This window comes from Arachis ipaensis, chromosome B3 (genome assembly GCF_059453495.1).
Source record: "Arachis ipaensis isolate K30076 ecotype BB chromosome B3, ASM5945349v1, whole genome shotgun sequence".
Classification (NCBI taxonomy): Eukaryota; Viridiplantae; Streptophyta; class Magnoliopsida; order Fabales; family Fabaceae; genus Arachis; species Arachis ipaensis.
In genome coordinates, this window is record NC_142438.1 from 135,449,922 (window position 1) to 135,593,438 (window position 143,517).

General features: G+C 35.7%; 11 protein-coding genes, 1 non-coding gene and 1 pseudogene across 34 annotated transcripts; 5 read left to right on the forward strand and 8 right to left on the reverse strand.

Annotated features, from left to right (window-relative positions):
• Positions 1-10,204: 10,204 nt before the first annotated feature.
• EMB2656 (ARM repeat superfamily protein) lies at positions 10,205-17,337 on the reverse strand. Of its 3 annotated transcripts, none has more exons than XM_016334634.3 (13): positions 16,872-17,337; positions 16,372-16,575; positions 15,825-15,970; positions 14,930-15,195; positions 14,410-14,507; positions 14,109-14,256; positions 13,594-14,033; positions 12,560-13,074; positions 12,405-12,465; positions 12,011-12,289; positions 11,193-11,454; positions 10,683-10,999; positions 10,205-10,581 (listed from the first exon to the last, which is right to left on the reverse strand). In XM_016334634.3, exons 1-12 carry the CDS (start codon positions 17,223-17,225, stop codon positions 10,686-10,688), a joined length of 3,087 nt encoding a protein of 1,028 aa, XP_016190120.1. In that variant the 5' UTR covers positions 17,226-17,337; the 3' UTR covers positions 10,205-10,581; positions 10,683-10,685. The 3 variants fall into 3 exon arrangements, with proteins under 3 accessions (XP_016190120.1, XP_016190119.1, XP_088365430.1); XM_088509304.1 differs by having other exon boundaries at positions 10,453-10,588; XM_016334633.3 differs by having other exon boundaries at positions 10,205-10,999.
• Positions 17,338-18,081: 744 nt separating this feature from the next.
• LOC107631250 (glutamine synthetase nodule isozyme) lies at positions 18,082-22,478 on the forward strand. Its single transcript, XM_016334632.3, has 10 exons — positions 18,082-18,211; positions 20,195-20,234; positions 20,328-20,431; positions 20,729-20,777; positions 20,871-20,977; positions 21,050-21,137; positions 21,228-21,431; positions 21,515-21,606; positions 21,690-21,849; positions 22,048-22,478. The coding sequence occupies exons 1-10, from the start codon at positions 18,138-18,140 to the stop codon at positions 22,198-22,200; spliced, it is 1,071 nt and encodes a 356-aa protein (XP_016190118.1). The 5' UTR covers positions 18,082-18,137; the 3' UTR covers positions 22,201-22,478.
• Positions 22,479-35,052: 12,574 nt separating this feature from the next.
• LOC148572540 (uncharacterized) lies at positions 35,053-35,652 on the forward strand. Its single transcript, XM_088507581.1, has one exon. It carries the CDS (start codon positions 35,053-35,055, stop codon positions 35,650-35,652), a length of 600 nt encoding a protein of 199 aa, XP_088363707.1.
• An 8,507-nt stretch (positions 35,653-44,159) lies between these two features.
• On the forward strand, positions 44,160-51,395 carry LOC107631249 (Tetratricopeptide repeat (TPR)-like superfamily protein). 2 transcript variants are annotated; one of them, XM_016334629.3, is made up of 18 exons: positions 44,192-44,385; positions 44,908-45,006; positions 45,311-45,486; positions 45,583-45,687; positions 46,256-46,356; positions 46,936-47,014; positions 47,257-47,268; positions 47,453-47,518; positions 48,187-48,255; positions 48,349-48,405; positions 49,116-49,193; positions 49,780-49,877; positions 49,959-50,004; positions 50,196-50,323; positions 50,560-50,668; positions 50,750-50,812; positions 50,898-50,960; positions 51,056-51,395. In XM_016334629.3, the coding sequence occupies exons 1-18, from the start codon at positions 44,274-44,276 to the stop codon at positions 51,179-51,181; spliced, it is 1,587 nt and encodes a 528-aa protein (XP_016190115.1). In that variant the 5' UTR covers positions 44,192-44,273; the 3' UTR covers positions 51,182-51,395. The 2 variants fall into 2 exon arrangements, with proteins under 2 accessions (XP_088365147.1, XP_016190115.1); XM_088509021.1 differs by lacking the exon at positions 47,257-47,268 and having other exon boundaries at positions 44,160-44,385.
• A 6,746-nt stretch (positions 51,396-58,141) lies between these two features.
• LOC107631248 (Eukaryotic aspartyl protease family protein) lies at positions 58,142-60,388 on the reverse strand. Its single transcript, XM_016334628.3, has one exon. The coding sequence runs from the start codon at positions 59,925-59,927 to the stop codon at positions 58,563-58,565; it is 1,365 nt and encodes a 454-aa protein (XP_016190114.3). The 5' UTR covers positions 59,928-60,388; the 3' UTR covers positions 58,142-58,562.
• An 11,354-nt stretch (positions 60,389-71,742) lies between these two features.
• LOC107631247 (carbon-sulfur lyase) lies at positions 71,743-73,197 on the forward strand. 3 transcript variants are annotated; one of them, XM_016334627.3, is made up of 2 exons: positions 71,743-71,874; positions 72,551-73,197. In XM_016334627.3, the coding sequence occupies exon 2, from the start codon at positions 72,560-72,562 to the stop codon at positions 72,971-72,973; it is 414 nt and encodes a 137-aa protein (XP_016190113.1). In that variant the 5' UTR covers positions 71,743-71,874; positions 72,551-72,559; the 3' UTR covers positions 72,974-73,197. The 3 variants fall into 3 exon arrangements, with proteins under 3 accessions (XP_016190113.1, XP_088365636.1, XP_020975228.1); XM_088509510.1 differs by having other exon boundaries at positions 71,795-71,834; XM_021119569.2 differs by lacking the exon at positions 71,743-71,874 and adding an exon at positions 71,877-72,008.
• A 212-nt stretch (positions 73,198-73,409) lies between these two features.
• On the reverse strand, positions 73,410-78,482 carry LOC107631245 (NADH dehydrogenase [ubiquinone] iron-sulfur protein 1, mitochondrial). The gene is made up of 5 exons (XM_016334626.3): positions 77,410-78,482; positions 76,577-76,823; positions 75,758-76,052; positions 74,871-75,245; positions 73,410-74,528 (listed from the first exon to the last, which is right to left on the reverse strand). The coding sequence occupies exons 1-5, from the start codon at positions 77,822-77,824 to the stop codon at positions 73,632-73,634; spliced, it is 2,229 nt and encodes a 742-aa protein (XP_016190112.2). The 5' UTR covers positions 77,825-78,482; the 3' UTR covers positions 73,410-73,631.
• Positions 78,483-84,395: 5,913 nt separating this feature from the next.
• Positions 84,396-85,809, forward strand: LOC107633741 (sugar carrier protein C-like). Its single transcript, XM_021117434.2, has 3 exons — positions 84,396-84,530; positions 84,612-85,241; positions 85,348-85,809. Exons 1-3 carry the CDS (start codon positions 84,411-84,413, stop codon positions 85,807-85,809), a joined length of 1,212 nt encoding a protein of 403 aa, XP_020973093.2. The 5' UTR covers positions 84,396-84,410.
• Positions 85,810-91,330: 5,521 nt separating this feature from the next.
• LOC148572541 (small nucleolar RNA R71) lies at positions 91,331-91,438 on the reverse strand. The gene has a single exon (XR_015909047.1). It is a non-coding gene; the product is annotated as a small nucleolar RNA R71 (small nucleolar RNA).
• A 16,210-nt stretch (positions 91,439-107,648) lies between these two features.
• LOC148572542 (nucleolin 2-like) lies at positions 107,649-111,738 on the reverse strand. 17 transcript variants are annotated; one of them, XM_088507777.1, is made up of 9 exons: positions 111,238-111,738; positions 110,569-110,663; positions 110,143-110,229; positions 110,000-110,044; positions 109,638-109,755; positions 109,099-109,187; positions 108,881-108,968; positions 108,696-108,787; positions 107,649-108,191 (listed from the first exon to the last, which is right to left on the reverse strand). In XM_088507777.1, the coding sequence occupies exons 3-7, from the start codon at positions 110,190-110,192 to the stop codon at positions 108,932-108,934; spliced, it is 339 nt and encodes a 112-aa protein (XP_088363903.1). In that variant the 5' UTR covers positions 110,193-110,229; positions 110,569-110,663; positions 111,238-111,738; the 3' UTR covers positions 107,649-108,191; positions 108,696-108,787; positions 108,881-108,931. The 17 variants fall into 17 exon arrangements, with proteins under 17 accessions (XP_088363903.1, XP_088363898.1, XP_088363897.1 ...); XM_088507772.1 differs by having other exon boundaries at positions 110,569-110,720; XM_088507771.1 differs by having other exon boundaries at positions 110,569-110,733.
• A 22,345-nt stretch (positions 111,739-134,083) lies between these two features.
• LOC110269529 (NADH dehydrogenase [ubiquinone] iron-sulfur protein 1, mitochondrial) lies at positions 134,084-136,032 on the reverse strand. The gene is made up of 2 exons (XM_021117435.2): positions 135,424-136,032; positions 134,084-134,747 (listed from the first exon to the last, which is right to left on the reverse strand). The coding sequence occupies exons 1-2, from the start codon at positions 135,578-135,580 to the stop codon at positions 134,506-134,508; spliced, it is 399 nt and encodes a 132-aa protein (XP_020973094.2). The 5' UTR covers positions 135,581-136,032; the 3' UTR covers positions 134,084-134,505.
• A 467-nt stretch (positions 136,033-136,499) lies between these two features.
• LOC107631241 (sugar carrier protein C) lies at positions 136,500-138,455 on the reverse strand. The gene is made up of 3 exons (XM_016334611.3): positions 137,997-138,455; positions 137,283-137,912; positions 136,500-137,176 (listed from the first exon to the last, which is right to left on the reverse strand). Exons 1-3 carry the CDS (start codon positions 138,453-138,455, stop codon positions 136,715-136,717), a joined length of 1,551 nt encoding a protein of 516 aa, XP_016190097.2. The 3' UTR covers positions 136,500-136,714.
• A 382-nt stretch (positions 138,456-138,837) lies between these two features.
• Positions 138,838-143,178, reverse strand: LOC148572543 (NADH dehydrogenase [ubiquinone] iron-sulfur protein 1, mitochondrial-like; annotated as a pseudogene). Its single transcript, XR_015907538.1, has 5 exons — positions 142,614-143,178; positions 141,692-141,938; positions 140,864-141,158; positions 139,964-140,338; positions 138,838-139,621 (listed from the first exon to the last, which is right to left on the reverse strand). The product of XR_015907538.1 is annotated as an NADH dehydrogenase [ubiquinone] iron-sulfur protein 1, mitochondrial-like (transcript).
• Between the last annotated feature and the right edge of the window lie 339 nt (positions 143,179-143,517).

Sequence of the window (143,517 nt, forward strand, 5' to 3'; positions counted from 1 at the left end):
AAGTGAGTGTTTGATTGGAGTTTAAGGCACAATAAAAACGGGCTAGAAAAGAGAGTGAATGTTGACTTTTGTAATTGGGTCTGTTTTTGATTTTTTGCACAAAACACACATATCACAAATTTTTTTAGAACTTTCAACCCAAGATTATAATTTTAGTCATCATCAAAATATTATTGTTGCTTTTCTCAAACTCAACAAATATTATTTAATTATTCTAATAATAATTAAATAATATAAAATAAATTATTTTAAATTATTTTTTATTATTTTTTAAATATTTTTTATAGGGTTAAGTATAATTTTGGTCCCTAAGGTATAAGTCGAAATTTTTTTCGTCTTCAACCTTTTTTTGCACTCAAAATCGTCCCGAAGATTTAACTTGGTTTTAAAATCGTCCTTACCTTAAGGACCAAAATCGTACAGAGCTGACAGCGGAAGCGGAGGTAGAGGTGGATCGTGGACAGCTTCTTCTTCTTCTTCCCTTCCCCTCTCGTAGGAGCAGAAACACTCTCTTTGTCTTATTATTTTTATTTTATAATTTTTTTGTTATGGATAATTTGGTCCAAAATTTTAATATTTAAGAAAAAGATAATTTTAAAACTTGGTTTTTAAATTTTAGAGATGATTTTGTATGCAAAAAAAATTAAAAACAAAAAAAATTTTCAACTTATACCATAAAAACCAAGATCCTATTTAACCCTTTTTTATATATACAAATGGTATCAAAATTAAGGATACGCTTGGATGGTTTCTAAAAAATATTTTTTATTAAAAAAAAAAAACCTTTTTAATAGACAAAAACTATTTTAGATTTAGATAGATTTTTAAAAAAAGTTTTTAAATATTAAAAACGTCTTTTGCTTTTATATTTTTTAAAAATAAGATATCGTTAGTTTTTAGAAAAAAACAAATATTTTTTAATGAAAGTATATATTTTTTTTAAGATCCATCCAAGCATGTTTAAAAATTAATAAAAATATTTTATTTTTTATAAAATTTATTTTTTCTATCCAAACTAATACTAAATCTATACAACCTAAATAAGTAATTTAACCAAAGGTTCTAAAGAAAATTGAGATGCCTCTTTTATTCTGATTAGCTAGAAAAATAAATATTTGCAGATCGGATTAAATATAACTAAAATTTTGATCTGTCCGTACTAAACTCATTAAATTAAATCAGATTTCATATTCGCACTTTTATTCTAAGATATGATCGAATTCGATCCTTATATTTATGAATCAGATAATATGCAAAACAAAAAATATATTAAAAAATAAAACCTATTTTTTCATTATAATAAATTTTTTTTTACTCTTTTAAATGTATTTATTTTTAAAATCTTGTTAAGCTAATTTTTTTTTAAATAATAAAAGAAATATAATATATATGAATAATAATTATTAATTAAAATAAAATATAAATACAACATATTATTTATTTATTTATTATTTTGTAAGGATCTACGGATATATAAATTGAATTTGCATGTAAATACAAATATGATATTCATGATCTGATTTTATTAGAGGACAGTTCAAATTATATCCATAAATTATAGATCAGATGTGGAAATACAGCCCTAACGAGAGACATTTAATTTACCCCCAAACTAAACTCTTGTACGTAATAATTAAAAAAAAAAAAACTGAAAAAAATAAAATAAAAATAAAGAGCACTATTCTCTAAATATTGGGGGTAAGATTCTTTTCTATTAGGACATATTGCTTTCACTGTTTCCTTTCAATTTCGTGACGCAATTATAAAGTGTAAATTACCACATTAAAATTTTCTAGTCAGATAGCACCATTATTATAAACAAATAAATAAATAAATACCTAATCAGTGAGTGCCCCCGACAAGCTCAAGAGAAATTAGGTATGATGATATGAGAGCGTTGAGTTTCATATAGGTTAGTCAATAGAATTACACACCAAACTCTTTCTGTTATAGCACCCCATGTGTACCCTAGATTTGATGCCTTCATTGAAGGTTGCAGCATGTTATATATTAATCTACTATATTCAATGATAATATTATATTCACACTCTTTTATTTTATATTAAGTATATTACCATCTCGCTCGCGATAATTAAGTTTAGGCCATTTTGTCTACGTTTTTGTTCAAAGTTAATTTTTCCAACAAATATCTATCATTATTCAACATTCAAATTGAATTAAACCACAAAATTCAGTGAAACTAGGTGACATATTTCCAAAGAACGCTTACTTACACGTAAGGGATACTTAAAGCGTTATTGCCTCCTTATTCGTTTTTGTGGTTGTTTTCGTTTGAGATTGAGTTTTCAGTTACTCACTTTTGGTACCATAACCCTTTATTAAAGTCGTAGTAGAAAGAAGAAAACGAAATGGCTAAACATGGGGGACCACACGTTGCATGTAGAAGGCCTATATTGTCCATTTAAATAAGACTTGGGAAAAATAGGTAGATCAGGTCAATACCCTCCCTCACATCCTAAATAATTGTAAGAATGATTAATTTCCTATTTCCAAAGACTACCTTTAAACAAAAGAGTGGGATTTCTTTTATTAAGGACTTGGCATGTTTTTATATATATTCCCTAATTAACACCCGCTCTCCCTCCCTCCCCCTATTTGAATTTGGATTCTCTAAAGTTTAAATTTTATTTTAGAGAGTAAAGAGTGATCTCTCACCGTTTATTTCATAGGTGGGATCAAAAATAAATATGAAAAAGAAACTATTCAAGAATAGAAAATTACACTTTATTCCCTAAAATAAAATTCAAATTTTAGAAGATCCAAATCATTTTTCTTTTCTCCTACCAAATCAATCCTAGTGACATCATTTTCTTTCAGTTATTCAAGATTTAACCTTATCCTTGAGAACCTTACACTTTATTAAGCACAAAAATGGGTATATTGCCCACAAAGAAATGGTTGGGACTTGGGATGGTATAAGATTTTCCTCTTTATCGAGTTAGGATGGTGTGCTCTCCATGACATCCACCACTAGTAATAAGTGATAACTATTAGCTAATAAAATAATAATGATAAGCCTTAAGTTGAAGACACAACAAGTTTGTAGAATTGTTTTTTGCCAAGCTCAGCAAAATATAATAAACACTGATATATATTATCCACTTCATTTATCCGAGAACTTTGAATTTGTGGGAGGGGTTGCATAATTTTCTTGTCTGGTTAGTTGGTCTTAGTTAATACTTGAAGGAGGGCATGATGACATTTATGATTTGGGACCACGGCCGGGGGTAGATACATCATTGGGTATGGGTGTTTAAATTCGGTCCATTCATCATTCAGATTTGCATTAAATTAGGATTTGGGAGCTAGTGGAGCATCATTAATTTTCGAAAATAATTAGTGATTATTTGTTTTCACGAATAAGGACTTCGGCGTAGCAATAGACAAGGACACAAAGGCTCACTACAACTCAAAAGAAATTTCCCTAATAATATGAAGAAATGTTTATGTCTTCCTTCTTTTACATGATGACAAATGTGTTATTTAATCTGTTCATATCTCATAAGTTTTTTTTTTTTTTTTTTAAATTAACCGAATAACCATAATCATAAGATTGTTCTTTTTTTAAAGAATAGAAAAGAGTTCAATAATCAGGATTTGTTCCCTTTTAAAATTTTTATATTATAAAATAAAATTCTTTTTTGACTCTTGTCTTTTTTTTTTTCAATTTAGATAACTTGCATTCTATCTTGAAACTGCAGCGGAATTTTGACTTCTAATAACTACAAAGTAATATGAAATTGAACACTACTCACAATAATGCACTCGCTATATAATTACTAAAGAGAAAAGGAAATAAAATAAAATAATAATAATAATATGAAAAGAAGATGTGAATGTAGTTGTTATTGTTGATGATGATTGAATTGAAATTCTACAAACGTTTATATAGTGATTATATGCTATAATTTCAACAGATAGAAATAAAACTTTTCTATAATAACACTTAGCCTTCCTTTTCTTTCTATCTCCCTCACAATTCTCCACCTCGTTCACAATTTGAAATCTACTCAAATTTTGGACGATCAAAGTGTGATATTCATATCTGGTTGCATCATTTTACAATGACTGCCTACGTACCCTTGTTTAGGGTCAAACCAATCGTAATTCCTCTATTTCTCCATGTATTGCCTAACATGAAGCAATATTGAGCAATTCCAAACAGTGTTGGAACTTGTTTCCTAACACTACTTTAGTCAACATATCAGCAGGGTTTTCATCTGTGTCTACTTTTATAAGAGAAATGTTACCTTTCTCTATAACATCGCGCACGAAGTGATATCTTACATCAATATGCTTGGTACGAGTATGATGAACCTGATTTTTAGCCAAATGAATTGCACTTTGACTATCACAACTCAGATTCACACCATCTTGCTTCAACCCCAAATCATCTAGAAGACCCCTTAGCCACAGTGCTTCTTTCACCCCTTCTGCTACTGCCATGTACTCAGCCTCCGTAGTAGATAGTGCCATTGTAGCTTGTAACATCGATCGCCAACTAACCGGAGCACCATGTATTTTATATACATAACCAGTCGTAGAACGTCTTCTATCTAGATCACCAGCATAATCAGAATCAACAAAGCCGCTGATTTGACATGATTTTCCACTAAAGCATAAACCTGTGTCAATGGTGCCCTTCAAGTATCTTAATATCCACTTGACTTCTTCCCAGTGTGCCTTACCCGGGTTTGCCATGAACCTGCTAACAACACTTACTGCCTGTGAAATATTTGGGCGTGTACATACCATAGCATACATTAGGCTACCGACTGCACTAGCATAAGGTACATTTTCCATGCTTGACTTATCTTCTGCTGTTGTGGGAGATTGTTTACCAGAGAGCCTAAAATGTGGAGCCAACGGCATTACCACTGATTTAGCATTTTTCATTTCAAATCTTTCAATAACACACTCAATGTACCCGTTCTGGCTCAAGAACAATTTTTGGCTTGATCTCTCTCTTTTAATTTCCATGCCTAATATTTTTCGTGCAGCACCCAAATCTTTTGTTTCAAATTCTTTACCAAGTTGAACCTTTAACATATCTATCTCCACCTTGCTCTTAGAGGCAATAAGCATGTCATCCACATACAATAGAAGATAAATATAATCACCTCCAGGAAGCGTACGAATGTATACACAACAATCATAATTACTTCTGGAAAAACCTTGTTTCAACATAAAGGAGTCAAATCGCTTATACCATTGCCGAGGAGATTGTTTCAATCCATATAGCGATTTTCTCAAGCGACATACATGACTTTCTTTACCCTCAACCTTGAAACCCTCAAGTTGATACATGTAGATTTCTTCCTCTAAGTCACCGTGCAAGAACGCAGTCTTCACGTCTAGTTGTTCCAACTCAAGATCACCATGAGCAACAAGACTTAAAAGCACTCGTATGGAAGTGTGTTTCACCACAGGAGAAAATATCTCGTTGTAATCAACACCTTCTTTCTGTGCAAATCCCTTCGCTACTAACCTAGCTTTGAATCTTGTACCATCTGACTTAGTAAGATCATCTTTTCTTTTATACACCCATTTACAACCAATTGCAGTCTTTCCCACGGGCAATGGGACCACATCCCATGTCTTGTTCTTATGAAGAGATTGCATCTCTTCCTCCATAGCGACCAACCAACTCTCTCTATCTTTGTCTTTGATAGCATGTTTGAAGGTGACCGGCTCATCATCCTCCACTGAGAGTGCATAATCTACCAAGTTTAGCTGCCCATAATGTCTCAAAGGCTTGTCTGACCCGAACTTCTGAACAAATTTATAATTCATCTTTGGCCTAGTAGATGCCAAAGAATCCTGCTGCTGCTGCTGTAATGCATATGCATTTTCTCACTAAATTTCCTCATGATCAAGTTCATCCTCTGCGTCATCTCGAGTAGCATTAGGATGCTCCACCTGAACATTACTAGAGTCTATTTGTTGGTATTTAGACTCTATCTCCACCACTTGAGTATTTGAAAATTTTCCAACATCACCATCATCTGGCACCATATCTTTAGACAAAGCTACCATAGATCGTTCATCAAAGGTAACATCCCTGCTAATTACAAACTTAGAATCATTTACACTCCAAAGGCGATAGCCTTGAACCCTTCTTGGATACCCTAAAAAGATTGCCTTCTTTGCTCTATCATCAAGCTTATTAACTTTGACATGATAATAGGTTGTGCATCCAAAGACTCTGAGTTTCTCGTAATCTGCATATTCCCTTGACCACACCTTATAAGGTGTGTTTCCATCTAGAGAAGAATACGGGGATCGATTCACTATGTAGCAAGCTGTAGCAACTGATTCTGCCCACCATTCTCTGCCTAACCCGAAATTAGAGCGCATACACCTTGCCTTCTCAAGTAGCATACGATTCATTCGTTCGGCGACTCCATTCTGTTGTGGTGTTTCTCTAACTGTCCAGTGTCATGCAATGCCTTCTCGATCACAGAACTCCTTGAAAGCTCCATCCGTGTGCTCTGTGCCATTATCTGATCGTAGAGTTTTCAACTTCCTACCCGTTTAATTTTCAACCATTGCTCTCTACCGCTTAAAAGTGTCGAATACCTCATTCTTATGTTTGAGGAAGTAAATCCAAACATACCTGGAATAATCATCAACAAAAGTAACAAAATATCTGGAACCACCCTTGGAAGTAACTTTAGCCGGGCCCCAAACATCAGTATGCACGTAGTCTAACAACCCTATGCTTTTGTGCTTGCTTGTAGAAAACTTCACCCTATGTGCCTTTCCACACATGCAATGCTCACAAAATTTTATTTGTGGTTTCTTCATATTCTTCAACAAACCTTGTCCACAAAGCAATGATAGACCTTTCTCTGACATATGTCCAAGCCGCATGTGCCATATTCTCGTGCAATCTGTTTGATCTCTACTTCCACCGATTCCAACTGCTAACTCACCTATAACCGTTGTCCCCAAAAGAGAATAAAGATTACCGTGACGAACTTCTTTCATCACTACCAAAGAACCACGAACAACTTTTAGTACCCCATTTTTCGCAACTATTTTGCAACCATTTTTCTCCAACAAACCTATGGAGATCAGATTTTTTCGCAAGTCTGGAATATGTCTCACATCCTTTAAGGTTCTTACGACACCATCATGCATCTTGATTCTTATAGTACCCAACCCCACAGTTTTACAAGCATGATCATTGCCCATTAAAACTGTGCCACCATTTATGCTTTGATAGGTAGTAAACCACTTTCTATTTGGGCACATATGGTGAGATACTCCTGAATCAAGAATCCACTTATCGAAGATTTCATAAGATTGTTCTGTCACAGAGTAATAATCTTCCTCATCATTTGAGACGTAGCTTGCTTCTTGCTTTTCTTTTGGGTTGTCATTGTTCTGTTTCTTGAAAGTTATCCTTTTATTTGGACAATTTGCTTTGAAATGTCCAGGCTCACCACATTTAAAGCATGTTCTCTCCGTGTGAGGTCTAGATTTTGGCCTTGACTTTCCACGCTTATTACCTTTTCCTCTTTCATTAGTCCTTCCTCTAGCTACGAACAACCCTTGTGCTTGATCATTATACTCTCTTCCATTTGAAGATGACATTACACTTGTAGCAACCTTACGTAGATCATCTGCTAAAAGTGATGCCATCGTCTCATCCATGGTCAGAGCGTCACCCACCAGCATCAATGTCTGCACCAGATTTTCATAGGACTTCGGTAATGAAAGTAACAATATGAGTGTCTGGTCTTCATCATCAACCTTCACATCTATATCCTTTAAGTTTGATATGATCCTATCAAACTTATTGATATATTCTCGGATTGAGGTGCCTTCCTCCATCTTGCATGTATATAATTTGGATTTTAAGTAGATCCTGTTAGTTAGAGTCTTTGTCATGAAGTTACTCTCTAACTTTAACCAGACGCCTGCTGCAGTTGCTTCTTCGTTCACCAAGAAAGCAACATCCCTCTCAAGGCATAAGATTATTGCAGCCCGTGCCTCAAGATCTAATTCTTCCCAATCCTCATCTTTCATTCCTTCCGGCTTTTTCTCTTTTCCCGCTAGTGCCTTGTGTAACTTCTGTGATATAAGCAGATTTTTCATCTGCATCCTCCAATAGGAAAAATCATTTTTTCCATTGAACTTCTCGATTTCATATTTGCCTACTTTGACATTACCACTAGTAGAAGTCATTATATTCAAAATTGAATTTTACCACTCAAATAATGAATAATATAACGTTGGCTCTTGATACCAATTGTTGAGTCTGCAGTGAAATTTTGACTTCTAATAGCTACAAAGTAATATGAAATTGAACACTACTCACAATAATGTACTCGCTATATAATTACTAGAGAGAAAATGAAATAAAATAAAATAATAATAATAATATGAAAAGAAGATGTGAATGTAGTTGTTATTGTTGGTGATGATTGAATTGAAATTCTACAAACGTTTATATAGTGGTTATATGCTATAATTTCAACGGATAGAAATAAAACTTTCCTATAATAACTCTTAGCCTTCTTTTTCTTAGCCTTCCTTTTCTTTCTCTCTCCCTCACACTCTAATTATTAAAAAATGATAACTCATCTTTTATTTATTTTACTAGATATATAATTTTTTTTATTAAATTTTTTGATAATAGATGACAGAAAATACTTAAGTATGACTTAACTTGTATAACATGACTTCTACTATCCTACATAAATAATAATCATTTTATTGAGACAATTTAATTTATGCAGAGTCATCAAAATAACATTGCGCGAGGAGGCTTATGAAAAATTTAAACATAGAATTGGTTTGAAAGACACACAATAATCCACTCACATTATAAAACACAATTCTTGCACATTACAAGCTAGTAGGTAACTGCTACAATACAATTAACATGGCCATCAAAGGCAAAAGATAGCTTCTTAGCTTAACCTCCTTGTTTGTTCGAATTATTATAAGTGAATTATTACGTCTCTTTCAAATCAATTCTGATGGTAAAATTTTTCATTAATTTTCTTGTACGACGTTTTTATGACTGTGTAGAGATTAAATCATTCCAATGATATGGTTATTATCCACATAGAATAAAAGAAGTTAAGTCACACAAGCCAGCGTCATACATAAATATTTTCTATTATCTTTTGCTAGAAAATCTCACAAAAGAACTTATGCGTCTAATGGAATGAAAAGATAAAAAACAGATTGTCAATTTCAATGTCAGGTGCGAATGGTCTAAATCTAAACTGAAAAAAGAACAAAGGCTAAAAACAAATTTTGCTTTATATTATATTACTTGCCAGTTGCTGAGTTGCCAACTCAACCAACCTCTTTTCTCGGTCAAACTCTGCCATCTTTTTCGGTTTTTGGTCTGAACTTAACCAAATTCTAATGTTATGGTGTGTCAGAATAATTCGTAACTTGGTCTCTTGATGAGCTAAAACCAACCATAATATTACTGAATTCCAAAAAAAAAAGGGGTTCATATTGGTTAGCAACGACAATCAAGCTAGTAGCTTTAGTTCTCATCCAATATAATTAAAAAAAAATAAATTACCATTTGTACCCATAAAAGATACAGATGTTGACAAATGTACCCATATAAGAATAAAACGACAATTATAACCACCGAAGATGGCTTCCGTGTGCCAAGAGTACCCGAACGTTAGTTACATAATTGGTCTGTTAGGGTATTCTTGGCACACGAAAACTATCTTCTGTGGGTACAATTATCGTTTTATTCTTATATGGATACATTTATCAGCGTTTGTATCTTTCATGGATACAAATAGTAATTTACTCTTAAAAAAAAGCTAGCTACTTTAGCTGAAGTGATAAATCAGTGCTTCTTAATTGGGACTAAACATAAAGAGTGTGTACGGTATGTGAGCGACAATTGATTCACATGTACTTTTGCACAGCTCTACAATGAAATGGGAATTAAATTTACATTCTACACAACTTGTTTGAGTCACACGATCCGTGTAAAAGCACGAGGTGTCATACACACCTCATGCAAGCTGTGTAGAATATAGATTCAATTCAATTTCTGCTTATCACATAACCGTGCAAAAATCACAAGCTTGTCGCAAGAGTTGTTTTGCCGGGCTCTTGGAATAGCATTTGCCATGATAAAAAGGACATGTTTACCAGCTGATATTTAAGAATTTACACCCAAATGAAGCACCATATAGATGTCGGAGAAGTTTCTATGATAAGATGTCCATGTAAACGAATCTTTCATAATTCGATGGCACACCATTTTTCTTCAAGATATACATACTAGTCCACATAGGTTGAACATGTCATGGTTTGCTTCTTAAATGGGGATACATACTTGAGATAAGTCCTTTGCTTCTTTCCAACTACTAACACACACTGATATCATACAATAATAAATTCACAAGAAAGCTCGTTCAAATAATGGGCAACAGATGGATAATGGAGTTACCATAATTGCCAAACAGGAGAATTTCATTCACCCCAACTGAATATAATACTAATACCCTATTGGCTTGTGAGCAAATGCAAGCCAGACTACTGATGCGCTCTTCTGTACAAAACCTGAAATCTAGATAATTAGACATTACAGTACAACAACATAAATGTGTTAATAATAACAAAGGAAGGACCACAAGACGTATCAACAAAACGTTTCACTTAACTGATCAGTATTCATCAGAATCCTCAGATGTTACATCAGAGTCGTCTTCTTCCTCTTGTTCTTCAATTTCATCAATTCTGACTGATCTGGTTGCAGACATCTTGCTCATTGCTACAGTTTTACTTGCTCTCTGCGAACGACTTCGGACAGTTTGTTGGGTAGCAGGAACAGTAAAAGCAGGTGAATATTCATCAAAATCATCATCCTCAATCCTTACTCTTCTCCTAGAAACACGGGTTCTAGTTGAGGCTGCAGCTGGTGTTTGTGGCATAGCAACAGAACCATCTAGATCTAGGTTGAAGTCAATTTCCAATTTACCTTCAAAAAAGAAAAGTGGCAGAAGGAGCATGAAGTTAACACTTCTTTTAAGTTTTAAAACTGCCTAATACAATGCCCTTGGTCTGATAAGATAGTAAGATAGTGAATAGGGAAATAAGGAATACAAATGAGCATATTAAAAACCATACACACAATGTAGACATCTAACATGAGGAAAGAAAAAATGTATTACCCAAAATGAGATTCACTTCATCTTGCAAGAACTCCTGATCTGGCTGCCTATCTGCTGTCATGAGATGCTCAGCCAGGCGGTTCAATTCTTTTACAAGATCCTTCTCTGTGGATACACATTCAACCGTACGACTTAGAAGTCTCCTCATCAACTTTATTGGCCCTTGTTCCGATAACCGAAATTGAAGCAATGCAAGTATTCTACAAAGTGCCGATACATATGACTTCTCAGCAGCTGTCTTCTTCGAGTGAAAGCTTGTGACCTAAACAAGGTTAGACAGTGAGAGAACAGGAGGACAAAGAAGAATTTATGCAATACTCTCACTAAGCCATCAAATATGAAATCCTTTTATGCCATTTTCATTCATCAAGTTATAGTTTTCCCTTCAGTCTATTGAATACCACTGAACTCGACTAGCTTTAGAAAATATTGATGGCTACTGCATTTCGAGCATTAAACATCATCAAAAGCATCAGTCAGTTGGAGTAGTTTTGATATATCCTATAAACTTGCTAATTTCTTGTAGTTTACGGGAGAGCCTTCATTAGAATTTTCACATCCTTAGACCTAGTTTTTCACTAGGGTAGATTAATTTCCAAGGAAAGAAAAAAATATACTTTTGCTTATTAATATTTAAGACAATGTATCTCACTAGTAGCGTTTCATGCAAAGGTGCAGCCCTCATGTCATGGTAGGTGAAGAATTCTAAGCACTACCAACACAATTAATACAAAGCTGCCGCCTTAATATGGCATGCTACGTGAACAAAGACAAGTCTTAGCATATATTAAACTAACATCAAATTTAAGGACTCTTACCTCTATGGCAATGCGTAGTGCAAGACCCTCCTCACCACAATCAAACGGAACCTCTGCACAACGATCAATGACTTGTGGCATTTCTGTACTTCCATTTTCACTCTCTGGTTGAGTCTCTTTAACATATAAGGGAACCTGCATCATCTGCAGCATGAAACGTGAAGCTTGAACTGCACGCTTACGCATCTGGGACACCATAAAAGAAGATCCTCCTGAATTGCCAAAAATTCCGGGCCACATTGAACGCATTACTGGAATGAAAGCCTTGGATATGCAACTCTGCATTATTGAAACAATAACCAGGGCATTAGTTACGACATTCAAAAGTTACGCAAAAAATAAAAAATGATATTTAATTTACAGCACCAAAGATATGATTTGTCACTATGCTTGCCTTATGATTAGCACAGAGACATGGGTAGTGCTCAAAAAACACAGATAAGCATTGCTTCAACCTGTCCAAAGAGTGAAAAAGAATCTCGATTAGCTACCAGCACAGGACAGGAATAGTACAAAATGGGAAAGGGAGACTAGAAGAACAGTTACAACCTCTGCAGGTGATCCGACACATCCCTGAAATATAAGTAAATGAGCTTAGATAAAATCACAGGATGCAAAGAAGGCGGTATGCTTGGATAGTTGTCACTCAGGAGAAGAATTTTTGCAAACCCCTCTCCAAGAACGGCATGGACACATTCATCTTCATTGCCAGTTAAAGAATCAGCCCAGTCATCATTTTCAAATCCACCAAATAAGAGATCAAGCGTATCGACATCCAAATCCCGTTCCAAATCAGAAAAGTTCACAGGACTAAAACTCTTCTTTTCAGAGGTAATCTTGGATGATGTATGGGGATTTAACACCCTGTCGACTTCTTGAGGGCCATGCCACATCCCAAGATCAATTAACGCTTTACAGGCCTCTACACTAATTGGATGTGGACCTTTGATGTATGAAATTCTCAACTGTTTCAGAAGTTCTGCACGTGGTTTCCTCTCCAAAAGCCCAAAAAGGCCAAGGCATCTGACAGCAATCCTTTGCACATCCAAGTGAGCATGTTTGGCCTGTGCGTTTCATGTAAACAGTAGTAAGTACTTATAAACCAATGCAATAAAGCAAGATCTACCAGTATTTGATTATTTGGAACACAAGGCCATTTTCTAAATAGCAAGAAATTGTTCATAGCACAGTTAATTCCTATTTATACATTACCAAGTTCATATATAATTTGATTCAATAAACGTCAAATCAATATTTAGTACTATAGCTATCGTAGTTCGTTCAGGCATGAGGAATGGAAGTAAAGAAATTGCATGAATGAATGAGCTATTCAACTATATATTCACAATAGTGAATAGATTCCTAGCTTCATTTTAATAGTATTTTTATTTTTGCACGTCATACTTCTCACCATTTTAACACCTTTATTATTCTTGAAAGGGATCAGTCCAATTCCTGAACATAATAGGGTGTTATAGAGTCATGCAAGTGAAGAACCACACGCAAGTATCATTTCTAGCTGTTATAAACTGGCTCAAACATGCATGTTAACGGGGAGATATGATTATGAAACAAATTTTTACCCCGGCGAGCAGCAAAGACTGGAGTAGTTCATCTGGTTCAATAGCCTTGCCCTGAAGCAAGCGCATAGACTTTGCATGTCTCAGCAAAAGGCCAATAAGAGAAAGACAGTGCATCCACTGCACATAATCTGCTGTCCTCTCCCTACAAGGTTGAGCTAGCTCTTCTATGATAGCAAGAACAACTTCTTCAAATTCACCAAGTGCAGCATGGACTTTCCTTGCCAATCTGGCCACTGCTTGAGCCCAATCATTGTCTCCACCAAAACTTAATCCATCTCCAATGACAACCACATTCCCTTCATTATCAATCTCATGCTCAGGAGGCTTGTGCAGCAGCTCCTGCAGAAATGCACTAGCAGACTTCCTATTTGTAGCATCAGAATAATTGAACATGGCACCGAGCAGAAGTAGCTGCCGGCATGTAAAACGATGAATTGATCCTGATGATGTATGTTAGACCAAGAATTAATTAGGTGTACAATTACTACTAGAATCAACCACAAATTCATACTCACCAGCATTAATATGAGCTCTGACCAGGTCTATATAATCATCAACTGTTGCAGGAAGAATTTTTTCCAGAAGGTCATTTTTGTCTGATGCTTCAGCTGCATATACTTCTGCCTCAGTGCCCATTGTGGCTGCAGCATCAGAGCCTTTGGCCTAATGGGGCACAAATCATTAGTTGTTCGAACATATTTTTGGATATAACCACAAATATGCATTAAACAGAAGTGTGATAAAACATGACTCCACTGCTTTGTTGGCTTGCACTTATAAGATAAGAAGAAAAATAAACTATGCCTTTTAACTCACATGTGCTTCTGACTGCAAATGCTGGCATACAGTTCTCCAGTAAAGAGAAGCCTCTGCTTCTATCAGCTGAATGCTAGGTGCGCAGTGCATAGAATTCCCTACATAATATGATAAACAATAAAGCAAGCCATACAACAGCCAGCAAGGTTTGAACCTAACTATTATTTTATTAGCGGCTAACTATGAATAGGAAAGTTCTGATATGGCATTCAAGATCAAGAAAACAAATTCCAGGTGTTGTGATATTAGATAGTAACGTACAAGTATAAATAGAGAAATGGCAACATCTTAGTCACCATGGATTTGACAAAACTATTACATAAATCTTTTCTCAAAACATTTGACCTCATGAACAATTGAACAACATATCAGACATTCATGAAAACTTAAGCTAAGCATTTATCGACATATGACAAATATATCAATCTATATTTTAAATGTTCATAAGTTCATCAAATAGTGACTCAACACTTTACATGAAACATAGAAAACAACTCAAACTTCAAGAAGCTAAGCTCACCATCCTCTGCATCACCAGATGATATATACTGCTGAATGCTTGCACCATTCAGTAGCTTTACTAAATCAGCTTTTAGAAGCGTTTGCATAACAGTCTCACCAACTGATTCATAGGTTTCAACATCAAGAAACTTGAGAAGTTCTAAAGGATCACCATTACAGCACTTAGTGAGCCATTCATCTCTCAAGAGTTTGAAACATTCTTTTGAGACAGCAACAGATCGGTCAGCAAGTCCTCTCTGAAGAATTACTGTCCTGAGCTTAATGCTACAGAAAGCAGATAAACGAATGGAAAAGGTTAGCAAGCAGTTGTTTCGTAAATTCACAATGATAAAAATATTTGACAGGACTGCAACTTTAGAAGTAGGATGTCCACAGGATGTTCACCTTTAACAGCTGTAATTATGAATAACATTATAAATTATCAAATTGACTAGGTAAAAGGCATAAGACAAAGTTTATACTAATTGTTATATAGCTGTACATTTTATTTATTTATATATATATATATATATATATATATATAGCAGAGTCCCGTTGCTAACTAACCATAGTGTCTAACATTTTAATTACATATGAATTATTATCCACTCGTTTCTTTTTCTTATACATAATATTAGAAAAGTTTGTATTCAAATAGTGTATATCAATCCATTAGTTTCCGTAGGTGCCAACATATGAAAATTTTCAAAAGACCCTAATACATAGAACATTGGAAGTACAGCAGTTTTTAGCAATTGAATTTTCAGCAGCTGAAGAAATTCCAAAGGTGGAACTTACAGCTAAAAGTGAACAGCCACAGGTTAGTGGATCTCTGAGGGAGGAAAAACAAATTTGTAGTACAAGGTAGAAGGATCAGGATAGAAATTGAATTCTATTACTGAACCGAATTTTACCTTAAGCTTTGAAGAGGAAATTTATTAGCTAAAACACAGTATGCAGCTTTGCGTACAGATTCGCTCACATCCAAGGTGCAATCAATGATAACTTGCGAGGTTGCAGTAGAAGGGGGCAAAGACAACACAATCATCTTGCGAACATCCTGCATGGTTTTCCACAATTAATAGCAGGAAGACCTATATAAAAATAAGATTAAGATGTGGCTAAGATCACAAAGTGTTTCATGCAGACATTTTCAATGGAGATTCGAAAAATAATTGGTAACATTTAAGACACTGACAGGTCAGCTAGACTCTAACGAGATAAGATAAACATATTAGCCTATGATTTATAAATCACCAACATGTGATATCCAAATTGAAAGAGGTTCACGATAAGACAGCAAATCCGTGCTAATATGAGGAGCTAATCATCTATAGAACATGGAGCTTGCATATTTGGATATCTATCTACTGTATCTAAATGCTAGAAGATAAAACAGAAAACTTGATATTGGACAAGGAATATGTAAATATATTCACCGAATCCAGTTGGGGCACTCACCGCATTCTGCTCCAAGGCAAGCTGCTCGAGGAACAAATCGAGGATATCGCTGTTTGCAGTGTCATTCACAAAGCGAGAAAGTGCCCTGATGGCAAATGCGCGCACCCCAGGAATCTTGTCCCGTACCCTCAGCTTCATGCACTCAATCACCTCATCCCACACATCATTACTCACTTCTGCATCATCCGGTAGCAGCAATATTATCTACAAAATCAAATTTCATTCAAATCTGAACAACAATGGAAGTATCAAGAAAATAGTTATTGACCACAGTTGGTGTTTGTTCAATTCCGCATACCTAAACTTGACTCTCAGATATTTTGCTTTTTGCAATAATATAATTTAATTAAAAATGATTTCTTCGTGTGAAGTGACTATATTTAGCAGAATTAGAACTCAGAGAATTTGGAGAGTCCGCTCAAAATTTTGCATCCAGCTCAATCACTTTTGACGGTTTTTTTTTTTCAGAATTGGAACTCAGAATTTGGAGAGTCCGTTACCTCAGAGACAATCTGGCAAGCACGAAACCTGGCGGTCTTGTTGGCGGAAGGTGCAGCGAGGAGTAAGAACCTGAGGAAGAGGTCGAGGAACTCGTCAGAGTCTGCAGCTGGGTCACGAGCAGCGGCGAAAGCAGAGACAAAGGCAACAGTGCGCTCGGCAGAGGCGAGGCGCCTCTGGAAGTCGAAAAGCGGGGTTAGGGTTTTGGAGAATGCAGAGAAGAAGAGGGAGAGTGAGGAGGACTTGAATCGGAGTAGTGAGAGCTCCTTGAGCTTGCGGTTGTGAGTGGCGTACGAGGCTCGAGCGTCGTTGAGAATTCCGGCTATTTTCTGCTCCAAACGGTTGTTCTCCTCCATTGGTGGTGGTGGTGGTTGAGGATCTGAGTTGTGAATTCTTGACAGGAAACCCAGTCGCGATCGTTGAGTTTTGGTTTTGAATTTGAGCGGGAGTCAAAGAGTTTTTCAAAATTATTAGTTATCACTTTTTTTTTGGGTGATCTATTACTTTTTCAGTTTTTCTTTTTGTGCAATCAGAAAAGTCTACAAAATATGTTAATGGGCCTGTTCTATATGGGCCATAGCAGATTGCAGACCCACTTATCTATTACAAAAAGGAAAACACCGAGTAAAGGGACACAGTAGACTACTCAACTCACTCCTCATTTAAAGTATGTATTAAGGATTTGAATCTCATCTTAGTAATTAATTAAAAAATACTATTGACAATAAAAAAATATTTAACTTAATGGAAACAATTTTAAAAGCAATGAATTCCCTAGATTCCAAATTCCAAATAAAGGTCAAATAATATCCCATTCATACCAAAACTGACATATTTGTTAGGTGAAAACCACCTATTTTCAGGTTCTTTTCCAAAAAATTCCCAAGTAGACCTTTGATTCTCTGAAATGGGCCACCAATAATAATAATAATAATAATAATAATAACTATTATTTATTATTACCATTGATTGTGTTATTTGATTTTTTCCCACCTAATATTAACCATATAAAAAACAGGAGCATTGGATACACGTACGACAGGTCAGATTTCAGATCCTAAGCTCTCGTTAAATGTGATTTGTTTTTTTATTAAAAATTGTAACTGTAATAATTATAAATTTCAAAGTGTTTTTAAAAAAAAATATTTTATTAAAATTCCATGTAGGCACTAGGCAGAGATATTATAAAGCCTAGTGTTCTCAGAACGTTCCAGCATTGAATCAGAGAATTAAAAGGGATTCCTGTGAAGCAACATCTGATTTTGAAGATGACTATCATATCAGATCTCATAAACCTTAACCTCTCTGACGTCACCGATAAGGTGATTGCTGAGTACGTATGGTAAGTGTTTGTATCTCTTCTTCTTTTCTTTTCTTTTTAATTGAATTATGTTTATCGATCTTTTTGTTGTTTTCTTAATCATGATAATAATGATATGTTTTCTCTGTGCACTGATTTTCATCTTATCATGGACTCTGATCACTCCCATAATCGCCATCTTTTTAGTGATCTCTCACTTGATCTATCACTTTGCACTACATTATACTCCATGCATGCAATGGATCTTTTCAACATTCCCCCTCTCTCCACCCCCTACGAACATTTTGATCCGAGATTCTTTTTCTCACACAGATATCTTTAACTTTATTGTAGCACTAAGAAAACATGATAATCAACCCCTGCTAATTATTACATAAAAAATCATTTTGGCTTTTGCTAATTATTTTTTGTTAACAAATAAAAAATATTCGTGAAATTCTTATTTTTATGTTTGATAGATTATAAATTATTTTAAAAACAAATAAGATTATTAATAGTTGATTAAATATTTTTATTTAATATAGAGATTTAATTATAAACTTTTAAGTTAAACGAACCTAATTAAAAATTGATTTAATTATTCCGTTAGTCTTATAGTTTTACCGAATTTTCAGTTACATTTCTTTTTTTTTTTTACAATTGAATCCTTATAACATATTTCTGTCGTCAGTAAAATATGAAAATCAAATGAATATTTTGTTAAATAAAATAGAATATTCATTCCAAGTATTAGTCATATTCGTTTTATTTAATATGTTGTTAATTTTAATATTTTTGTCATTATAGAAACTTAATAATAAATTCTAACATAATATAGAGATTCAATTGAAAAGAACAAAAAAATAAAAATCTAATTAAAAAATTGATAAAATGATAGAAAATGACGGTGTAACTAAACCTTAAATTTTTTTCATGAAATTGTAAAGAGTACCAAAATAATAAAACCTTATTTATTTTATTTTCAATTTCATTTTATTTTTGTATTTATTTTTTCTATGTGATCTATGGTAATGTGTGATAATTAGGAAGTTGTTATATGTTGAATTTGAGATTTTCATGCATTTTGTTCTTTTTGTTTGACGAGAAAACTATGCTGTATATTTTCTCCTGCTTTGACGGGTTCTCTTGGCTAATTTCGGTATGATTACACAAAATTTTAATCATTTTAGTATTTCTAAAAGTTGAGTATACAAGAGATTGAAATTTTATTGAAACCTTAATAACATTTTTAAATTATTTTGTTTGTTTTGTGGCATGTTTTGGGAAGTGTTAGGTAAATAATGACTATTTTAAACAACATAAATAATCACTAATCAAATAAAAATATACTACATCCTATTTAATATTATTAATTAAATTTAAGATTAATTTACTCTTTTAACTCTATTAATTCACATTGTTCACACATTATTAAAAAATATTGTTAGTTACTTATACTTTTCTTTTTTGTACTGTCGAGACTCGAGATCTTGAAACTTCCTCCCATTTGTGATCGAGAATTTTAACTTAGTCTCGGAAAAAAATTGAAAGCCTTTAAAATATAAAAAAATATCTTATAATAAAATAGATAGAACTATCAAGTTCAAAATAAGAGGAATAAAATCTAGTGTGTCTTACAATATAATCCAAGCATAAAAACACTTAAATTCAATTAAAATAACTGCACATTACAGCACAATATCGCTATTTCGTTACACACATAGTATCTTGGTTTATCAACAGAATTGTTACTTAGAGAGAGGCTCCATTCCGTTGATTATTCATTTCGAACATTCACTCATGAGAAACTAGGAAGTAGGAACCCTGATTTTATTTGTTTGTTTGTATATTATGTGTTTGGTTGTATATTGCGGTGTTTGCTTTGTATTCGTTGTTACAAACTTATTACTGTACTAGTAAATAAATGGTATAATCACCCCACTTTCATATACATTAGCTTGTTCTCCCTGATTTGTTATCGCAAAACTTAGACTCTAAAACCTGCCTTGGTTTTCATTATGCCAGGATTGGTGGGTCAGGATTGGACCTCAGGAGCAAAGCAAGGGTAATTTACTAATTCTAGGAAAAAAGAACTAAAGAATGTATAATTTTGTTTCCTTTAATTAATATCATTGTCAATTGGCATTTTGGTATGTAGACGCTCCCAGGACCAGTTAACGATCCTTCAAAACTTCCCAAGTGGAACTATGATGGTTCTAGCACAGGTCAAGCCCCTGGCCAAGATAGTGAAGTCATCTTATGGTATGACCTAATTTTTAATAAATATCAAAGTGATCCATATATATTTTTGTTTAATCGTACATTTACCTCAACAAAAATACTAATTGTACATCAAAATCAACCATCCAATATTTAACTGGTTTTCAATATATATTTTATATTCTAACATTATGTATTTTATAGTATTAGTTAATTTTGGTAGATACCCAACATTACCCTTAAGTGAATATTGATCATTTTTTAAATCTTCACAGCCTTGTCATGTTAATGTTAATTTTAATTTTTTGTTATTGATATATTTGGTCTTTTTTTCCACAGTCCACAAGCCATTTTCAGAGATCCATTCAGAAGGGGTGACAACATCCTGGTGGGTTTATTTCATTTGAATTGTATTTTTTAATTTTTTAATATTTCCATTTTCCATATAATATTTATAAGCAGAAATTGTAAATGAATATAGGTTATGTGTGATGCTTACACTCCTGCCGGAGAACCAATTCCCACAAACAAGAGACACGGTGCTGCACAGATATTCAACAATCCTGAAGTTGCTGCTGAAGAGCCCTGGTAGCAAATATCAATATTGTTAAATCACTTTTCTTTTAACTGATAACTAACTGCAACATGGTTTGGAGTTAGGTATGGAATTGAGCAAGAATACACCTTGATGCAGAAAGAGGTTAACTGGCCTGTTGGGTGGCCTGTTGGTGGTTACCCTGGACCCCAGGTAATAAGCTTTCATTTATTATGTGTTTCTTTTTCTTACTTTGATTTTCCCTTGCTAGTGCTCAATGTGTTTAATTTGTTGCTCTAACAGGGACCATACTATTGTGGTGTGGGTGCTGACAAGGCTTTTGCTCGTGACGTGGTTGACTCCCATTACAAAGCCTGCCTTTATGCTGGCATCAACATCAGTGGAGTCAACGGAGAAGTCATGCCTGCCCAGTGGGAATTCCAAGTTGGTCCTGCTGTTGGTATCACTGCAGGTGATCAATTGTGGATTGCTCGTTACATTTTGGAGGTAGGGAGCATAATGCTAGTAGCAATAGCAATTATAGTCAAAATTTAAGACCTTTTTTGAAAACTAGTTGTGTTGCATGACAGAGGATCACTGAGGTCGCTGGTGTTCGGCTTTCCCTTGACCCCAAGCCAGTCACGGGTGATTGGAATGGTGCTGGTGCTCACACTAATTACAGGTTGCTTAAACTCTTAAGATTGGATTAAGAAAATGTGTTTAAGGGGTTTTATGCGTGACAAGTGCATTGTTGTTATGATTCAGCACCAAGTCGATGAGAAATGATGGTGGGTATGAAGTGATAAAGACGGCAATTGAGAAGCTTGGAAAGAGGCACAGTGAGCACATTGCTGCTTATGGAGAAGGCAATGAGCGACGCTTGACCGGAAAGCACGAGACCGCAAACATCAAAACCTTCTTATGGGTACACATCCATGTCATAACAAGAAAACATGCATGGATTTTGATGATCCTATTATTAACGTTTTATCAACAAAAACTGTAGCTAAAAATATATACTTAGATTACTACACTAAAGGAATTGAATTGATAGCTAAAAGTACCAACAAAAAAGGCCTTAAAATTTTATTTTTTTATTAATTAATCCATGTATTGCATGTAGGGTGTGGCAAACCGAGGTGCTTCCGTTAGAGTTGGAAGGGACACAGAGAAAGAAGGGAAGGGATATTTTGAGGACAGGAGACCAGCTTCTAACATGGATCCTTATGTTGTCACTTCCATGATTGCTGAGACAACCATTCTCTGGAAGCCGTGATTTCTTTATATTCTAAGTGTTATGACTAGCTAGCATCCGATCCATGCATGTTTAGGCATGGCCCTTGTGTCTAGACGACTGGCAACTACAGAAGCTTATGGTTGTTTCCTCTTTTTCATTTAGTGTTTGAAAGGGTATGAACTTTTGATGATAATAATAGTCCTAGTTTTTTTCCCTCTAAAGATTCTGCTTCGGTTATGATTCTGATTGTGCAAACTAGCTAATGGAGTTTCCATCATTACCTCTGGCTGTGATCGCCAAGTTAAAGGGTAGTCAAATTTTTTTATCCAGCAGTGTTGTGTTGACCAATATCAACAAAATCACGGTTAGTAAGTACTAAGTAGCACAGCTACATAACGTCATAACTCATATGTATACTTTTTTTAATAGAAAAAAATGTTTAAAAATTTTAAAAACATTTTTGTGTGCGAATAAATTTATAGAAATTCTTTTGCGGTTTATTGCCCAATTATCTCTATCCGAAAGTTGTCACTAAATTTTTAAATGTAAAATAATTTACCGGAAAAAATGTAAAGTAATTTAAATATTTAGTTGTTTTTAATAATTATAGAAAATATTGTTATTATACAGTATAAAAAATAAATCTAAATAATTTTATGCGCATTACAATAAGAGGTCGCGAAATCTCCCTATCTTTGGTAAAATAATAATAATAATAAATAGTTAAATACAGAGTATATCAATATATAAAAAATTATAAATCTTTTTATTCACTAAAATTAATAAATATAGAACAATATTCTTATTATATTATAATTAAATTCGTGTTACAATGTTATTTTTATAAAATAATTAAATTTTATTTATATTACTTAATAGATGATTATATTCTTTCATATTAAAACTAAAACCATTTTAAAAAGTTCTTAAAGAAACAATTTAATAATTTGTAAAGTAATAAAATAAATTTTAATTATTTGGTATTTTATAGATTGTAATTAAAAATAACATTTAATATGATAAGGCCCATGTCTAAATAAAAGGCACAATCTTAAAGGATGAGCCCCGCATTTCACCCACCTTCCTCCCAGAAAGTCAGTTCCTACCACGACTTGCTCTAAAGAAGTCGGGAAGTAGGGTCAGCTGGCAGATAAGCACTCATTTACATGAGTAACTGCCCCTAGAATTTCTCTAACCACTTCCACGAGCCATATCTTAACTTCCCTAAGATAAAGGGACGGTTAACACCCTAAAAAGCGGCACTACTCCAACGGTGGTTATTGGTTCACCACTATAAATACACTGACACTTCTCAGGTATCTCTAAGTCCCAATACTCTCTAGACCTGCTCACACTCTTGCTGACTTAGGCATCGGAGTGTCTTTGCAGGTACCACCCCCCTCACCTCTCACGAACAGGTCGGACGGAGCCCGTGGATCGTCAATCCACCTACAGGCCTCCTCTCTCATACGTTTGGGCCAACCTATACCGTCCAGCCCATTAATCTCCGGTTACCCATCGTAACATTGGCGCCGTTGCCGGGGACCCGAGAGATCAACCAGTGATGGCGGACAGATCCCCTGAGGAGGGTCATGTAGAAACAGATTCCGAACAAGAGAATCTGGATACCGGAAATAACGACGCGGACTTAACCCTCCGTCAGGAAACCAACGATCAACACAGAGAGGGTACCTCCGGAGTCAAAACCCCGAAGGTGAATTCCTCTGAAGGCCGCGAATCGGAGAAGGACGGACAGTCCCACGCAATTGAACTTATGGGATTAGTCCATGTCCACCAAAGTCGCTTGGAACAACTAGAACAGAAACGGGAGCGACAAAGGGAGATAGAAAAGCACCTAAGAGAGGAGATGGATCGACGAAAAGAGTTAGAGAAAAACTCTTAAAGTTAGAATCCTCCCTCAAAGGTCGGAACTCCCGTGACGACAGAGAAGAATCGCCCCTAGGAGGGGAAGATCCTTTTAGTGAGGACATAATGAGGGCAAAGGTTCCAAAAAACTTTAAAAGCCCCGATATGGACCTCTACGATGGAATCACAGATCCAAAGCATCACCTAAGCAACTTTAAAAGTCGGATGTATCTGGCTAATGCTTCTGATGCTACGCGATGCAAAGCTTTTCCGACAACCTTGTCGAAAGCAGGATGAAGTGGTTCGACAGCCTCCCTCCGAGGTCAGTAACCAGTTTTGAGGACCTCTCAAGGAAATTTCTGATGAGGTTCTCCATCCAAAACGACAAAGTAAAACATGCGCCAAGCCTCCTGGGAATAAAGCAGGAGGTCGGAGAATCCTTACGAACCTACATAGAAAGGTTTAATAAAGCATGTCTAGAAATCCAAGACCTGCCCACTGAGGCAGTCATAATGGGGTTAGTCAATGGGCTTAGAGAAGGTCCCTTTTCACAGTCCATATCTAAAAGACACCCCACCTCCCTAAGTGATGTACAGGAAAGAGCCGAAAAGTACATCAACATGGAGGAAAATGCTAAGCTGAGAGACCTAAGTTGGCGACCTGGGCACCCTCCCTCAACAAAAGAGAGGGAGAGAGAAACCAAGAAGAAGGAAGAACTCGGTCTCGATAGACCAAGGAAATATCACTCTTATACTCCTCTAAAAGTCTCTATAGTGGATGTATACAGAGAAATTTGTAATACTGAAAGGCTACCACTCCCCAGACCCATTAAAAATGAAAAAGGGGGGAGCCGCAGCGACTACTGTGAGTATCATAAAATATATGGTCACTCCACAAACGACTGCTACGACCTTAAAAATGTGATAGAAAAGCTGGCTAGAGAAGGTCGGCTTGACAGATATCTCATAGAAAGGTCGGACAGTCATGGGAAGAGAAAGCGAGATGATATGGATAGAAGAGACCCACCACCACAGACTCCGGAGAGACATATCCATATGATCGCAGGGGGTTCGCGGGAGGGGGACTCACCAAATCCTCTCGCAAAAGGCATCTCAAGAGAGTCTACCAGGTCGGAGGAGAGTCATCCGACCTCCCTACCATCTCATTCACAAAAGAAGATGGGCAAGGAATAATCCCTGGACACGACGATCCAGTGGTAATAACTATGATCCTAGCAAATGCTCATCTCCATAGAACCCTAGTAGACCAAGGAAGCTCAGCGGACATTCTTTTCAAACCCGCTTTTGACAAACTAGGGTTGGATGAAAAAGAGTTAAGAGCCTACCCCGACACCTTGTACGGATTAGGTGACACGCCAATAAAGCCACTGGGATTTTTGCCCCTCCACACCACTTTTGGAAAAGGGGAAAAATCAAAAACTCTGAGTATAGACTTCATAGTCATCGATGTAGGGTCAGCATATAATGCTTTAATCGGCAGAGCTACCCTTAATCGACTCGGAGCGGTGGTATCCACTCCCCACCTTTGTATGAAATTCCCGACCTCAGCGGGGATAGCAACGGTAAGGGGAGACCAGAAATTGGCAAGAAAATGCTACAATGAAAGCCTAAACCTGAGAAGAAAGGGCCGAGAAGTCCACACAATAGAGCTCGGAGGCGCAAGGGCCAGAGAAGAGCTGCGATCACAGCCGGGAGGAAAAATCGAGGAGATACAGGTAGGCGAAGAGGAAAGGAAAAATACTCACATAGGAGCCAACCTAGGGGAAACCCTAAAACAAGGGTTGACTAAGCTCTTAAGAGATAACTCTGATCTCTTCGCTTGGAAGGCATCCGACATGCCTGGGATAGATCCCGAGCTCATGTCCCACAAGCTTTCGGTCTACCCGGGGTCCCGACCTGTACAACAAAGAAGACGCAAGCTCGGCCCAGAACGAGCCCTGATAGTAGAAGAGCAAGTACAGGCGCTCCTGGAAGCCGGTTTCATCAGAGAAGTCAAGTATCCAACATGGCTAGCCAATGTAGTGCTAGTCAAAAAACAAAATGGCAAATGGAGAATGTGTGTCGACTATACCGACTTAAATAAGGCTTGTCCCAAGGACCCTTATCCACTGCCAAGTATTGACACCCTAGTAGACTCCAGCTCGGGGTATCAATACTTGTCGTTCATGGACGCCTACTCGGGGTATAACCAAATCCCGATGTATGAGCCAGACCAGGAGAAGACGTCATTCATCACGCCCAGAGCTAACTTCTGCTACGTGGTCATGCCATTTGGATTGAAAAATGCAGGAGCCACATACCAGAGGTTGATGAATAAGGTGTTCGCCTCTCACCTTGGAAGCCTAATGGAAGTATACGTCGACGACATGCTGGTGAAAATCGAAAAAGAAGTCGACCTCTTGTCAGATCTCTCACGAGTCTTTGACACCATAAGGTTACACGGGATGAGATTAAATCCCACAAAGTGTGCCTTCGCGGTAGAGGCAGGAAAATTTCTAGGGTTTATGCTGACACAAAGAGGGATCGAAGCAAATCCTGATAAGTGTAGAGCTATCCTAGAGATGAAAAGCCCAACTTGTTTAAGAGAGGTCCAACAACTGAATGGCCGACTTGCAGCCCTCTCCAGATTTTTGGCAGGATCAGCACTAAAATCCCTTCCACTGTTCTCCTTATTGAGAAAGGGATGTCGGTTCGAATGGACTCCTGAATGCGAGGAGGCGTTCCAGGAGTTTAAAAGATTCTTGAGCCAACCTCCTATCCTGACCCGACCTATAGCTGGAGAAGACCTCGTCCTATACTTATCTGTAGCAGACAAGGCCGTCTCATCGGCCCTGATAAGAGAAGACGAGGCCGGTCAGCACCCAGTATATTTCATCAGTAAAGGTCTACAAGGTCCTGAGCTAAGGTACCACAAACTAGAGAAGTTTGCCTACTCCTTAGTAGTAGCCTCACGAAGGCTACGGCCTTACTTTCAAGCTCACACAATAAGAGTCCGCACGAACCAACCCATGAAGTAAATCCTCCAAAAGACGGATGTTGCAGGGAGAATGGTTCAATGGGCAATAGAACTCTCCGAGTTCGACTTGAAGTATAAAACTCGGACGGCGATTAAAGCCCAGTGCCTCACCGACTTCATTGCAGAATACGCAGGAGACCAAGAGGAAAAACCAACTACATGGGAACTCTATGTAGATGGATCCTCAAACAAAACAGGAAGTGGAGCAGGCATAATATTGGTGGATGAAAGAGGAACCCAGATAGAGGTTTCCCTCAAATTTGAATTCCCAGCTTCAAATAATCAGGCAGAGTATGAAGCCTTGATTGCTGGATTGAAGCTGGCGGAAGAAGTCGGTGCTGCAAAGGTGATGATATATAGCGACTCGCAAGTGGTGACCTCCCAGATAAGTAGAGAGTATCAGGCAAAGGACCCAAATATGAAGAGGTACTTGGAAAAAACTCTGGAACACCTTGGGCACTTTGCAGAAACCGAGGTCAAACACATAACTCGGGATCTAAATAGCAGAGCAGACGCCCTATCCAAGTTAGCAAGTACCAAGCCAGGAGGGAATAACAGAAGCCTGATCCAGGAAACTCTCCAGGAACCCTCCGTAGTAAAAGAGAAAGACAAACAAGAGGTCCTTGAGGTAGTCGGATTAAGCCTCGGATGGATGAACCCCTTGGTCGAATACATGAAATTCGACATCCTCCCAAAAGAGGAAAAAGAGGCTAAGAAAATCCGAAGGGAAGCACAACACTACACCTTGGTGAAAAATATTCTCTACAGGAGGGGGATATCAACACCATTGTTAAAGTGCATACCGACCTCAAAAACCACCGAGGTATTGGAGGAAGTCCATAGTGGGATCTGCGGAAATCATCTCGGGGCAAAGTCATTAGCCAGGAAAGTGATTCGAGCTGGATTCTACTGGCCGACCTTGCAGAAAGATGCGACCGAATTTGTGAAAAAGTGTCAACCATGCCAAATGCATGCAAATTTCCACGTGGCTCTCCCGGAGGAGCTCATCAGCATCACTTCTCCATGGCCCTTTGCGAAATGGGGAATGGATTTGTTAGGTCCTTTTCCCCAGGCGCCAGGACAAGTCAAATATCTGATCGTGGGAATAGATTACTTCACAAAATGGATAGAAGCAGAACCATTGGCCACCATCACCGCACAAAGAAGTCGGAGGTTCCTCTACAAAAATATCATCACAAGATATGGGATACCCTATTCCATTACTACAGATAATGGAACCCAGTTCACCGACTCTACCTTTAGAAGCCTAGTAGCCAGTATGAAAATCAAACACCAGTTCACCTCGGTGGAACACCCGCAAGCCAATGGGCAAGCCGAGGCAGCCAACAAAGTCATACTGGCAGGACTGAAGAAAAGATTACAAGATGCAAAAGGAGCCTGGGCTGAAGAGCTCTCACAAGTGCTATGGGCTTACAGGACAACCCCCCAATCCGCCACTGGAGAAACACCTTTCTGACTAGTCTATGGCGTAGAAGCCATGATACCTATAGAAGTCAACGAACAAAGCCCAAGAGTAATTCTCCATGACGAGATCGGAAACATACAGGGACACAAAGAGGAGCTCGACTTGCTCCCCGAAGTCCGAGAAGAAGTCCAGATAAGAGAAGCAGCGTTGAAGCAAAGGATGACTACAAGGTACAACAAAAAAGTCATTCGAAGAGCATTCGCCCCAAACGACTTGGTCTTGATCAGAAACGACATTGGAGTCAACAAATCAGGGGAAGGAAAACTCGCTGCAAATTGGAAGGGACCATACAAAGTCAATGAGGTCTTAGGAAAAGGTTATTATAAAGTAACCGACCTGAACGGAACCGAATTACCAAGGTCGTGGCATGCTTGTAATATGAAAAGGTACTACAGTTAAAAGCGAACTTTACTCCCTGATGTACTCTTTTCCCAACTTCATGATTTTTTCCCAAAAATCAAAGGGTTTTTTCTGGAGAAGGGTTTTTAACGAGGCATCATAGTAGAGGCTAAGGGAAATAGATTGTCAAAAACCCTTAGTAGCAATAAAGTACCTCCCCAAATTAATAAAGATCTTTTTCATCTTACAAATATCTCTTATAAATTCCTTCTTTGTTTTCTCTTTCTTTCGACGAAACGCGCTGACTTAAGCTCGACAAAACGTGAAAATCCCATGAACTGACCTAGATGGTCGTCAGGATAAAACGACGAGGTACAAGTCGGTGTAAAGAGGTTACAGAGGTTGATCATGGTAAACTCGGAAACATTCCGACTCATAAGTCAAGATAGGAAACCGAGTAAAACAAAAATGAATCACAAAAGTAGCCTAAGTCATAAAAACTCAATAAAACAAAATTGAGTACGAGGAATAAACAAAAGAGATCGAAAAAACCCAGGAAAAGGTTAGAAAGCTGTCCTAAAAATCCTTAAAACAAAAAGGTTCAGAAAGACAGACAAGCCAAAGAAAAGGTTTTTCAGAAAAGGTCAAGGGGAGTTTGAAAAATCACTATCAAAAAGCATGCACGCATAAGGTAACTTAAACCCTTATCCAAAAAAGGGTATTTATTATTAACATTAAAACCCTTATCCAAGAAGGGGTATTTATTTTTTGTTAACTTAAACCCTTATTAAAAAAGGATATTTTAATTATTTTGTTTACGGCCTTATAAGGCCAGAAGCAAATTGTTCAAACACCACCAAACACAGATAAAAAGTTTAAAAAAGGGGGGGACCCACAGGCCGGGCCCCCAAATAGCCAACAAATTACTTTTTCGGAAGAGGAGTAGACGGATCACCACCACCAGAGTCAGGAAGAGCGCCACCAGGACCAGGGAGAGAGGCATCCATTGGAGACGAAGAGGAAGTCGGAGGAACTGCTGAAGAACTCGGAGCGTCCTTTGAGTGAGGAAGGGACTCAATGATCCTCTGCCCCCCGAGTCTTCAAGTCTGACTCAGAAACGATCATGGGAGCAGGGGGATCAACTATGGCACCGTCAAGGACAACTTTGTCAGGATCCAAAGGAGAAAGATCCAAGTCAGGAGCAATGACTCCAACTTGCTCCTTAAAGATCCTCCAAGCCTCCTCGGCAGCCTCAGCAATAGAGTCCTCCAACTCGGTATATGCCTTCCGAGAATTCAGCAAATCATTCTTCACAGACACAAGATATTCAAATAAACTTTGGTAGCTATCCTGCGCTGTTTTCCTCAAGCCCACCTCCATGTTGCATTGGGCTTGCAACTTCCTCTCCCTCTCCCGAAGGCCATCTCTCTCCTCCCTCAGCTTGGCGACCTCCTCCTTCAGCCCCCTCTCATGCTCTTGATATATAAGAATCCTTCCTTCCAGCTCCTCAACCTTCGAGGTTGAACCCAAAGAGCTGAGAGGAGCCTTCTCAAAAATATCTAAGAGTTTACCGCAAACACCCGCCGCCTGAGACTCTCCTCAACCAAAGTGGTAAGGTGATTCCGAACAGATACATCATCCATCCTCATATGAGCATGGGGGTAGATGTACTTTCAGACGAATGTAAGGGCATCCGCCTTAACCTCACCCTCAAAAGAAGAGCCAGACTCTAAAGTCTTGCGCTTCCTCCTCTCGGGCTCAGGAGAAGGTCGGGCGGAAGGGGGGCGGCTGAGAGAAAGCTGAAGAAGAAATCACAATGGGCTGGGAAGGAGTCCCAACGTTCCGAGGAGGAGGAGGAGGAGGAGGAGGAGAGATAACCGCCTTGGAGCCACCAGTCCTGGCTCGAGACCTTGCTTTGGCCTCCTGGACTCTCTGGTAAGATTCCTGAGCATTCTTCTTCGCCATCTCTACAAAAACAAAAAGTAACTAAAAGTCAAACAAGTCGGTACAAGAAATCACAAGTCGGAAGAAAATTAGAAAAACAAAAGCTACCTAGTTGCGCCTGGATAAAAGTCGGAGACCCCTGGAGGAATTTCTTAGTGTCCAGATATGGGGCCCTCCCCCACACTTCTCAGAGGAACCCCACAATGGCTGCCTCCACTTCGTCTAGGTCATCCAGACCATATTTCTCACAGGGGGAGGCCTCCAACCAGTACAGGGGAAAGCGAGGAGAAGAAGTATCATCCAGAAAAAAGAGGTGGTGACCTTCTACAGCTTGCACTTTGAAAAAATAACTTTTAAAGTCATGAAAGGATTCGTCAAAAAGGGTGAAGACTCTCCGACCCTGTATGGCTCGGAAAGACACCCACTGTTGCTTATTATTTAACCCACTAAAGGGTTTGGTCATATGAAAAAGATAGAAAAAAATCTTCAAAGAGGTCGGGAACTCCAAAGCCTGGCTAATAAGTTGATAAATTTTCAAAAAACCCCAAGAGTTGGGGTGAAGTTGAGTAGGGGCAACTCGGCAGTGATGCAAAACAGACATCTCAAAATTTGAAAAAGGAAGAAAAACACCCAAACGGGTGATCATACACTCATACATAAAGAAAAATGAGGGGCTGCTTCATTGACCCTCCCGAAGCAAACCCGGTCTTCTGGACCCGGGACTACCAACTCATACTTCGGCTCGTCCTCCTCAGAAGTACAAATTCTGTGGCGAGTACGAAGGTGGGTGATAAACTCAGTATCGACCGAAGGTTCCTCCCCTAGGACCGTGACATCAACCCACTGAGAAAGAACATCTACGGAAGCCATTTTCTTTTCTTAAAAAGGTGACAAAAACCTACAAGGGAAAAAAAAAAGGAAAATAAAAAAACACGGTCTCTAAAGGGAGGGAATACGGAACTAAACGGAAGTCTACAAACCAACCTATCTATCTACAAAATAAAAGCATGCAAATAGAAAAGCATGTTACAGAAGGAGAAAAAACTAACCTTTATCTGAAAATGAGGGTTGAAGGAAGTAGAAAGCCTTCGAACACAAGAGTGCAGCACGAACAGATGAAGAGGAAATTTGAAAAATCGCAGAAACGAAACAAGGAAAGAGAGGGAAGGTATTTATAAGTATGTTAGGGGCACAATGGTAAAAACGGGGCAGTCATTAATAAAGACGCACCGTTACCAAGACCATCAATACCTACGCACATCCCTAACGGATGCGACGCTTGATTAGACGTAACTGTCAGAACCAAAAGGTCACGAAAAGTCACGTCGGTTTTAGACCATCACGTCGGTCCCCCAACAAGTCGGCTACAACCCCGAGTGGAATACTCGAACCCAAATCTTAAAAAATTTGGGCTTGAGTAGGGGCACTGTTCATACCCTGGCCCAATGATAAGGCCCAGGTCTAAATAAAAGAACCAATCCTAAAGGATGAGCCCCGCATTTCACCCACCTTCCTCCGAGGAAGTCGGTTCCTACCACGACTTGCTCTAAAGAAGTCGGGAAGTAGGGTCAGCTGGCAGATAAGCACTCATTTACATGAGTAACTGCCCCTAGAATCTCTCTAACCACTTCCACGAGCCATATCTTAACTTCCCTAAGATAAAGGGACGGTTAACACCCTAAAAAGCGGCACTACTCCAACGGTGGTTATTGGTTCACCACTATAAATACACTGACACTTCTCAAGTATCTCTAAGTCCCAATACTCTCTAGACCTGCTCACACTCTTGCTGACTTAGGCATCGGAGTGTCTTTGCAGGTACCACCCCCTCACCTCTCACGAACAGGTCGGACGGAGCCCATGGATCGTCAATCCACCTACAGGCCTCCTCTCTCATACGTTTGGGCCAACCTATACCGTCCAACCCATTAATCTCCGGTTACCCATCGTAACAAATCTGTTAATATTATAACATATTTTATTGCATAATAATTAATTTTAATAAATAAAAAATATGTATATTCTTTTGTTTATGTATATACTTTATATGTATTTATTTTAAAAAATATTACATTTGTCATTTTAATATATTATATATAAAAAAAATTATTTATTTGTAAACTGATATATTTTATATTTATTAAATTTTATCAATATTTTTATTTTATAACATTCTTTAGTTTTTATTTAATGAATTAAATAGGAGGAATACTAGATAATTATTAAAATTGATTTTTTTTTGCTACCAATTAGTCATTAATGTTTGAAAGTGTTGGATAAATTATGTTGTTGAATTATTAAATTAAAGAAATTGGATTGATGATTAAAAGTGATGGCTAAAAATAATGAGTATGTTTAAGCATGTATCGAGAGTTCGAATCTTACCGCTTTATGCATATAGCAATTTATTCGCCGGTAATAAACTATAAGTTAATAATTAACCAAAAATTATTTCGTTTGTTCCGCAATGTTTCTAGTGTTCTGCTAGGATTTTTTCCATCAGAGTCATATTGTGCCGTTCAAGGTTAACAGTCAACGTGACGACACAGCTTAGTCAAGTCAAACTCTACTCAGGAGAGTTACAAGGGTTCACTGCTATGGCTAACCCTGGAGAAAATAATGACCGTGGCAAGAACAGTGAAGAGGAGGAAGTGGTGTTGTTAGAAGCAGGGGATATTTCAACGGAGATTAACGCTTGTGCTAATAGCCTCATGGGCAGGCTCTTTGCCAATAAACCGTTTTCTATTGGAACAATAGAGAATGCTCTCAGGGCCATATGGGGTAAACCTGAAGGTTTTCATGTTAGCAATATGGGGAGTAATAGATTCTAATTCTTCTTCTCTAAGGAGCTTGATGTCATAAGGATTGAACATGGTTCACCATGGTTGTTCAAGGACTACGTCCTTCATGTCAAGAGGTGGACTAAAGATCTTATTCAAATAGAATCTTTTTCAGTTTGGATACAATTCTGGGGTTTACCAGAATCTTTTAAAACCATGGAGGTTGGACACAAATTGGGAGAAAGATTTGGTGAAGTGCTTGAGGCAGGATTATTTCTAATGCGAGGGAGAGAAACCAGAATAGTGAAAGCAAGAGTTAATATTGATGGAAGTAAGAGGGTTAAAGACATCATCATAGTTGCAGGGCCAAGCAGAAAAGAAGTTGAAATTGGGATTCGATATGAACGATTAGGAATGGTTTGTACCTATTATGCTAAGTTGGGTCATACCTCTAAATTCTGTGGTGAGTTGTTGACAGATACAGAACTTAATAAAGTGAAGGAAGATACAATTGGTGATTGGGTGATTGCTAATCAAGTGGGGACGAAGATTCTTGCTGATGTGGATGTTGATGGAACCTCAACACAGCAGAGCCAACCTAAAGGCTCCCAAAGGCGAAAGAAACCTATGCTGGCCTGTTTGGTAGAGGAGTTCTCAGGATTGTGAATGTCTAAAAATGAAGGAAAAGAAAAGGAGATATCAGAATCAGATGCGCTTATGATCAATCAATCATGTGAGGGCAAAACAAATGAGGTGGGAAAGATCATACATCCTGACTACTCTCTTTCACCAATTAAACATAAGGCCCAGTCTGAACAGCCCTCACAAAGCAAAAAAGTATTATATGAAAGGGGATAGAAAACTGAAGAACATGGCCAGACAGGGGGTTCATGCTAGTGATCTTTATTCGGGTACAAAAAGAAGGGGTGAAGGTGACATAGGGGGAGAATCCCTAAAAAAGGCTCGAATGGAGGTGGATCTGCAATTGACTCAAAGGGTGGAAGGTGCCAGCCTTCAAGTGACACCTCATGAGCCATGAAAACTCTAGCTTGAAATTGTCGGAGTTTGGGGAGACCCCTGACAATCCACAATTTTAAAGGGATATGCCAATCCCACTCCCCCGATATTGTGTTTATTAGTAAAACTAAAAACCAATCTCGAGTAGTAGCAGCTAAGCTCAGATCGTGTGGCTATAACAATTTTCACATTATTAACCCTAACGGAGTTGCAAGAGGCCTAGCTCTAGCTTGGAAGGATTGCATTGATGTTCATGTTCTTAGTGCTAATGAGTTTTTCATTAGTACCTCGGTGAATGATCCGAGTAGAAAGGAGGTGTGGGGGTTATTGGGTGTGCATCTAAGTTGTTCGGACAGTAGTAGAGCATCTCAGTTCGCAGATATTTCAGCAACAATTCAGTAATTTTGAAGTAAAGTGGTAGTTATGGGAGATTTTAATGCCATTACGTCTCAGTCTGAAAAAGAGGGTGGTGGGTTAAAATCGGCCACGTCTATCTCAGATTTCAACAATTTTATTGATGATAGCGAACTGGTGGATATTGGAATGATTGGCTGGCCTTTCACTTGGACAAATAGGAGACAAGGGGCTGATTTGGTTAAGGAAAGGTTGGATCGAGGCCTAGTTGGTTTACACTGGAAGACTCTCTATGAGACAGCAGTGGTTCTGAGGCTGTTGGAATCTGGATCAGACCATGCACCCTTACTTTTGGATACAAATCCGCAAACATGGAGAACTAAAAGGAGATTTAAGTTCCAGGAACGATGGTGTGAAGAAGAGGAGGTTAGGAGGATTGTGAGTGAGGTTTGGAGGATGGAAGTGGTTGGATCAACTATGTTTACATTGGCTCAAAAGCTTAAAGAATGCCGACATAGGCTGGTTCATTGGCAGATTCACAATAAAACCAACTCAAAGAAGGAGATTGACGAGCTCCAAGCAGCCCTTGATGAGAGGAGAGCGTTCCGATGTTCACGGAGGAGAAGAAATTACCAGATTAGAGGAAAAACTGGAAAGGGCTTACCTTAAAGAGGAGCGGTACTGGAATGAAAAGTCAAGGAGCAAATGGTTGAGAGAAGGGGATCAAAATACAAAATTTTTCCATTAGAAATTCCAATCTAGAGTGAGGAAGAATAAAATTTGGAGACTAGTGGGTAACAATAATGAGGTAGCTTCTAGTCCAAAAGCAATTGCTAAAGTGGCTGAGGCGTATTTTCGTGATATATTCTCCTCTTCTTGTCATGCTAATCCCAACCAATTCCTGGAGGAGATGGAGCCTAAGGTTACAACCAACATGAATCGAAGGCTGCAAATACCAGTATCAATGGAAGAGGTGAAGAGAGCTATATTAAGTGTGCCTGCTCAAAGCTCCCCAGGGGAGGATGGTTTCACAGCAAAATTTTTCCAATTTTTTTGGGAAGTTGTTGGTAGGGATTTGTTTAGAGCGATTCAGAGTTTCTTTCATAGTGGCCACATGCTTAGGAACTTCAATCACACCAGATTTGTCTTATACCAAAGACCCCAGACGCAAATAACATGACTCAAGTAAGACCTATTAGCTTATCTTCAGTTATCTACAAAATAATTTCAAAAATTATGGTGCATAGATTACAAAGAATAATGAATAAGATTATCAGTGTGAATCAAAGTGCCTTCCTTAAAGGGCGCCTTATTTCTGACAACATTCTTATTGCACATGAATGTATGCACTATTTGAAGTGCAAGAAGAGAGGCTCTGAGTTTGAAATGACCATAAAACTTGACATGAGTAAAGCGTATGATAGAGTTGAATGGTACTTCTTGTGGTATATTATGGAAAAATTGGGTTTCGGTTCAAAGTAGATTAACTAGATCAATGAATTAGTGACTACTGTTTCTTACTCTGTTGTTGTGGAAGGTTAACCGTTTGGCTTTTTTAGACCAAATAGGGGTATACATCAAGGTGATTCCTATCTTCCTATCTTTTTTTTATTCTGTGCTGAAGGTTTATCCTTTATGCTACATAAAGCAGAGCAAAACAAACTCATTAAAGGGATTCAGGTTAATCGACGAAGTCTGGCTGTTAATCACCTTTTATTCACAGATGACTCGATCCTTTTCTGCAGGGGCTCAACTGAAACTAGTCAAAGCATTATGGACCTTATGGCAAACTATAAAAGTTTCAGTGGCCAGACAGTTAATTTAGGGAAGTCAGCTATATTTTCAATCAAAACACGCCTCAACATATGAGATTGGAAATTGCAGGAACCCTCAGTATCAACCACATCGGAGCCCAAGATAAGTACCTCGGGCTCCCTTCAGTTGTTCAGCGTTCAAAAAAAGAAACATTTGGAGCAATTAAAGATAAACTTCGTAAGAAGGTGCATAGCTGGAAACGAAGTTTGCTATCCTCAGGTGGCAGGCAGGTGCTGATAAAAGCAGTTGATGAAGCTATACCTATCTACACCCTATCATGTTTTCGGCTACCAGACACGCTACTAAATGAAATTCACAGCATTCTCTGCCAGTTTTGGTGGGGACAGCGTGGCGACGAATGGAAAATAGCATGGATCAAATGGGATACCATGACAAGAGCTAAGAAGGAAGGGGGATTAGGGATAAAGGACCTACGAGCCCAAAACTTGGCTTTACTAGGTAAACAATACTGGCGAATCGTTAAACAACCTAATTCTACTCTATCACAAGTATTTCTGCTACGAAAATATTATGAATGCTGAAATGGGCAGCGTACCTTCTTGGGGTTGGAGAAGTATTCTAGAAGGTCGAAAAGTGATCGAGAAAGGTCTAGTTTGGAGAGTTGGTTCGAGTAGGAATATCCGAATTTTTTAGGACCATTGGCTTCCACCACCGCACCCGTTCAATGTCCCTGTGTCAGCAGTCTCAAAATCTCCTATCTCAGTCCCTGTTTTATGTTAAGGACTTGCTGAATGCTGACCGAAGTTGGAACCAGACTCTGATAACAGAATCCTTTCCAGCAGGGATAAGCTCCCGCATCCCGTCAATTGTACCAATAGATGAAGATGATAGTATTATATGACTGTGTAACAAATCTGGTAACTATGAAGTAGCCTCAGGTTACAAGATAGCTTATGCTTTCTACTATGCTCCAATTACTCAAGGGCCACAATACATGCAACAATAACAAATTTGGGAAAAATTATGGGAGATGAAGATACCTCATAAAATCAATTTTTTTCTGGAAGTGCTTGCATGAGAAGATCCCTGTGTTACAGTTGCTCCGCTCCCGCTTCCCAGAGACATCTAGCGTGTGCCCGAGATGCTCCGCTGATGAAGAATCAATCCTCCATAGCTTGATTAGATGCCCACTCTCAGCTGCGGTCTGGACCAATAGCGGAATCGAGGGCCAGATCCGGAGACATGGCTCGAGTTCCTTCTTCAATTGGTGGGAGAGAGTTTTTTTTCACTTTAGTGGCAGATGTTGAAGGAAGGAGAAAGCTTTTCTTACTAGCTATTCTCTATTGGAATTGCTGAAAAGCAAGGAACCGGTTTATTTTTGAAAAAGAAGTGGTACTGGCATCACAAGTGGTGGCTGACTCGGTGAAACTTGCTGAACAACTCCAAGATCGTGCAAACATATGAATCGTATTGAGCAATGAAGGCCCCTTTCCTATCTTAATTAATTTCTTTTCTTTGCCTGTTTAGTGGCTTTTGGGAGACCCCCACTTCTAATTCTAATCCTTAATTGGATGACATTTGTTATTTCTTTTATCATTAATGAATAACAGTTATCTTTGGAAAAAAAATAAACTTTTAAATAGAACTTCGATCTATAATAGATTAATTTTTCGCCTATTAGGAGAGATATTATGAAAAATTGAAAAAAATTCCCGCAGGACAATGTAATTACTAGGGGTGTTCGCGGTGCGGTTTGGTTCGGTTTTAAGGGAAAAAGTCATCCGATCCGAACGCTTAATTTATGTGCGGTGCGGTTTGGATTGGATGAAATTTTTTTGGAAATTCGATCCGATTCGATTACAAGCAGTTTGGATCGGTTTGGATTTGCGGTTTTTTAAAAAAAAAATTAAATACATAGAACAAGTCTCAATATCAAATTTTAAATAATCAACAATGACATAACAAGTCTTCACAATATCTTAAAAAACCAACGATAACATAACAATAGAAATAAAATTATAGGTTAGTTAAAATAAATAAATAAATAATATTTTGAGCATAAAATATTTATTAAATAATAATAATACATGAATAATAGAAAAATGTATAACAAATTTTTTTTGGTGACTGAACATAACACAAAGAAAAAAGACCTAAGAAAAAGAGTAGTACTCCTCTCTAATAATAATGTCTAAATTATTAGGAGGTAGTAACCACTCTAGATACACCTGCTTGTTTAAAACAGCAGTCTTAGCCATTAAATCAGCCGCTCTGTTTGCTGTTCGCTGGATGAGCACTAAAGTAGCTGTCCAATTGCGTTGGAGCATCTCTTTGATTTTGTCAAGCAGATCAGAGTCATTCCTAATCATACTGGTTGTGCCTCGCGAAACAAGAAGAAACGCATCAAGATTATCAGTTTCACATATGACCTCTTTGCACTCGCAATCCCAAGCCATAACAAGCCCTCTCCAAATAGCATGAAGCTCACAACAGAGAACACTAGAAAGATGTATACTGGCAGAAAAACCTTTTATCCAAATTTCCATGCTGTCTTTAATAATACATCCAAAGCCAGCTAATTGCTCATTTTCAAAAACGCTTGCATCGCAGTTCACTTTACAGACATTCATTGGAGGTAGTTCCCAGTTATATTTCAAAGAAGAAGGAATAATATGTTTTTGGTTGATAACAACATTAGAGAAATCTCGAGCAACATGTTTAACTAAGTGAACAATTTTCTCCTTACTCCATGGATCATCTTGGTGGAAGATGTCATTGTTCCTATCCCTCCAAATCCACCAAAAGGCCGCTGCAAAGAGAAACTCATTTTTGTTGAGGTTAGAACAAATCCAAGACACAAAATCCAAATTAGAGTCCTCAGTGGTCATTCCCAAATTTAAGTTAATCCAAATCTGACGAGCTTTTTGGCAAGTCCTAAAGCAGTGGTTAATATCCTCTAGAGCAAGATAACATCTCTAACAAAAATCAGAAGTAGAAATACCTCTTTGAAACCGGTAACTAGCTGTGGGAACTCCGTTGTTGAGGCAAAGCCAGAGCAGACACTTTATCTTCTCCGGTATTCTCAAGCGCCAAAGTTAAAGCCAATTTTCATTATCATTCCAGCCAAATTTCTTCTTCAATAGCCATTCATACTCGCTTTTAGTCGAGTAGGTGAGAGTATTTGAGTTTGTCCAAAACCAACCTGTTTTATCTCCTGCCTGCTTGATAGGATCAAAGAGCATCAAATCAAGTTTAACTTCTTCTGAAATCATTGTGCAAAGAATATCCCACCGCCAATGCACAAGGTGCCAGACATCTTCTAACTTCAAGTGAGAATCAGAAATGTCCACAAAAGGAACCAAAGGAGCTAGCGTTCCACATGGTCGCCAAGCATGATACCAAAAGGATTGAGACATTCTGCCTGTACACCAATCAAAACCATCACGAAGCTTTTCTATTGTCTTATAAATCGCTCGCCAAGTGCTTGAAACAATATTAGAAAATTTGGGTGAAAAGCAAGAACTCCCAGATAAATATTTTGCCAACATAATCCTTACCCAAAGCTTATCTTTGTTATGCAATAATTGCCAAACAAGCTTTCCGAGTAAAGCAAAATTTACGCATTGAGTATCTCTAATTCCCAAGCCTCCATATTTTCTTGGAGTAACAACTTTGCTCCACTTGACCAAATTTAAGCAACGCTCCCCCACCTTTCCCTTCCACAAGAATTGTCTAAGCACAGAATCAATCTTTTGACAAACCGAAGTAGGAAAAAGAGTCACTTGCATATGATAAATAGGAAGAGAAGAAGCAACAGATTTAATTAAGCAAAGCCTGCCTGCTCTGTTAATGAGCCGACCTTTCCAACTAGCCAGCCTATTCTTGATCTTCTCTAAAGAGTCCGAAAAAATAGATCTAGCAGCTCGAGGATGATTAAGGTTCACCCCCAAGTATTTGCCTAGGTCACTAGTAAAAGGAATATGAGAAACACCAGACAATATTTCCTTCCTTCTATTAGAGATATTTCTAGAACAAATAGCTTTAGATTTTTCAATGTTAACCTTCATACCTGAAGCTTTATTGAACAACTCCAAGGTGTGCACAACATTCTGAACTTGACTTTTCTTTGCTTTACAAAAAAGGAGGAGGTCATCTACAAACATCAAGTGAAAAACTCTAGGTCCCCCTCTAGAAACAGCCACACCATCCTAAATACCCTCGTCAACTTGTTTGGAAATGAAGCACGCCAATCTCTCCATGCACAAAATAAATAAATACAGAGAAATTTGATCTCCTTGACTGAGCCCTCTGCGAGGTTGGAAGTTGTCCAATCTATTCCCATTCCAAAGGATGGAAAGATTTGAGGCCTGAACACAATTCATTACAAGCCGAATAATTAGAGAAGGAAAGCCAAAAGATTCAAGAGTGTGCTCAAGAAAATTCCAATAAACTCTATCATAAGCCTTTTCTAAATCAATCTTAAAAGCCATCGTTCATTTTCTAGACTTTGTCCGCTTAAGAAAGTGAAGAACTTCTTGGGCGACAATAATATTATCAGGTGCTCCTCTATCATTAATAAACCCTCCCTGAGTTGGGCTAACAATCTCATCCAAAAATGGTCGTAATCTATTAACCAGCACTTTAGTCACTAGCTTATAAATTACATTACAAAGGCTTATTGGCCGAAAATCCTTCAATCTAGTTGGAGGGTCGCACTTAGGGATAAGAACAATCAAAGTTTTCAACAAAGAATGGCTTAACGTCTCCCCTAAGATTGCTTTCTGAATAGTACGCCATACCTCATGACCCACCACATCCCAATATTCCTTGAAGAAAAAAACTTGAAAACCATCCGGCCCAGGAGCTTTGAACGAGCTCATATTATCCAGAGCTTCTTTAACCTCCAACATTGTTACTGGTTTAGACAAATTATCACAAGTATCCTGGCTAAGAGATGGCATAGGAATTTCTCCCATGCAATTAACCTCAACAGGCTCAATAGAACAAAAAATATTTTTGAAGAAATGAACAACCTCCCTTTGCAAAACTTCCGGATCATCAGACCAAGACCCATCACTGACTAGCAACCCATGAACCTTGTTAGATTTTCTTCTAAGGATGGTTTGCATATGGAAAAAGCTAGTATTTCTATCACCATACCAAACCCATTGATCCCTTGACTTCTGGTACCAAAGCAATTCTTCCTGGGCCAAAACTATATTATACTCAACTCTCAATTCTTCCTCTTTGTGCTTCAGAATAGGATCATCGTCAGCTTCCATTTTTCGTTGAATACGATTCAAATAACCCTCCAATTCCCTTTTTTTAATAAAAATATTGCCGAAGACCGTAGAGTTGAATTCCAACGAAGCTTCTTGGACCCCCAACAACTTCCTATGGATGCCAAAGTCTGTACTATCCCAAGATTTCTGAACAATGGCCTTGTAATCAGGATGTGTTGCCCATGCCGCTTGGAATCTAAAAGGCCGGTTTCCTTTCTTGATAGGAACTCCTTGACATCGGATAAGTAGGGGACAATGATCAGAGTGGGAACGACTGAGAACTTCAACAAAAGCTTCTGGAAAAAGAAGGCGCCATTCTGTAGTATAGCAAGCTCCATCCAATCTTTTTGCAATATCTTTGTTTCCTTGAATTTTACGGAACCAAGTAAACCGTCTTCCAGAGGTTGTTAGATCAAAAAGACCACAAGAATCTAGAGTACCCCCTTCACCTCATGAACACTCAAAATATCATTAAAATCCCTAACCACCACCCACGGGTCCTGAATGCACAAACCAATATCAAGCAGATGACTCCATAATTCTACTCTATTAGTGGCTTGAGGGCTGCTATAAACCGCACTGCAGATCCATCTTCGCCCACCACCATCAATTTCCAAAGTTACACATTGATTCATAGCCCAAAGAATTTTACAAGAAAATTTTAAATTAGCAGAGAGGAACCAAATTCCTCCCTTGTGTCCAACAGCATCTACAATCCCTATAGGATAATAGCCTAATCTCCCCCAAAATTCTTTCATAGTTTCAAACCCAATATGAGTTTCCACCAAAATAAAAAAAAGTTGGTTGAAATTTTCGTACCAACTCCTTACAGTGCACCCGAGACATCTTATTTGACGCCCCTAACATTTCAACTAATAATATTTAAATGGTCACAATCCATAAAAAATAAATTAAATAATTGGAATGTTTAATCATTCTACCTCACGTTGATGGACCTCTGTCTCCAAGTGTCTCTTTATGGACTTGCACCGCAGAACCATCATTCTTCTGTTGAGGTTGGGTCTCCAAGTTTGTTGTTGCACTAACTTTATCAAGCTCTTTTTGTACTCGAAAATCCATTGACAATGCTTCAGTAGGTGAGTTTTGAAGCGAAATAGGACGCTGCCTTTTGTACCCTGCTTTAAAAAAGGGAGTACTCTAATCCTTGAAAGCCACCTGAGTTGTTCCCAAACAGCCAAGCGTGGATGGAGGATCTTTCTTTTCCTTAGGCCCCACCTTTGCATTTGATAAGGACTTCACATTTGCATTTGATGAGGATCCAGCATGCATGTTATTAGACCCAAAAGAAAATTTCTTACTCACCAAATTGGAGCATATTGCTACATTGGCTTTTTTTGGCACCACATTGTGGCCTTTACCCACTTTTTCCTTGCCTTTTCTACTAACTGTAACTCATTCACCCTCTTTTGTACGAGTATCCCTTTCCATACGTGAGTCTTGCAAATTATCATGCACAAGATCTGCTGCACCATGCTTCTCCATAATTGGAATTGATTTGGCATTAATCCCAAATTCAAAAGATAAATTTTGATTTTTTATTGGAATTTGACTATCTTCCACCGTTTTCTCGTTGTTATCTACAGGAAAAAGTGACGGCAAATTTTTCTCCTTTACGGTGCTTTCCTTCCTAATGCCATTGTTGTTCTCTTTCACATATTCTCTTGTGACATGTCCAAAGCAGCTACATTTTTCACAAATTAAATTCAAGTGCTCATATTCTATGTCATACATATGACCATCAACTTGAATTTTTTTTTATAACTGGAAGTCCCAAGTTAATTTGCACACATGCTCTTGCAAATTGAACATGTTATAAGTATAATTGTAAATATAATAATAAAATAATAATATTATAACACTTTGTGCGGTTTGGATTGTATTAGATCGGTTATGAAAAGTAGATCCGAAATCCGATCCAATCCGGCGGTTTGCAAAAAATAGAATTCAATTAAATCCAAATTAATGTGGTTTTAATCGGTTTTCAGTTTGGATCGGATTGGATGAACGGTTTAATTTGGATTGGTTTGGATTTGAACACCCCTAGTAATTACCAAGAAATATCTCATTAAGAATAAAATTATGCTAACAAATAACATTTTTTTTTCCTTTCTAAAAGAGAAAGAGCCAAACGTAGAACCTAGTCTGTGTGACACAACACTAAAGTGAGTGAATTTTGAAGCAGCTGCCTTTTGTTGTTCGTCGGTGAAGCTGATGTCTCTGCGTACTGCAGCCGCCATTTTTCTCAAAAGACTTCGTTTTCCCGCTTCCCATGGCTTCTGTGCATCTCGTGTATACCCAAACGCATTTCCACTCTCATTTTCTGGTACTTTTCTTTTTTTCTTTCTTTAAAAAATTCTACCTTTTACTATGATTGATGTCATAACCTGTATTGTTCAATTTTCATAGAAGTGGTATCTTCCTTACTAGCAATCATTGTGAAGGTTGTACTCTTATGGGTTCCTGTTGATTTCCCGTTGCTAATTTGTAATTATGCAAATCAAATTTGGAACTTTTCTGCGTTTTTCTGCTTTGTTTCATTGCGCCAGTTCTAGGCTCTACTTCTTTGTTGTCCAATTTGGGTTTGATATTTAATGGAATTGGAAACAGAACAGGAATTTGTTGCTTCTAATTAGCCCAAAAAAGATTCATCTTTTAATTGTAGTTTTTTTTTTTTTAAAAAGACATTACCTACTACGTAGTTTTAGTTTTTATATCTTCATTTGTTGATTACTTGATTCTGCTGCATATGGAGAGCAAATGACTATTTTTATTGTCTAGTAAAATGAAGTCAGAGATGATATATGCCCATTTATACTGTCTTATTGTTTTTGTGTTGCTCTTCCAGGCAAACTTAAACTTTCCCACTGGTATCAAACCGGAGCAAATGGCTCGAGGATGAATCTTAGGGATCCTTGTCTGTGGATTGTTATATCTGGACATATTGGTATGCCTCTGTAACTAATGCTTAACCGTTGCAATATTATTATTTGCAAGCTGCAATGTTATATGTAACTTTATTACCCATTTGAAAAAGATTAGCCTTATGGTGCTATATTGGAGTTTAATTTGATTAATGATTATTATGAATTTTTGTGGACATCAAACATTTTATGGTATCTAATACAGTGAGGATTTGTTGAAAACTTGATCCCATTGATTACTAATAAATTGTATGATACTCATTATCACTATTGAAAGGTGACTAAAAAGAATTATTGTGCACGACTGAATTGGCTATTTCTGTGCAGCTATTGTACTAGGGACTGGTGCCAACACTGTGTTTGCAGAAGATCCAACTAATGAAGCATCTCCAGATGATGACTTAATTGGATTAAGAAAAGTTGAGGATGGTTCTATAGTATCAAATACACATACAGCAAAATGGAGAGTATTTACTGATGAAGCGAGGGAATTTTTCATAAAGGCAAGCAGTTTCTGCCTATTGTTTTTCTTTTCCGTTCTCTTCATTTAAAATTTTTCCTGCTCTACTAACCTCTATTGTATGTTCATTTACTGCCAGGGACAACTAGATGCAGCTGAAAAACTTTTTCTTGCTGCTCTACAAGAAGCTAAAGAGGGTTTCGGCCCAAGAGATCCGCATGTTGCATCTTCATGCAATAACCTGGTTAGTTTACCTATACTTGATACTTGTCCTATTCTTAATTACTTTTAGAACTGTGTAATAAATCCTGTATACTTTTTGTCAGATGCAACCTTTTTTCAAAAATGATCATTGTTGTCTGTTGATTTAGAAGTTTTATAGGGGAGAAGGGCAAAATAAAACTAGGGAAGGAGATGTGTACTACCTCTAACTTGGTATTCCCCTTTTATTGCTGAAGTATTTTCATATGCACTAAGAAAATATTGGTACATCTGTCATAGTTCTTATATGAAGAATGGTTTAATGCTATATTACGAGATTACATTTGATGCACAACTTAAAATGGTCAAATCTCGAATAATTTGGCATAGTGGTGTTGAAGTTGTATTGAAATATTCAGCTTCCTATGACACATGTACCAACATCTTCTTTAACTCCATCTAATTTTCCCTCTCTTCTAACTGCTTAAATTTCTTGAAAGATTGATTGTATATAATATGCTACTAATATGTACCGGTTCTCTATGTTAATTGAAAAAGTAAATGACATTGATAACACACCCCTCAGTTATTTCTATCATTTTTCATTTCAGGCAGAGTTATACAGGATCAAAAAGGATTTTGCCAAAGCAGAACCATTGTACTTGGAAGCTATCGACATATTAGAGGAAGCTTTTGGCCCAGATGATATACGGTAAAGTGCTACTGCTGTGCAACATCATAGATTATGCTTCTTTCAACTGTATTTGTAGACATCATTACTAGGGGGTCAATAATGCATCTGAAACTAAAGAACATAAGTTATGATTTAGTTTGCATGGAGCTGGAGATTTTAGGAAAATAGAATTATGTTCAAGGAATTAATGAACCTTTTCATCTCAATGTCATTTTATGAACTAGAAGTAAACAATTGACAGGACATTAAACTTTATTTTTTATTTCCCTTCCTGTGAGCTAGCATCGTGTTTGATGTTGCCAATTTTCTTGATGATTGTTAGTATAAAAATCTTGCATAACAATAGTTCAAATTAAATTTTTCATCAAAGAAATTGATTTTTTTTATCCCCCTTTTTCACATGTGATAAAATTTTGTTTTCCATGGAAAATTTTTCTTACATTGATGGTAGACCAAATTGAGTATAAGCTGTTATATATTCATGATGAAATATATTTGCGCACGTGCTATGTTACATAGTACCAATGATTCTAGTGCCTTGATATGGTGAGTTCCATTAACCTTTGATGGCTTTAATACGAAACCATACTCATGCAGGGTTGGGGCTGCTGCTCACAACCTTGGACAATTCTACCTTGGACAGCGGAAGTTGGAAAAAGCTCGTGTTAGCTATGAGGTAATCTGCTGAGTTTAACAGTCTTGGTGATTCATATGTGGGGTAGATGACAATTTTACTCATAAGTGGAACCAGATTTCAACATAGATTATATATGTGGTTGTTTCCCCTCCCATTTTCCACTTTGTCCTTTTGTGGCAGTGACATGTTCATCTTGTTGTTACTCTTTAGTCTATGCTTTGTGTTCTTTCACTTCTACTGACCGTCCTTTCTCTTTCATTTTTGTATTGTATTTTTAACAGCGCGCACTGAAGGTATGGACCTACTGTGCTCAGGCAGCGACTGTTATTTTCCTCTGATTTTGAAACAGTTATATTCTCCTCCTAGTACATTGCTATCACTTTGCATCTAATTTTATATCTGAACATCATTTCTGTGCTTGAAAATAGAGGCTCTATGTTATCTTGAGTTTATCATGTAATATGACTCTTTATTCAGATAAAAAGACGTGTTCTGGGATATGGCCATTCAGAATGTGCAGATACAATGTATCATCTAGGAGTGGTAATTATTTTTCATTTCACTGTACTTCGTCTGTTTCCTTTGCTACTGTCTTTAGACGGGAAATCTAGATTTTAAGGGAGGGCTCCGGGTTCGGAAATCCAAAATCTCACTGTGAAGGTCATTTGGATAAGGCAATTTTGTAAAACTCACTGAACGGTATTCATATTCAGAATATTTCACTCATTTGCTGCTTAATGCATTAGATGATGACTTGATATGACAAATTGCATACTTATATTAAAAATATGAGTATAAAACTACTGCAACCATGGAACCACTGAATGTTAAAGTTTCCATCCTTTAAATGAGTTGGAATTAAGAGTTTTTAATTATAGAACATGCTTCTTGCAATTCTTTCACTACTGTTTTTGCCATAATTTAGACTTGCAAATGAAAAGGTGGGTGGAGAAGTTTCAAAACTTAAATGTTCTGTCTGGCTGCGTTGCCGTGTTCCAGAATGACTTAATAGCAATAACAAAACGTTTGAGATCTTCTATTAAAAATAAATGTTTGATATTTCTGGTAGACAAGTTTTTCTTGCTTCTCCCGTGCTTATTGGTTTTCTGGTGGCGTTTGTCTGAATGTAATTTTTTGGTGTATAATTTCCCTCTTTGATGTGTCTTGAAATGTCTACTTAACTGAATCTTAAGCTGCAATTTTTTCTTCAGGTGTTGTATTTCCAAGGAAAAGAAAGGGATGCTGAGGCCGCCATTCAGGACTCAATAAGGTTATTAGAGGTGTGTCTTTCTCCTAATGTAAAGTACCTCAGCGGTGAGATTCGGTTATTTTGAATATTCTCATTTTTAGCCAACGTTCTTTTTCCTGTGTAGGAAGGTGGCGAAGGGGAGTCATTTGTATGCATTAGAAGACTTAGATATCTGTCGCAGGTTTTCCTTTACCTTATTCTTTCCCAAAACTTCCTTGACACTACTAGAGTAAAAAGTGTATGTTTTTAGAGGGGGAAAGGTTAAGGAGAACTTTGAAATAGGATGAAAGAAGAGGAGTCTTGGAGCAATGGTTGAGTTATCTCTGTGCCCTCAAAAGTCATGGATTTAAACCGTGGAATCAGCCATAGTTGGGCTGCCTGCATTACACCCTTTAGATGTAGTCCTTCCCTTACTCCGTGAAATGCAGGATGCTTTGCACCGGGCTGCCCTTTGCAATAGGATGAAAAATTGCACTACTATTCTTGAATTTTTAGCAACTTTGTGGGAGGTTCCGCATAGTGCACATGAAGTAAATAGAATCTTATGCAGTCTTGGTAAAAAGGGGGCACTTAAGACCCAGGTCAGACAATCCAAGTATTTAGACATTAGATTTAAAAAAAATCAAAAGTCCACATAAGTTGTCAGATACGAAACTGGTGGTACTTGTAGTTGCCATTGCATTCGATGCTTTTTTGGCAAGCAAAGCAGTTCTAGAGTTAGATCCTTAGTCCCAAGACCTTGCATTCTTTATAATTAAATTGAGAATATAAAGTAAATTGATATTGATTCTGTGCATTTTCTATCTTGAAAGTGTGCTTTTTCCAACTTTCTGGCTGTTAAATTTAGGGTTTTAATTGTCTGATTGATATATTTTTGCTATATTGTTTAAGATATATTTGAAATCACATCGGCTGGCTGAAGCTGAGATGGTCCAGAGGAAGATCCTGCATATTTTGGAATTGTCAAAGGTTATTTATTTATTTTTGAAATTCTTTCTCATTGTATTATTCCCTTTCTAATTGCCTTTTTCTGTAATGGACTAATGGTGATTAAAATTTCTGTAAAGGAACAACCTATGCAATTAAACTTGAGCTGGTTTAATTCCTTTCTTGTTGAATTCAGGCAAATTAATACCTGCATCTTATTTGTGACTTCCAGTAGAAACAACCTATGCAAGCCTGAATTTTCTATCATGTTTTCTTATCATCTATGCAATGTTATAGTGGGTACGACTGTAGTAGATATGGTGGCTGAACAGGATTATTTCCTCATCTCAAGTTTATTATATGGTATTTCTATTTTGTGCTAAACAACCACCAATGTTGGGTTTTTTTCACAGAAATGTTGTAGATTACTTTACACTAGATATTAATACTGGCCAAATAGATGGATACTATATGTTGTCCCTTGGCTGGCAATTTTTAATCCCTATTTGCTTTCTATTTTGTCATTTAGAACTAGTTTTGATTATCTTGATCAATGTTATAATAAAATTTTATATTTGAAAAAAGTATGATGTCCCTGCCAGAAACATAATGTAAATTGTGTATACAGGGTTGGAATTCGTTGGACACAGTTGTTGCAGCTGAATCTTTAGCTCTGACCCTGCAAGCGTCTTGCAATTTAAAAGATTCAAAAGAACTTCTTGAAAGGTTATTCCAATATTATTAATTTGTTATATCCTTGGATTTACTTTCGCTATATCTGGAATCCTGTTATATTTCAACCTGCAGATGTCTAAATGCGCGGAAAGTCTTGCTTCCTGATGACCATATTCAGGTTTGTTGTTCCTTGACAAGTATTTTAGTAGCTTCCACTTTCCATTCTATTCAACTTTCAAATTCCTCCAAATTTTCTGGCAATAAACTGATGCATACACAAAGATACTGTTTTATTGCATCTATGCTTGCAATGAATATGCTGGCTAAGAGTAAAATAATACCATGATTTTTTTGTCTACTCATTTTCAGATTGGTGCAAACCTACTTCGTCTAGCACAGGTTGCTATGCTTGATAGCAGCCAACATAAAAAATTTGATGTCAAGAGAGCTAAAGCCGAGCTTGATATCGCAAAGGATCATGTACATAATTCAATAAGGTTTCTATCAGTTTGTTACACGTAAACCTGTAGTTGTTACTTTTGAATATCAAAACTAAATCAAATTATCTTAGGCTTGTTTCTTTTTCTAATTCCAATTATCCTTTCTTTGTTACTATGTGGTTTTAATGATAATGCCCTCAACGATAATGGCCGTGACATTAATCTATGTTCATGCTTTGAGGAACTTAGTGGCTGTTCCTTGATATTCTCTCCGATTCCTTGTTCCGTCTCAGGATTGCACGTCAATATTTAGATAGAGTATCGAAACAAAAAGACAGGTTGAAGAAACACAGTGCACCGGGAGATTCCAGAAAGGAAGCCCAAGCAGCGCTGCTCATATTGGTCTGTATTTTATTGGTTGTGCATCCACTATTCCTCTTCTCTTATGCATGTCTATTATAATAGAATTGTGATTTTTCACAGCTGCAATCATTCAATACTTTATCGTCGGTGGAGGTAGCAAAGCAAGAACTGCTGGAAATTCAGGTCAGATTCTAAGCCTTAGTACATAAGCAAGGATTTAACTTTTATGAGGTGCATTAATAATTTCTGGTGTTATTTTGCAAAGCAGGAAGGAAAAAGTAACCTCAAGGCTAAGGAGTCACTTCTTCAATGCATTCATGCTTACAGTGAGGTAAAATTAACTATCTATTCTTCAATGGACATACACGTCTCTTGCAAAGCAAGGATTTTGAATATTTATCACAAACTCAAAACTTGTTTTTGCAGTTTGTAGCCGATAAGTCAATCCCTGAGAACGCTGAGATAAAGAAGGAATACCTTTCGTGTTTGAAGGTTGCTCAAAACTTGCTCGGTAATAAAGGACTACCAGAAGCTGAATTGATAGAATCTTGAAGAGCTCAGTTGCCATAGATTTTGGTGTGAGAAACAAAGTTGGTCCATAACTTTATAAGCTGCAATTTTTTATTTTGATATTGTAGAGCGTGTTTGTACGAATACAAACACGGTTTTGCTAGGTAGACAATAACTTTTGGGAACAATGTGAACAATGAGTTTCAAAATTGGACCAATAAAATAAAACACAGTCCAGCCCAAATTACCCCCTAAACTTTAATTTTTACAATCCTAATTTTAACCATCCTATTCTTACCCCTTTTGACCCGAGACGCAGCCACACTCCAGGAATCATACTGTCGGCGTTGCAACTCAACCTCCGGCAAGTTCGCTGCAAGCTGAACATCCGGCACTACCCACATGCTTCAACCACAGGCTTCACGTGAGTCCCCTATCGATGCTCGCGCGTTGCTGCCCTCATTCTGCATCCCTCCCTCGCGCTACCGTCGAACACCGCTCGTCGCGGAAGGGCTCTCGCTCGCTGTCGCTGCGCCAGCAAATTTCCGCACACAGCGTCGCAGTTGAATGCATCAACGGCAACGCTGAACAGCCCGCAAGCTTCAGGTTCGCTCCCTCATAGTGCTCGTGCGCTGCTGCCCTCACCCCGCGTCCCTCCCTCGCCACCATTGGGCGCCGGCCATCGTAGAGGAGCTCCCGGTCTCCGTTGACGCGCCTCCAATCTTCAGCAAGCTTCAGGTTTGGTTTCTTGGACTGCTATGGAAGATAAGAACCCTTGTTTATTGCTGATTTCTTATTTTGTTACCATGTTGGATTATATATTTTTTGAATTTGGTTTGGTCTGTCCGGGCATTACGTTAGTCGGCACAGATGTTCTACTGGCTTTGGATGTTTGATTTTCACTTCAGACGGATGATTATTTTACCTAATGACTTTAGATGTTCGATTTTCATTTCTTATAAGACGGAAGATTATTTTACCACGTATACGGATGGTTGTTTTGCACAATAATTTAATGATCGTTTCAGTTGAGTTGGTGATCGTGTGCTTGTTTGGCTGGGGTCTGGGCGGCAGTGGGCTGCGGAGGAGGCTGCACGGCCGGTGGCGGTGGGGCAGCGCGAAGGAGGTTGTCCGGGGCTTGTGCGGCGCGATCGAACGAGCACGGAGAGGCTGGGCGGCATCGGTTGAGGGCTAGGCGGTGGCGGCTGGAGTCTGGGTGGCGTCTGACCGGAGAGTGGGAAAGTGAAGCAGCGGCTAGGTTACTCTACAGACCAGAGTTTGCGAATAGATGGAGGTTAGCGTGATAATGAATGTAAGTATGTAACTGATTTGGATTAATTTGAAATCCTTATTTTTTAAAATTTCAAAATTTGAAATAATTATTAATTAATTAATAAAAAAAAGTATTAGTAGACAATGAGAATATTAAATAATGTGAACAATGGATATGTCGAAGTACGTTAGTAATTACTAATCGGAGAGTCAAATAAGTAAGTGGCATCCCCTTGTCAATTGAGATTCAAAATTATTCCGTACTTCTCTAGTTCTCTGCTACATATGACAAATAAAATCAATGCATTGCGTGATCAATTTTTAACAGCACATCATTTTACTCACTACCACACACTTGCTCTCATGAAAATGCTTCTCTGTGGCGTGTTGTTTTCACCCTCCGGCCTACTATGTATGGTGTTTCTATAATCTTGATGGCTTGTAGTTGGTGCAATTGTGGTACAGAACTGACAGAAAAGGAAATAAATCACTGCTGCAATTTAAAAAGTATAGTACAATGTTTTTGGCTGCATTCAGGCAACAAATTGACTTTATTGGATGACTAAAAACCAAAAAACAAAACATGATTTATTTCATATGAATAAAAATTATTGTAACAAAGAGAACGTAAATTACTATGGATGTTGGTGTAACCCATGGCTTGTAGTTGTAGTGTTACCAACTAAAGCAAAGGCTTTTTGTCTTGCTATGAAGAAACCAAGTAAAAACTAAAGGGAAAAAGCAATGGAGGAATGCATCATACAAAACAAAACAAAACGTAAGGAGCATGAAATGATGTGAAAGAATAGGAAAAATCTGTAAGCAAAGCTGGCTTGCAGTAATGCTAATACATAAATTGCCACAAGTAGTAAGTAACCATATCAGGAAGGACCAATCGTAGATTGGGGACCATTCTCTTAAGTCTATTAACCCCAACTGCTCCCATGTCCCATTACATTCTTCATAATCACATTAGAACTTTAGAAGAGATAAAAAAAAATGTTAAAGATAGAATCTACAATAATTCGGAAAATTGAAGTGATAAATATTAAATAATTCGAACCTAAATACATTACGTTATACCTTAGTGCCACAACACGTATCACTATGTCCCTCATTCACTATTTTTACAGTTACACAAAATCTTAAATCTTAATCTAAATTGGTTGAGTTTTACATTAAACTCAATAAACAAACGATTATGCCACTACAAAGTACAAACATTAAAACTTAGTTAACATTTTTTCAACCATAAAAATGTAAAATCATGAAATGCTTGATTTTTTTAAATAAATAAATAATAGTATTGAAGATGACTTTTTAATTATAATATTACCATTTGAAGTTTGAATTCAAGATCAACCGCCCCCCTTCCTTTTCAATTTTCAAGGAAGACGGCAACCTTGTTTTTGTATCTACTTGTATTTTGTAGTATTATATGATGTGATATGAGTTATGATTTCTTTGGTAATCTTTTCCTTTTCTTTTTTTTTTAATCTTGTTGGTTTCTTTTTCTTTTTCCTTTTTTAATTTAAAGTGAAAATGAGATTCGAAAGGGGTGTATAACTGTATATGGCCATTTACAACTGATGTATAGCTGTAAAATCAAATGCCTCGTGCATATAAGCATTTAAAACTTTAAGGTCGTATTTGTTTTTTGAAACTGAAAAATTATAATTAAGTATTGTGTTTGATAATTAGTGTTTAGAAATAAAATTTTAATTTTGAAACACAAAATTTTATTATATTTAATACTTTTAAAAAATAAAAACATAAAAATTAAAAATTTTAAAAACAAAAACTAAAATTTTAATATTATTTATTTTTAAAAATATTATTATTTAATTTTTTATATTTTAAATCAATTTTTTAATCTTTATATTTATTATAAACTAAAATATACTGAAATATAATTTAATTATATATAATTTACACTAAATACAATATAAATTTTAATTTAATCACTATCTTATAGTTTCACTTTCTCCGAATCCGGAGGATAGCCTAAATAACATTGGGTTTGCAATTTTCTCGAGACGGAGGCTTTTAAGTTTTAACTTTTAACCAGAAAAAGAAGTGTTGCTCCACGCTTTTGTGGCCAGCTGGATCCTGTTAATATAGTACTCCACTTAATTACACTTAATTGTGAATTTGTGATTGTGACGTTAATTTAACATCCTTTTTATCCTTTCTTCCTTGGAACAAGCCTTTCCCTTTTAGTTATGGGATTCGAGTTGTTTCATGTCCACACGTGGTAAAACATTTTAGATTTTTTATTCAGCAATAAAAATAAATCATTAAAATAGTACGATAAGATATAAAATATATCTTTAAAATATAAAATAATATATATTTTTATAAAGATTTAGTTAATATATATCTTATTCAACTTTTAAAAAAATATATATCTTATTCAATTAAAAAGTTAACATGTCTCTTAAAAACATAAATTAAAATTATTAGTTAAAAAAGATTTTTTAGTAAATCATGCAAAATTTAGTTTTTAATGATTTTTTATATTTATTAAAATACAAAATTAAAAATTTTCTATCAATAATAATTTTAATACGTGTACATAATAACTAAACTGTTTTTATAATTGATTTTTTTAACACAATATATTTTTGAATAATTTTTTAGAGATTTTTATTTTAGAATGAAAGACAATCCGTGAATTATTTTATGTTTTTGGGGATTGGGAATAGAGAGATCTACCTGAAATGAGCAAACATGTTTTTCGCTTCTTGAAAAAGTTTTTATGGAAAAATAAAAAATATTGCCCCTCTAAAAATTTGTCCAAAAAAAAAAAAACACTCGCTTTGTCTCCTGGGATAAATTCTTAGCGCACATTTTTCGGTAGTTCTCGTATGGAGTTCATCATATGACATTTAATGAGTTATAACCAAAATTTTAAACCCGAGGGTTTACTTTTTTGAGAGAGAGTAAATTGAGAGTGTGAGACAGTGCATTGGGAATGGAGGATTAGGGTTCAAAGGAACAAGAGAAGGGGATTAGAGTTCAGAAGGTGAGATTTTGGATTGAAAAGGGGAAAGTGCATTGGGGTGGGGGAATTAGGGTTAGGGAGGGGGACGGAGGGAGTGCGTTGGGAAAGGGGGAGAGGGGGGGGGGGAGTGCGTTAGGGAAGGGGAAGAGGAAGTGCGTTGGAGGGGAAGGATTAGGGTTGGAGATGTGTTTCGGCGAACTCGTGGGTACGCTTGTCAAATTTTAAAATCTTTCAAAAACTATTTTGTCAATAACAAAAGTCAGGTACCATTTTGTCAGCGCCAGAATCTTTCGCGTACCGATTTGATATTTACCTCAAACAAAATACTTAGAGTCACAACTAGGCTCAAAGGTGCAAAAGCACCAAAAGAAAAGAAAAGATGTGGTCAAGAATAAAGAAACCTTAAAGAAGAGAATCAATAATATCACCCGGATTCTAGTTCTAAAAGGAAGCTAATATTTCTGAGTTTTAAAAGAAAGTGAGATGTCAAAACTATTCAGAATTAGAGAGTTAATAGCCTCATTCAATAATTGGACTTGAACTATTGACAACTCAAACCTGATGTATTTTTCTCTTCCAATTAGTCCTATCTTATTTTTGGTTGTTTGAGGACAAACAACAGTTTAAGTTTGGTGTTGTGATGTGTGAGTATCTTATACCCTTTTTCATAGCATTTTCTAGTAGTGTTTAGTTAGATTTTATTAATTTGTACCATGTTTTAGTTTAAAATTCATCTTTGGATACTACTTTGAGTTTTTGTATTATTTTTATAATTTTAGGTGAATTTTGGGCGAATTTGGTAAAATCTTGTTCAGAGACGAAGAAAGGATAGCAGATGATGTCAATCCTGACCTCCGTACATTCTAACGAGCATATCTTGAGTTATAGAGGTCCAATTGACGCGGTCTCAATGGCGTTAGAAAGTTAACTTTCAGAGCTTTCCAACGATATATGATAGTTTATACTTCTCTCCCAGAATCACTGCCAAAACTGGCATTAAACGTCCATACCTGGTATTTAACGCCAAAAAAGGAGCAAGCCCAGCGTTGAACGCCCAAAAATAACGTTCAACGACAGCCTGGGAGCAAGGAAACAGCAAGCACGCCCCCTTATGGGCGTTCAACGCCCAAAACCTAAGTGGAATGTCAAGCATCAACCGAAGCACATAACCAAGTGGACCCCAAACTAGATTTTAGCACTCCTCAACTTATTTTATCTTATCTTTGTAACTTTTAAATTAAAATTAACATCTTTTAGGGTTAGTATTTACTATTTAAAGAGGATATCACTTAGGTTTACAGACACATTACTTCAGATCTTCTTTTATTTTTAATTCTGTTTTCTCTGTAAGTCATGAACAACTAAACCCCTGGTTAAGATTATGAACTCTATTTATTTCTATGGATTGATATTATTACTTTTTTTGTTTATATATTTATATTATAATAGTTCGTTCTGTCCCCCTAATCATATAAATGATATAAAGTGAGTGATCCAACTTTAAAAGACACGAATTAAGCATTGTATCCGTGTCTTGTCACGCATGATGAGCGAGCGCTAGCTTTAGTAGTGTTTAATTTGTGGGGAAACTCTTTAATTAAGAGCATCTTCTCCTGTCAAAGTTAACAAGTTAACAAAAATATCCTTCTTCTCATTACATCTAGAGTATAATTAAGGCGCACAAGTCCTATTCAATTATCCTCCTCCGATTCTCTACAACTTTGGTTTGTATATATAGTTGTAGCTGTCTTGATAAAGATTGCACTTCAATGTTCCAGTGCGTGTGCACTGTTTCTTGCTCCCAAATTTTATAGTGCCAGGTTGGCTATAAAGTCATAAATAAAAATGCAATGAATTTCAAATAATATCCTACTGTTCTTGAAGGCTACATTGGACTACACACTAATACTTCATAGTCCAAGCTTAAGGCTGTTGACAACTGTTCATTTTTGTTCTTTTCTTGTGTGTTCCATTATAACATCTTTATGGTTAATTGTATATTTTCATAAAATGAACAATATGTTGGACGGACCATATCACTTGTTGAGTCAATTGTGGAAAGCTCTTAACCATGAGAGAGATTTCAGGGAGAAATCGAGTAAGATAACATAAGATGAGAAGACACAACATCCAACTCAAAATCTTAAGGTGTCAAGTTAATGGGTCTCTCATCTTATAAACTTCTCACTCTTCCTTACTTACTTTGATGTGGGACTTACTTCAACACTCCTTAGACTTGCAATACTAACACAATATATGTTTAGTAGCTAGTATTTTTCTTATTTAAGATTTAAACTCTTATAACAATAATAATGTACCTTCTAGAATTGCTTATGACTGATGACCAGCCATGGATGCATGGTGGGGTTGGTACTTGATAGCGGAATGAGATACGACTAATTTAAGAATTAAGAATAGTCCAACAATGCTGTAGGCTGTATGAAGAAAAAGGTTTTATACACAATATTTAAAGCAGATTTATGGTATTTAATTAGGATTTTTTTTTTTCAAAGTATCCTTCAACCATTAGATTAAGAAACTAATTCCATAATTCGTCGGAAATTAAAGTTTTATTTAAATATTTATTGTTGACTACATATATAAAATTAAATTCAAATTTTCGATATTTATTTAAATGAATAAGTGAGTTTATCATTTCATCCGTTTAAATTAGTTAATTATTAAAAAGAAAAACGGCTATATTAATAATCCCTCACACTCACACATATGTAGTAATTAATACATAATATTTGCACAAAGTATACATATGAAGGGTAAAGCTAAGGATGACATTCGCAAACACTGAATATTTTTTGTTTTTTCAAATAAACAAAGGCATCGGGTCATATATTAATAATAATAAATAATATATAACAGGAATAATCTACATAAACCTAATCCTCATATTTACATCTCTCGTTGATAACTTGATATTATAGTGTACGTGATTACTACTAATTTAGTTATGGCTTTTGACGCATGCAAGGTCCATGCAAGAGCGCGTGGTCCCAAATCAAATTGACCTTGTCACGTCATGCTGGAACACAACATATCTCCTTTTCAACTTCACTCTTCCACCGTCCGATTCACATCATCGCTCTGATGATCAACGGTCAGACACACGAACACGCACACACTCACTGCTACTTAACCCAATCTGCTACAATCAGCACCACCGAAGCCCACTCTGCGATTGGTGAGATCAAACTCCACCCACAGATTCTGTTGATGGAAGTTCCCTATTATGTTACTTGCCGCACCCAATTTATCGGAACTCCCAATCCCTATGCAGTGGACCCCGCCGCCCACGTCAGCAAGCACCCTCTCCTTGGGAACTACAATCTCCACACCCTTCTCAAATTCAAAAACCATCTCCCCTATCAGCCGTCCGATCTCAACTCCAGCATCTCGACCGTCAAAACACATGTCGGCCATTCCACCGTACACGTACTCCTTCTTCATCCTGGGCCCCACGATTCTAACCACTTCCTCCCGTACCTTGTCATAGGCTTCACTAACCAGGTACGTGAACTCGGATCCAGAGTCCACCATAGTCTGACCCGACCCTCCAGCGTCGGGTCGGAAAACTGCCGGCGAAATGTTCAGTCTTTTCCCGCCTATCCGGATACCGTTCATGGCGACAGTGTAGGCCAAGGGGTCAAGATTCGGCATGCGTTGACTCTGTGAAAAAGTCAACATAGGGATATACTTGAACCCGGTGGAGTGCGGGTTGTTACCAAGGTAGAAAGACCCGGTTGGAGCGGGTCCGGGTTGAACCTGCCTTGGCGGAACGCAATAAGAGAATTTGTTGATTTTGGCCTGGGATGAGAAGGACAATCTTCCGCGATTAATTCCTAAAATGCCCCTGGCGTCGCTGGAGTAAGTTGCGCAGCCAAGGATGAGGGGAGGGGTAGAGTGGGCAGGTGCGAAGGTTAGTTTCTCGCGGACGAGATTGCCCTCGGCATAGCTTCCATCAGCGTAGAAATAAGAATAGTGGCAGAGGCGGTTCTGGTCGCAGGAGGTTGGGAGGGTAAAATCGGGAATTTGAGGCTTGCAGAGAGGGTGGGTGCAGGGTAGTACGGAGAAGGTTGAAGAGAGAGAAGGGTCAAAGGAGGGGGTTGGAGGAGGCGGTGGTGGCTTAACGGCTTTCTTATTGTGACACTGAATCCAAGAGAGTTGGCTTCCGGTGTCGAGAATCATTTGTTGTGCCTGTGGGGGTGTACCAATGGGTAGAGTCACTATGAGTACATTGGAGTATTTGAATGTGGACCTCAAGTTATAGGAAGAAGAAGAAGAAGAAGAAGGAGCCTTGGTGTTCCTCGAGGAGAGCATGAGAGAGGAAGATAGCATCTTTGCCGTTGCGTTTGTGGAGAGAGAATGTGTGGTTAGTGGGAATGACATTGAGAAGGATGAGTTTGTGGTGGTGAGTTTTGCAGCAGATATGATGGTGATGAAGAAGGGGAAGAAGAGAAGCATCTTGAAGAGTGGTAACAGAGGCATGGCCATAGGCATTGGAGTGAGAGAGTAGCAAAGTGAGGTGTGGGTAGTGATGTGGTTATATAGGGAGAAAAAGTAGCATTAAACAGTTGGAATAATGAACAAAGAAAGAAAGAAAGAAAAGAAGAAGACGCGTTTTCTTCGGTTGAGTTTTGGGTGGGTGAAATGGATCCTGTCCTGTCTTTGCAAAAGCCATGTCCATGTGTCGTAAGGATCACTGTTTAAATATATGTTCTCTTTAAATTACCAAAAATACAGTTAGAAACATTAAGAACTGATAAAAACAATCTCTAATGTGTTATTTTTTTCACAATTTTTTGTCCCTGAGATATTTTCCTACCTACAACACAGATTGGTGTGTGGAACCATAATTAAAATGGGGTTCGTCTCATTTAAATCTGGAAGGTGTGTGTTAGTTAATGATTTTCCCTCTCTCATTTATGTGAATGTGCATTTGTCCTATGATCCCACCCCTGTCTCTGACTATGTGTTATTCCATTGCCCCCTCAAATTTATTAGGCTTTTATATTTCTCAAATTGGATTAGATGTGGACATATGCGTAAAACATAATCTTTTATACGTGTCAGTTGTGACATCCACCAATCGGTGGTGATCATATATTCATATTCCTTTTATTTTCTTAATTAAGAATTCAAAAAGATGACATTACTTGTCTACTACTGCATTCCTGCAGGTTATTTGACATTGCTTGATGATGATTATGAAGTTCAAAAAGCGGGTTTACTTTTTACAATTAACCATAATGTAATTGGTCACCCTTCTCTTCACCAATAATACATGGAGTCATTGAGAACGATTTTAGTACTATTTATTGTAGTTCAGAAAGTAAGGTATGTGCAATTACTCTTTATTGAACTGGTGCCTCTAGCTAAGACCTGAGGTTCTTTATTAAAATGTAAATTTCCGAATTGAAAAAAGGGGTTAACACTTTCACCAACCCCACCCTTCCCATTCTCACATGCAATTGATTAATTCGAATGTGTTCAAGAGCGGTGCATCACGACACACGACATACACCAATTTCTTTTGTAATTGTACTAATTTTGTATCATAAATCATGATACAATGTTATATGTAGTACTGAATTGGTCCATATGTATAATAAGTAAGATTTTGTTAGTAAAAAAAGAATGGCATATGATATGGGGCATTGCATTGGAGAAGTAACGTTATATGTATGTTGATTAGTCAACTAACTACAGCTGGTAGTGGTACCCAGCTGGGAAGTTAGAAGAAGGGGAAGAAGAAGCCGCCACCCACCCATTATTACCATATGTAGGGTTTAGGACATTAGGTGGTCAACACAAGGTGAAAAGGAAATAATAGCGCCATTAACATTAAGAGTCTTAACCCCACCGCACTATTCCTACTACACATATTTTTAGTTTATATTTCTATGCACTTTCTCTCCCACATTGTCCAAAAATCACCTACTGAACACTATACCGCAATATATCCTTTTTTTCCCCTTCTTAATACAAATGTACATGGATTTATCTTTTCTAACTAAACAATCCACTAATTAAAACAAATAGTTATTAAAATTAGATACGTATTATGTCAAATAATTTAATTATTATTAACTATTATCTTATAGAAACATATTTTCATGCAAGTAATTATCTTAAGAAACTATTATATTAAAAATATTTTAAGCAAAAGTAAAATACAAGAATAAAATAAATTACATTTCATGATATTATAATTCGGCTTATATATAATTTAAGGTGAATTCTATCTAACTCTTTCTAAAATAACATGTAAGTTATCTCTCATGATGTGTCATATTTTAATTGGTTATTATCTTAATCATAGTTGGGTTATTTTGTAATTTATTATTTGAGATGGGTAATGATATAATTTCTTAAAATATCAAAATCTCACTCCCGTTAATTGAAGCACATTTTCATTCCTCCATTCTTTCTTCATCACCTAGCTTCAGGCCTTCCAAGCATCGCCAGTCGTCATCTACTACCCTCTCACGTGCAATCTCTCTTTTCAATGCATCATCCCTTAACAACGTTATCAAATTTTAGTCGCCAGTGTTAGGATTTGATTGAATTAGTCCCACATTGCTTAGGATAGCAAATGGAGTGGGTGACCTAGGCTATAAATATGAGGCTAAGGTCTCCATATTTTTTGCACCAGTCGAAAACACTTAAAGCTTGTATCTGACTTTTCTTTTCCTCTATATTCTTTGATTAGAGAGTGTTGTAAGGTGTAGTTAAATATTTGCTTTGAGAGTGTGGGTGTATTGGGGTGCCGGTGTTAGAGAGAAAGAAGTCTATGTATTGTAACAATTTTCACATAGTGATATTCTTTGGTTGTCATTTGACAACGGCCGTGGTTTTTTCTCCAGTAATTGGAGTTTCCACGTTAAATTCTTGTGTTTTGATTGTGTCTATTTTATTTCTCTGTGAAAGGTATTTTCTCAAGAGGGAATGGTGTATTATTCCCAACATGTGGTATCAGAGCTTCGGTTCGGTGGGATTTATTCTTAGTATGCTCTGTTGTTGCAGTCTAGTCTGACCTTCCACATCATAAAAGAATTTTGTCCTGTGGCTTGAGGTTGATCTTTGGTTGCTGTTGTTGTTACTGGAAGGCAGTGTGACACTGTGAGAGTACAGTTTGGAAAGGTTCTGGCTAAGGAAAGACTTGGTATTTAAGTGTGTCCATTGTGACCCACCTCTCTTTCCTGGGGACCCTTCCTAGTGCACGGTCTACAGTTGAGTTATACTATTCCAGTATACGGTTACAACAATGTCAGGATATTCAAGTGCTGTGAAGCTTGAAATAGAGAAATTTGATGAAGAATCAATTTTGCCTTGTGGCAAATACAAATCGAGGATGTGTTGATACAATCAGGTTTGCACAAGGCGTTGAAGGAGAAGATCTCTGGTATGAAAGATGATGTTCTCTAGAAGACAAGAAGTATCCTCATGGTATTGCCGCACTGCCATGGATAAGGATAAGTTGTGGTAATCGGGTCCACAATTACACACGGGCATTGGTTGGCGTTGAGATGCAAGGTGTGTGGCGGAGTTATGTCGATGGTTGGAGAACTTCCAGGAAAAGCCAATTTGGAAGTTGCACCATGAATTTTCAGCAAGGTTTCAATCTGTACTAAGGCGAAATGCTTAGAGTGGTCTAATTTCAAGTGAGTATACTTTCATGGTGGAGTATGATAGTTCTCTGAACTATGATTGTCGGTATAGACAATGGCGGCAAAGAATTGACGATGTTGACTATGGAAGCTGAAGATGTGTGACTATTTCAATCAAGGTGGAGATTGTTAGGATTTGGTTGAATTAGTCCCACATTGCTTAGGATAGCAAATAGAGTGGGTGGCCTAGGCTATAAATATGAGGCTAAGTTCTCCATATTTTTTGCACCAGTCGGAAACACTTAAAGCTTGTATCTGACTTTTCTTTTCCTCTATATTCTTTGATTAGAGAGTGTTGTGAGGTGTAGTTAAATATTTGCTTTGAGAGTGTGGGTGTACTGGGGTGTTGGTGTTAGAGAGAAAGAAGTCTATGTGTTGTAACAATTTTCACATAGTGATATTCTCTAGTTGTCATTTGACAACGGCCGTAATTTTTTCTCCAGTAATTGGAGTTTTCACATTAAATTCTTGTGTTGTGATTGTATCTATTTTATTTCTCTGTGAAAGGTATTTTCTCAAGGGGGAATGGTGTATTATTCCCAACAGTAAGTAACTTTGTCGTTCTTCTCAATATAGCCAGCGCCGACGCCATTACTATCTATCTTCTTGCGGTGGCGCCATTACTATCTATCTTCTTGCGGTGGATCACTCCTTACCAACATAAGTAATGGTTAGTTAGATTATTAAATTTTTTTATTAAAAAAAATATATCTTTATTTAATTACATGATGGAACATATATTCATATGTAAAATATAATAGACACCAAAAAAATATATATGTAAAATATAATATAATAAAATAAATCTATTCAGAGTACTTCAAAGTATAATTAAAATCAGGCATATACGAATATAATAGTAAAATTTGTACACTAAACAAGTAAACATATCTTTTATCATATATAAATTATTTGAAAAATTAAATAAATTGTTAAAATTAATAACACAAGTTTAAAATAATAAAATCAAACTTTTTTAAAGTATATTTTATAGTATTTTTATTTTTTTTAATTTTTAATTTATTAATACTTTATTATTTAATTAATTATTAAATAAATTACTTTTATAAAAAAATATTTTTTGTATTATCTTAAAAAAGAGACCAATATAACAGCTTAAAAAATAATATAAAATGATATTTTAAATAAAAAATAATTAATATTTAACATGATGAAGAAAGGATGGAGGAGTGAAAATATTCTTCAATTAACATAAGTGGAGTTTTAATAATTTAAGAAATTATATTATTTTCCATCTCAAATAATAAATTATAAAATAATTTAACTAAAATTAAGATAATGATCAATTAAAATGTGACATATCATAAAAAATAACCTACATATTATTTTAAAAGGAATTAGATAGAATTCATCATAATTTAATTAGGTTAGTGACAAATTACAATTCAATCCAAGTAAATTTTAGAAGACGAAAACCAGTTGAGAGAAAATTTATATATCTTAAGAAAAACTTTATTTTAAAATCTTTTTCTCGGTATAGTGGATATAATTAGTAGGTTTACATGTATAATTGGACATTTGTGTCATTGTGTGCAATGTTTACTGGTATTTTACGCTGCTATCTCATACATACATGATACTCCTAACACACACCAATGTATGCGTTTGAAAACTTCTCACACAGCTAGCAAAGTTATATCTAATATTTTGTCACTATTAATACTCTCTTATATATATTATTTCGACATGTTATACATGAATGCATGGCACCTCATCGTAAGAAGACAATCGATTAGATTCTTGTACATATAATAGAGCTAGTTATTACTTATTAGCTCACCATATATGCATGTATATCGTGTAGTATATCGGATGTGTACACTTGTATTGAGACTAGGGCCTTTTTATTTTCCGTTACCATATTTAGTTCCTTTAGGCATATCATATGTTTTGTGGTAAATTATATATATGGAACTGGAATTAAATGGACTGGAATGGAGTGGTATTATTAAACAAAAGTTACTGAAAAACAAAACCAAAAAAACAAAAGGAAGATAAACATTGTATGGAGTGGTGGTTCACGGATTATGATCATAATGAGAATTGAGGAAAAGAAAAGATCGATAAAACGGATCACGGGTATGTAAAACACAGCACTTTTGATAACAAAAATGACATATGATTCAATAATTTGGTTTCAGAGAATGTGATTAAAAAAAAAAAAGCAAATTCCATTTTGTTGCTTTAACATACTTTGTAGTAGTGCTCACATGCATTGAACTTTGGGTAGATCTATCCAGTTATTAATTTATAATTATTACTTCCACTCTACTTTCTACTATGTTACTTTGACTAAGAATATTTTATTAGTTATTTTATTTTATCTGTTAATATATATATATATATTTTAAACATATACCAATATTTAGTATATCACATAAATTTTATGCATACATACAGTTATGAAAATATATCAAGAAAATTTCAATTAAATTATTTATATAATAGGACAACAAATAAAACACTAGAATAATAAATTAATATGAAAATTACGTTTTATTAAATATTTATGAAAGTAAATTTTGATTTTGAATTCCTTAATAATACTTGCAGAATAACTAAAATTTCTTTTCCCCTTTAATAAACTCAAAAATAAACAGTATTATTGGTCTCTTACGTTAGGATTTATGATGCAGAGACCCTGACACAGAGATGTGATACGACACAATACGAGATACGTGGACATACGAATTTTAAAATTATATAAGATACGGGGACACAACATATATATAGAATATAAGTATTTTTTAAATAAATTATAATGAATTTTTGATATTTTATTATTATTAAAATATAAAATAATTTTTTAATTATTTTTAATGTCTTCTTTTAACTATATAAAAGTATCTAAAATATTTTTTGTTTTAATAAATAATAATATATATTATTTCTAAATTCATTTTAACAATACATGCTAAGAATAAGACTGGATACGCCGACAAATGATAGTATTTAGGTGTGTCCAAGTCCGAAGAAGAATTTTTTATTTTTTATTAAAACATGGTTGGACACAATAGACACGTGTATCGAATGAATGTTAATGAATGTCGTGTTCAAAATGTGTTTGACACATGAACACAACAAAACAACTCAACGAAATGTCCGTACTTCGTAGGCTAGAATTAGAGCATTATTTAAGAAGGAAAAGACCTGCTAGTTACGATTCAAGCAGTAATAGCTAAATTTACCTAAATGGATATTATGATCAAAATCAGTAGCACAAATGCACGATATGAGGTGGTGAAATTTTTGGACTATAATCCATATATGATATATTCCATCTGCCACCGCTATAAATTTTGGCGCTATATATCTTAATATGCATTGGGATAATTAATAAGAGCAATGCATGTAGACATAGAAACAGAACATTATCTAACTTTTTAATGAATAAAAACAATATACTATAGAAAAGTTTGTTTATTCAGTCTTATGAAACGCACCACCGAATAAACACAATATGGTTGGCCGTATTTAAGGGGAATATTTGTCGCCTCATTTAAGAATAAGATTTATTACTATTAATTTACTTTAGTGCCGATTTCTCATCGCTAATTCATCGTCCATTATATATTCGAATTCCTTGTCTTTTTTTCTGTTGCTAGCTTTATTAGTGAATAAACTTGTTTGAGCATGGATGCTGATTAAGAAAAGAATAAATAATAGAAAATCAAACTAGTAATGTGACGTTACTGGATATCAATTTCTCAACAGGTCAGATCCAAACATAGAAGAAAATAATTCACAGGCTACTATTACATGATTGCATGCATTTTTATTTGACACATATTAGTTTTAAATAATTTCTTTTAATACTAACAGAACTTTATTTGTACAATAACGTATTGAGTTTAAATTAGATTATTAATTAGTGTAGGTAGACTTATCTTGCTGTACAAGTAAATTAGTATTAGCAAAATCAGTTAAGACAGTTAACCCTGAGTTAGTTGAAGGAAGATAGATTGTGAGTGTAGTTAGGTGAAGGTGCTTTGTAATTAAGCAACATTTCCCTCCTTTATAACTTGAAGTTCACTAATCTAACACTAATGTACAATCACATACACTTCTCTTTGATTACCAAGGAGACTTTAAAAAAAATTGAGAGAATATAAAATGAGAAGATATCACATCTAATTTAAAATTAGATAATAAATTAATGAGTCTCTCATCTTATAAATTTATCATTTTTTTAATGTGAAACTAATTTTATATACTCTTCATATTTGTAACATTAATATAATTCTGATCTCTCTGTTCTTTCTATCTATTTTTCACTTTTTTTTTTCCGGATTAGAGTCACAGCTACCTGAATTCCAATAATTAGTACCCAAAAGAAGAAAAGAAAATCATTAGAGATTGGTTAATTAATTAAGTTCAGTAGAATTATAGATACTTGTAATTAATACTATCAACATCACGGATTACGATATATAAATTATTTTTTTTGTTCACGGTATTTTTTAATTTGACATACTAAAAATTAATTTGTGCAAATTTTAGCTCCATTTAAAAATTTTGTTGCGCTGGCCAATGAGTTATTACATACACAAGACAAGACGGAATTTGAACTTCTGACACTTGCTTAAATGAACGAGTGAGCTGACCACTCAACCAAATTAAAATTAGTTGGTTACAACATATAAACTAAGCATCGGAGTTAGAACTGATCACGTTATCATGTCTATAATATTTCAAACAACAACAACAACAAAGGCTTGTCCTATTAGGTAGGATCGACTAATGATGTTATTAAACTCTATCATGTAACATGTCTATAGAAACCTTTTATATGTAGATCCTATTTGTCCATAATATTTCAAACATTTTATGAAAATTAGATGGGACAACGTAACTATGATTATGTTATCCGTAATACTAGCGAAAAAAAAACTGACAGAATTTATTTTATTTAATATTTATTAATTATTATAACATATAATAAATGTTAAATAAGGTAAATTTTGACTGTTTTTGGTTAATATTTTTTGTTATTAAATATTTCTGTTATACTATATAAGGTCTAACCCAATTAGTTGTTGTTTAGTTGTTTAAACGTCATATTTAAGCTCGATTATTAGAGTTGGATTAAACTCCTCTAAAATAAAAGAAATTGATAAAATAAAAATAAAAGTGAACAACAGTTTGAACAAGGCAATAAACGACGATGCGCGTAGGGACGAAATAAAAAAGTGAATTCGAAGATGATGCTACAGACAAACTATGATGTGTATGTTTATATTGGATTATAAAACAGAGTTTTGTTTTACCTTGAAATGAGTGCATAATGAATCCTTAGAATCAGTTTCTAAACAAAACGTAATTTGACAAGTGCTTTTGTATTAGAGACAGGGTAGGATTTATAGGTATTATTTGAAAAGAGACAGAAATTAAAAGACTGAAAATGAGAGATAAAAACAGATATTGAAATAAATTTTAGTATTGGGTTTGGTGTAAAGTGAGAGATATATATTAAAATAAAAATAAAATTTTAATTTAATTTGTACAAAGAATAAAGTTGAAATTAATTAATTTAAATGAAGATATTTTAAGTATAAAATATTATTAAAATTTCAGTTTTTGTCATAAAAAAATTCAGTTTCATATATTTTTACTTTTTAAAAATAGTGAAATACTGGAATTTTGAAAATAGAAACTAACATTTTAGTACCAATTTTTGAATGAATAAACATAATACTAAATTTCAATTTCTCTATCTCTATCTAAATACCTCAAAATAATCACTACGTAGTGTTTAGATTATTCCTAGCTTTTCGGTTTTAACTCCGAAAGTAAATACTAATAACCAATAGGGTATAGGGTTTCTAAACCTCAATTGGGTGATAATGTATAGGGATGAGATCCCAATAAGTATTAATTTAATTAAATTCAAAAGCTTGATTATGTAATTCAATGCATGCATAAGCTTCATTGAATAATAGTATAAAGTTTGATTCATAAGAATAAGTCCAAAATACTTTAATTTAAAAGTCATGTTCCAAGGTACCCATAATTAAAATTGAAATACTTTTTATATTTGATTTAATAATGTTCTTTGTAAGTCAGTTGAGTCGTCTATATGCGATGAACATTTACAAGGAACAGGAGCAACCATATGATATTTTAATCACATATGTACCTCCATGCATGAAATCCGATCCATCCACTTATTGAGTTGGATTTTTTTGTATCAATGATCTTAATCCTAAATCAGAGAAAGGTTCTTCTTACATAACATCATTGCATCACTTTCAAGAGACATCCACGTAGTCCCCCACTACAGAAGCGACCTTGAATGTCATCTGGAATCATGCAAATAACTTATACATTTTTTATCTAAGAAAAAATCTCTATTATTTGTGTACAATATAATATGATTCATATGTTTTTCTTTTCTTCGTCTTTCTTTATTTAATTTCTACACTATTTCTAGATTAAATATTATTGTAATTTTCTTAGACGACAGATGTTTTTGAAAAAGGGTAATGCTAAGTAACGAATGACTTTTTTAAACAACATGAACAACCACCAATCAAATAAAAACATACTACACCTCCAAATTATCCATCTAAATCTTAATATTAGAATAACCATCCATACACCTAGTGAAATGAACATCTGATATATTTATTGTTCACATTGTTTAGTATTTTTATTATCTCCCTATACTTTTCCTTTTGAAAAATTCCAATTTTTTTATTATAATGACCTTACTTTCTTTTGAAATATATAAAAGTAACATGTTTGGGGGAAAAAAAAGATTTAGAAAAAAATTTGTTATATCTCATGCCTCATGGGGCATGCTTGTATGTTTGGAAGAAATAAAAATATAACAAAATATTATTAATATAATATCTGAATTACAAAAATAACCACTATTGTATATCATATAATTCTTTATGATGATTAGCAATGGCTAGCTAGTGATGCTTATAGGTCCCAAGGGCAATAAAACCTTGTGAGTTGTGACGTTCATAAGTCGCAGCTTAGGTAAGGTGGGGCTAAGTACTCGATTTCTGAGAAAGAGAGACATGGATGGATGGATGAAAAGAAGAAGAAAATGAAGAAGAATATCAATCAATGTAATTGTGGACCAGGTCAGCAGTTTTCTATGTTCCTTATCCTAAGCTCCATAATAATGATTTTGTTTTTGGTTATGACTTATACTTTACCTTTGCTAAGTGCAATGCACATATGATGTAAATTAGTGTCTACACAGGTTAAGAGGTGTAGTTATTGAAAAGGAAAGTGGTGGAGTAGTACAAAGTTGGGCATGTGAATCCAGCTCAATAATAATGGGAAGATTGTACCATAAATATCTTTCAGGTAATGGGTGCCCACTGCCCACAATTAGGAAGCTAAAGGACCCTAAGTCATCACTCATCACTATGTGGTCCTCAGGAGGGGCACACACAACACAACTTCTTATGTTACTTCTTAGGGCTTCCATGTGCTTTGTTACATAACCTTGTCAAAAAGAAAAAACCGCCATTGCAAAAGGGTATGGAGTATGGACTTGGTTCCCACCGAGGACTTCTAATTTTTGCTATTTTTGCTATTTTTTTTTAAATATTGTTTGAAAGAAGCTAAATACTAGGCCAATAGAAAGAGAACAAACTTCCTACGAATCAAGTAACCTAAGGTTGTTAAGGTTAACTTGAAAATTGTAAGGAAAGGAAAATTAGCAATGATAAAATAAAATTGTATTCACTTCTCAGAAATTAGATGATATACTATACAGTATACACACTATTTTTTCGGTATTTGATAACTTCTCAAACCCTGCCAATACTTGCTTGTGGCCTAATAAAAAGTCATGGCCGCTATTATGAAAGTTTAGCCCATATAATACAGCCTTTCCCATAATTTGGGCTGCCCATTCGACCAAGCAAAGCTTCCTTTTTGGGCAACGTCAGAAGCAGATAAGACCATGACCAAGAAAACAAAAGAAACAGATGAGACATCCACCAAAAACAAAAAAAAAAAGACAAGGGAGAAACCTATCCCAAAAAAAAAAAAAAAAAAGAAGGGAGAAAACACGAGTAAATGTTTAAATTAGTCTCTAAAAGATTACTCGTTCTCCAAAGTGGTCTCCAATTTTTTTTTTAATTAAATTCGCCTTCAAAGATTTTAAGTTAGTCATATTAATCTTTCCACCACTTCCATTGTTAATGATGTTAGAATTTGCTCACGTGACATGTTAAGTGACATCACAACGTATACTTACTAATTTTAATTGGCAGCTAACATGATAAGCTTGTAAAATTAGATTAAATCAACTATAAATTAAGAAATTCTAATGTCTCAAGTTATCTCCTTAATTAAGTTTTGATTTAATCTAATTTCATAAGTTTATTATGTTAATAATCAATTAAAATTTTTAAAGGTGTATTATAATATCACTTAAGGTGTATACTAATACTAGCAACTTTTGAAAGACAAATTTATTTAAAAAAAAATTTGGGACTAATTTAAAATTTAGGGTGAATTTGATCGTTTACTATATAATAGTTGCTTAGGCTCCTTTTCTTTATTTTATGGTTAAATTTAAACGAAAAATGACTAAGTACTAACATGCTTTCTGAATATTATTTGTATTTTAAATGTTTCTTAAGCAAAAGTCAGTCACAGTTATATCTATATATAAAAAATAAAAAATATAAGATATGAAAGGTCATATCAGCCGAAGCAAAGTTGGGAAAAGTTTTCCTTTTTTCAGGTGAAGTAGGCTGAGTCCCAAATAACTATCTTCCCATCAGGTCAAAATTCATTTTTGTGCTGATACCTACTCTTTATTCTTAAGAATATTTGATCATTTTCATGCATAGATTCTGAGTTTCTGCTATGCTTGGTAGTTCTGTTTCAATCAAGAAAACTGTTGTATTTTTACTGGGTAAATATATTTTTTTACATTTGAATTTTGTTAATTTTAAAAATATTTTTAAGTTTTATTTTATTTTATTTATATCAAATATATTCCTTGCTCGTTTAGTACCAATCCAACAATAATGCATGATAACTATTATTTGTTTGTGTTGAAGCGTATTTTTGTAAAATTTTGTTGAATTAGTCATAAATTTTTTGAAAAAGTTATTAGGTAAATTCGATGCAACTCCAAAACTTTTATAACAAAATAAGATGTAGGGATAATTTTAAAATTTTTATCTAGTTTTAGGGGAAACAAATACTCCTGCTTTTGTTTTCTTGAGCAATAGCATTCTAAATTTTGTTGCTTATTCGTCATCATGCATTTCTACAAATTTTTCTACTTTCGTCGAGGTCAACAATCCCATAGCTGTGCATATTAATTCTTTATAATATACTTGCTCATAAGATGTTTGTGTATTTGTCTATGTGAACTTCCGAGAGGAATTAATACCAATGTTTCATTGTGAACCATTTGTTTTCATTCATTCATTCTTTCTTTCTTTCTAGATACTAGAAATGGATGCTGAAACAGTGGTGCATACCGGAGGTTGCCATTGCAAGAGTGTGAGGTGGAAAGTGGTTGCTCCTTCAAGTATTGTTGCATGGGACTGCAACTGCTCTGACTGCTCCATGAGAGGCAATACTCATTTTGTTGTGCCTGCTGTCAATTTTCAGCTTTTAGGGGAATCTTCCAAGTTTATTACAACTTACACCTTCGGCACTCACACTGCAAAGCACACATTCTGCAAGATCTGCGGTATAAGCTCGTTCTATCATCCGCGGTCAAACCCGGATGGTGTTGCGGTTACTTTCAGATGTGTGGACCCTGGAACATTGACTCACGTTGAAGTCAGGAAGGCTGATGGCAAGAACTGGGAGAGCTGGTTTAATCAGTCAGACATCTCTTCATTTTCAAAGGTTCAGAAGTAACTCCCTACAAGAACTAGGACATAGATGAGATCAATAGTCATCTTGAAGATATTTTTCCTTCCACTTCTTTTCTGCTTTTGCATTACTGTATGTAAGTGCCCGCAGATACTCGAACATTATGAATATGGATGTGGATTTGGTATCCCAAACCAACATGCTCACAATTGACCAAACAATAAGAATAAAAAGAAAGAGTCATGAACAAGTTACGTCTCTTTTACCGATATACTTGCTTTAGAATGTTTATGCTTCCTTTATATGAGATGGGAAGAGAGACGAGTTTTCATATTTGTATTAATGACTGTTATGGTATGTTGGCAAGTGCTCTGAATAGCATAAACACTTAATTATATACAATAGCAAAAGCCGATAGTTAGCCATACGAATTTGACCATTTGGTTTTCTCGCATGGAAAATTTTCATGGTAAGAGTGAACTTCACAATCAATCGGGTAACCCGAAATTGTACATGGCAATAATTCTACAAAATAGTTCTTTTACACTGCATATTACAATGGAATAGATAAAGCCTAATTTAATTTTATTAGGTACTCTCAACAACCGAGAAACTTTGGGGGTGCAAGTTCGTGCATTGTCCACGAAAACAAAAAACATGAATCTCTGTTTTTTATTTAAACCAAAAAATTAAAATCCATGCTTCATTTCTTCAACAGTGCACTGCACTGTGCCATTATCTTGGAAGCCCTGGTAATTGCATCGGTCATATAGAAATTCTCTACGGCAGTCCCAAATGCAGTGGTATCCATCTTAGTATTGAAGGTTGGCCTCAAAGAAGATGGCAATGTAGCTGGTTCTCTCTCATCTTGGCGCAGTAGGTTTGGGGCTACAATCTTGATTCGAGCACGAACAGCACCAACTGAATCATAGGGCAAATCGATTCCAGACACCTCAGACAGAGCCCGAATTATCTTCCAATCATCCCTGGAGTCACCAACTGTTGGAACTGCAGGCAGAGTTTGTTGAGTGCATCCTTCAGTATTTTCATAGGTTCCTTCCTTCTCACTGAATGCTGCAGCTGGCAAAATGATGTTGGCACGATAAACACTCTTGTCACCATGGTGACCTTGATAAACAACAAAAGAATCAGCTGGGATCTTGTCCAAGTTTATATCATCGGCACCCATCAAATATACAAATTTTGCAGACTCGAGACTTTTTTCAGATTGAGGCACAAGTCCAAGGTCAAGTGCAGCAGCCTGGGCAGCATGAAGAAGTAATACATTAAGGCCGTTCCAATCAGGTCTGACAACCTTCCCTTGTTTTGCAATGGTTTCAATAGCTGCAAAAATTGCATCCTGGTCCTTTCTCTCGAAGATTCCAGCACCAACAATGATAACAGGGTTTTTGGCATTTGATATAGTCTTGGAGAATGGGTGGTGGCCCTCAGCAATTTCAAGTAGTGTTTGGGGGCCAGTACCAAGATGTTGGTGGTCATAGTTGAAATCAGTAGCAGGACCGATGTACCCAACCTTGGCTTGAGTTGCTCTGACAGTCTTGCGTATTCTGGCATTAACCATAGCAGCTTCCACCCTTGGCTGCAAATTTGATATTAAACACACAAGATAGTATTAGATAACCAAATACAAAAAAATAATGCACCCAAGAAAGCACAATGTGTAAATAGTAGATGAACTCAGCAAAAATATAGAATACTTCACAAAAATTCTTTGTTGTTGATAGTCTTGTATTCTCTAAACCTACCCATGCCTATAAACCCCAAAATAACAGTTATAGAATCAAGTGCATGGACACGGTAACTACTAAAAAGAAATGGAATTTGAATAAAACAAGAACCATTTGATCATCAGCAAAGTTAGAAAGACGTATATAAGGAATATTTAGAAATGACTCACTAAAATCAGAGACTAGTGATATACCTGGGTACCAACCAACAGAAAGACATCTGCATTCTCAAGACCAGCAATGCTAGTATTCATAATATATCCCGATCTCAAATCTGCACTAGTATTTTCACCAATGCCTTCACACCACACATTATTTGATCCCATCTTATTTACAAAATCTTTTAGTGCAATCATGGACTCAGCATCGGAAAGTTTGCCAGCTATTCCAACAATTTCTTCTGGTTCAACTTTGTGGGCAACCTCAGCTACCACAGCAAGGGCATCGCGCCAGCTGACAGACTTAAAACGTCCATCAGGACCACGAATCATAGGGTCATTTAACCTCTGCCTCTTCAAACCATCATAACAAAAGCGGGTCTTGTCTGAAATCCATTCTTCATTTATGTCCTGCAAAGGGAATGCAGAATAAACTATATCGGCAAACTATAAATATAAAAAAGAACCTTCTAGACAGAAGAAAAAAGGTGCAACAAGTAACAATGACAAAGAAGCATGTAACTATGAAAAAATATGTTGAACAACAAAACTTTTGCAGGCCAAAGTTTGTGGGGTCCAATATAAGGCATGCAGGGAGTCTAGGTAAAGCACCTTAATCTCCCATCCCCTCCCCTTCCTCCCCCCCACAGGATCCTGTTGAGTGAAAAACTAATGAGGGAATGCAACCCCACCAAAAATACATTAACATGTTAAAACCTTACTGTCCCTCCAATATCTCACCCACAAGAGGATCAAGTGCTCCTTAAACATCTGCAGACTAACAACAGCTTAGTGTATCAACAGAGTGATGATTTTTGTTTACAGAAACAAATAAATTTAAGTGCCACAAAAATAATTGGAGCCTTAGCAACCACAAGAAAGAACCACAAACAGTTAAGTAAAATATTTTCATCAGATCAAACCTCATTTAGACGAGGGAGAATACGCATGACTTCAGGTCCTCTGCTGTCAATTCGAATATTGGATCCAACGGCATCAGTAACATCAATGCTTTCTGTTCCCTTCAATTCCCAATTTCGGGCTTTAAAAGCAAAAGGTTTCGACGTGAGTGCTCCAACAGGACAGATATCTATCACGTTTCCAGAAAGTTCACTTGTCATAAGTTTCTCAACATATGTCCCAATCTCCTCTCCACTGCCACGACCTAACATGCCAAGATCCTGAACCCCAGCAACCTCTGTTGCAAACCTAACACACCTGTTTGGGGGGAAAAAAAGGAATTTCACAAGAGCCTTTTAGCAAACCACATAACATTGCTTTACACAACATTTAGCATTCAAGTGAGTAAGTGAAAACATAAAATGGAAGGTAATTTTTACTTTATGTAAGTTAGTTTAAGACAACTTAAAAGAAGCCAAAGCCAGCCCAAACAGGAACAAAATGAAAATCAGATTAACATATCTCCAAGGAAGGCAATTTTCACTCCATGTAAATTAGTTTAATACATAATCTTTTTCAAAATCTTCCATAATGTGGTATCGACCACTGACTCATTTTAGAATAAGGGGATGCTTAATTCTTTTAAAGATTATTCAACAAATAAACATGATATAAACCATTAAAGTGGAAGTTACTTATCTAGAACAATATAATCATAGCTTGTATAACATAATGCATTCCTGACTTCCACTACACAAAACCTTTATTTATTTATTTTGATACAAAAAGAAATAGCACCTTTATATCCAAAATTCACACAATTAGATTTGCAAAAAATTTACCTTGTACATTGAATGCAACGAGTCATCACAGTCTTCACCAAAGGTCCAAGGTTCTTATCTACCACAGATCTCTTCATTTCAGTGAACCGACCACGATCAGAACCAAAAGCCATTGACTGATCCTGAAGATCACATTCCCCACCTTGATCACAAATTGGGCAATCTAGTGGATGGTTCATCAATAAAAACTCCATCACTCCTTCTCTAGCTTTCTTTGCAACAGGTGTGTCGGTCTTAATTTTCATTCCTACAGATCAATAAAAGGTTAAAACCCCATCCAAACAAAATCCAAGCATTGTATTCATTTAGTGTGTTCGGCTTAATGCGAATGATAACTTATAATTTCTCTATTATAGAAACACGATACAGGGAAATCAGTGTGCAAAGAGAGAAAGGGAGAACTAATGAGAAATCTGCAAAATTAACAATTGACACGGATAATTACTAAACACAGAAACAACGGTTTGAAAGTTTGTTCCTTTTAAAAAATATATAAAATAAAAAAAGCACCAAAGATAATATGTCAACAAGGCAACAACGTAACCCGATCAAACTTCATAATATGTTCAAGGAAGCACAAATTTGGACATAAACTGTTAATAACAAAGTTTTGTACATGCCAGTGGAAATCCATTAAAGAAAAAAGAAATCATCATAATGTGCCGAATCCCTCTAATCATGAACATGATCAAATTCCAACATGTCATAACCGTATCCGGCAATCACAATACAAGAGGGACACCAAAATGAAATCCTATGCATATAATCAACAAAAGGACGAACTACAACAGCTAATCATTCAAAAAGAAAAAGAAGAAGAATAAGAAGCCGACCAGGAAGAGCAGGCATGGCGCAAGAAGCAACAGGCTTGGGAGACTTCTCGACCTCGACAAGACACATGCGGCAGTTACCGGCAATGGAGAGGCGGCTGTGGTAACAGAAGCGGGGAATGTCGACGCCGGCAACCTCACAGGCCTGAAGGACAGTCATGCCCTTGGGGATTTTCACCGGGTACCCATCCACGAACACCTCGATGGCGTCCTCCGGGTTAGGGAAGTGTACCCTAGCGCCGGCAACGGGGGTCCGGGGCGGAAGATCCGGGGGAGGGGCCTGGGCCTGGGCAGCTTCGGGCTTTTGGAGCTCGGGCTTGGAGACAATGGTGCGGATGAAGATGTTCCTAGGGTTTTGAGAATTGAGTAGCCTTGAGGTGGGTCTCATGGCCTTTGAAGCTAACAAGCCCAGCCCCATTTTTCTTCCGATTCCTTCTTCTTCTTCTTCTTCTTCTTCTTCTTCTTCTCTCTCTCTCTCTCTCTCTCTCTCTCTCTCTCTCTCTCTATGAGATTGTGTTACGGCGTTCCCGTGGGATTTGAGGGGTGCTGTCGGATCGTTGCAGGAATCTGAATCTCCGATTGATCTTTGGGTCTATTGATTTGAGTGGGGAGAGTGTTGGTGTGTGTGGAGTTGAAGGGGAAGAAGAGAAATTATGGTGGGATGCTCCGGTTTATTATTCGGGTTGATCCGGTCTGTATACGAATGGTGTTGGTGAATGAAATGATGAATGTAGAATGTTGTTCAAATGGGCCTCTCAATTTCATGCTCCTTACGCTTATAGTTTCCTCTCCACATTTTTTGGAAGCATTGCCCATTCGTTCAGTCACCGACCTATGCTTGTGATTGTGAGCAGTGAGTGACTACGCCAGTGTTTTTTTTTTTGGATGTGGCCCAGTGGCAGCTAGGCTGATCTGCCCAAAGACCCGAAACCGCCCTACCCGGACAATAAACCGGATCTCACTCAAGCTTCTCTCCAGGCACTAGGAGGAGGTCTTCACTCTTCATCTTCTAGCCACCACTCCGTCGTTGAGGGCCTATCTCATCTTTTCTATTGCCTCAAAATACATGAGATTTCGTTTTGGGCATAAGCCCAATTGTTGTGAAATAAAAAGCCTAGTCACCACAGACACAGAGGTTATCTCTTGGTCTTGATTCTCTTCCGAAAGAAAAAATATAATAAAAAGGGTAAAGTATCATTTTTATCCTTAAAATTTGATAAAAGTTTTAAAAATATTCCTAAGTTTTATTTTGTTTCAATTTTATTCCAAAAGTTTTCGATTTGTATCAAATATATCCATAACGGCTAATTTTTCAAAAAATTTAAGACAAATTCAACAACAATTTCATAAGAACAACTCTCAACACAAACAAATCAAGCATAATTTTTATACATTATTATTAGATTGGTCTTAAATTTTTTGAAAATTTAGCCGTCGATGGTATATTTTTTATGCAAATAAAAAATTTTTGGGACAAAATTAAAATAAAATAAAACTTAGAGTTATTTTCGAAACTTTTGCCAAACTTCAAGAACAAAAAATATACTTTACCCAATTTATAATTTTTAATATAAGAGGTAAAACATATAAAATAAGTATACAAAGATCGCGTATATAATATATAGTTCCATGTTATATTATGAATCTCAAATATTTATAGTAATTATCTTTTATGATTTTTTTTTCTGGTATACAGTTTTTTTATGATTTTGTCTAAAGCTAGGAGGAGACAGAAGTTTTTTTTTTTTTTTTTTGGTAAAAGGAGACAGAGTTATTAGCAGTTGCCCACTTGCCCTAATACAAAACGTCTCAAATTCAAACTCGTCCACAGGCTCTACTATTTCTTTGGCCTTGCAGTCTTCACTATTTAGTTAAGCCAAAATTCAGAATTCAGCTACATGCTTTTTTTTTTTCGGTCTACATCTACATGGTTATAAACCGAGTATTTTTTTTATATATATACATGAACCGAGTTAAAGGCCCACGAAGAAGAAACAATAAATTTCAAACTAAACGGGATAACAAGTCCGAAAAAAAAGAGTAACTAAACGGGATAAAATATTTGTTTAATTCGTTTATATCTATTAACAAGCAAACTATTTCTCTAGGAGGAATATGTTTGTTTATTGATTTTTTAGGCTTTTAAATAGTTCTTGATGATCTCTATAAAAAACAATAGAATAGTTCTTAACAAATACCCAAACCCATCGTGGGTTGTTGAGTTGGGTCCCGCGGCTCCCACCCAGTGATTGCTTCCACCGTTTTTCTCAGTGCACTCCAAATTCCAAAGAAAAAAAAATCTATATATGTACAAAACAAAAATCATTATATATGAAAAAAATTAAACTAAAAATAATTTTATAAAATCTGAATATTTAACATTTATTCATTTATAGAAAAAAAGTTATTTTCTCCTCTAGGAGCTCTTTTTCTCTCAATAGGTGAGTTTTCTAAGAATTTCGGGTTCTTCTCCAAAAAGAAAGTTATTTTCAACCTTGTTTCAATTACCAAATCTATATTCTCACATAATCATCGCTCAACTCGAACCTTCAAAACCACTGGAAAACCTGAAATACACAACAACTCTTCTTTAGCAACCTACAACATGAACAATATCGAAGAAAAAGTCATCAAGCTCAACAAGCCTAGAGAACTGGGATATAAGAAAGAATGCTTAAATGTGGTGGGTAAGTTAATAAGTGACAAGGAGATAAATTTCAAAACATGTAAGAATGCTTTGCTGGAAATGTGGAAAAACCCTCAAGGTGTTGCAGTTACAGACATTGGATGGAAGAAGATGTTATTCAGCTTCAAAGACAGAAAAAAAGGGCTACAGATTATTCGAAATGGACCATGGAATGTCAAAGGAAACATGGTCAATCTCATATTATGGAGGGAGGGCGAATCAGTTTTCGAAGTTGACCATGACTTCATGAAATTTTGGATTCAAGTGCATGGCATTCCACATGACTTCATGGATAAAGAGACATATATTCTTATCGACGAAATGTTAGGAGTCTTGGCCGAAGCTGAAGATCCAAAAGTAGATGGAGTCCTTAGGAGACCATATCTAAGAATCAAGGTTAGCATCAATATCACTAAGGCTCTACCTATAGGATTCTGGTTAGATAGAGAGAAGTTGCCACAATTGTGGGTCTTTTTCAAGTATGAGAGGCTACTAGACAGCTATTGTTTCAACTGTGGTATAATAGGGCATGAGAAGAAAACATGCAAGAATCCAACAGTCATGGCATGCTGGGATCCAACAAAGAAGAAATACTCACCGGGACTAGGAGTAAGCCAGGGACGACCAGGTCCAACCATGGGAGGAGGCATCTCAAAACAACAAGGATGGAGAGAGGAAGGGGAGGAGCTGGCGTGTGAGCAACTGAACCCTGATAGAGAGAGTGGTGAAGAACAAAGCTCTAAGGAGAGTAAGATTAGGGCTGAGCAAGTACTGCAGCAGAAAATCCGGGAGAAAAGTGTCTGGGAAAACCAAATGAGGAGAGAAGAAGATATGGCAGATGCAGAGGAGCAAGTAGAAGAAGTACTGAAAATTCCTGATTTTCAAGAAGAGAGGGATACGCAGCGTGACCTAGGAGCAGCCTATAAACTCAGCAATCTCATTAAGGAGATAAGAGAGAGGAACAACGAATGGGCCAATAACAAAAAGGCCCATAAGGGAGAAAGGAGGTATGAGGTGCAGAAATCAGGTGAAAACGGACAAATAAGGGATATTGGGCCCAACACAAGGGCTTTACATCAGCAAGCATGGAATGTTGAAGGAAATGGGCTGAATAATTATATAACTGAAGAAGAAGAAGAAGTGAACAGCTATAAAATGGAAGATTGGAAGTTGGGCCCGAAAGAAAAAGAAAAAGAAACCATAGGCCAGGAATTAAAAAGACTTATGTTAGCAAGAATGAGGGACAAACAAACATGTGAAGCCAGAACAGAGGGAAAAAAAAATCAAGAACTGCTGAAGGGTAGAACGGAGGAGAATGCTTTAAGAAAGCTATCCAAGGAAGCTCAAAATGGAGAACATGGATTTGTGGGTCAGCATGTCAAGCCAGTTGAGAACGTCTACTATGTAGAGTTAGCAAGCGATGAAGATAGATAAAGGAACGGAAGCACAGGCAGATTGGGAAACGCGACTAGCTAAGAAGTTGGAATTGAAGCTGAACTTGAAAAGGAAACGAGAAAACAAACAGGTTCCATTGCTAATATACAGGGAATGGAAGGAGGAGCAATAGGACAGGGAACCCAAGAAAGTAAAGAACAGCATCACCGCTCTGGGCACAGGGGAGTATCGGTTAGCTAAGCATGTCTCTGGTCAGAATAAAGGAATACAAATGGTTGAGGAGGCGGATCTTAACATGCCCCAACCTCAGCCCTGAGTATCATTAGCTGGAATTGTAGGGGAATAGCGGCTGCCCCGACAATTTCTGAGTTGTATAATCTATGTAAAAAGGTAAAGCCGCTTATAGTGTTTTTAATGGAAACTAGGGCCAGTCAAGAAAAAATGAATAGGATAAGAAGAAGGCTTAATTTTGACAAGATGTTTTGCGTAGAACCCCAGGGCTTGTCCGGTGGACTATGTTTGTTATGAACATCTAATACTAATATCGATGTTTACGAGTGGTGTGATAACTATATTAAAGCTAGTATTAACATTAATAATATTCTGAAATGGCAGGGCATTTTTGTGTATGGTAACCCAGTTTTCCAAAAGCGAAGGAAACTATGGCAGGAGCTTACGGTAAGTAATAGGAGCAGGGAAGAACCTCAAGCTTATTTGGGGGACTTTAACGATATTCTAAGTCAAGACGAAAAGGTAGGCATTCATCCACAACCAATAATTTATTTAGATACATTTAGAAGGTTTGTAGATGATAATGGTTTAATGGATATTGACCTTAAAAGAAGTAGGTACACATGGTACAACAATCCAAGAAACAACTTTATCACTAGGGAAATACTAGGTGTTAGTAAATTGGAAATGGCTGCATATATACCAGAATGTTATCCTAAAAGCTGCTCAGGCAATAAATTCAGACCATTGTGCTTTAATTTTGGAAACACAACCGCGAGATCGGATAAAAAAAGAATTTAGGTTTGAGGCCTTTTAGACAGAGCATGAGGAGTGCAAAGAGGTAATTAGGAGGAGTTGGCAGCAGGATGATGGAAACAGAAACTGTTAGAATCAATTTACTAAAAAGAGAAGCAGATGCAAAAGGGAGTTGACGGAGTGGAGCAGAAGAAAGTTTAAAAGAGTAAATAAAGAAATAGAAAAAAAGGAAAGTGAGTTACATCAAATACAAGAGGGCGATATGACGGATAGAGATCAAAGAAGAGAGAGAACTGAAGAACCAGATATCAAATCTTTGGAAACAAGAAGAAAAATATTGAGGGCAAAGATAAAGGTTGAAATGGTTAAAATGGGGCGACAAAAACACAGCCTTCTTTCATGCAACAACCATACAGAGAATAATGAAGAATAGAATTGACAAATTGAAAGATGAGGCAGGACATTGGATACAAGGAGAAGTAGACATAATGAGGTTAGTAGAAACACATTTTACTAAGCTGTTTACTTCTGAAGGGGATAGGAACCTGGAATAGTGCATAAGAGATATACCAACGAGAGTCACTAGAGAGATGAATGATAAGCTAATGGCAAAGATCAAAGACGAGAAAATTAAGGACGCAGTCTTTAGTATGGGAAGCTTAAAAGCTCCGGGGCCAGATGGTTTAAACGGATTATTCTTTCAACAGCATTGGGATATTCTGATTAAAGAAGTGTGTGCTGTGGTGAGACAGATTTTTGAAGACAGTAGCTTACCAGAGGACTTAGGAGAAACAATTGTTGTTTTGATTCCCAAAGTGAGTCAACCGAAAAGCCTGAATCACCTCAGACCCATCAACTGTTGTAATTTCATATATAAGATTGTAACAAGGGTCTTGGTTGGAAGGTTAAGGAAAGTGCTAGAATGTCATCATATCTCCAGTTCAGAGCGCTTTTATAAAAGGAAGACTCATATAGGATAATATAGTAGTAGTAGAGGAAGTGTTTCACAAATTAAATAGAAAAGGAAATCATGGAAGTAATGACATAGCCATCAAATTGGATATGAATAGGGCATACGATAGATTGGAACAGAATTTTCTACAAAGGGTCATGGAAAAGTTCAGTTTTAGTAAAGAATGGGTGAAGTTGATGATAAGCTACGTGAAAAGTGCTACTTATAGATTTATAATTAATGGAAAATTGTCAACCAAGATCTACCCTCAAAGAGGTCTCAGACAAGGAGATCCTCTATCGCCCTATCTCTTTATCTTGGCAGCGGAAAGTTTTACTATTCTCATGGAAAAGGCGTTGAGGGATAATCTTATTTCAGGAATAAGGTTAGCTCCAACTGCACCGGTCATAACTCATCTATTATTCGCTGATGATTATATTATTTTTGCAGGTGCGCAAGAAGAGGAGATTTATCAACTAATTCAGATCATAAACAAATATACGGAGGCATCAAGACAAATAATTAATACTGAGAAATCCGGACTGATTTTTGGAAGTCAGGTATCTATCCAGAGGAGGGTAAACATTGAAGAGATCACCGGAATGACGTCGTGGGAAGATTCTGGAAGATACCTAGGGTTACCAGCGATATGAGGAAGATCCAAGAACAAGGCGCTAGAGTGGATACAAGAGAAGATTCTAGATAAAATGCAAGGATGGAAAGAGAAACTATTAAATCAAGCTGGAAAGGAGGTTTTGATATGACTTAGGCATTTCAGGTGGAGTCACCTCCATGGATCCTTTTCTGAAGAAATTCTTTCCTGATGTGTATGCAAAGGAGCACAACATTAAGCCCATTGATAACCAATATTGTAAATTTGATAGCCAAGTGCTCACACTCTTCACTTCCTCTCTCTATTTGGCTGCTCTTGTGGCCTCAATCTTTGCATCCAAGGTAAGTCGAGCCTTCGGTAGGCGCCTCACCATGATCTCCGGCGGTGTTCTCTTTCTCGGCGGTGCATCTTTGAACGGCTTCGCCCAGCAAGTTTTGATGCTTATTGTTGGCTGCATGTTGCTAGGTTTTGGAATCGGATGCGCTAATCAGGCACTACTAATAATAATAATTATCTGTGTGATGTTTCTTCCTAATTTATAATAATCATTACATGTTTTTATTCATTGATAGTCTGTGCCGATCTACGTGTCCGAGGTTGCTCCATACAAATACAGAGGAGCACTTAACATGTTGTTTCAATTGGCAATCACCATTGGCATTTTTGTTGCCAATATTCTGAACTACCTTTTTGCCAAGATGGAGAACGGCAAAGGGTGGCGCTATAGGTTAGGTTTGGCAGGAGTCCCTGCAATAATGATCATCATCAGTGCAATGTTTCTTCCTGACTCACCAAACTCGTTGATCGAGCGTGGACAAGCTGAGAAGGCCAAGGAGGAACCCCTCAAGATTTGTGGAACCAATGATGTTGACGAGGAGTTTAAGGATCTTGTTGCTGCCAGTGAAGCCTCCAAACAGGTCAAGCATCCTTGGTCTTCTTTGCTCAAAAGTGAGTACATGCCTCACCTCACCATGGCCATAGCCATTCCCTTCTTCCAACAACTCACTGGCATGAATGTCATCACATTCTATGCTCCTGTTTTGTTCAAAACTATTGGCTTTGGTGGAACTGCTTCCCTTATGCCTGCCATGATTACCGGAGGTTGTAACGCCCTTGCCACCCTTGTTTCCATCTTTACCGTTGATAAGGTTGGCAGACGAAAGCTTTTTCTCGAAGGTGGTGCTCAAATGTTTATCTGTCAGGTATATTAGTTACATGTGTTTCATTAACTAAAATAAATATTTCATTATTAATATTATTGTTGGTATATATATAAGTTTAATTTGTTGTGTATGTGTGTATGTATAGCTTGTGATTGCAGCTGCAATAGGTAGCAAATTTGGAACAGATGAAAACCCTGGAGTTCTTCCCAAGTGGTTTGCCTTAACTGTTGTGGTATTCATATGTATTTACGTGGGTGGATTTGCATGGTCGTGGGGTCCACTAGGATGGTTGGTACCCAGTGAAATATTCTCACTTGAAGTTCGATCGGCGGCTCAGAGCGTCAACGTTTCAGTTAATATGATCTTCACCTTTGCCATTGCCCAAGTTTTCACTGCGATGTTGTGCCATATGAAGTTCGGGCTCTTCATCTTCTTTGCATTATTTGTGATTGTTATGAGTATCTTTATCTACAAGTTCTTGCCAGAGACAAAGAGTGTTCCCATTGAAGAAAATTCTCTTGTGTGGGAAAATCATCCATATTGGAACGAATTCGTCAAGTCCTCTGCTCAAAAGAACAAAATTGCTGCTCCAGATTCTCAAGTTTAGGATTCCATAAATATTCTTTAAGATCTTATACAAAAAAATGAAAATAATAATTAATTAAATAGTATGTCTTTTTTTTTTTTACCAAAGATAGGAGACTCGAACCTGTTAATTGAGTATGTGGAGATTATGCCATTCGAACTATAACTCATTGGCTAAATAGTATGTCTATTATCTATTATTTTTAATTAATCAATTAAATAGTATAACTATCATCTACTATTTTCAATTAATTATTGCAATTAGTATATATTCACTATTTATTTATTACTCATATAAAATTATATAAAAAAAATCAATGATCAATTGAATTCGCATTGATAATATTATTTTTTAGATAACTTTTTTATTATATCTTATATAAATTTGTTAAAAATAAAGTGACGTTGTCAAAATAAAAATATTATTATCTCTTATAAATAAATTATTATTTTTTTCCTTCTCAAACCAAACTTTACTTAGAGTCCGGTTGTTTTTTTTTTTTTTTTTACAATCATCAAATATCCCTAATAATATTTAACTGATAATATGCAGTTATTTATCTTTTTCTAAGGCAAAATGCATAAATAAATAAAGTAGAATTTAAATTACTCAATTACAACATTCGGATAATGATTATATTTTTTGAACTGATAAAGAAATAAAAGATAAACAAAAGATAAAGATTCAAACGGAATAAAAAAAGATAAATTGAAATTGAAATAGAAACAAAAAGGATATATTGAAATTGAATACAAAGAGAATCATTCTACTCTCTTCCCAATTTCTTGACGCAACAAGAAAGGGACTCTTCAGCCTAACTTGTCAACGCCTTAGTTTGAAAATTGAATCGAATGACTTCTCAATCTTCTATGCAACAATAGAGACTTCTCAACTTCAATTGTCCACACCATGGTTTCATTACGAAACCAAAAGAAAATTTTAAACCTCTAAATCATTCTATACGACGACTACCCTCGTTTATGAGATATTTATAACCTCTTATTAGGTTAAAATATAGAAAAGATCTAAACTCACAAACATAAAACCCAATCTAATAATTAAATATACAAAATCAAAATACATCAAATTAAATTAAAACATTCTAAAAATATAAACTAATATCTTTTAAATAACACTTGAACTCTTCATATTACGAACATTTAAAACATGTATCAAAACTTGTTTTAATTATATAAATTATTATAGAGTATAGAAATTTTAAAATTTATACATAAACTATTACAAATTATCGCAATTTATACTTATATTAAATTGTAAATAGACCGCTAGAGACTAAAAGAGTTTTTACATAAAATAAATAGCAAAATAAAAAACTACGTGGAAGGGAATCGCAGATTCACATCCATCTAGAAGGATAAATTGTGTCCAACTTCAGAAAAAAATGGAGGCTGATGAGCGGATAATTTATACGCTTTTTGGCATTGTTTTTAGTATATTTTTAGTAGGATCTAGTTACTTTTAGGGATATTTTTATTAGTTTTTATGTTAAATTCACATTTCTGGACTTTACTATGAGTTTGTGTATTTTTCTGTGATTTCAGGTATTTTCCGACTGAAATTGAGGGACTTGAGCAAAAATCAGATTCAGAGGTAGAAGAAGGACTGCTGATGCTGTTGGATTCTGACCTCCCTGCACTCAAAGTGGATTTTCTGGAGTTACAGAACTCAAAATGACGCGCTTCTAATTGCATTGGAAAGTAGACATCTAGGGCTTTCCAGCAATATATAATAGTCTATACTTTGGCCGAGTTTAGATGACGAAAAAGGGCGTTGAACGCCAGTTCTACGCTGCAGTCTGGAGTTAAATGCCAGAAACACGTCACAAACCAGAGTTGAACGCCAGAAACACGTTACAAACTAGCGTTCAACTCCAAGAATGACCTCTCCACGTGTAAACTTCAAGCTCAGCCCAAGCACACACCAAGTGGGCCCCGGAAGTGGATTTATGCATCAATTACTTACTTCTGTAAACCATAGTAACTAGTTTAGTATAAATAGGACTTTTTACTATTGTAAAAGGGATCTTTTGATCAGTCTTATGCTATCTTAGACTTTCATGGGGGCTGGCCATTCGGTCATGCTTGGACCATTATCACTTATGTATCTTCAAACGGTAGAGTTTCTGCACTCCATAGATTAAGGTGTGGAGCTCTGCTGTTCCTCATGATTTAATGCAAAGTACCACTGTTTTTCTATTCAATTCAACTTATTCCGCTTCTAAGATATCCATTTGTTCCCAAGAACATGATGAATGTGATGATTATGTGACGCTCATCATCATTCTCACTCATGAACGCGTGCCTGACAAACACTTCCGTTCTACATGCAAACAAGCTAGAATGAATATCTCTTAGATATCTAATACAGGGGACCGAGTCCGAGTTATTAGTATCTTTGTGGTATAAGTTAGAACCCATGGATGGCCATTCCTGAGATCCGAAAAGTCTAAACCTTGTCTGTGGTATTCCGAGTAGGATATGGGAAGGGATGGCTGTGACGAACTTCAAACTCGCGAGTGCTGGGCGTAGTGACAGACGCAAAAGGAGGGTGAATCCTATTCCAATATGATCGAGAACCTCCAGATGATTAGCCATGCCGTGACAGAGCATTTGGACCTTTTTCACAAGAGAGGATGGGATGTAGCCATTGACAACGGTGATGCCCTTACAGAAAGCTTGCCATGAAAAGGAGTAAGACTGATTGGATGAAGACAGCGGGAAAGCAGAAAGTCAGAGGAACGAAAGCATCTCTATACGCTTATCTGAAATTCTCACCAATGATATACATAAGTATTTCTATCTTTATTTTCTATTTATTTATTATTATTATTCGAAAACTCCAAAACCATTTGATATCCGCCTGACTGAGATACAAGATGACCATAGCTTGCTTCATACCAACAATCTCCGTGGGATCGACCCTTACTCACGTAAGGTTTTATTACTTGGACGACCCAGTGCACTTGCTGGTTAGTTGTGCGAAGTTGTGAAGTTATGTTTGGACCATGGTATTGTGCACCAGTTATTGGCGCCATTGCCAGGGAGAGAACGAACAACAAATTTTACAACCTCAGAGTAACAATTTCTCATACCAAGTTTTTGGCGCCGTTGCCGGGGATTGTTCAAGTTTGGACAACTGACGGTTTATCTTGTTGCTCAGATTAGGTAATTCTCTTTTTATTTTCTTTTCAAAAAAAAAAAGGTTTTCAAAATTCTTTCAAAAATTTTTCTTTATTTTCGTTTTTCAAAAAAATTATTTTCGGAAAATTTTTTTTTAATTATTCTATGGCTTCAAAACTTTCAAGAAAGAATTCTAGAGTTTCATGGTAACATGTTGAATCCTATCTGGCTGTAAAGCCATATCCAAACTGCTTTGGGATTGGTCTTCAACTAATCACCACAATGCATGTAATTCCATCCTAAAGCTGACTGGCTATTAAGCCATGTCCAACCCTTTGATTGGAGCTTTGGGCTAATATTGAAAGATTCCTAGAATTCTTCTTAAAAATTTTGGAATCCTTATTTTTCTTTTTCACATTAATTTTCGAAAAATCCAAAAAAAATTCATAAAATCATAAAATAAAAAAAAAATTGTGTTTCTTGTTTGAGTCTTGAGTCAATTTTTAAGTTTGGTATCAATTGCATTTTTTCTAAAAAATTTTCATGCATTTTTCGAAAATTCATGCATTCATGGTGTTCTTCATGATCTTCAAGTTGTTCTTGGCCAGTCTTCTTGTTTGATCCTCATATTTTCTTGTTTTGTGTCTTTTCTTGTTTTTCATATGCATTCTTGCATTCATAGTGTCTATACATGAAAAATTTCTTAGTTTGGTGTCTTGCATGTTTTCTTTTCTTGAAAATTTTTCAAAAAAAAAAAAAAGTTCTTGATGTTCATCTTGACATTCAAAGTGTTCTTGGTGTTCATCTTGACATTCATGGTGTTCTTGCATGCATCACATGTTTAGATCCAAAATTTTCATGCATTGCATCATTTTCATGTTTTTCTCTTTCATCATTAAAAATTCAAAATTCAAAAAAATATCTTCCCCTTTTTCTCTCATAAAATTCGAAAATTTGAGTTGACTTTTTCAAAAATTTTTAAAAATTTAGTTGTATCTTATGAGTCAAATCAAATTTTCAATTTAAAAATCTTATCTTTTCAAAATCTTTTTCAAAAATCAAATCTTTTTCATTTTTCTTATTTATTTTCAAAAACTTTAAAAATATTTTTCAAAAATCTTTTTCTTAATTTTATCTCATAATTTTTGAAAATATCATCAACAATTAATGTTTTGATTCAAAAATTTTAAGTTTGTTACTTACTTGTTAAGAAAGATTCAAACTTTAAGTTCTAGAATCATATCTTGTGATTTCTTGTGAATCAAGTCATTAATTATGATTTTAAAAATAAAATCTTTTTCAAAACTAATTTCAATCATATCTTTTCAAAAATATCTTTTTATCTTATCTTTTTCAAATATCTTTTCTAACTTCTTATTTTCTTATCTTTTAAAAATTTGATTTTCAAAATTTGTTTCAACTAACTAATTAACTTTTTGTGTGTTTCTTATCTCTTTCAAAACTACCTAACTAACTTTCCCTCTCTAATTTTTGAAAATACCTCCCTCTTTTTTTAAAAATTCTTTTAATTAATTAATTATTTTCAATTTTTAATTTTAATTTTATTTCATTCCTAATTTTCGAAAATTACTAACCTTTTTTTTTTAAAAAAAAAAACTATTTTCGAAATCTAACTTTAAATTTTAATTTTTAATTTACGAAATTCCCTCTCCCTCATCTCCTTCTATTTATTTATTCATCTACTAACACTTCTCTTCACCCAAAATTCGAACCCCTTCTTCTCCTTTGAGTTCGAATTCTTCTCTTCTACATTCTTATTCCTCTTTTCTTCTACTCACAACAAGGGAACCTCTATACTGTGGTAAAAAGGATCCCTATTATTATTTTTCTGTGCCCTTCTCTTTCATATGAGCAGGAGCAAGGACAAGAATATTCTTGTTGAAGCAGACCCTGAACCTGAAAGGACTCTAAAGAGGAAACTAAGAGAAGCTAAAATACAACAATCCAGAGACAACCTTACAGGAATTTTCGAACAGGAAGAAGAGATGGCAGCCAAAAATAATAATAATGCAAGGAGGATGCTTGGTGACTTCACTGCACCTAATTCCAATTTACATGGAAGAAGCATCTCAATTCCTACCATTGGAGCAAACAACTTTGAGCTTAAACCTCAATTAGTTTCTCTGATGCAACAAAACTGCAAGTTTCATGGACTTCCATCTGAAGATCCTTTTCAGTTCTTAACTGAATTCTTGCAGATATGTGATACTGTTAAGACTAATGGAGTAGATCCTGAAGTCTACAGGCTCATGCTTTTCCCTTTTGCTGTGAGAGACAGAGCTAGAATATGGTTAGATTCTCAACCTAAAGATAGCCTGAACTCTTGGGATAAGCTGGTCAAGGCTTTCTTAGCCAAGTTCTTTCCTCCTCAAAAGCTGAGTAAGCTTAGAGTGGATGTTCAAACCTTCAGACAGAAAGAAGGTGAATCCCTCTATGAAGCTTGGGAGAGATACAAGGAACTGACCAAAAAGTGTCCTTCTGACATGCTTTCAGAATGGACCATCCTGGATATATTATATGATGGTCTGTCTGAATTAGCTAAGATGTCATTGGATACTTCTACAGGTGGATCCATTCACCTAAAGAAAACGCCTACAGAAGCTCAAGAACTCATTGACATGGTTGCTAATAACCAGTTCATGTACACTTCTGAGAGGAATCCTGCGAGTAATGGGACGCCTCAGAAGAAAGGAGTTCTTGAAATTGATACTCTGAATGCCATATTGGCTCAGAATAAAATATTGACTCAGCAAGTCAATATGATTTCTCAGAGTCTGAATGGAATGCAAGCTGCATCCAACAATACTCAAGAGGCATCTGTTGAAGAAGAGGCTTATGATCCTGAGAACCCTGCAATAGCAGAGATAAATTACATGGGTGAACCATAAGGGAACACCTATAACCCCTCATGGAGAAATCACCCAAATTTCTCATGGAAGGATCAACAAAAGCCTCAACAAGGCTTTAATAATGGTGGAAGAAACAGGTTTAGCAATAGTAAGCCTTTTCCATCATCCACTCAGCAACAGACAGAGAACTCTGAACAAAATACCTCTAATTTAGCAAACTTAGTCTCTGATCTATCTAAGGCCACTCTGAGTTTCATGAATGAAACAAGGTCCTCCATTAGAAATTTGGAGGCACAAGTGGGCCAGTTGAGTAAGAAGATCACTGAAACTCCTCCTAGTGCTCTCCCAAGTAATACAGAAGAAAATCTAAAAGGAGAGTGCAAGGCCATTGAATTGACCATCATGGCCGAACCCACAAGAAAGGAGGAGGACGTGAATCCTAGTGAGGAAGACCTCCTGGGACGTCCAGTGATCAATAAGAAGTTTCCCTTTGAGGAACCAAAGGAATCTGAGACTCATCTAGAGACCATAGAGATTCTATTAAACCTCCTTATGCCATTCATGAGCTCTGATGAGTATTCCTCTTCTGAAGAGAATGAGGATGTTACTGAAGAGCAAGTTGCCAAGTTCCTTGGTGCAATCATGAAGCTGAATGCCAATTTATTTGGTAATAAGACTTGGGGAGATGAACCCCCCCTGTTCACCAATGAACTAAATGCATTGGATCAACTGAGATTGCCTCAGAAGAAACAGGATCCTGAAAAGTTCCTAATACCTTGCACCATAGGCACCATTACCTTTGAAAAGGCTCTATGTGACCTTGGGTCAGGAATAAACCTCATGCCACTCTCTGTAATGGAGAAACTTAGAATCTTTGAGGTGCAAGCTGCTAAAATCTCATTAGAGATGGCAGACAATTCCAGAAAATAGGCTTATGGACAAGTAGAGGACATGTTAGTAAAGGTTGAAGGCCTTTACATCCCTGCTGATTTCATAATCCTGGATACTGGGAAGGATGAGGATGAATCCATCATCCTTGGAAGGCCCTTTCTAGCCATAACAAGAGCTGTGATTGATGTTGACAGAGGTGAACTAGTTCTTCAATTGAATGAGGACTCCCTTGTGTTTAAAACTCAAGGTCACCCTTCTGTAAACATGGAAAAGAGGCACAGTAAGCTTCTCTCAAAACAGAGTCAACCAGAGCCCCCACAGTCAAACTCTAAGTTTGGTGTTGGGAGGCCATAACCAAACTCTAAGTTTGGTGTTGAACTCCCATATCCAAACTCTAAGTTTGGTGTTGGGAAGTTTCAACAATGCTCTGAACATCTGTGAGGCTCCATGAGAGCCCACTATCAAGCTATTGACATTAAAGAAGCGCTTGTTGGGAGGCAACCCAATTTTTATTTATCTAATTTTATTTTTATTTTATTGTTTTTTCATGTTTTATTAGGTTCATGATCATGTGGAGTCACAAAATAAATAAAAAAATTAAAAACAGAATCAAAAACAGCAGAAAAAAATCACACCCTGGAGGAAGGACTTACTGGCATTTAAACGCCAGTAAGGAGCATCTGGCGTTGAACGCCCAAAACAAGCAGCATCCTAGCATTCAGATGCCAGGAATGCACACTGAGGAAAGCTGGCGCTGAACGCCAGAAACAAGCATAGAACTGGCGTTCAACGCCAGAAACATGCTGCATCTGGGCGCTGAACACCCAGAACAAGCACCAATTTGGCGTTTAAATGCCAGAATTGCATGCAAAGGCATTTTACATGCCTAATTGGTGCAGGGATGCAATTCCTTGACACCTCAGGATCTGTGGACCCCACAGGATCCCCACCTACCTCCACTCATACTCTTCCATCTTCTCAATGTTCATCCTCTCCTCCCAATAAACACCTTTTCCCAAAACCCTTCACCAATTACATCAAGCTCTCTTCCCTACTACCCCTTCACCACTCACATCCATCCACTCTTTCCCATAAACCTACCTCATAAACCCCACCTACCTTCAAAATTCAAAATCACTTTTCCACCCAAACCCTCCCCATTTGGCCGAACCTTAACCCCCCCTCCCTTCCCTATATAAAGCCCTCCATTCTTCTTCAATTTCACACAACACAACCCTCTCCTCCCCTTCTTGGCCGAAACACATCTCTCTCCCCCTCTCCTTCATTTCTTCTTCTTCTTCATCTATTCTTTCTTTTCTTGCTCGAGGGCGAGCAATATTCTAAGTTTGGTGTGGTAAAAGCATAGCTTTTTATTTTTCCATTACCATTGATGGCACCTAAGACCGGAGAATCCTCTAAAAAAGGGAAAGGGAAGACAAAAGCTTCCACCTCCGAGTCATGGGAGATGGAAAGATTCATCTCCAAAGCTCATCAAGACCACTTCTATGATGTTGTGGCCAAGAAGAAGGTGATTCCCGAGGTCCCTTTCAAACTCAAGAGAAATGAGTATCCGGAAATCCGACATGAAATCCAAAGAAGAGGTTGGGAAGTTCTAACAAAACCCATCCAACAAGTCAGAATTCTAATGGTTCAAGAGTTCTATGCTAATGCATGGATCACTAGGAACCATGATCAAAGTAAGAACCCGAACCCAAAGAATTATCTCACCATGGTTCAGGGGAAATACTTAGATTTTAGTCCGGAAAATGTGAGGTTGGCGTTTAACTTGCCTATGATGCAAGGAGATGCACGCCTCTACACTAGAAGGGTCAACTTTGATCAAAGGTTGGACCAAGTCCTCATGGACATATGTGTGGAAGGAGCTCAATGGAAGATTGACTCAAAAGGCAAACCGGTTCAACTTAGAAGACTGGACCTCAAGCCTGTGGCTAGAGGATGGTTGGAGTTCATCCAACGCTCCATCATTCCCACTAGCAACCGATCTGAAGTTACTGTGGATCGAGCCATCATGATTCATAGTATCATGATTGGAGAGGAAGTAGAAGTTCATGAAGTCATCTCCCTTGAACTCTACAAAATAGTCGAAAAGCCCTCCCCCCTGGGAAGGCTAGCTTTCCCTCATCTTATTTGCCATCTATGTTACTCAGCTGGAGCTTTCATAGAAGGAGACATTCCCATTGAGGAAGAGAAGCCCATCACTAAGAAAAGGATGGAGCAAACAAGAGAGCCCACTCATGGAGCTCAAAAAACACGTGAGGAAGCTCATCATCAAGAAATCCCTGAGATACCTCAAGGGATGCACTTTCCTCCACAGAATTTTTGGGAGCAAATCAACACCTCCCTAGGAGAACTAAGTCCCAACATGGGACAACTAAGGGTGGAACATCAAGAGCACTCCATCATACTCCATGAAATTAGAAAAGATCAAAGAGCTATGAGGGAGGAGCAACAAAGACAAGGAAGAGACATAGAAGAGCTCAAGGACATCATTGGTTCCTCAAGGAGAAAACGCCACCATCACTAAGGTGGACTCATTCCTTGTTCTTGAATTTTCTGTTTTTTGTTTTCTTATGTTAAATGTTTATCTATGTTTGTGTCTTTATTACATGATCATTAGTGTCTAAGTGTCTATGCCTTAAAGTAGTGAATATGAATCCATCACCTCTCTTAAATGAAAAATGTTTTAAAAACAAAAGAACAAGAAGTACATGGTTTCGAATTCATCCTTGAAACTAGTTTAATTATTTTGATGTGGTGACAATACTTTTTGTTTTCTGAATGAATGCTTGAAAAGTGCATATGTCTTTTGAAGTTGTTGTTTAAGAATGTTAAATATGTTGGCTCTTGAAAGAATGATGACAAGGAGACATGTTATTTGATAATTTGAAAAATCATAAAAATGATTCTTGAAGCAAGAAAAAGCAGTGAATACAAAGCTTGCAGAAAGAAAAAAAATGGCGAAAAAAAAATAGAAAAAGAAAAAGCAAGCAGAAAAAGCCAAAAGCTCTTAAAACCAAAAGGCAAGAGCAAAAAGCCAATAGCCCTTAAAACCAAAAGGCGAGGGTAATAAAAAGGATCCCAAGGCTTTGAGCATCAGTGGATAGGAGGGCCTAAAGGAATAAAATCCTGGCCTAAGCGGCTAAACCAAGCTGTCCCTAACCATGTGCTTGTGGCGTGAAGGTGTCAAGTAAAACTTGAGACTAAGCGGTTAAAGTCAATGTCCAAAGCAAAAGAAGAGTGTGCTTAAGAACCCTGGACACCTCTAATTGGGGACTTTAGCAAAGCTGAGTCACAATCTGAAAAGGTTCACCCAGTTATGTGTCTGTGGCATTTATGTATCCGGTGGTAATACTGGAAAACAAAGTGCTTAGGGCCACGGCCAAGACTCATAAAGTAGCTGTGTTCAAGAATCAACATACTGAACTAGGAGAATCAATAACACTATCTGAATTCTGAGTTCCTATAGATGCCAATCATTCTGAACTTCAATGGATAAAGCGAGATGCCAAAAATATTCAAGAGGCAAAAAGCTACAAGTCCCGCTCATCTGATTGGAGCTATGTTTCATTGATATTTTGGAATTTATAGTATATTCTCTTCTTTTTATCCTATTTGATTTTCAGTTGCTTGGGGACAAGCAACAATTTAAGTTTGGTGTTGTGATGAGCGGATAATTTATACGCTTTTTGGCATTGTTTTTAGTATGTTTTTAGTAGGATCTAGTTACTTTTAGGGATGTTTTTATTAGTTTTTATGTTAAATTCACATTTCTGGACTTTACTATGAGTTTTTGTGTTTTTCTGTGATTTCAGGTATTTTCTGGCTGAAATTGAGGGACTTGAGCAAAAATCAGATTCAGAGGTAGAAGAAGGACTGCTGATACTGTTGGATTCTGACCTCCCTGCACTCAAAGTGGATTTTCTGGAGCTACAGAACACAAAATGACACGCTTCCAATTGCATTGGAAAGTAGACATCTAGGGCTTTCCAGCAATATATAATAATCTATACTTTGGCCGAGTTTAGATGACGCAAAAGGGCGTTGAACGCCAGTTCTACGCTACAGTCTGGAGTTAAACGCCAGAAACACGTCACAAACCAGAGTTGAACGCCAGAAACACGTTACAAACTGGCGTTCAACTCCAAGAATGACCTCTCCACATGTAAACTTCAAGCTCAGCCTAAGCACACACCAAGTGGGCCCCGGAAGTGGATTTATGCATCAATTACTTACTTCTGTAAACCCTAGTAACTAGTTTAGTATAAATAGGACTTTTTACTATTGTAAAAGGGATCTTTTGATCAGTCTTATGCTATTTTAGACTTTCATGGGGGCTGGCCATTCGGCCATGCCTGGACCATTATCACTTATGTATCTTCAAACGGTAGAGTTTCTGCACTCCATAGATTAAGGTATGGAGCTCTGCTGTTCCTCATGATTTAATGCAAAGTACCACTGTTTTTCTATTCAATTCAACTTATTCTGCTTCTAAGATATCCATTCGTTCCCAAGAACATGATGAATGTGATGATTATGTGACGCTCATCATCATTCTCACTCATGAACGCGTGCCTGACAAACACTTCCGTTCTACATGCAAACAAGCTAGAATGAATATCTCTTAGATATCTAATACAGGGGACCGAGTCCGAGTTATTAGTATCTTCGTGGTATAAGTTAGAACCCATGGATGGCCATTCCTGAGATCCGGAAAGTCTAAATCTTGTCTGTGGTATTCCGAGTAGGATCTGGGAAGGGATGGCTGTGACGAACTTCAAACTCGCGAGTGCTGGACGTAGTGACAGACGCAAAAGGAGGGTGAATCCTATTCCAGTATGATCGAGAACCTCCAGATGATTAGCCATGCTGTGACAGAGCATTTGGACCTTTTTCACAAGAGAGGATGGGATGTAGCCATTGACAACGGTGATGCCCTTACAGAAAGCTTGCCATGGAAAGGAGTAAGACTGATTGGATGAAGACAGCGGGAAAGTAGAGAGTCAGAGGAACGAAAGCATCTCTATACGCTTATCTGAAATTCTCACCAATGATACACATAAGTATTTCTATCTTTATTTTCTATTTATTTATTATTATTATTCGAAAACTCCATAACCATTTGATATCCGCCTGACTGAGATATACAAGATGACCATAGCTTGCTTCATACCAACAATCTCCGTGGGATCGACCCTTACTCACGTAAGGTTTTATTACTTGGACGACCCAGTGCACTTGCTGGTTAGTTGTGCGAAGTTGTGAAGTTATGTTTGGACCATGGTATTGTGCACCAGTTATTGGCGCCATTGCCAGGGAGAGAACGAACAACAAATTTTACAACCTCAGAGTAACAATTTCGCATACCAGAGGCCTCTTGGAAAACAAGTTACAACGACGAAGAGAATCAGAGAGCCAACTCCAAAAAGAGCTTCCCAATAGAAGAGAGATTGAAGATAAACCAAGAAAACTGGAATCCGAGCCAAGGGAAAAAGAAAGTCAGGATGACAAAGACTTAGTCTTCATTGGAGGGGACGATCTTTTCTTTAAAGAGGTCATACGCCCAAAGGTCCCAAGAAATTTCCAACATCCCAACGTAGATTCCTGTGGTAGATCTACTGATCAACATAACCATCTGAGCAATTGCAAAGAAGTCTCCAGATCAAAAAAGACTGTATAAAATCCGACCTCTTTTCGAGCTCACAGAGAAAAGGTCGACCTCTTTCAAAGGTTAAACTCTACAATGAGGTAAAAAATCTCCAAGCTTACAAAGGAAATTTTGACCTCTTTTAGAGCTCATACAGAAAAGTTTGACCTCTTTTAAAGGTCAAACTCTACACTGAGATCAAAAACCTCCAGGCTGATAAAGAAAAATCCGACCTCTTTTTGGCTTTTATGAAAAAAAATCTGACCTCTTTCATGATCAACTCTATAAAGAGGTCGAAAACCTCGAAGCTTACGTGAAAGAAAAATCCGACCTCTTCTAGGGATCGAAGCTTATGAAGAAAATCTGACCTCTTCTGAGGATTCAAGTCTACAAATAAAAATCCAATCTCTTTAAAAGCTCACAATGAAAAATCTAACCTCTTTTAAAGGTCAGACTTTACAACAAGGTCGAATAAGCTTAGAGCTTACAAAGAAATTACGACCGCTTTCTCGAGGTATGACTTCAAGAGCCAAATCCCAAGCATAAATGGCCATAAGGAGGTCATACGAAGAATTTTTCAACTGGCGACCTTGTCCTGATCCAAAATGACATCGAGCCAAAATCAGACGAAGAAAAGCCAACACCAAAATGAAAAGATCCCAACAAAGTCACTTAAGACTTGGAAAAGAACTACTACAACATATCCGACTTACTCGAAAACGATCTACCTAGATTGTACCATGTCTACAACAAAAGGGATACTACAGCTAGAAAGCGCACCTTACTCCCTAATGCACACTTTTTCTGACTTTAAGTGACGAAATCCAAAGTGGTGTAAGAAGTTATAAATGCAAATCGTGGTCCGACCTTATTAAGCCACTTGTACTAAAACAAGCTGGCAAGGGAAAAACCTAAAATGAATCGCAAAAGTAACTTGAGGACAGCGTGATCATAATCAAACATCAACACGAAGATAATGTAACCCGACCTCACAACAATTTGTTTAAAACAAATTGAAAAAGAATGGTGGTTTGTAAGAATGCCTCCTCAAGCCAAGAGATAAATATCCGACCTTACTAGATCGACACAACAAGTATAAAACAAGTTACCTGACCTCCCAGAAAGAGAGTCCAAAATAACTTGTAAAAATTACATAGCAACAAATAGTAAGATTCAAGAATGATATGACTAATTGCTTGAGTCTGACTTCATAAAGTTCGACCTCGAGCAGGGGCAATATTCATGCACTGGATTATTATGAGAGCCAAGTCCAAAATTATTAAAAATTCGATCAACAATCAAGAGTTCAAAACTTACTCTCGACCTTATCCGTCTGATTTGGTGTGTAGAATCTTAACTACACCTACAAATATTCCAAACAAAGTGCACCTTCACCGTAGAAGCAAGGAAATTTTTGGGGTTCATGCTCACCAAAAGGGGGCATTGAAGCTAACTCGACCTGTTTAAAAGGAAGCTCGACTTCACATGGACTGAGGAATTTGAACAAGTCTTTCAAGAATTCATACAATTCTTGTCTCACCCTTCAATTCTTACCCAACCTGAAATGGGAGAATAACTCGTTCTATATTTAGCTATGGCTGACAAAGCAGTAGCCTCTGCTTTATTCAAAGAAGATGATGATGGGGAAAAGCTTGCCTACTTCACCAATAAGGTACTACAAAGAGCTTAGCTCATCTATTAGAAATTGAGAAAGTTGCATATGCTTTGGTCCTGGTATCCTAGAGATTGTGGTCCCACTTTCAAGCACAAACCATCAAAGCCCGAACCAATCAGTCCATGAAGCATATCCTTCAAAAAAATGGATAGTGCAGGGCAGATGCTACAGTGAGATATGGAGCTATTCGAGTTCAATTTGAAGCACGAAGCTCGGGCGGTGATCAAATCACATTACTTGGCCGACTTCCTTGCGGAAAGAACAAAAAGGGAGCTCCATGACTAAGAGATAAATCATCAAACAAAGCTGATAGTAGGACAGGGATCATCCTAAAAATGAAGAAGGAAAGATCAGGCATATAAGCCAAGAGCATAATGGTCAAGTTGATACCCTCTCCAAGCTAGCCAGTATAAAACCTGGGATAATAATAAAATCCCGATTCAAGAAACACTACAGTTACCTTCAGTATCAAAAGAAGTCAACAAGATGAACATCCTCACAATCTAGGGATAGATGACTCCAAGCATTGAATATATCAAATTCAAAATCCTTCCTTAAGAGTAAAGGAAGGTAAGAAAATTAATGAAAGAAGCTCAGCATTACATTTTAGCCTGTAATATTTTCTATAAAAGAGGGATCTCAACACCTCTATCAAAGTGCGTCCCGACTTCGAATACAAGAGGTTTTAGATGAAACCCAAAGTGAAATCTATGGAATTCATCTGGGGGCAGGTCACTAGCAAAAAGGTGTTATGAGCTGGCTTACTAACTGACTTTTTAGAACTCACACAAATGTTATAAGCATATGAAAACGACTCAAACTACTATTGAAGAATCTCCTTTTGACATGCATATGGCACAAAAGTCATGATTCCCATTAACATAAATAAAGAAAAAGAAATTGCAACATTCTACAATGAGGTTGGTAATATTCAAGCTCAAAAAGAAGAGCTCGACCTCCTTTCAAAAACTTGAGAGCAAAATCGGATAAGAAAAGAGATTTTGAGACAAAAGATGACTACAAGATTCGCCACAAATGACCTTATCCTGATAAGAAATAATATCGGGTTACAAAGGTTGGGCGAAGGAAAACTGACAACAAACTGAATATGACCCTACAAGATTACTGAAATCTTAGAAAAGGGTTACCACAAAGTGTCTGACTTCAAAAGTGACGAACTACCCAGGTTGCGACACACCTCCAACACAAGGAGATAATACAATTTCTTATGGAAATTGACAATTAAAGCACACCAATTGAAGCTCGATAAACTGCAAAAATCACGGGTCGATCCTATAGAAATCGCCTAGATGAAGCAACGAGGAACCAATTGGTGGAAAGAAGTTACACCACGAAACAGCTCGGGCCAAACGAGTTGAAAAAGTTGTGTTTAGAACAAGTCACAAAAGTAACTTAACTAAATATGCCCCTCGAGGCATAAATACGATTTAACAACTCGACCCACACGAGTAACAAATGAATCGTACAAAATTTCAAACCCACGATATCATCTCTACAAGTTCCAAAAACAAACGACCTAGTCGTATAAAATGGAACAATTTCACAAAAACAAGTTGTCCAAAGAAAACTTGTTCTAGTATTCACAACAACATAAGGACAACTTGGAATAAACGAGTTGTGCCAATCAACCATATTTTTAACGAAATTGTGTTAAGCACAAGTCGTGTCTATCTGAAAGCAAAGCTTTAAAAGTGATTTGTATAAAAACAAATCATTCAAGTAAAGCATTAAAAAGTGATTTGTATCAAAATAAATCACTAAAGTAAAATCAAAACAAAAGTCTTTCAACCAAACGACTCGTACAAAAATGAGTTGGAAAAGAAAAAAAAGGATTGTAAACGTTTTTTGAACAAAATCGAAACGTAAAAACTATCCTCCAAAACAACTCAGGTAAAACGAGTTGTATCATACACAAGGATAACAACCTTGTAAAAAATTAGAAAGGGGAGGAAATAACAAATAATTCCTTCATCTATGGCGCCAATTTATGCTCGACAAAGCACAAAAATCACGAGCCGACCTTTTTAATGGTCACTCGGATAAAGCGACGAGGTTCAAATTGGTGTCTAATGGTTATAATACGGCTTGATGATTTAAAACAACTCAAGCTCATGAGTTGAACAAAATCGAGTAAAAAATAACCATATGATCGAAGCAATTTGTATTAAAACAAATCGCGCAAAACAACTTGATATATAACGAGTTGTGCATAAAAAAAGTGACTTGTATAAAAAAACAAGTCACCTATAAATGACTCGAATCAAACGAGTTGAACAAGTCATTAAAAGGCTTCATTTGATAATCCTATCCACTTAATTGCTCGAGTCCGGCTCTATAAAGCTAGACCTCGAGCAGGGGCATAATGGATAAAGCAATAAAAGTCCAATGGCCATAAAGATGATTTGATACTTTAATAAACAAGTTGTACTTAAAGCAAGTTGTGAAGTCCTAGAAATAGCTCGAATTTAAATGAGTTGTATGAAATTAGATCAAGAAATAGCAACGTTTTAATTAAACAATTTGAAATGAAACAAATCGTAAAACCTTAAAACAACTCGTATCGAACGAGCTAGACGAGGTTATACTCAGAAATAATTACGAATTTTGAAATAAATGATTTGTATCAAAATAAGTCGTAAGAAATCAGAACTATAAGTTTCAAAAATTATTTGTATTAAAACAAGTCATGCAGCTGCTCGAACTAAAACGAGTTGCCTAAAATCTGACCGAGAAAAATTTATGTCTCAAAATAAACGATTTGAACCAAAAACAAAGTCGTGCAACAAATCTATAATCTTCAAAACAGCTCGGTATAAAACGAGTTGTATAAATTCAGAATAAGTTTCGGGAAAGTGATTTGTAGTAAAACAAGTCATGCAAAACAACTCGAACTCAACGAGTTATACGAAATTATGACACCAAATATTCTCTGGTTAAGCAAGATGTGCTAAAATCAGTCATACAGAGTTTACAAGCCTTAAATAACTCGGAAAGAATGAGTTATACAAATCACTTCTAGAAAAAAAGACTTGGTAAAAAACAAGTCGTATAAAGAGAGCAAGTCATACAGAATGTGAAAGCGACTTGTAATATCAGGTCACCAAACGACAATGCTTAGGAAAGTAACAACTACACTACAACAAAGTGATACCACACGGAAAAAGTGCGCAAATGATTACGGAGTAACGTTACGAAAATGTTACATTATCCAAATCATGTTGAGTCGACCGACCTCCTTGGCTGCAGACCTTAAAACTACTAAACTGCTCAGCACTTCGACTTGGTCATCTAATTGCTCGAGTCCGACTTCATAAAGTTTGACCTCGAATAGGGACACTGTTCATACCCTGGCCCAAACCATAAGCCAGGCCCAAATTAAGTTAAAAGGTTCATTCCATCAAATTGGCCTTCACCATTTATCCGACCTCCTTCAAGAGGTCCGGTTCGACGTAAGCAGGCACTTAACACTTATCTAAGTGAATATCTGCCTCCGTAAATCTCTCTCCCACTTATAGAAGGGAGATCCCAACAACCCTAAGATAAATGGACGGTTATCCACCATCAGAAGTGGAACTACTTCAGCAGTGGTTATTGGCCCGTCTCCTATAAATACCCTGACACACTCAGGTACATCTAGGTTCCAATACACTTAAACCTGCTTAACCCTTTGCTGACTTAGGCATTGGAGTGTCTTGCAGGTACCACCCCCACCTTTCCAAACACACAACTCGAACGGTGACTCGCTGACGTAGGATAAGTCGGAGGCCACCTTCTTTCAACGTTTGAGCCTTCCATTCGAGTCCAATCATCTGGTTCTAGGTAAACTCCGGAACAATAATCAACATTCTTTTTTATGACAATCTTATATTGACGACCATATGAATATTTAGTCGACTTTAACTATATATTTTTGTTGGATTTATATTTTGAAAATATAATAAATAATAAATATAATATAACTACGAAAATAAAATAAAATCAACCAATAAACTTTAATTTGACAAAAAGATATATAAAATAAAGTAGGATGTATAATAAGTTTAAAACAATTTTTCTTTTTATCCATTAAATTTTTTGTTACGAGATCAAATTTATTAAATTAAACTCAGTTTACATTGGCGGTGTTTGTGATTCGATTTAATTATCTGACTTTAATTTAAATAAAAACTCAGTTATATATTTTAAATAAAATCAATATCAGTTTGATTCGATTTTTTTTTTGAAAATTTTCTAATAAAATAAACAAATGTATATAAATTTGATAAGCCTATTTGATTTTTTATGTTGACTTTTATAAATATAAGACAAAATCTTATTATCTAATGTTTTTAATAAGAGGTTAAATTAAAATAATTAATGTTTTTTATTTTCAATCTTTTGTCTTCCAAAAATAAAAATATTTACTTTTTGTAATTAGAATATATATAGTTGAGTTTATTAATGTTTTTTTATTTTCAAAATCAAATTAAACTGAATAAAAAAAATTTAATGGATAAAGAAAAGTTGTTTTAACATCATTATACATCCTATTTTATTTTATATCTCTTTTTATCAAATTTGTTAGAAAGTAAGAGAAACAGTAAAAAAAAGTTTGTGTCTATTTAAGTTGTGTAGAATAATACAATATAAAAAAATATTTATAAATATTTAAATATGTTAAATAATTATAATAAAAACTAATTGATCCTAATATATTCTAATAAAATTAAAGTTTATTGATTGACTTTATTTTATTTTTATAATCCTACGGGTGTTTATCAAAATTAAACAAGTGCACACAATCACAATTCCTCAAGCAACAAAAGAATTACAATTATAATTATATATAAATAGATAAATAGAAGATGAAAATAGATTATTTAAAATTCAAAATTCAAAAATCAAAATATATGATTTAAAAAAGATTCGATTATAACTGGATATACGAAGATAGATATGTAATCACTTGGATAAGTTTCATCCGCAAAGTAATTCAGCTACAGAGATAATTAATCAGCTGGATAAGTTTTACTCGCTAAGTAATTCAACTATAAATAAGGGCTATTCTTCTTTAGTGTTCATCTGTTTTGACTGATTGCTTGTGTTCATCTGATAAGTTATGCATAATTTAAAACTTTTCCTCTTCTTTCTCTTCATCTTCTACCATTTCTTTTTTTTTCTATTATCACCATCTTTTTTTTTATTATTATTCATCTTTTCTTTTTTGTTCTCAAGTTTTTTCTTGTTTTACTCTCTTAATAAGAATAAAAACAAAAAATTAAACAAAGAAGAAGAAGAAACACATAATGTTACAAAATTACTTGGAAGAGGATGAACTTACATTTATTTAACTAAAAGAAAAAAATAAGAAAAAGAAGAAGAAGAAAAAAATGCAGCATTAGAAGAAATATTTTTCTGTATTTGCAGCAAATTTGGGTATAACGCGAAGATATTTGGGTGTATTTTTATTCTGATAAGTTTTGCATAATTCAAAACTCTTCCTCTTCCTCCTTCTCATCTTCTACTGCTTCTTCTTCATCATCTTCTTATTTCGTTTTCTTATAATTCTTCTTGAGAGAAAAAATCAAACAAAGAAAAAAAATACATAATGTTGCAAAATTAATAGAAAGAGGAGGTGAAAAAAAATGCAGCAACAATAACAATAATAAAAAGAACCACGATGAAGATGAAAACGCAAACAAGAAGAAGGAGAAGGAGTAGGAGGAAGAACGTAGAATACAAACGTTGAGAAAAAACTATTTCTTTATTCAAAGTTGAGGAAGCGCGTGTTTATACGCTTTTTAAATTAAAAGTTATTTTTGTTAAATTTAAACTGACTTGTATAGACTTATATGCAAAAAAAAATTGTATATATAACAAGTCTCATAATACATATGACTTATTCATACTGTGAATAATAAAGTGTTAATAATGTAAGCATGAATTGATTTGAGGGCGCTTATTATATGTGACACGTAGGTTGATATAGAAAACTTAGGAAGCGTGATTTGTTAATTTAGCATATATAAAGCGCATGCACGCATGCATCAAATCTTCCATATTGAATTTTTCTTTGACTATATATTTAATTACTTATTTAAATATAAATTTACTCGCCAAAGTATAACTATCCCTTCGAGTCTTCAACTTTTTACCATTCAACTATGAAATTTTAAGTTTTTATCCGCTTTGATATTAATTCTTCGGTAACAATAAAGAGACAAAAAAAAATCAGTCTAAATAGTTTAACTTTATTTTATTTAATATTTATTTATTATAAAATATATTAAATAAAATAAAAAATAATAAATTTTGATAATTTTTAATTAAAAATTTTTATTTTCCAAAACTTTTCGTTAACATAAACTAACATCATGCTTGTTTATTAAATGGAGGAGCGCAAATTGTAAGGTTCCATATCGGTTGGGGAGGGGAACGAAGCATGCCTTATAAGGGTGTGGATACCTCTCTCTAACATGATGCGTTTTGACGAGTGAGTGTGGGGGGTTTCGGCTATCATCCCTATCGTCAAAGGCAAAACTGTGAGGCCTTGTGTGCCAAAGCGAACAATATCGTACTAGCGGGTGGTTTGGGCTGTTACAGATGGTATCAAAGCCAGAGCCCGGATCGATGTGCCAACGAGGGCGCTCGGCTTGGTTGGGGAGGGGAACGAAGCATGCCTTATAAGGGTGTGGATACCTCTCTCTAACATGATGCGTTTTGACGAGTGAGTGTGGGGGGTTTCGGCTATCATCCCTATCGTCAAAGGTAAAATCGTGAGGCCTTGTGTGCCAAAGCGAACAATATCGTACTAGCGGGTGATCTGAGCTGTTACAGATGGTATCAGAGCAAGAGACCGGATCGATGTGCCAACGAGGGCGATGGGTTCCCTTAGGGGGTGGATTGTAAGGTCCCACATTAGTTGGGAAGAGGAACGAAGCATGTCTTATAAGGGTGTGGATACCTCTCCCTAACATGACGCGTTTTGACGAGTGAGTGTGGGGGGCTTCAGCTATCATTCCTATCGTCAAAGGCAAAACCGTGAGGCCTTGTGTACCAAAGCGGACAATATCGTGTTAGCAGGTAGCCTGGGCTGTTACACAAATAATTTGGTTAGAGAATTTTTGTTAAAAATCTCTTTCATAGTTGTAGTGAAAGTTGAACTAAAAATAAAATATAGTATGTGATCAAAATTGAAATTCATTATTTGAAATTCTCTAAAATCACTACAAGAAAACATGTCTTTTGCTACGTTTTTGAAGTGTGGCGAAAAGTCAAAAAAGCGTAGCGATAACTTTTCGCCACATTTTTTGAGTTACCGGTATGCTTTTGAAAGGGTCACAACTGCAAGGGTGCCGGTTGCTTTAGCACCACGCTTTTAGTGACCTATCACCACGCTTTATTTTTTGCCACGCTTTTAAAGATTGCCATGCTTTAAAAGCGTGCCAATAGAAAGACATATGGCTACACTTTTTAAACATGCCAATGTAGAGAGATACAACTATACTTTTAAAACGTGCCAATAGCAAGACACACGGCTACGCTTTTAAAGCGTGGCAAAAAATTTGTTCAATAACCTATAGTTTTTTTTAATCTTTTTTAATCTTTGTAATAAAACCTTACAAAATTAATAGATAATTTTAAAATTTAGACAATGACCAATAATTTTAAATCCACTAATTCAACATACATAACTTGTCACAAAAAAATGTTTAATCACGTAACAGTATAACAAAATATCAAAAATCAAAGTGATAACAACTTCGCAATGTATTCCTAATACATGAATTACAACTCCAATAACTTTGCCATCCTATCTAACAATAATTTTGATCAACCTCCTCACATATGTGCACCCAATTCACCAAACTAATCATCATCCTCCACTATGTGCTAAGAGACGTACAGCATCCAGCTTCTTCAGGATTTCAATGGTATTTAGCAACAACTGAGAAGCTTTTATGGCTCTAGTAGTTTCCATAATAGCTTCTTCTTCAGGATTTTCGGGCTTCCCCATTGCTTTAGCTTTCTTGATGATGTTTTATGGCTCTAGTAGTTTCCACAGTAGCTTCTTCTTCAGGATTTTTGGGCTTTCCCATTGCTTCAGCTTTATTAATGACCTCATTATCATAGGTGTATGCCTCAGCATCAACCACCATAACCTGTTAAATACTAGCAGTGATAACCAAAAATTAACATGGTATTTGAATGCACTGCTCTTCATCATCATCAATAGAAAGTAGATAGAGCATGTCCTCATTCTCAAGCTATAAATAATAAAAATTAATAATAAATAAATGGATAAAGAAATTAAACTTTTAGTTAATTATCATATCAAAGCCAACGCCACACTCTGTCAAATTAATAATAAACACTATCAAAATTAATAATAAACACTCTGTCTTCAACAGAGAGGTAATAACCACCAGCAAGTTCAGTTTCATTGAGTTCTAGAGCTTTCTTCATGCTAGAAAAATCCTTGAAGTTGATGTAGGCAAAACTGTAAATTACACCTGGTGTTAATTTGCTAAACTCAAAGCAACACGTAACACAATCATTTTGAGCATCCAACTTGAGAAACAAAAAGGATACACAAAAAATGAAATAGCAAATCTTTCACAATAAAAATAAACAAAAAAGAAAAAGGATTTGAAGAAGAAACAAACCATTTAGGACCTCCAGACTCGAAATCTTTTAGGACTGACACCCTCGAGATCTCCCTGCAGGAACCAAAATGCTCATTTAGGCTAGCTCTTATCTGCAACCACAATTTTGGCAGTATTTAAATATGAATTGCAAAAAGAAACACATGCAAGAGAAGCAGCAGCAGACATGATAGAAATAAAATTACCTCTTCTCCAAGAGATTTATCAAAACCCCTTATGAATATAGTTTGACCAGTTTAACGCTGATCACCTTTCTGGAAGGAATTGCTGAAACTGAAACAAGTATTACAAATGATAAAGAGAAGGAAATAAGTGGAAGCAAGGCATGAAAGGGAGCGGAAAAAAAGGTGATAGAAGTAGATATGAGGCATAGGAGAGAGAGAGGAGAAGATATAATAATTACCTGCCACCAAGGATATATGAACCTCTTTCACGAGCTAAATCAAGCCTAACAGGATGATTCAACAACTCATGCTCATTCAATTCAAGAGCCTACAAGTATGAAAACCAAAAGGATTATTAATACACAACCCCAATAAATCAACAAATACATAATTTAAACATCTTTTCAAAGTAAAAAGGGATGGAGGGTAACCAAAAAATAGATTGCAGTGATGCATATCAAACAACACTATGGAGGAGAAAACAAATCAATAAAGCAATAGCAATTAGTTAACAGCATAGAAATAGCAAGGCAGTTGTTGGAAAAAAATTAGCTTCAAAATGAATGATATTACAACAATTAAATTAACTTCATATAAAAAAAACATGATAATTAGTTAACGCAGCCAATAACTTCCAACAACACAAGTACTCAAAAAGAAATTATTTAATTTTAACACTTAATATATTTGACTGGTTTTAGAAAAGTAGCTAGGAAAAGCTATGCAACCACCACAGATAACTTATTATTCTGTAGATATTTGAGGAGCAATAGCTTACACTTTGTGCTGCCTCTGGAATAGCAAACTCAACATGTCTAAAGCGTCTAAACCTCCCAGTATCGTCAACTGAAAAAGGAACATCAACTACTTCTCCACAATCTTTGAAAAACTCCTCACTGAACAACAGTAACATGACATCATAAGAAAAAAATACACTATAAACAAGGAAATATAAGATATACAATACATACAAGTCAGATCGTTGCAAACTAAATGACAGGTTTCAAACAAATAGTATCTTTGATCCACCTGTTGCAACACTAGGTGTAGAAGGGGTTTTAGACTGCAAAGCAAAGATATATTACCATCAAAGATATTAGAACATTTAAAAAGAATAAAAAAATGAGACCAGTAACATACAACTTTCTTTGCTGAGTCAGCATCAACCATCTCGACATCCTTAGCCTGTTTCACACGAGGAAAATACATTTAGTGCACAATCACAAGACAAAGCAAAACAAGCCTTCAAACAGCGATATTAAAATACAAAGCGAGATGCTTACACTTTTCTGAGGAGTTTTAGAAGGTTTTTCTTCTTCCTCATCACTGTCATCTGAACTATAACTGCCTTCTTTTGAAACTTTTACAGTCTACAGTGAATAGCAAAAGAAATTGAACACAACAAAATAATAAACAATGGTTCACATAGTATAAAATATTTAAAAAAAATAGTACATAATTCAGATATTTAAATTGAGAAATTCAAGTTGAATATAATGGAAGAGAGAACAATAGCAATTAACACTACATAATACAAGTAGGAAACTAAGGCCCAGAAATAAATGACACGAGCAATCAGATGGAGATTACAAAAGAAAAAGATAAATACTGAAAATTCTAATCTAACCAAAAACTTATAAACTAAAAAAAATCCTTGAAAATAATAAAATTATTAGTCATGCTTATTTAATTGAAATGAAACATTATACCAGGAACAAGGGCAGATAAAGCAATGAACCGTTGGCTGAGCTTCTCTCTACGCTTCCTCTCAGCAATTGCCACCAGGGAATAGAACCCCTACGAGCTGCGGTAACTCAATTCAATCACTTCTCCATCTAACTCAATTTGATCCTCCCAATTCCTAATTTATCAACCTTAATAAGAAGACAGCAACCTAGTTCATTTTTTAACAATAAAAATCAATTTAACAAACACATTCAACATAACACAGCCATAACCAACTCATGCACTTTTAAAACATTCGTATATTAAAAACTGTAATTTTTAAAATAAATCCCACTGATTTCATTAGAAGTTTAAACCTACTTGCTACTTAAAAGAACAGTGACGTTATCCAACAACAAAAAATTGCTCAGCGATATGTTCAGTAACAATTCAACTTAGCAGCAACAAATTCAGCTCATTGATCATTTTTAACAACAAATTTAAGTAGAATAGCTTTCAGTAACAAAAACTTAAATTCAAATTCTCGGAATATGATTTACAGTAAAACAAAATCAATTGAATCATTATTTCAGCAACAATCTCAACTTTCAACAACAAATTCAAGATATACTGATGACTTATAATAATGAAACTGAAAAAGAAATAACAGGGCTGAAGGAAGCTGAAACTCCCCTACCCACGGACCAACTCACGACAAAGGAAGCGTTGACAGCCTAAGCAAGAAGACGAGCTTGCGATGGTGACAGAGAGCGACAGAGCTTGCGACGAGCTTAAGTCTGAAACAGTCGCGAGAGAAGCGTGAAACCAGAGAGAGAGAGGTCGACGGCGAGACCAGCCGTGAGAGAGGTGAGCCACAGTGAGCTTGAGGGAGAGAGTGTCGAGAGAAGAGAGAAGAAACTCAAAGGAGGGTTACGGGTGCCAGAAGAGGGATTGCCGACAGAAGCATCACGCGCGCCGGCGACGTTCTTCGCGGAGTGCACAATGAAGAGAGGTTAGGGTTCTTCGATATGATGCTCTTCATCGCGATCAGGGGGTTCTTCGTGAGGCACAATGAAAAGTGGGATGGGGTGAGGCATAATGAAGACAAGGTTAGGGTTAGGAGCAATCATCACCTCGTGCGTGGAGGGCTTAGGGTTCTTTAATCTGAATGAGCTAAGGCAATTCAAAGAAGGGGAAAGCTAAAGTTTGGAAGAGTAGATGGTGTATTGCAATTGTAATTTAGTAATTTCGAAGGGAGTTCTCTAAAATTTTTTTTCTTTGGGGAACCTTTTGGCCACGCTTTTGAAGCGTGCCAAAAGAGTTGGAGGAAACGGCCACGCTTTTAAAATGACCCTATAACAAAAATTGTCGCCACGCTTTAAAAGCGTGCCTGTTTTTCTCTATGGCTACGTTTTTTGAGCGTAGCAAAAAAGCGTGGCCAAATCTCGAATCAATTGTCACTCTCATAAAAGCGTGCCATTGACCCTTTTCGCTACGCTTTTAAAGCGTAGCAAGAAAAAATGTGGCCAAATCTCTATTCAGTCGCTACCCTCATAAAAGCGTGGCTATTGACTACTTTTGGCCACGCTTTTAAAGCGTGGCCATAGACCTTTTTTCTTGTAGTGAATGTATCATAATATATAAAAATTAGTATCATGATCCCTTCTTTTTTCTACTATTATAAACTTTCTTTGGTCTCGAAAAAACACTTTTATTTAACAAAGACAAAATTTTAGCAGAAGACAGAATTCATGATCTTATTTTTCAGTTGGTCAAAGATTATTATCATGCTCAATCTAAATATTCCCGAAGCATCCGTCCATCAAACTCAACTCGGATAGTTCATTTTCCAACGATAGAAGAATGGCTTGTGGAGGTATTCTGCGAGATTCTGATGGGAAAATTATTACTTGCTTCAATGTTAATCTAGGTTTGTGCACTGTAACTCTCACAGAACTTTGGGACATTCTTCTAAGGTTATATTTGTTATTGTGCTTGAGCTACCTCAATGTAGTGATTCTCAGCCAGTGCTCAAAACTCAAAAGCCAATTTTCAGCCCAAGTAGCAAGCCGTTGTTTCTGCTTCATTCTTCTACGCTTAAGTTGGTTGAGATTCTCATATCAGCTGCCACAATAACTCCATCATTACTCCTAATAACCAATGTTCTGAAAATCGGTTCGAACCGATCAAACTGAATACCATTAACAAACACGATTCGGATAGAAAGTAAAACCGTCAAATTCAAAAACCGAAACTAGACTGTCGAACCGGCCGAAAACCGGTCGGTCAAACTGAAACGCAACCTAGCCGGTTTTTGAAATTTTTTCAAACGCAGCGTTTTGACTTGGCTCCAAAAAAGGAACCCTAGTCTTTCCCCTAGACACCCACAGCACAAACCCACTCTCGAGCCTCCCTTCCATCCCTCCACTCTCACCTCTCGCTCTCAGTTCCCACGTCTCCAGTCTCCACCTCAAGCTTCCGGCGCAACATCCGTTCAGCCATCGCCGTTGTTGCAAGGTCCGTGGAAGTCACTCACCGTCGCAAGTTCCTTTCAGCCAGCTTTCCTGTCAGCCGTCGAAATCGCAGCCACCGCCAGTGCCAGTTGCTTTCGCGAGTGTCTTCCCGTCGGCGCCAGCTCTATTCGACCCTTCCACCCCAGCCACTGTCTCTGTCGCCGCCAGCTCTGCATTCTTCTCTGTCTTCCACTAACCCTAGGTATAAGTCTAATTTGTTGTAATAATAATTGTTGAAGTATGATTAATTGTTGGTTCTAACTTCTAAACCTTGCTGTTATTATTTGAAGTATGATTAATTATTGGTTCTACATTCATCACTTCATTCAGCAACACCATTCGTATACAGACCGGGTCAACACCCATTTAAAGAATTATTAAATGATTAATTGTTGAAGCTGATTGCTTTAAGTATGATTAATTGTTGAAGCTAATTGCTTGAAGGCTGAAGCATGATTAATTGTTGAAAATTTTTTTACTTGAAACATGATTAAATGATTAATTGTTAAAGCATGATTAATTGTTTGGATGTTGTTTGTTGAGATTATTGGGTAGTGGATTGCTATGATATTGTAATTGGATTGTACTATTATTGCTCTGTTTGAGTCTGTTCTGAATCTGATTAGTGATTTTTTGAATGTGAAATCAATCAAAGAAATTGATTTTGTGTTGTTGTCAAAATTATTGCTAAAAATGGATTTTTTACTCTGCTGCTGCTGTTTTTAAATTTATAAGTATGTTATTTTTGAATTTTTGTTGATAAATTTGTTGGTTTCAGACTTTAGGATGATTATTTGTTGCTATGTTTTAATTTTAAACCAAATTGATGCTTTCAAAAAATTAACAAACAACAGATGTCCCATGCTATTGATTTAGAGCAAGGAAATCATGAAGATGATGCTGTTGTTGGAGGTCTTGGGATTGATGATGATGATGGTAGTGTATTTTTCTGATGCAGAAGACGGTAGTTCAAGCCACTCTCATTACTAATGTCTTTTACTCCATTTTTTAATTGCAAAATTTAGTTTTTGATACTTTTTAATGCTAAATTTGATTGATTCTGTAGATATTTAGACACCTTTTTGTTTATGATTCATGGAATTGAGAACTGGATTATTTGATACTGCTCTTTATGTATGCTTGTTCTATGTCTTGGTGCTGAGTCTCACAAATATTCTCAATTACTTACAGCAATGATTTTAGGGATGGCAACACCACCCGAACCCGCGGGTACCCACCCTGCCCCTACCCGCTCGGGGCGGGTTTTTGGGCGGGCGGGGCGGAACGGGGCCGGATTTAGGTACTACCTGTCCCGGTATATATATAATATATAATTTTAATATATAATATGTATAATATATATAAAATAATTAGTAAAATGATTGATAATATTGTATTATATTTAAAATTTTACTTTAATTTATGTTATGTATGTGATGATAGTTATATACATTTTGAAATTTAATTTTATTTATTAGATTTTAATAATTATGGGGGCGGGTAGGGGCGGGGCGGATACCTGCGGGGACGGATTAGGGTTCAACCATTTACTACCCGCAGGTAGAAGCGGGACGGGTTTATGCAGATTATTGTAAAGTGGAGCGGGATCGGGTAGAGCAAAAACCTGCCCCATTGCCACCCCTAAATGATTTCCTTCTTGAATGGGATTTTATTTTTTCAAAAGAAATCATAAAGGATTAAGGTTGTGGATTTTTTTAATTGAGTGATGAGTGTAAAATTAAAGATGATAATGACAAAAGTACTTGAAAATATATATTTTAAAAGTATTTTAAAAAATCTTTTAAATTTGTAAATTGATAAGATCGTATAGTTTTTGTTTGTTTATTTATATTTTATTTATTATTTTATTATAAAACAATTTTTTCAGTTCAACTACGGTTAAATTAGTTAAATTTATAAACCAATAAATCAGTAACTAGAGCAGTTCGATGACCGATTCAGTTTCAAAACCTTGCTAATAACCATTCCTGCTCCTCAACTTACATCTTCTTTTCTTTCTTCTTTAATTTTTCTGTCCTCCTTTGTTGAGTTAAGAAATTAACTAAATTAATTAGTGATGACAAACATTATTTTTGACAAAATAAATAATTAAAGTGGCTTAATTAACAAGTATATGTTGCTAATTATTTATTATATGTTGCAGGCCAAAATGTGAATTACAGCCCAAATGGAATGAGAAACAAAACAAGATTGATGGGCTGGTAAATCAAGCAAAGCCCAAAAGGAAGCAAGCTTAAGAAATTAAAACGGGCCAAGCAAATTACAATCCAAGCCCAATTTTGTTTCAGCAAACAATTCCCTCCATCTTGCTCCAACCAAAGCAACGTTCCTCTCCTCTCTAATCAAGTCAAATCAAGAGTTCAGAAAAGTAAGAAAGAGAAAGAGAGAAAAAGCTTCCTCCATAAGCCAATAACCAAAGAAGCAAGAGAGAGAGAGTTGAAGCTTGAAGCACAGAAGCTAAAACAGAAATCCCAAGCTAAATCAAGCTTAAGAAAGGTAATCCATCTCATCTTGCATGCATCAAATCTTCATCCCTTCTTCCCAACTCTCTGCACTACCCGAAAATGGCTTTGAAGGGAAAGTTGTTTTCTGCCCCATTCTGCTGTGTATCTACGGACCTAATCAAAACTTGGGGACCAAGTTGCATCTCTATGGTTCAGATTTGGTTGACCATTGGAAAACAATTCCGGTTACTTCTTCATGGCTTTCGGTCAAGTTGGAAAAGTCAGAAGCAAAGGTTCCTCTTTGATGTTAAACAAAGAAAAAGTAAGCTTGTGGGTTGGTGAAGCTCAAGGCTCAAGGTGTTGACCTTGGATAAAGAACCAAGGAACATGCATGAAGATAAAAAGGAGCTTGCTGTTCTTTCAGAAGCAAGGAGAGAAAACCAGTGAATAGAGGTTATTGTTCTGAGAGAGCTCTTTGAAGAAGTTCAACTAACTGGACAGTGTAACCTAATCAAAGGTGCATTCCGCCAGTATGAAGAACTGAATCAGAGGCTTGCTAATCTGGTTTTTCGCATAGCACAGAGGCTGTTGATGAAGTCAATCTCCTTCATGTTTTACAGATTGTAATGTACTTTTCTATGTTTATCTTTTTGTAATTTCTTGTGAGAAAAGGCATTGTGAGAAAACTCAAGTAAAAGCCATGAGTGGAAAAAGGCTGAGTGAAACACTTGAGAAAAAAGCCTAGAGTTATTTTCAGATTTCTTTAAGTGTGTTTATGTCTTGTATCTTGTACCTGTGAGGTATCCCTTTCTTAGTTGGGTTAGCACTAAGAGGTATAGTTAGGTATTAGCATAGCCAATGTCAAGTTAGGTTAGAACTTGAGTGTGAAAGGATTGGGTCAATCCTGTGTTATTGGTGTATGTAATACTGTTAACTATAGTGAAATTCTTCCATAGTTGTGGAGGAGACTGGATGTAGGTTGCATAGCACAAGGCAACCGAACCAGGATACATGCTGGTGTTAGCTTTTCTCTTCTCTGCTGTGTTCTGTTTTCTGATATTCATGAGACAAAAATAAATTGTCTCATAAATTTCCGCTGCTAAGTTAAAACAGAATTAGAATTACAAATCTGTTTTAAAAGGGTAACAACAACAATTAAAAGGAAGGCATAGATTCAACCCCCCTTCTCTAAGCCTACCACAACCTTCAATTGGTATCAGGAGCTAAGGTCTCAAGAATCAAGCTTAACCGCTTGGAGCAAAGATCCAATGGCGAACAATCTGGGCACAACCACAATTGCCTACACCCTCACTGAAGGCCAGTCAAACAACCGGCCACCTTTCTTTAACGGAAAGAACTATTCCTACTGGAAAGAAAGGATAAGGATCTTCATCCAATCCATTGACTACAACTTATGGAAGATCGTTGTGAGTGGTCCCAAGATCCCAACAAAAACAAGTGCTGATGGAGTGGTGACTCCGAAAGAAGAAGCTGAATGGAATGAAGATGATAAGAAGAAGATAGAGCTGAACGCTAAAGCAATCAACCTTCTTCACTGTGCTATCAGCTTTGAAGAGTACCGGAAGGTGTCTAGATGCAAGACAGCCAAAGAAATCTGGGAAAAACTCCAGGTTACACACGAAGGCACTAAGCAAGTCAAAGAAACGAGGATTGATATGCTGCGAAAAGAGTATGAGATGTTTAGCATGAAGGATGGAGAAAGCATTGATGAAGCATTTGAGAGATTCTCAATCATAATCAACAACCTTGATGCTATGGGTACAAACTATGCAGAACAAACCTTGGTGAGAAAACTCCTTAGAAGCCTCACAAAAGAATGGGAAAACACTGCCACTGTCCTAACCGAGAGTAACAACATAAGTCCCATAACCTATGATGAGCTGAGAGGAAAACTCCTTGCCTATGAAGCCACACACACAAACACAGACTCAAAGAAAAAGGGAATAGCCCTCAAGTCACAAATAGAACCAAAAGAGAGTGAGTCCAGTGATGGTACTTCAGATGACGAATTTTTGTTTTTTGCTAGGAAATTTAGAAGGATGATGAAAAGCAAGGGCAAATACAAGGGTTCAAGTTCAAAGGAGCAAAAGATGGACTTGAGTAAGGTGACATGCCATCATTGCAAGGAGGCTGGACACTTCAAGTCAAACTGTCCAAAGCTCAAAAAGGAGGACAAAGGCAAGAGGGAAAGGAAGAGAGTACTCATGGCAGCTTGGGAGGATCTTGAGAATGACTCAAATGAAGAAGAAGAATCTGAAGGAGATGACAAAGACTGCTTCATGGCTGGAAACAACAATCTTGATGAGATTTGCCTAGCATCCAAGAACAAAAAGGACATGTGGTACATGGATAGTGGATGTTCAAGGCACATGACTGGAAGGTCAACCTACTTCATCAAACTAAATAAGTATGATGGAGGTTTTGTGACCTTTGGAGATGATGGTAAAGGTAAAATCATTGCTGTTGGAAAAGTAGGTAATGAGCAATCTACTTTCATTGATGATGTACTTTTGGTTTGTGGTTTAAAGCACAATCTTTTAAGTATAAGTCAGCTGTGTGATTTGGGATATTTAGTTGTTTTCAAAAGGCTTGAATGCTGTGTTGTCAATGAAAAGACAAATGAAGTGATGTTTGTTGCCAAGCGTTTCAATAATATGTATGGACTTACTCTTGATGAACTAAAGAATCAAAATGTAGCTTGTCTTCACTCTAAAGAATCTGAAAAGTGGTTATGGCACAAGAGATTGGGCCATGCAAGTATGTTTCAAATAAACAAACTTGTAAAGAAAGAATTAGTAAGAGGTCTTCCTTTGATAAAGTTTGACAAAGACATCACTTGTGATGCTTGCCAAATGGGAAAACAAACAAAAAGTTCTTTTAAACCAAAGGAAGACATCTCTACTAAAAGACCACTTGAGTTGCTACACATTGATTTATTTGGTCCAACAAGAACTCAAAGCCTAGGTGGTAAACATTATGGTTTAGTAATTGTGGATGACTACACTAGGTTTGGTTGGGTTTTATTTCTTGCACACAAAAATGAAGCCTTTTCGGCCTTTGAACCTTTTTGCAAGAAAATTCAAAATGAAAAGGATTTGAAAATCTCTTCTATAAGGAGTGATCATGGAACTGAATTTGAAAATAATTTGTTTGAATCCTTTTGTGAGGAATTTGGAATATCTCACAACTTCTCTTGTCCAAGAACACCACAACAAAATGGTGTTGTGGAAAGAAGAAATAGAAGCATACAAGAGATGACAAGAGCTATGCTTTGTGAGAGCAATGTTCCAAAATTCCTTTGGGCTGAAGCGGTTAACACAGCTTGCCACATTTTAAATAGAACAATCATAAGGAAATTTTTGAAGAAAACCCCTTATGAACTTTGGAAAGGATACCCACCAAACTTAGATTACTTGCACATCTTTGGATGCAAATGTTTTGTTTTAAATAACAAAGAAAATTTGGGAAAATTTGATCCAAAAGCTTATGAGTGTTTGTTTGTAGGATATTCCACAACTAGTAAAGCATATAGGGTTTATCATCAAGATGCTAGAATTATTGAAGAGTCCATACATGTTATATTCTGTGATACTAACTTGGTGCAAAGCATTTTGGAAGATGGTGATGCAGGAAATCAAGCTCAAAATGAGGATGAAACTGCTCAGAATCATGAAAAAGAAAATTCTGGACAATCTGAACCAGAAATAGCAAATGCTGAAAATTCAAGAGACAATCCCATTTTGTCTCATGAATCTGAAGGAAATTCTGCAGACAGCAGCACACAGAATCCCTTGGTAACTGAATCTGCCTCCAAGTCCACCAGACCTCGTGAATGGAGATTCTTGAAGAATTATCCTGAGGAATTTGTCATTGGGGACGTCTCTCGTGGAGTTCAAACCAGGTCTTCCACTAGAAAGGCAAATGAAGGTTCAAACATTGCTCTTCTTTCACAAATAGAGCCTCAAAACGTCAAGGAAGCACTTAGTGACCCTTCTTGGGTTAAAGCTATGGAGGATGAGCTTCTTAAGTTTGAAAAGAACCAAGTGTGGACGTTGGTTCCAAGGCCAAGTGGAAAAAAAGTGACCGGCACCAAGTGGATATTCCGGAACAAGTTGGGAGAAGATGGTAGCATTGCAAGGAATAAGGCAAGGCTGGTGGCACAAGGATTTGACCAAGAAGAAGGAATCGACTTTGATGAATCCTTTGCCCCTGTTGCACGAATGGAAGCCATAAGACTTCTCTTAGCTTATGCTGCATTTTGTGGTTTTAAATTATACCAAATGGATGTGAAATGTGCATTTTTGAATGGAGTGATAGATAGAGAAGTGTATGTGGAGCAGCCTCCTGGTTTTGAAAATAAAGAGCACTTTGATCATGTTTTCAAACTATCTAAAGCTCTCTATGGTTTAAGACAAGCTCCTAGAGCTTGGTATGAGAGACTTAGCTCTTTTCTTTTGAAAAATGGTTTTCAAAGAGGCACCACTGACACAACTCTATTCATCAAGAACTCTAATGATTCTTTTATTCTAGTCCAAATATATGTTGATGACATTATTTTTGGATCAGCAAATGAATCCCTTTGTTCTGAATTTGGAAAACTCATGACAAGCGAATTTGACATGAGTATGATGGGTGAACTTAATTTCTTCCTTGGGCTGCAAATTAAACAAACTGAAAAAGGTATTTTCATTCATCAAGAGAAGTATGCCAAGGAATTAGTTAAGAAATTTGGTATGAAAAATGTCAAACCCATGGGAACTCCCATGCATCCTAATTCTAAATTAGATAAGGGAGAAACTGAGAAAGATGTTGATGAGACTAGGTATAGAGGAATGATTGGCTCTCTTATATACTTAACTTCCTCTAGACCCGATATTGTGCAAAGCGTTGGATTGTGTTCTAGGTTCCAATCCAAACCAAAAGAGTCACATCTTTCTGCAGTTAAAAGGATCATTAGATATGTTCATGGCACATCCAATTTTGGTCTTTGGTATCCTAAGATTGATGATTTTTCTGCAGTTGGTTATTGTGATGCAGATTTTGCTGGTGATAGAGTTGATAGAAGGAGCACTTCTGGTTTATGTTGCTTCCTTGGGAAGTCCTTAAATGTATGGTCAAGTAAGAAGCAACCAACAGTGGCCCTTTCCACTGCAGAGGCTGAGTATATAGCTGCTTCTTCTTGTTGTTCTCAGCTTTTATGGTTAAAAACACAGCTTGCTGATTACAAATTAAAGGCTGAAAATATTCCCCTGCTGTGTGATAATATGAGTGCCATTAATATTTCTAAAAATTCAGTTTTACACTCTAGGACTAAACATATTGAAGTGAAATTTCACTCAATAAGAGAACATGTCCAAAAGGGGGATATTAGTATTCAATTTGTTAAATCAGAGGAGCAATTAGCAGATATTTTTACAAAACCATTAGCTGAGGACAGATTCTGCATACTTAGGACTTGTTTAGGAATTTTGAGTTATGATTCCTTGTTTGAAAAATGCTAATGTATTTGCTGGAGCTTTTTGTCTCATAAACAGGTATGAGACAATTCTGGGCAGGTGATGAACGTTTCCCTCATGTCAACGTGTTCTGGGCTTGCTTCAAGTGAAAAATTGATCTGGACCAACCTCAATTCGGATCTGGGTTGTCCTATATGTTTCATTAAATCTAAATCACCTCAAGGCCCTAACATGAATGTTACAATCTTGTTTGTTATTTTTTTGATGACTTGTGTGTTTCATAAAAGGTTTTCAATAAATGTTTTGTGGCCCAAATAGTTTTCAAGAGGATTTAATTTTGGCCCAAAAAGGTGTTTCAGGTTAATATTGTTGTTTTTAAAAATTTTAAAATTAATGTTTAAAATCAAATAAAATCTTTCTTGAATGAGGTCATGTCTTTTCAAGTCTTTTCAAATGGTGATGCAGTTGCATGGTTTAGGAAACTTGCTTTTGGGTACGGTTACCAACACTCCCTCTCTTCCCTCCATAACTCCTTCTCCATCACTTCGGTTTTCACCACTACCCTCACTGCTCTCTCTTCTTCTTAAATTGAAACTAACCAAATGAGGAAGAAAACCATTGCAAAAAGGGCTCCTCGAGAGAAGGTTTTCAAGCTACCCACAAAGCCATCCACTCGCTCTCAAGACCACACCTTTACCCCTTCTCCTTCTCCTCCTACCTCTCCTCATCGCTGTGACCCCATGGCTCGGACCAAAAATACTCCAAGGTTTCCTGCCTCTGCCAAGCCGACGCCACCACCAAAGGCCACACCTTCCAAGCCTGGCTCCTCAAAACCAAGTTCAGCAAAGCCTGGCTCCTCCAAAGGCAAACGTCAGGCGACTGAGGAACCCATACCCGAACCAACACAACCAAAATCCAGGTCGGTTCCAATGCGATCTCAACGAGGTAACACTCAAGTCCCTCTCCAGAATGTTAAAGAACCAGACATTGGACCTTTTGATCACAAAGCTCACTTTTTGACTTCTCATTCGAACTATAACCCTTATAGATTCAAATCTGCCATGAACAATGATTTTTATGAGAAGGTTATCCAGTATCGTACCCTATGTCCCTCTTTTCTCGCTGATTTGCCATCTTTGAAAAGAAAAGGTTTTCCTTTTGTTGATAACTTGATTTTTCTGGACTGGAATCACCTTTTTGATATCAAAAAACCTGTTTATCCATTGTTGGTCAAAGAGTTTTATGCAAACATGACTTATCATGAGGGCACTGCTCATTCGTATGTCAAGAGCCGAGATATCGTTTTAAACAATGAGACCGTCAATGATGCTTTGAAGTATACTGATGTTGGGCCCTGTGCCTACACGTCAGTTAAGTGGGATGAAGGAGTTGGTGTCTCTTACAATGATGCCCTGGCTAGTATTTGTGAACATATCTCCTTGATAAATGGCATTACACCCACACACAAAGCCCTAGGATATGAACGTGCTCAGTTGCACCGCATGGTCAACCACATTATACTTCCTCAAAGTGGTTCATATCAAAGGGTTTCATACACTGACACTCTTGTTTTATATGCCATTCTCACCAAAACTGAAATTTCATTTGCATATTTGATGGTAAGATACATGTTTGATTCTGTTAGAAGTGAAAAGGACAAAGCTCTACCTTATGGCATGTTTCTAACTTGTATTTTTGAGTATTTTGGTGTTGACTTGACCAATGAGAAATATGAGAATAGACATTCATACCTAAAGGGGGGTGGTTCAGTGAAACAGAACAAAGGACCCACTCGATCTGAACGAGTCGTCCTAGATGATGAAGATGAGGATTTTGTCCCTGAGGATTCCACTGCTCCTTCCACTGAGGGTACTTCCATTTCCACTGGGAAGAAATCCACTCTGCTGAATGTGGTCAGGGATGTTGCTCAAGAGTTTGTCTCTCAATCGAACCACTTGATTGAATTGAGCAAAGAGAAAAGGAAGCTGGCTAGCAAGCATGAGAACTTCCTGAAGAAGTCAAGAGATAGGGTGGCTGTACTGATGACCTTCATTGATAACCTTTACAATGATGAAGATGCTGCCACTGATGTTGAAGAGGATGCTGTTTCGGAAGGGAATGGTTCTGATACCTAGGATTTGTCTCATAAAAACTGCTGCTGCTCTCTTTTTGTCTCATGATTTCTGCTTCTTTTGCTACTTTTGAACTATTTCTTTTTGGATGACTGTAATAACTCTTACTATTGATGCTCTTTAGACAGCTTAATTAGTACTTTGATCTGTGCTCTAACTCTTTTCTGCAGGATACAAGACTTTGTTTTTGTTGCTCTTATCCGCCCTTGATGACAAAAGGGGGAGTAAAATAGCAATAGGATAGGATGGATAGGATAGTAGATCCTAGTACTAGTACTTGTTACTTATTTTTGCTGCATTAATACTTGTTTCTCACATGCTGAATCTGTTTGCTGATGGTAATAGCTTGATGTTGGGCTGATTATGTGATGTTGCTCATTTGATATCCCTTGTACAAGATATATTGTACATAACTCTTTATTGTGCTTCCTTTAAGTACAATGTGAAACAGGGACAAAGAGGAAAGCATAGATTCAGGGGGAGCAACATAAAATCAAAGGGAGTTTTCTAAACCCAACTCAAACTTACTTCCTTTTGATTATTGCTTAAATCATGTTTGTCATCAAGGGGGAGATTGTTGAGTTAAGAAATTAACTAAATTAATTAGTGATGACAAACATTATTTTTGACAAAATAAATAATTAAAGTGGCTTAATTAACAAGTATATGTTGCTAATTATTTATTATATGTTGCAGGCCAAAATGTGAATTACAGCCCAAATGGAATGAGAAATAAAACAAGATTGATGGGCTGGTAAATCAAGCAAAGCCCAAAAGGAAGCAAGCTTAAGAAATTAAAACGGGCCAAGCAAATTACAATCCAAGCCCAATTTTGTTTCAGCAAACAATTCCCTCCATCTTGCTCCAACCAAAGCAACGTTCCTCTCCTCTCTAATCAAGTCAAATCAAGAGTTCAGAAAAGTAAGAAAGAGAAAGAGAGAAAAAGCTTCCTCCATAAGCCAATAACCAAAGAAGCAAGAGAGAGAGAGTTGAAGCTTGAAGCACAGAAGCTAAAACAGAAATCCCAAGCTAAATCAAGCTTAAGAAAGGTAATCCATCTCATCTTGCATGCATCAAATCTTCATCCCTTCTTCCCAACTCTCTGCACTACCCGAAAATGACTTTGAAGGGAAAGTTGTTTTCTGCCCCATTCTGCTGTGTATCTACAGACCTAATCAAAACTTGGGGACCAAGTTGCATCTCTATGGTTCAGATTTGGTTGACCATTGGAAAACAATTCCGGTTACTTCTTCATGGCTTTCGGTCAAGTTGGAAAAGTCAGAAGCAAAGGTTCCTCTTTGATGTTAAACAAAGAAAAAGTAAGCTTGTGGGTTGGTGAAGCTCAAGGCTCAAGGTGTTGACCTTGGATAAAGAACCAAGGAACATGCATGAAGATAAAAAGGAGCTTGCTGTTCTTTCAGAAGCAAGGAGAGAAAACCAGTGAATAGAGGTTATTGTTCTGAGAGAGCTCTTTGAAGAAGTTCAACTAACTGGACAGTGTAACCTAATCAAAGGTGCATTCCGCCAGTATGAAGAACTGAATCAGAGGCTTGCTAATCTGGTTTTTCGCATAGCACAGAGGCTGTTGATGAAGTCAATCTCCTTCATGTTTTACAGATTGTAATGTACTTTTCTATGTTTATCTTTCTGTAATTTCTTGTGAGAAAAGGCATTGTGAGAAAACTCAAGTAAAAGCCATGAGTGGAAAAAGGCTGAGTGAAACACTTGAGAGAAAAGCCTAAAGTTATTTTCAGATTTCTTTAAGTGTGTTTATGTCTTGTATCTTGTACCTGTGAGGTATCCCTTTCTTAGTTGGGTTAGCACTAAGAGGTATAGTTAGGTATTAGCATAGCCAATGTCAAGTTAGGTTAGAACTTGAGTGTGAAAGGATTGGGTCAATCCTGTGTTATTGGTGTATGTAATACTGTTAACTATAGTGAAATTCTTCCATAGTTGTGGAGGAGACTGGATGTAGGTTGCATAGCACAAGGCAACCGAACCAGGATACATGCTGGTGTTAGCTTTTCTCTTCTCTGCTGTGTTCTGTTTTCTGATATTCATGAGACAAAAATAAATTGTCTCATAAATTTCCGCTGCTAAGTTAAAACAGAATCAGAATTACAAATCTGTTTTAAAAGGGTAACAACAACAATTAAAAGGAAGGCATAGATTCAACCCCCCCTTCTCTAAGCCTACCACAACCTTCATCCTTTTCTTTGGTAATAATATGCTACGCTTAGAGGCTACATTGCATCACTATGATAGTATAGGATTTGATTTCTTCAAAGTTAGAAGTGTTTTTATTATTTTTATTTGGGCCTTTAGCCCATGATATCATTTTTCTTTTTTACAATTCTCATTAATCTTTTAGTTTCTCTCGTTCTAACTCAAAAAATTAGGACAAAAAAAGTTATTTTTTTATAATAGAATTTTTATTTTTCAACTAATTAACTATTTTTCTAATTGATTTTCTAGCGAAACCTATTAATCATTGTAGTTATTATTTTTATCTTTTTATAAGATTTTAAAAGCAAAAAAATATTAAAAATTAAAAATATAAATCAAATAAACTTTATATTGTTAATTTAAAATATTTTTTAATATATGAAAGTGTATAAAATTTATAAAAATTACCGGATAATTTACTAGTTCAAACATACGAACAATCCCAAAATGCAAAGTTTATACAATTTGATATATTAAGTTTTCGATTAAAAACATAGAATTTATTTATTTTTATTTTTATTTTTTTATTTTTTCTTTTAAGATCTTATACAAAAAATAAAAATGATAATTATAATAATTAATAAAATAGTATGCCTATTATCTACTATTTTTAATTAATCAATTAAATAGCATAACTATCATCGACTATTTTTAATTAATTATTGCAATTAGTATATATTCACTATTTATTTATTACTCATTTAAAATTATATATATAAAAAATCAATGATCAATTGAATTTGCATTGATAATATCATTTTTTATATGATTTTTTTGTATTATATTTTATATAAATTTGTTAAAAAAAGTGAAAAAATATTGTTATCTCTTATAAATAAATAAATTATTATTTTTTCCTTCTCAAACCAAACTTCACTTAATTTGCTGCAACTCAAAGCTATTTTAGCCGCTTGATATTTTCTGTTTGTAGCAGTTTTTTCTTCATTTTTTTTTATTATAAACCGCTATACGTATAAGAGCGATTTCTGTTCGACTGAAATGGTATATAATTAGCCAATGCGTGATTTACATAATTTAAAAAAATGCACGCATATAAAGAATGTCAATTATTATATTTACGTAATTTATTTTGAAAGTTTATTTAAATACATAAATTACCCTTGATAAACTATTTCATTCATTATTATTTAACAAAACAAGTAGAAAAAAATTAATGTTACTAATTTGCTATTATTTGCCATTCTTTTCTCCAAACATGAATATTTTGAGGGAGCATAGTGTAATTTGTAACAAGCACTTGCCAGCTAATTAACCAGCACCTATACTTCAGAATTAGGAGAAAGTATGGAACCAACTACAATTAAGTTCCTATAAAATTAATAATTAAAAGTTATTAAATAATTTAATAAATTTAATAAAATTATTATCTAATAATTTTTAATTATTAATTTTACATAAAATTATTTATATCTGAATTTTTAATTTATAAGAATAAATTGATTTGAATGAAATCCAAATCATAAATTAATTGTATAATTTTTATTTTCTAAGATAAGTGTCTTAATTTTAATATATTTGAAATCATAAAATAATTTGAATTTATAATTTTTAAATTTAAAATTATTATAAAAAGCAAAAACTTTTTAAATATATGGGTATTTTAAATATTTAAAATTTAATTGATAATATACAATTATTTATCCTTTTTTAAAGTAAATTACATAAATAAATAAAGTAGAATTTAAAATTACTCAATTATAATATTTGGATAATGATTATATTTTTTGAACTTGATAAAGAAATAAAAGATAAACAAAAAGATAAAGATTCAAACAAAATAAAAAAAGATAAATTAAAATTTAAATAAAAACAAAAAGGATATATTGAAATTGAGTACAAAGAGAATTATTTTATTCTCTACCCAATTTCTTGACACAACAAGAAAGGATTCCTCAACCTAACTTGTCAACGCCATAACTCCTCAATCTTCTATCCAATTCCTTCATGCAACAAGAGAGACTCTTTAACCTCAATTGTTTGCACAATGGTTTCATTACGAAACAAAAAAAAAATTTAAACCTCTAAATCATTCTATACTACGACTACCTTTGTTTATGAGATATTTATAATCTCTTATTATGTTAAAATATAAAAAAACTCTAAACTCACAATTATAAAGCCCAATCTAGTAATTAAATAATCAAAATAAAAATACATCAAATTAAATTAAAATATTCTAAAAATATAAATTAATATCTTTTAAATAATACTTAAATTCTTCATATTACGAATATTTAAAACATATATTAAAACTTATTTTAATTATATAAATTATTATAGAATATAAATATTTTAAAATTTATACATAAACTATTACAAATTATCGTAATTTATACTTATATTAAATTGTAAATAAATTGTTAGAGACTAAAAGAGTTTTTACATAAAATAAATAGCAAAATAAAAAACTACGTGTAAGGGAGTCGGGGATTCACATCCATGTAGCTTTGGAAACTGAACCATGGGCATAGATGATGATTTTTTTTTTTTTTGATTAATAGATGATGTTATTTTCAACAACATAATACTATAAGTAATAGAAATAATAACCTTATTTTCTTCCTTCAATTTCTCATGATAATAATTAACATTCTTTTTTATGACAATCTTATATTGACGACCATATGAATATGTAGTCGACTTTAACTATATATTTTTGTTTGATTTATATTTTGAAAATATAATAAATAAATAAATATAATCTAATTATGAAAATAAAATAAAGTCAACCAATAAATTTTAATTTGAGAAAAAGAAATATAAAATAAAGTAAGATGTATAATAAGTTTAAAATAATTTTTCTTTTTATTCATTAAATTTTTTGTTACGAGATCAAATTTATTAAATTAAACTCAGTTTACATTGGGCAGTGTTTGTGATTCAATTTAATTATCTGACTTTAATTTGAATAAAAACTCAACTATATATTTTGAATAAAATTAATATCAGTTTTATTCGATTTTTTTTTAATTTTCTAATAAAATAAACAAATGTATATAAACTTGATAAGCCTATTTGATTTTTTATGTTGACTTTTATAAATATAAGACAAAATTTTATTATCTAATATTTTTTTATAAGAGGTGAAATTAAAATAATTAATTTTTTTTATTTTTAATCTTTTGTCTTCCAAAAATAAAAATATTTAATTTTTGTAATTAGAATATATATAGTTGAGTTTATTAATGTTTTTTATTTTTATAATCAAATTAAACTGAATAAAAAAAATTAATGGATAAGAAAAATTGTTTTAACATCATTGTACATCATACTTTATTTTATATCTCTTTTTATCAAATTTGTTAGAAAATAAGAAAAAATAGTAAAAAAAAGGTTTGTATCTATTTAAATTGTGTAGAATGATACAATATAAAAAAGTATTTATAAGTATTAAGAAAATCGAAATAATAAAAATATAATATCCTATAATAAATATTCAAATATGCTAAATAATTCTAATAAAAACTTATTCATCCTAATATATTCTAACAAAATTAAAGTTTATTGATTGATTTTATTTTATTTTCATAATTAGATTATATTTATTTATTATATTTTTAAAATATAAATCCAACAAAAATATATAGTTAAAGTCAACTAAATATTCATATGCCCATCTATATAAGATTGTAATAAAAAAGGAGATTGATAATTATCATAAAAAATTGAAGGAAGAAAATAAGGTTATTATGACTATTACTATGTAGTGTTATGTTGTTGGAAATAATCATCAGTTATGCTTATAGTTCAGTTTCCAAAGCTACACGAAATGAAATAATAGATATGAATAAATTGAGATGTTTAGGTAGTGTTTAGAAGAGAGACAGAAATTGAAAGATTAAGATTTAGAAATTGAAACTGAGAGACAGAGATTGAAATAAGTCTCAGTGTTGTATTTGGTATAATGTAGGAGATAGATATTGAAATAAGAATGAAGTTCTAATTTAATTTATAAAAAAAATAAAGTTAAAATTAATTAATTGAAATGAGGATATTTTAAGTAAAAAATTTTATTAAAGTTTTAGTCTATATCTTAAAAAATTTTAGTATTCTGAGTCTCTACTTTTTAAGATACTCAAATACTAAAATTTTAGAAACAAAAACTGAAATTTTAGTATCAGTTTCTAATTTTTTATACCTCAAAACAAAAGCGGTTTACATCAAATAAGTTTAGAATAAAAATGTACCTATTATTCAAAAGTTGTAATCGAGTAATTTTTAGTTCTATTTTATTTATTTATGTAATTTGTCTAATTTTTTAATTTCTTTAATTAATAAAATATAATTACTAACATTTTCTAAATAATAATAATTTAACAACTTCAAAATAAGTAAATAACATAAAAAAATATGAAATAATAATAATAATAATCCTACGTACGGGTGTTTATCCAAATTAAACAAGTGCGCACAATCACAATTCTTCAAGGAACAAAAGAATTATAATTATAATTATATATAAATAGATAAATAGAAGATGAAAATAGATAATTCAAAATTCAAAAATCAAATCAAAATATATGATTTAAAAAAGATTTGATGATAACCGAATAATCGAAGATAGATATTTAATCAGTTGGATAAGCTTTATCTGCTAAGTAATTCAACTATAAAATAAGAGCTATTCTTCTTTAATGTTTACCTATTTTGATTGATTGCTTGTGTTAGCTAATACAATAATAGCAAGTGGTTTCATAAAGAAGGGGTCTTCTGAAAAAAAAAAATTAATGATATAAATCTCTATGGGGTATAAAAATTTTAAAATGTATACCTAAACTATCACAAATTATCGCAATTTATACTTATATTAAATTATAAATAAATCGCTAGAGAGTAGAGACTAAAAGAGTTTACATAAAATAAATAGAAAAATATAAAATGTACGTGGAAAGGATCCGAGTCGCGGATTCAAATCCATTATGTAGCTTTGGAAACTGAACCATAGGCATAGATGATGATTATTTTTAAAACGGAAAAAGTGAACCAAGTGAGTTTATGAGTCAGTTCTAATTAACTCTATTCATTAATAATTTGATAAATTGATTGTGAGCTGATGAATCAAATTTAAACTTAAAATTGAACTCATAAATTAAATGAATCAAATTTAAATTTAAATTAGTTCAGCTCATTATTAATTCATAAACTGATTCCATTATATATATGTTAATACATATATTTTTTATATATATATAATTTATATTTTTAATATTATATATATACATATAAAATAATAGTATATAATTTTGGTGAAAACTCATGTGCAGTCGACTTCACGTGAAGTTGATATTTGAGAGCCGTCAGATGATTTGACTGATTTGACTAAATTTTCATCTAACAGCTCTCAGATATAAACTTCACGTGAAGTCGACTTCACCTGAGTTTTCACCATATAATTGTATATATATTAGTGTTCTTATTTAAAATTTTATAATTATTTTTTATATAATTTTGATGTATGATATAAATAAAAAATTTATAATTAATAGATATACAATAATAAATTATATTTTTTAGTATAAATTATAATTTATTAATATAAAATTATAGATTATGTTCATGATTTAAGTTAGTTCGTGAGATCGAACCGGTTCATGAATTTTAGATGAGTCAAGTTTAAACTTAAAAAATAAACTCAATTGTTAATGAGCCAAGCTCAATTTTCATAAATCGAACCTGAATTTGGTCTAACTCGATCCAACTCAATTCACTTTCGGCCTTATTTCCAACAGCATAATACTACAAGTAATAGTAATAATAACCTTGTTTTCTTCCTTCAATTTCTCATGATAATAATCAACATTCTTTTTTATGACAATCTTATGTTGACGACCATACGAATATTATTTAGTCGACTTTAACTATATATATTTGTTGGATTTATATTTTGAAAATATAATAAATAAATATAATCTAATTACAAAAATAAAATAAAGTCAACAATAAACTTTAATTTGAGAAAAAGAGGTATAAAATAAAATAGGATATATAATAATGTTAAAACAATTTTTCCTTTTATTCATTAAACTTTTGGCGAATTCTATTCAACCCTCTTTAAAATAATATGTAAGTTATCCTTCATGAGGTGTCATATTTTAATTGGTCATTATCTTAACCATAGTTAAGTTATTTTGTAATTTATTATTTAAGATGGGTAATGATATCATTTCTTAAAATATCAAAACTCCACAGTCCTGTTAATCGAAGCACCTTTCCACTCCTCCATTTTTTCTTCATCACGTAGCTACGGTCATTTCAAGCATTGCCATAAGAAGCTCCGACGTGGTCGCGATCTACTGTCCTCTCACGCAATCTCTCTTTCCTTCCGTGCATCATCTCCCTTAACGACGTCGTTAAATTCCCATCGGCCATAACTTCGCCGTCCTTTCAGCATCGACGTCATAGCTATCTGTCCTCTCACTCACTCTTCATGCCGTGGATCACTCTTTACCAACACAATTAATAGTTAGTTAATTAGTTTGGTTATTAAATTTTTTTTATTAAAAAATATCTTTATTTAATTATATGATGGAACATATGATATGTAAAATATAATATAATAAAATAAATCTACTCAGACTACTTAAATGTATAATTAAAATCATAAACATACAAATATAATAATAAAATTTATACTCTAAATAAGTAAACCTATTTTTATCATACATAAATTATTTAAAAAATGAATATATTATTAAAATTAATAACACAAATTTAAAATGAGAAAATCCAATTTTTTTATCGTATTTTTTATAGTATTTTTATTTTTTTAATGTTTAATTTATTAGTACTTTATTATTTAATTAATAATTAAACAAATTATTTTGATGAGAAATTATTTTTTGTATTATTTTAGAAAAGAGACCAATATAACAATCTAAAAAATAATTTAAAAATGATATTTTAAATAAAAAATATTTAATATCAAATTTTTTAAATATAAAAATAAATTATATAAATATTTAAGAGATAAATATAAAATATATATCTAAAATAAATAAAACACACAAAATGGGAGTACTATTGAGAATAGAGAATTATTTTTGTTTGTTTTATTTATTTTAGGCATATTTATTTCTTAAATATCTATCCAATTTATTTTTTTATTTAAAAATTTTAATATTAACTATTTTTTATTTAAAATATCATTTTTACATTATTTTTTAAACTGTTATATTGGTCTATTCTTTAAGATAATACAAAAATAATTTCTCATAAAAATAATTGGTTTAATCATTAATTAAATAATAAAGTACGAATAAATTAAAAATTAAAAGAATAAAAATTCTATAAAAAAAGACTTATAAAAAGTTGGATTTTATCCTTTTAAATTTGTGTTATTAATTTTAACAATTTATTTATTTTTTTAAATAATTTATGTATGATAAAAGATATATTTGCTTGTTTAGAGTACGAATTTTATTATTATATTTATATATTCCTGATTTTAATTATACTTTAAGTACTCTGAATAAATTTATTTTATTATATTATATTTTACATATGAATATATGTTCCATCGTGTAATTAAATAAAGATATATTTTTTTAATGAAAAAATTTAATAATTAGACTAACTATTACTTATGTTGGTAAGGAGTGATCTACGGCAGAAGAGGCATCGAGTGAGGACAGGAGATAGCAACAAGTTGACGTTGGCTATATTGAGAAGGACGACAACATTACTAATTATGGAAATTCAACGACGTCGTCGTTTAAGAGATGATGCATTGAAAAGAGAGATTGTGTGAGAAGATAGTAGATGACGAACTTCGGCGTTTTTTGTTATGACGGACATGGCGATGCTTAGAAGGATCGAAGCTACGTGATGAAGAAAGAATGGAAGAGTGAAAAAGTGTTTCAATTAACGGTAGTGAGGTTTTGATATTTTAAGAAATTATATCATTACTCATCTAATAATAAATTATAAAATAACCCAACTATGGTTAAGATAATGACCAATTAGAATGTAACACATCATGAAGGATAACTTACACGTTATTTTAAAGAGGGTTCAGTAGAATTCACCAATATATATATATATATATAAAGAAAGATGACCTAACGATGATTTTATATGGTAAAGCAATTACTTAAAGTGAAGAGGAACTAAGATTTGAACAATCCAATTTTAAATTATAACGAAATCTTATTATAAATTGTCCCCTCAATGTCACAATGTAATGATATGTCAATATAAAACTAGACACCATTTAATTGTATTGAAGCAACGAGTTAGGAAAATGATAAATTAAACAAGAGACTACTTAATACCTTAGGCTAAACATAAAGCCTTCACTAAAAAACAAGCATAAGCATGGCAATACGATTACTACAGACTATACAGTCTACAACAGTTAATGCTGGAAGGACCATATGTTTAGTTGGTTTTTCAATTTTGAAAATGACATTTAGAATGTCTTCCTTATTGTATACAGAACCAGAAATATCGGTACAATCTTGCCATAATGCCATATATGATGAGTGTCCATTGCTCCAAATGATGGAAGTATGGAACTGTATTAGGGATATTATAGGTAGAAACGATGTTTTAAACTTTAAACACATGTAGATGGTTTAAGCACAGATATGAACTAGAGTACTAGACCTATGACTTGATTTTTTCGCAAATGTGAAATCTTGAATTTGAGCACTTTTAAGTCTTAATAAAAAATAAATTTATTTAAAATGAAAGTAACGTGATTAAGAATAATTTACTTAGATAAAATTAAAAAAAATATGCATGTATTGTACATTTATAATCTTAACACACAAAAAACATATCATGGATCTGCAATCCACCCAACAAAAAGTAGAATGTCATAAAACCACAAACAGCAACTTAGCCAGAATGTCATAAAGTTTGAAGTAACCTCATGCATAGTCATATGATAATCAAAAAGTAGAAGCCACCAAAGACAAAAATTCAGATGATAAAGAATCTCTTTACATAAGAAATAGAGCAACTTCCTTGATTATTACATAACCGGAGGCCTTTAGAAGAAGGGAGCTCTGGCAGGGGTTACCTTTCTCTTATTTACCCGCTTGCTGGTTCCAGCTTTCTCCCTTTGATCATCTTTAAGCGAAATGAAGGGAGGAACTGAATGAACAGATTTCTTTAAAACAGCTTGGACCTGAGATTTCAGATTACTCATTGAATGCAACGAGTCATCACAGTCTTCACCAAAGGTCCAAGGTTCTTATCTACCACAGATCTCTTCATTTCAGTGAACCGACCACGATTAGAACCAAAAGCCATTGACTGATCCTGAAGATCACATTCCCCACCTTGATCACAAATTGGGCAATCTAGTGGATGGTTCATCAATAAAAACTCCATCACTCCTTCTCTAGCTTTCTTTGCAACAGGTGTGTCGGTCTTAATTTTCATTCCTACAGATCAATATCTCATTAGCTTAAATCTTTAACAAGAATCAGATCAATAAAAGGTTAAAAACCCCATCCAAACAAAATCCAAGCATTGTATTCATTTAGTGTGTTCGGCTTAATGCGAATGATAACTTATAATTTCTCTATTATAGAAACACAATACAGGGAAATCAGTGTGCAAAGAGAGAAAGGGAGAACTAGTGAGAAATCTGCAAAATTAACAATTGACACGGATAATTACTAAACACAGAAACAACGGTTTGAAAGTTTGTTCTTTTTAAAAAAAATATAAAATAAAAAAAAGCACCAAAGATAACTGGATTAAAGCTAAATGATATTTCATTACCATCCTCTACAAATTACATCATGTCAACAAGGCAACAACGTAACCCGATCAAACTTCATAATATGTTCAAGGAAGCACAAATTTGGACATAAACTGTTAATAACAAAGTTTTGTACATGCCAGTGGAAATCAATTAAAGAAAAAAGAAATCATCATAATGTGCCGAATCCCTCTAATCATGAACATGATCAAATTCCAACATGTCATAACCGTATCCGGCAATCACAATACAAGAGGGACACCAAAATGAAATCCTATGCATATAATCAACAAAAGGACGAACTACAACAGCTAATCGTTCAAAAAGAAAAAGAAGAAGAATAAGAAGCCGACCAGGAAGAGCAGGCATGGCGCAAGAAGCAACAGGCTTGGGAGACTTCCCGACCTCGACAAGACACATGCGGCAGTTACCGACAATGGAGAGGCGGCTGTGGTAACAGAAGCGGGGAATGTCGACTCCGGCAACCTCGCAGGCCTGAAGGACAGTCATGCCCTTGGGGATTTTCACCGGGTACCCATCCACGAACACCTCGATGGCGTCCTCCGGGTTAGGGAAGTGTACCCTAGCGCCGGCAACGGGGAACCGGGGCGGAAGATCCGGGGGACGGGCCTGGGCCTGGGCAGCTCGGGCTTTTGGAGCTCGGGCTTGGAGACAATGGTGCGGATGAAGATGTTCCTAGGGTTTTGAGAATTGAGTAGCCTTGAGGTGGGTCTCATGGCCTTTGAAGATAACAAGCCCAGCCCCATTTTTCTTCCGATTCCTTCTTCTTCTTCTTCTTCTTCTTCCTCTCTCTCTCTCTCTCTATCTATGAGATTGTGTTACGGCGATCCCGTGGGATTTGAGGGGTGCTGTCGGATCGTTGCAGGAATCTGAATCTCCGATTGATCTTTGGGTCTATTGATTTGAGTGGGGAGAGTGTTGGTGTGTGTGGAGTTGAAGGGGAAGAAGAGAAATTATGGTGGGTTGCTCCGGTTTATTATTCGGGTTGATACGGTCTGTATACGAATGGTGTTGGTGAATGAAATGATGAATGTAGAATGTTGTTCAAATGGGCCTCTCAATTTCATGCTGCTTACGCTTATAGTTTCCTCTCCACATTTTTTGGGAGCATTGCCCATTCGTTCAGTCACCGACCTATGCTTGTGATTGTGAGCAGTGAGTGACTACGCCAGTGTTTTTTTTTGGATGTGGCCCAATGGCAGCTAGGCTGATCTGCCCAAAGACCCGAAACCGCCCTACCCGGACAATAAACCGGATCTCACTCAAGCTTCTCTCCAGGCACTAGGAGGAGGTCTTCACTCTTCATCAATGCGAATTCAATTGATCATTGATTTTTTTATATAATTTTAAATGAGTAATAAATAAATAGTGAATATATACTAATTGCAATAATTAATTGAAAATGATAGATGATAATTATACTATTTAATTGATTAATTAAAAATAATAGATAATAGACATACTATTTAGCCAATTAATTATAGTTCGAATGGCATAATCTCCACATACTCAATTAACAGGTTCGAGTCTCCTATCTTTAATAAAAAAAAAAAAAGACATACTATTTAATTAATCATTATTTTCATTTTTTTGTATAAGATCTTAAAGAATATTTATGCAATCCTAAACTTGAGAATCTGGAGCAGCAATTTTGTTCTTTTGAGCAGAGGACTTGACGAATTTGTTCCAATATGGATGATTCTCCCACACAAGAGAAATTTCTTCAATGGGAACACCCTTTGTCTCTGGCAAGAGCTTGTAGATAAAGATACTCATAACAATCACAAAGAATGCAAAGAAGATGAAGAGCCCGAACTTCATATGGCACAACATCGCAGTGAAAACTTGGGCAATGGCAAAGGTGAAGATCATATTAACTGAAACGTTGACGCTCTGAGCCGCCGATCGAACTTCAAGCGGGAATATTTCACTGGGTACCAACCATCCTAGTGGACCCCACGACCATGCAAATCCCGCCACGTAGATACATATGAATACCACAACAGTTAAGGCAAACCACTTGGGAAGAACTCCAGGGTTTCCATCTGTTCCAAATTTGCTACCTATTGCAGCTGCGATCACAAGCTATACATACACACATACACAACAAATTAAACTTATATATATACCAACAATAATATTAATAATGAAATTTTTATTTTAGTTGATGAATCACATGTAACTAATATACCTGACAGATAAACATTTGAGCACCACCTTCGAGAAAAAGCTTTCGTCTGCCAACCTTGTCAACGGTAAAGATGGAAACAAGGGTGGCAAGGGCGTTATAACCTCCGGTAATCATGGCAGACATAAGGGAAGCAGTTCCACCAAAGCCAATAGTTTTGAACAAAACAGGAGCATAGAATGTGATGACATTCATGCCAGTGAGTTGTTGGAAGAAGGGAATGGCTATGGCCATGGTGAGGTGAGGCCTGTACTCACTTTTGAGCAAAGAAGACCAAGGATGCTTGACCTGTTTGGAGGCTTCACTGGCAGCAACAAGATCCTTAAACTCCTCGTCAACATCATTGGTTCCACGAATCTTGATTAGTTCCTCCTTGGCCTTCTCAGCTTGTCCACGCTCGATCAACGAGTTTGGTGAGTCAGGAAGAAACATTGCACCGATGATGATCATTATTGCAGGGACTCCTGCCAAACCTAAGCTATAGCGCCACCCTTCGCCGTTCTCCATCTTGGCAAAAAGGTAGTTCAGAATATTGGCAACAAAAATGCCAATGGTGATTGCCAATTGAAACAACATGTTAAGTGCTCCTCTGTATTTGTATGGAGCAACCTCGGATACGTAGATCGGCACAGACTATCAACGAATAAAAACATGTAATGATTATTATGAATTAGCAAGAAACATCATACAGATAATTATTATTATTATTAGTAGTACCTGATTGGCGCATCCGATTCCAAAACCTAGCAACATGCGGCCAACAATAAGCATCCAAACTTGCTGGGCGAAGCCGTTCAAAGCTGCACCGGCGAGAAAGAGAACACCGCCAGAGATCATGGTGAGGCGCCTACCGAAGGCTCGAGTGACCTTGGATGCAAAGATTGAGGCCACAAGAGCAGCCAAATAGAGAGAGGAAGTGAAGAGTGTGAGCACTTGGCTATCAAATTTACAATATTGGTTATCAGTGGGCTTAATGTTGTGCTCCTTTGCGTACACATCAGGGAAGAATTTCTTCAAAAAAGGATCCATGGAGGTGACTCCACCTGAAATGCCTAAGTCATATCCAAAGATAAGACCTCCAAATGCAGCGGTGACACATGTTATGAAGACTCTGAAAGTGAGTTTTCCGGGATAGTTCTTTTCGGAAGACCCCTTCTCTATGAAACCACCTGCCATTATCGTATTAGCCAACACAAGCAATCAGTTAAAACAGATGAACACTAAACAAGAATAGCTCTTATTTATAGTTGAATTACTTAGCGGATGAAGTTTATCTAACCGATTAATTATCTTTGTAGCTGAATTACTTTGCGGATGAAGCTTATCCAAGTGTTTAAAAATTTAAATTTAAATATCTATCTTCGGTTATTCAGTTAGCATCAAATCTTTTTCAAAATCATATATTTTGATTTTTGAATTTTAAATAATCTATTTTCATCTCTTATTTATCTTTTTATATATAAGGTGAAAACTCAGGTACAGTGGATCTGAGTTTTCATCTATATATAATTATAATTATAATTCTTTTGTTGTTTGAGGAAGTGTGATTGTGCGCACCTGTTTAAAAAAAATTTGTAATATATGTAGCTGGTTCTCTCTCATCTTGGCGCAGTAGGTTTGGGGCTACAATCTTGATTCGAGCACGAACAGCACCAACTGAATCATAGGGCAAATCGATTCCAGACACCTCAGACAGAGCCCGAATTATCTTCCAATCATCCCTGGAGTCACCACTGTTGGAACTGCAGGCAGAGTTTGTTGAGTGCATCCTTCAGTATTTTCATAGGTTCCTTCCTTCTCACTGAATGCTGCAGCTGGCAAAATGATGTTGGCACGATAAACACTCTTGTCACCATGGTGACCTTGATAAACAACAAAAGAATCAGCTGGGATCTTGTCCAAGTTTATATCATCGGCACCCATCAAATATACAAATTTTGCAGACTCGAGACTTTTTTCAGATTGAGGCACAAGTCCAAGGTCAAGTGCAGCAGCCTGGGCAGCATGAAGAAGTAATACATTAAGGCCGTTCCAATCAGGTCTGACAACCTTCCTTTGTTTTGCAATGGTTTCAATAGCTGCAAAAATTGCATCCTGGTCCTTTCTCTCGAAGATTCCAGCACCAACAATGATAACAGGGTTTTTGGCATTTGATATAGTCTTGGAGAATGGGTGGTGGCCCTCAGCAATTTCAAGTAGTGTTTGGGGGCCAGACGGCCAGTACCAAGATGTTGGTGGTCATAGTTGAAATCAGTAGCAGGACCGATGTACCCAACCTTGGCTTGAGTTGCTCTGACAGTCGTGCGTATTCTGGCATTAACCATAGCAGCTTCCACCCTTGGCTGCAAATTTGATATTAAACACACAAGATAGTATTAGATAACCAAATACAAAAAAATAATGCACCCAAGAAAGCACAATGTGTAAATAGTAGATGAACTCAGCAAAAATATAGAATACTTCACAAAAATTCTTTGTTGTTGATAGTCTTGTATTCTCTAAACCTACCCATGCCTATAAACCCCAAAATAACAGTTATAGAATCAAGTGCATGGACACGGTAACTACTAAAAAGAAATGGAATTTGAATAAAACAAGAACCATTTGATCATCAGCATAGTTAGAAAGACGTACATAAGGAATATTTAGAAATGACTCACTAAAATCAGAGACTAGTGATATACCTGGGTACCAACCAACAGAAAGACATCTGCATTCTCAAGACCAGCAATGCTAGTATTCATAATATATCCCGATCTCAAATCTGCACTAGTATTTTCACCAATGCCTTCACACCACACATTATTTGATCCCATCTTATTTACAAAATCTTTTAGTGCAATCATGGACTCAGCATCGGAAAGTTTGCCAGCTATTCCAACAATTTCTTCTGGTTCAACTTTGTGGGCAACCTCAGCTACCACAGCAAGGGCATCGGCCCAGCTGACAGACTTAAAACGTCCATCAGGACCACGAATCATAGGTTCATTTAACCTCTGCCTCTTCAAACCATCATAACAAAAGCGGGTCTTGTCTGAAATCCATTCTTCATTTATGTCCTGCAAAGGGAATGCAGAATAAACTATATCGGCAAACTATAAATATAAAAATGAACCTTCTAGACAGAAGAAAAAAGGTGCTACAGTAACAATGACAAAGAAGCATGGAACTATGAAAAAATACGTTGAACAACAAAAATTTTGCAGGCCAAAGTTTGTGGGGTCCAATATAAGGCATGCAGGGAGTCTAGGTAAAGCACCTTAATCTCCCATCCCCTCCCCTTCCTCCCCCCCCCCCCCCCCCCCCCACAGGATCCTGTTGAGTGAAAAACTAATGGGGGAATGCAACCCCACCAAAAATACGTTAACATGTTAAAACCTTACAGTCCCTCCAATATCTCACCCACAAGAGGATCAAGTGCTCCTTAAACATCTGCAGACTAACAACAGCTTAGTGTATCAACAGAGTGATGATTTTTGTTTACAGAAACAAATAAATTTAAGTGCCACAAAAATAATTGGAGCCTTAGCAACCACAAGAAAGAACCACAAACAGTTAAGTAAAATATTTTCATCAGATCAAACCTCATTTAGACGAGGGAGAATACGCATGACTTCAGGTCCTCTGCTGTCAATTCGAATATTGGATCCAACGGCATCAGTAACATCAATGCTTTCTGTTCCCTTCAATTCCTAATTTCGGGCTTTAAAAGCAAAAGGTTTCGACGTGAGTGCTCCAACAGGACAGATATCTATCACGTTTCCAGAAAGTTCACTTGTCATAAGTTTCTCAACATATGTCCCAGTCTCCTCTCCACTGCCACGACCTAACATGCCAAGATCCTGAATCCCAGCAACCTCTGTTGCAAACCTAACACACCTGTTTTGGGGGGGGGGGGGGGGGGAAGGAATTTCACAAGAGCCTTTTAGCAAACCACATAACATTGCTTTACACAACATTTAGCATTCAAGTGAGTAAGTGAAAACATAAAATGGAAGGTAATTTTTACTTCATGTAAATTAGTTTAAGACAACTTAAAAGAAGCCAAAGCCAGCCCAAACAGGAACAAAATGAAAATCAGATTAACATATCTCCAAGGAAGGCAATTTTCACTCCATGTAAATTAGTTTAATACATAATCTTTTTCAAAATCTTCCATAATGTGGTATCGACCACTGACTCATTTTAGAATAAGGGGATGCTTAATTCTTTTTAAAGATTATTCCACAAATAAACATGATATAAACCATTAAAGTGGAAGTTACTTATCTAGAACAATATAATCATAGCTTGTATAACATAATGCATTCCTGACTTCCACTACACAGAACCTTTATTTATTTATTTTGATACAAAAAGAAATAGCACCTTTATATCCAAAATTCACACAATTAGATTTGCAAAATATTTACCTTGTACATTGAATGCAATGAGTCATCACGGTCTTCACCAAAGGTCCAAGGTTCTTATCTACCACAGATCTCTTCATTTCAGTGAACCGACCACGATCAGAACCAAAAGCCATTGACTGATCCTGAAGATCACATTCCCCACCTTGATCACAAATTGGGCAATCTAGTGGATGGTTCATCAATAAAAACTCCATCACTCCTTCTCTAGCTTTCTTTGCAACAGGAGTGTCGGTCTTAATTTTCATTCCTACAGATCAATATCTCATTAGCTTAAATCTTTAACAAGAATCAGATCAATAAAAGGTTAAAAACCCCATCCAAACAAAATCCAAGCATTGTATTCATTTAGTGTGTTCGGCTTAATGCGAATGATAACTTATAATTTCTCTATTATAGAAACACAATACAGGGAAATCAGTGTGCAAAGAGAGAAAGGGAGAACTAGTGAGAAATCTGCAAAATTAACAATTGACACGGATAATTACTAAACACAGAAACAACGGTTTGAAAGTTTGTTCTTTTTAAAAAAAATATAAAATAAAAAAAGCACCAAAGATAACTGGATTAAAGCTAAATGATATTTCATTACCATCCTCTACAAACTACATCATGTCAACAAGGCAACAACGTAACCCGATCAAACTTCATAATATGTTCAAGGAAGCACAAATTTGGACATAAACTGTTAATAACAAAGTTTTGTACATGCCAGTGGAAATCAATTAAAGAGAAAAGAAATCATCATAATGTGCCGAATCCCTCTAATCATGAACATGATCAAATTCCAACATGTCATAACCGTATCCGGCAATCACAATACAAGAGGGACACCAAAATGAAATCCTATGCATATAATCAACAAAAGGACGAACTACAACAGCTAATCGTTCAAAAAGAAAAAGAAGAAGAATAAGAAGCCGACCAGGAAGAGCAGGCATGGCGCAAGAAGCAACAGGCTTGGGAGACTTCCCGACCTCGACAAGACACATGCGGCAGTTACCGACAATGGAGAGGCGGCTGTGGTAACAGAAGCGGGGAATGTCGACGCCGGCAACCTCACAGGCCTGAAGGACAGTCATGCCCTTGGGGATTTTCACCGGGTACCCATCCACGAACACCTCGATGGCGTCCTCCGGGTTAGGGAAGTGTACCCTAGCGCCGGCAACGGGGGTCCGGGGCGGAAGATCCGGGGGACGGGCCTGGGCCTGGGCAGCTCGGGCTTTTGGAGCTCGGGCTTGGAGACAATGGTGCGGATGAAGATGTTCCTAGGGTTTTGAGAATTGGGTAGCCTTGAGGTGGGTCTCATGGCCTTTGAAGCTAACAAGCCCAGCCCCATTTTTCTTCCGATTCCTTCTTCTTCTTCTTCTTCTTCTTCTTCTTCTTCTCTCTCTCTCTCTCTCTCTCTCTCTCTCTCTCTCTCTCTCTCTCTATTAGATTGTGTTACGGCGTTCCCGTGGGATTTGAGGGGTGCTGTCGGATCGTTGCAGGAATCTGAATCTCCGATTGATCTTTGGGTCTATTGATTTGAGTGGGGAGAGTGTTGGTGTGTGTGGAGTTGAAGGGGAAGAAGAGAAATTATGGTGGGATGCTCCGGTTTATTATTCGGGTTGATCCGGTCTGTATACGAATTGTGTTGGTGAATGAATGATGAATGTGGAATGTTGTTCAAATGGGCCTCTCAATTTCATGCTGCTTACGCTTATAGTTTCCTTTCCACATTTTTTGGGGGCATTGCCCATTCGTTTAGTCACCAACCAATGCTTGTAATTGTGAGCAGTGAGTGACTACGCCAGTTTTTTTTTTTTTTTGGATGTGGCCCAATGGCA

Coding starts and splice junctions, on each gene's coding strand:
- EMB2656 (XM_016334634.3), bottom strand. CDS start 17,225: ATGGAGGAGAACAACCGTTTGGAGCAGAAAATAGCCGGAATTCTCAAC. Junction 15,971..16,371: donor TTGCCTTGGAGCAGAATGCG/GTGAGTGCCCCA, acceptor AAAACCATGCAG/GATGTTCGCAAGATGATTGT. Junction 11,000..11,192: donor TGAAGTGAATCTCATTTTGG/GTAATACATTTT, acceptor TCTTTTTTGAAG/GTAAATTGGAAATTGACTTC.
- LOC107631250 (XM_016334632.3), top strand. CDS start 18,138: ATGACTATCATATCAGATCTCATAAACCTTAACCTCTCTGACGTCACC. Junction 18,212..20,194: donor GTGATTGCTGAGTACGTATG/GTAAGTGTTTGT, acceptor TCATTATGCCAG/GATTGGTGGGTCAGGATTGG. Junction 20,778..20,870: donor GAAGGGGTGACAACATCCTG/GTGGGTTTATTT, acceptor AAATGAATATAG/GTTATGTGTGATGCTTACAC.
- LOC148572540 (XM_088507581.1), top strand. CDS start 35,053: ATGGGAGATTTTAATGCCATTACGTCTCAGTCTGAAAAAGAGGGTGGT.
- LOC107631249 (XM_016334629.3), top strand. CDS start 44,274: ATGTCTCTGCGTACTGCAGCCGCCATTTTTCTCAAAAGACTTCGTTTT. Junction 45,487..45,582: donor CGAGGGAATTTTTCATAAAG/GCAAGCAGTTTC, acceptor ATTTACTGCCAG/GGACAACTAGATGCAGCTGA. Junction 48,256..48,348: donor ACTCAATAAGGTTATTAGAG/GTGTGTCTTTCT, acceptor TTTCCTGTGTAG/GAAGGTGGCGAAGGGGAGTC.
- LOC107631248 (XM_016334628.3), bottom strand. CDS start 59,927: ATGCCTATGGCCATGCCTCTGTTACCACTCTTCAAGATGCTTCTCTTC.
- LOC107631247 (XM_016334627.3), top strand. CDS start 72,560: ATGGATGCTGAAACAGTGGTGCATACCGGAGGTTGCCATTGCAAGAGT.
- LOC107631245 (XM_016334626.3), bottom strand. CDS start 77,824: ATGGGGCTGGGCTTGTTAGCTTCAAAGGCCATGAGACCCACCTCAAGG. Junction 75,246..75,757: donor TTCTCCCTCGTCTAAATGAG/GTTTGATCTGAT, acceptor TTCCCTTTGCAG/GACATAAATGAAGAATGGAT. Junction 74,529..74,870: donor TTCTGTTGGTTGGTACCCAG/GTATATCACTAG, acceptor TCAAATTTGCAG/CCAAGGGTGGAAGCTGCTAT.
- LOC107633741 (XM_021117434.2), top strand. CDS start 84,411: ATGATCTCCGGCGGTGTTCTCTTTCTCGGCGGTGCATCTTTGAACGGC. Junction 84,531..84,611: donor GAATCGGATGCGCTAATCAG/GCACTACTAATA, acceptor ATTCATTGATAG/TCTGTGCCGATCTACGTGTC. Junction 85,242..85,347: donor CTCAAATGTTTATCTGTCAG/GTATATTAGTTA, acceptor GTGTATGTATAG/CTTGTGATTGCAGCTGCAAT.
- LOC148572542 (XM_088507777.1), bottom strand. CDS start 110,192: ATGACAGTGATGAGGAAGAAGAAAAACCTTCTAAAACTCCTCAGAAAA. Junction 110,045..110,142: donor CTAAAACTCCTCAGAAAAGT/GTAAGCATCTCG, acceptor CGTGTGAAACAG/GCTAAGGATGTCGAGATGGT. Junction 108,969..109,098: donor TCATATATCCTTGGTGGCAG/GTAATTATTATA, acceptor TACTTGTTTCAG/TTTCAGCAATTCCTTCCAGA.
- LOC110269529 (XM_021117435.2), bottom strand. CDS start 135,580: ATGACTGTCCTTCAGGCCTGCGAGGTTGCCGGAGTCGACATTCCCCGC. Junction 134,748..135,423: donor CGCCATGCCTGCTCTTCCTG/GTCGGCTTCTTA, acceptor ATTGATCTGTAG/GAATGAAAATTAAGACCGAC.
- LOC107631241 (XM_016334611.3), bottom strand. CDS start 138,455: ATGGCAGGTGGTTTCATAGAGAAGGGGTCTTCCGAAAAGAACTATCCC. Junction 137,913..137,996: donor GAATCGGATGCGCCAATCAG/GTACTACTAATA, acceptor ATTCGTTGATAG/TCTGTGCCGATCTACGTATC. Junction 137,177..137,282: donor CTCAAATGTTTATCTGTCAG/GTATATTAGTTA, acceptor GTGTATGTATAG/CTTGTGATCGCAGCTGCAAT.